This window comes from Rhinatrema bivittatum, chromosome 15 (assembly GCF_901001135.1).
Source record: "Rhinatrema bivittatum chromosome 15, aRhiBiv1.1, whole genome shotgun sequence".
NCBI classification, from domain to species: domain Eukaryota; kingdom Metazoa; phylum Chordata; class Amphibia; order Gymnophiona; family Rhinatrematidae; genus Rhinatrema; species Rhinatrema bivittatum.
Genome location: NC_042629.1, coordinates 57,231,092 through 57,374,370, shown reverse-complemented (window position 1 = coordinate 57,374,370; position 143,279 = coordinate 57,231,092). Strand labels below are relative to the sequence as shown.

Genomic DNA, 143,279 nt, shown 5'->3' with positions numbered 1-143,279 from the left:
GCCAATCGAGCGTGTAGCTAATAGCGCTCATCACATGCAAATTCCATGTAGATGAGGCTATTGGCTATTGCCCTGCAATGCCAAAAATTGCCGCACGGCCAAGGCACCCATTTTAATGCGGCAAATTTAATGCCTGCCCAGAAGCAGGCATTAAAGCATGCCGCGCTCAAGGGATCAAAAAAAAAATGCTTTCTGTGGCTCCTTTAAAATCATGAGAGGTCTAGAACGGGTCGATGTAAATTGGTTATTTACGCTTTCGGATAATAGAAGGACTAGAGGGCACTCCATGAAGTTAGCAAGTAACGCATTTAAAATTAATTGGAGTAAAATATTTTTCACTCAACGCACAATTAAGCTCTGGAATTTGTTGCCAGGGAATGTGGTTAATGCAGTTAGTGTAGCTAGGTTCAAAAAAAGGTATGGATAAGTTCTTGAAGGAGAAGTCCATTAACTGCTATTAATCAAGTTTACTTAGGGAATAGCCACTGCTATTGCATCAGTAGCATGGGATAGACTTAGTTTTTGGGTACTTGCCAGGTTCTTATGGCCTGGATTGGCCACTGTTGGAAACAGGATGCTGGGCTTGATGGACCCTTGGTCTGACCCAGTATGGCATTTTCTTATGTTCTTATGAAGGTTCACCAGTCCTGCCCTTAGCACAAGGCCCTTAACTATGCTCACACCAGCCCTCCTGGGCCAAAAGAAGGTAGATTTCTCATGCTGCACTTTCATGGGCCTGCTGGGCCCAAATAAAGTAGAAGGGTGTTTAGAATGGCCATGTGGGCCAGAAGAAGGTAGAGGCACGCTTGTATCAACCCGCATGGGCCAGAAGAAGGTAGAGGCACGCTTGTGATGGCCAATGCGGATCAGAAAGATGAGGTGATATGTGACTTCCCTCCCATCAGCCATGAGTGAGAACCTACCAGCACATGATGGGAAAGAGGCAACAAAAGTTATGAAACAAGAGAGAAAAACTTTGTAAAGAATCTGACCAGCAGACAAAGGGAAATCATTTGGAAAAGCATAAATACAGCGGGAAATACAGGGAAGCTGCTTCAGAAATCCCGTGTGGATGAACATCTGACTCAAGAATGGCTAAGGAGAGATGAGCGTAGGCCTGATCATTGCAGCACAGCAGAGTGAGTGGATTACAGACAAAAATGGTTGACAGCTGACATAGAAAATCCTCAGAGAAATGCAGATTCTGTAAAATAGAAGTAGAAATGTTTTACCTACGTTGTTGCTCGATGTCGTTTTGACGTCAGAAGGCCCGCGTACAGGAAGGTATGATAAAACGGCAGGCCTCGTGCACTGGAAACGTGTAAATGTTATAACATCGCTGCCCCAGAAGTGTGCTGGGATCACGACCCTGAGAGAGCTGCAGAGAGCTTAAGACGTTGTGATCACCGGGGACAGATACAGCAGGAAAAACTGGAGAGAGAAGACCCTCGAGCATCAAAAGATACAATCGGAGACCAGGAAAATGTCGGAAAGATGCAGAAATAGTCCCGATTGTGTCGGGTGTCACGGGCCTGAACGAAAAGAACTTCCGGGCGCATCTGGACCTGCTGCCTGTGCATATCACCCCCCCGTGAGCCCCGGGGGGGGGGGGCGGATCTCTTTGCCACAATGCATGTGCTAAGAAGGGCACTAGCAGCGTATTGGAGAGAGTGAGATGATACTCAACAATACTCTGGCTTACGAGTCAGATTCACCGCTGTCAAGGTAATGCGCAGAATCGACACCCCCCCCCCCCCCCGGCAGGCACCGCGGGGGAATTTACAACGAACTTTGAAGAGAGAATCGAAGAGGGCGTGCAGTCGTCAGAGGTAAATGGATAACGTCCATCCAGTATGCCTGAAGGATTGGTCAGATTGGGATGGCGTGGGTCGTGTGTGTAACCAGTCGCAATACCCATGACACTGAGTGAGGGCCGAAGCACTAGGAGCAGAGGCAAAAAACACCGCAAAGCCCGCAGTAGGTGCGGAGCAGAGCAGGAAGAGTGGCATTAATACTCCGAGGCACGGCGCGCAGAGTGGGGCGGCCCGCTGACCTGACGAACGGAGCAGAGCTCTCAAAAGCCAGCCAAAGATAGATTGAGTTAGTCCAGCAAAAAGGACTCTCTCTCTTGCAGCTTGTTTGTTGGCCCTTATTTTTTACATATTCCAGTGGACTAGCAAAGCAGCTGCAAACACTTCTGCACCGGTGAAGGTTTTAAACAGGGGCCTGAATCGCTGTGCCCGGGTGATAAGGACACAGGCGAGGCCCTTACCCTTGGCTCCGAAGCATTTTTTTTTTTTTTTGGGTGCAGTGTGTTGGAGGGGAACGTGGGCAGGGCGACTCAGCTTCTCGGCAGCACCAGGCTGCCCCAGGCGAAACTGGCAAGTGGGAAAGGCAAAGCTGTAACCAGAGCTCCACAGAAGCACAGAACGTCTTTTTAGAAAAGATCCTAAGGTCATGGAAGGTTAGGCTTTAGGGCAGCGCGCTCCTGCACATGAGGCAAAGCATGGAGCACCAGGGAGAGTGCCCAGGTCCTCGCCCCCTCTCCAGGATTACAGACACCCCAGCTCCTCCCAGTGAGTTATGAGCGCTGCTCGTACTCCCGCCTCCCTGTAGGAACAGCAGGATTACAAATTCTCCGAATGCCTTGACCTGGAGGTGGTTTAAAAGTCCGGGATGGGTTCAGTGTCAGGCAGGTGACTTTGGGGGTCAGCTGGCGGGGTCTGGGGCTCCACGTGTTGGAATGCTTTGGTTTGGGCATTTAAGGTCCAAGAAGGCTGAGCCCTCTGTTCCCGGTGAAATGGGAAGGAGGGCGTTTTTAAGGAGCTTTTCCTTGCCCCTGCCGCCTGTAGGCCTCGGGGCAAGGAAGACTGCCCAGCTGGCCCGCGTTGTTTCTCCTCTCGTCACCCGTGTGCCCATACGCAGGGAGAGCTCCTCTGGAGCTCGCCGGCCCATAGGCTGTTCTCCTTCCCTTCTCCCCTGATTCCCATCCTCGGGGGGGGGGGGGGGGGAGGAGACAGTGGATGAATGAGCCGCAGCAACAAACAAGGAATCTCTTCCCCCCAAACAGGTCTTACTCACTGACCCGAACTAACCGGCTGGCATTCAGCGGATGCAAATGCATGGGTAGACAGCTGGCATCTTGCCTTCCCATCCCCCACCCCGTGGATAGTTTGGAAACGAGCAAAGCGTGCCAGCCTTCACCATCCCTTGGAGCTGTGAGCAAGGAAGGGAGAGGTCAACCAGGCAGTGTAGGGTTAATTGCTGTGAAACTGTTCCTATCTGCCTATCAGGGGGCAAGAGGAGTTTGCAGCCCTTTCAGCTGAAGGGGGGGGGGGAGGGCACTGGGGTGGGCATTGGGGGCCCACTCTTACCTACATCTGCCTGCGGCTTCTCCCTCCTCCTCCCCGAGACACAGCACAGGCCGTGATGCAGAACGGCACTCGTGGGATGGTAAAGTAACTAATTCATGTAACTTAGTAACTTATAACCCAATTACTTTCTAAATGGTTAAATCATTTATTTAGTTATTTTTGCAAAAGTGATGAGCAACGGCTTATTTTCTAAGAGGCAGGTGTTCAACCAACGCCGAGCTCCTAAATGTACGACACCCCCCCCCCCCCCCTAAGTTAGGTGCCTAAACTGGGTTCCTATTTTCAGCCCAGCCCAGGAGCCTTTTCAGCGGAAAATTCACCTACATTTAGGAGTCTGAAACTTACCTTTTTAAGACGCTCCTCGCTTCGTTTTATTCCATCTGAGGTGTCCCCCTTTTGCAGATCTTTCTATCATCTTCAAAATGACAAACATTTCCTACCCAACCCCTCTACAACATCATCTACAAAACTATTGAGCAGCGCTAGTGCCAGGCCCAGTTCCTGGGGCACTCGGACTGGTTTTCTCCTTTTTGCTTGCTGTGAACTCCATTCACCACTATACTCCTCCCAGTTTCTGACCTAGTTTGTCATCTGAGGACCCACTCTGAGGCCACCAAAAAACCATGCTGTGATAACTCTCACTTCAGTCACAGCTCTTAAAGTGTCTTTTGAAATGTTTAAAATGTATGTATTTATTTATCTAACATGTCTTATAACCCGCTAAAATCAGACCAAGTCTGGCCAAAGCGACATACAAATTAAAAAAAAAAAAAGAATACAGCACAATCAGATACACATCATAAGAACAAATAAAATCTCATTAAAACTTTAACAGTCTTCCTTAATAAAAAGGGAAACACTAGGGTCTGTCCAATTGGGAATAACCATGTCTTTGATTTTTTTTTTTTCCTAAAAGATAAATAATTTGATTCCACTCGCATATCCCACGGCAAGGAATTCCACAGCTCTGGGCCCCGAGTTACAAACTTCCTGTTTCCTGACCGCTATCTTTCTCACTTCCTTTTCTGGAGGGAACGACGCACAAGATGTCATTTTGGGAAACGCACATTGCGACTCGGGATGTAACGCTGTTTCTGGTGAGTTACGGGATATCAGGTCTGCAGGAAATGGGAATTGTCTTCCTTTGGGCTTGTGGGCACCGAACAATCCCCCAGCAGTGTTTTAATTGTTACTGGGTTTGGAGGTGTTTCTTTCCTTTCTGAATTTTTTTTTTCCTGTCCAGGACTGTCCGCGATGAGGCCTGATGCTGCTTACCTGTGCAGTGGAGCTCCGCTTATACTGTGTTGGCTGTGGCATTGTTCAGTAAACAATATATATTTTTTTTAATTTTGGAAGGGATTTTGTTGGGATTAAAATAAAGAACTTCCTTTGGTTTGCTCTGCTGTCGAGGAGCAGGCCTGCTTTCGCACCTGTGCTCTGCGTATTATCAGCGTTTGCGTCGGCCGCCGTTTGCGTTGTCCTTACTCCATTTTGTGCCATCTGGCAACAGCCCTCGCCCTCTCTAAATTTGTTGGCTAATGCGAATCCATAGAGGTCTATGTTTAGGCGTAGTCTGGATAGCAAAGTTACCCCTAGACTCATCAAAATGCTATAAATATAGCGGAAATAGCGTCCGTTAAAAAAAAAAGGGGCGTGGTTAAGCTAATTTCCCTGCTCCCGCATTTCATAGATATTTTCCACAACGCGCAATACGTTTATTGCACCCACGTCATTTTTCACATCACGCACTCTGAATGTAATCCACTTTGAAACGCTGAAAAAAGAATGTGAAAAGCGGAATCTAAATCTAAATAAATAAATAAAACTAATCCACCGCAGGTGTGTTACTCCTCCCACGTGCAAAGCAAATGTGAACTTTGCATGCTAAGACGCATTGCGCTATTTATCACATGCTAGGGCCTTAATGCACCCTAACGCAAAATGATAAATGATCCTCTTAGCCGGTTAAAGGCTGATTTTAGCTGAGTAAGCCATTTAGATGGACAATTATTACGTTATCCGTCTAAATGGGTTTTGACTCTGGACCTCTTAGAGTCTAACTTGCCGTGAGAGATGCACGCAGCGAGTGAGCCCACAGCCGCCCGACACTGAGCATGTGGAGGTGTGAGTGTGTGTGAGAGAGAAATGCTCCTCACTGATGCTGGATCTGAGAGAGAGAGAGATTGCATCTCCCCAGTTACCTTTCCGCATCTTCCAGCGGCTTTTTAACTGAAGCAGAAGATTATTGATGCCCTCACCCCAGAGAACCTTTGCATGTTGCCTCCCCTGAGATTTGTGCCTGAAGGAGTCCTTAGAAAAGGGAATATGGGAATGTAAGCCCTGGGGGGGTCCAATTTGCAAAAAATTTGGGATCCTAACGTTTGGAGTTGGCCCTCTTGAAAATGTACTAGGGCTGCTGAGTTTCTAAATTGAAGCTTCTAGTTTCATTAGGATGCTAAGTGCAGGCTACGCGGGGGCGGAGTTAGGAGCTTAGCACTGATTTTCAGAACTAGGCACCTACTTCAGGAGCCTAAATCTAGGCCAATGAACAGCGAGCCTAGAAGTTACGAGGAATTTCAGCTGAAAACTTAGGAGCCTACCTTAAGGAGCTGTGTGGGTTTTTTTTAATATCGGCCCCTCGACATACTGAAATTTCTTGAATCCTGGCAATCACGTTTTATTGAAAGCTCAGCTGTAACGATTCTTCATCATTCTCTCTTCCTTCACCGCCCTCTCCCACACGACCCCTTCCCACCTTCATTCTCCTACCCATCGTCGTCCCCCCCCCCCCCCCCTTATTCAGAAGAGAGATTGTGCCATATAGACTTGAGATCCTAGCTGTGCCTTCGATGTGGGACGGCAGGTTGTGGTGTCGAGTCTCAGCGCTGCTGTTTCAGCAGGAACCACTGGCGGGAGAAGAGAGGTCCGCGCCAGTATCAGGTGAGTGGCCCACAGTGACAGAGCAGAAGGCTGGTAAGAGCTGTCCTCACTCCTTGCATTATCACTTTCTCTGTGATTTCTTGTGTCGCAGACAGATGGAAAAACCAATAAGTTCGGCATGTTTTCTATAATAAAATGTGCTAAAAAGAATAACTAGTAAGGAAAAAAAGTGCAGAGCAATTCACGAGGGCTTTTTTTTTTTTTTTCCTTAAAAAAAATAAAACCCTATGATTGTAAAATATGTATTAAGTTGGGTTCAGTGTGGTCCCAGCACAATCCTTGGGCAGGGCTGTCCTTAGGGGGATACGTGGGGGGCTGTAATCAGAGCTTTGGGGGTGGTCCTGAGCTGCCAGCCTAGGCCTGCCTGCCAATGCCTAACACAATTTTCCAATCCTTAGGACAGGGTGGGGAGGCAGGAGCTGCAGCCAGGTCACAAGGCACAGTGCCCCTCCTTCCACCACATGCCCTTCACTATTTTGGGGAGGGGGAAGGGATCTGCTTGCAGCACACAGCCTCGGTCTGGGGCTAAACGGAATAAGATGCTCTTGGTCTCAACACTGAGAAATTCCAGTGTATGAGAAGGAAGTGCCCTGATGTTGAGAAACTCTGCTGGATGCAAAGGTTGATGTTCTCTGTTTTTTATGTTGGTGGTTTTTGTTTTTTTTTCATGGATTTCTGGGGAAATATTAGTTTGGTTTCTAGCTTTCAGAAAGATGTACTTATCCTGGAAATGTGGCTGCAGATGATATGTACACAGACAGACGCACAAAGCAAATACATAAGTAATTGGGGGGAGTTAGGAATTTACGGAGAACGCTCAAGTTGGGGGCAGCATCGGAAAATAAATGTGCGCAGATTGTGTTTTCGAGCCTAAGCGCATTATTCTCCCCCCCCCCCGAGAATATCGACCCGCGCACAAACAACCACTGGGTACTGGCAGCGTCCCGAACACCAGGGATTCTGTTGGCTAAAGGCTGGTAGCTTGTTACTTTACTCGCAACATTTAGGGAGCTATTTCCAGACTCTCCTCTTTGGGACAAGGTCCGCGGGGTGCTCTTCACCCCGTGGACGCTGTGACCAGGGGCCAAGGAGAAAGCACCCGCCTACTTCTGCCTTGAGCTCCGCAGCCGGTACACAAAGTAACCTGAGGAGGTTTGCACCCGCGCTCTGCGCGGGTCGATGTTCTCTGGGGAGAATGATGCGTGCAGACGCGGAAACAACCACCTCCGCACGTTTATTTTCTGATTTCGGCCCCAGAATGCGCCCCTGGGGGATCGCCTCCTCTAAACGCGGCTGTGGTGCGACACAGACTTTTAACTGTCTCAAGGAAGGGGGGGGGGGACAGCTTGTGGGTGGAAATGGCTTTGAATATTGCCCCCCCCCCGACACGTGTAAAACAAGAGTAGCGTGAAGCTAGGAGCGCGCAGGGTCTAATCACGAGCCAGAAGCGACCAAAGGAATCCAAGGAAACAGGCATGGGCATGGGCAAGATGGAAGAGAGGCTGGGCATGTCCTCTTGGATGTCTGTTGGTAGAGTGTAAATAACTTCTTAAAAATCTCTCTCAGGGAAAGAAAAAATGAATGAGTAAATCCCATCTATCTTCTTCATTAGTAACACATATAGAGATATCACTAATGCACAAGGGCCATCGTGTTGGGCTGAAACACAGTATAGTGCATCTGTGGATTAGCCCCCATGTTACAATCATCAGTCCAAACAAGACTGACTTATTGAATAGTGGCGGTCCAGTGCATCAAGGAGCCCGTGAAAGTAGGAAGATGCCGGTTTAGCACAGCGTATGCAGAGCAACGGCTGGAACTGAGCGCATAAAGGACAAAGGCTGAGGGGCAGAGCGGCAGACGGCACAGGTTGCACTGGAAACCCGTGCGATGAGCAGAGAAGCAGTGCAGCATTGGAGAAATGAAGGGGAAGGGTGCAGTGTTGGGGCTGAGGAAGAGGGCGAATTAGAGCCAGGGAGACCCAACCAAGGAGGCTGTTGTTAGTAGTGGAATCTGGAGATGATGAGGGAGGGGTGGGAACCATGAGAGAAGAGTGGATCTCGTGGATGGTGGGAAGTTGGAAATGGACAAAAGGCTAGAGATGGGAGATGTGAGAGTGCAGAGAAAGTGCCAGGAGTTGGTCACAACAGAGTCTCATTAGTTTCCAGTTATTCCTCTTATGCAGAGTATGCGAAGAATTTTTTAAAAGACCACGCTGAGACGCTAAACCTCCTGTTCCTCTAACGCGTGCTTTCGGGGAATTAATAATTAACTGTCAGAATTAGTAACTAGGTGACCTAGAGAAGGGACCATTTCCAAAACCACTGGACCAGCAGCAAAGACTTGCACAGATTTCCATGGGGATAACGAAGCCCACAGACTTTGCACCTGCTTTGTTGTGCGGGCTAAATTTGGCTGGGAAGTGGCATGCGTCCATCTGAGGGGCTGATGCAATAAGACGCATGTTGAAAATGGCATTTGTATTGAGTGCCTGTTTTCCCAATGCACACCCAGCCATATCCCTCGGGCGCCCGATGCAGTATTTAAATGAGGGGCTGGGGAAGAATTGTGCATCCCTAGTGCTCAAATACATTGGGCGTCCACAATTGCAATGGGCGCTGAATACGAGCGTCCGTTTTCGTCCCGCTTCTTCTGGCCGATTTGGCTGAGGTTGCTGAAGACGCTTATAGCTAAGCACCCCTTGCTATGGGCATCTAAATTGTGCATCCAGAAGAATTTTTTTATTTTTATTTTTTTTAAATCAAGCCAATATACATTTATTTTTCAACACCGCCAGCAGTAAATTTAAGTGGCACAACGACACTGAGTAGGAGGAAGCACAGAGGACCGTAGACTAATTTCTCAAGAGCCCCCTTGACTTGCTGATTGACTTTACGCCACCTCCAGGACTGGAGTTAAATTTGCTGCATTAAAAAGTGTGCATTGGGCTCCCAGCGGTTTCTGCATCGGAGGTAACAGCTAAAAGCCTCATCTACATGGAATTTACCCGCGATGGGCACTATCGGCTACGCATTTGTTTGGACACGTGTTTTGGACACACTAATCCCCTTATTGCATTGGGTACAATAAGGGGATTAGCATCCAAAACGCACGTCCTACCATACGTAAACCTGCGTGCTAGGCTGGGCGCACTTTATCGCATCGGCCCCTGAATGCGCACTGAGTGTGCACTATTTCCTAATCTCCCACCCCTTCACCCAGATAAAAGCACATGGGCTGAGGAGCTATGCATCAGCTTTTAGATAGATCAAGGGTGGGCAATTTTGATATTGCCCTTTTACTTGCAAAATGGCTTTTGAACATGATCTCCCCTCCCAAGTAACTGTTTCAGCATCACCGGTGTCACGTGAGAATAATCATCATTTGGATTTAAGCAGCACCTTGAATTCAAATTGGAAATCAGACACACTTTGCAATCATGAAACCCCTGCAAAGCATGCAGACCCTACGGGGGGTGGGGGGAGGCCAGGGCAGCTTTGCCTGCACAGGGAGGGATCACACTGAGAGTGGCAGAGAGGGGATTTGAACTCCGGCTCCTAGCTCTCAGCCTTGAGTAAAATGTCCAGGTTGTGGGCAGAGGGGAGCACTGGTTGCTGGTTTGGAACAAAGACCGTCTCCTCCTCCCCATGCAGTAAGTGCTGCTGAAATGAAACGTGTTCCTGTAGCTTTAGGGAAAGAAAGGCACTCGTGAATTGTGCTCACTTCTTTCCTTACTGGTTATTCTTTTTAGCACATTTTAGTACAGCAAATGTGCTTATTTTATTGGCTTTCCCCACTCTGTCTGTGCCACGTGAAATCGCAGGCACAGAAACTGATAATGCAAGGGGCGAGGACACCGGACGGCTCTTACCAGCTTTCAGCTCTTGTCACTGCTGGGCCCAGGCAGCCCATCGGAGCCCACGCACCAGGCAAAGAGCATTTATTTATTTATTTAAACCACTTGTGGTCCGCACTATCCTCCAGTTCCAGGCGGATCACATCTTAAAAACATCCATAAATTACGTGAAACTAACAACAAAAAAAACTCTGCAGTCAGTGTGGCAGCACAGCAGGATGGGGCTGGAGGGGTCATGCCTGGGGGTGGGGGCTGGAAGGGGGGAAGCATTGGACCTGAGAAAAGCAGCCACTGCTGCATGGCCCTGGTGAACTCCCTGCTGGCTCCACTCAAGAGGAGACGCCATCAGTGCTGCAGGCATCTGGGAGAAGAGGTGGTAGGGGAGAAACCGAGGGGTGAGGAAGGTACTGATGGTGAATGGGGAGAGAAATGGAGCACTGAGCAGCTGGATGATTCTTGGGAAGTAAGGGAGTGAATAGGAGAGATCAGATCACTGCGAGGAAGGCCACTGGGAGGTCGAAGAGGGTGAAAAGGAGCCCTAGGAAAGAGGGGTGGCCCTGCTATAAACATCGGAACGGCACACTTATGCATTAAAATTGATGTAGACATCTTTCCCTATACTTTTACGTGCCACTAAGAACACTTATTTTATCAGCATTTCTTAATCGCTCTACAGATTAAACACATACCAATAAGTTGATAGCAATGGATATTTTGTGGTTTTACCTTACTGAATTATAGTAAAAAAAAAAAAGTTGGATACAGCCTTCTGCTTGCATGAGGCATGGCCCTTGCTATTGCCTGTGTGGTTTTACACCGAACCCCCGGCAAGCCTGGCAGGACAACAGAGAGGAGACCATGGGCCGGCGTACTGAGAACCTGAAGTCTGAGGGTGTCTTTGCTACGTGACTGTGTCCAACAATCCCCCCCCCCCCCCACACACCCCATCCCACCAACGCGCGCACACACACACACACACACACACACACACACCGCCCTCTCGCATACCAGTCTCGTCTGCGCACACACATACCAATCAGTTCTGTCTGCAGCTCACTGCCTGCAGCCTTCTCTTTCCAAACAACGGCCCTGTTTATGCCAAATAAAATTCAGTAAGGTCTCTGGAGGGCACGGATATCCCAGGCTCTGCCGGCACAGGCTACTGTGCTGCTGTAAACCAATTCTGGGAGGCCCCGCTGGCTAGTCTGTTTACGGGAAATACTGCTTTACTGTGAGAGTAGCAAAGCCTGGCATCACCTACCAGCAGAGATGGTAGTGATCATAATCGTGAAAGAATCCAAGAGTGCTTAGTACAGACAGAGAAGCCAGGGTAAAAGAAAGGGTGCCCTGGGTGTTTGGTTTAGGCATCAGAATGCATTATGTTTGTCTACTTGGAATAAGGGCCAGCGGGGCGAGACAACACATCCAGCTCACATGGAGCAGTGATGCAGCAGAATCAAGTTCTCCGAGAGAGGTAACCAGGTGGACCAGCATGGAGTGGTGGTGGAGCTTGGGTACACCCTCAGTAATTAGGGGGAGGTAGCAGTTGTCTATAGCACAGGATTTTCCAGCCCTCTCAAGCAGGCACACTTAACCAGTCAGGTTTTCAGGCTATCCGGAATAAATATGGATGAGAGAGATTTGCAGACATTGAAGACTCGGTGTCTACATATCTGTCTCATGCATATTCATTGTGGCAATCCTGAAAACCCAACAGGCTAGGTGTGCCTTCAGGAGAGGGCTGAGAAACGCTGTTTTTAGCGTGGGTGGCGGGATAGCTTGTGTACACTCTTCAGCTAATTGCAAAAAGACTGAACTCCTGCAGGCGGTCAGGCTTGTATGGCTAACAGCTGGGAGATGTTCTTAACACAAAGGGTGGTGGTAAAGGCAAGGAAGATTCATGACGAGGCTTGGAGCACTGTAGACAGGGTCACCTGGGCAGGTAGACTATGGGAAGTTATTGCTATCCCTGGGAGGGAGTAACAGGAATTAGATCTACTTCGTGGGATCTGCCGGCTACTTGTGACCCCGAATGGTCACCGTCAGAGCCAAGATGCTGGGTTTGATGGACCTTGGTCTGACCCAGAATGACTTGTCTTATGTTCTGAACTGGTAAGTCCATGCAGTTACTGACGCTCGAATACTTTGTTCTGCTTTTCCCATAATCTATTTTCAAAAATGCAAGTCGTGATACTGTTTGCTAACCAAAGAAAGATGTACTTAAACTGAGTGTCTTCCTGAGATCACTTTTATATTCTCCCATGCCAATATGAATACTAGAACTTAAAAACCAAATCTAAGAAATGGGAGCTAATCACCATTATTATTGGTTTCCTTAATTTAAAAAAAAAAAAAAATCTCTGGAAACCTTTTACAGTTCTTTTAAACAGACACATTGTTGGGATGTTTCTGAGTACTAGTAATTGGCTTTGATATCTTGGCATGATTTAAGGAGCATTTAACGGTATCAGCAAAGCCCTTCTGTGTTACTCCACAAGAGTCATCCCGTCTTCCCTGTCATCCTCCTTATACCTAAAACGTTCACAGTTTGTACCTTTTTTACAGATTTTTCATTAATGTGCAAATAACCCCCTCCCCCCCCCCCATACATCAGCCAATGTTTCATCGTTCTTTTGATTTACACATTAATGAAATCTTCTTCAATACAAACTGTGAAAGATATTAGTGATACATTACAGGAGGATCTTGTGAGACTGGAAGATTGGGCATCAAAATGGCAGATGAAATTTAATGTGGACAAGTGCAAGGTGTTGCATATATGGGAAAAATAACCCATGCTATAGTTACACGATTTAGGTTCCATATTAGGAGCTACCACCCAGGAAAGAGATCTAGGCATCTTAGTGGATAACATGTTGAAATCGTCGGTTCAGTGTGCTGCAGCAGTCAAAAAAGCAAACAGAATGTTGGGAATTATTAGGAAGGGAATGATGAATAAAACGGAAAATGTCATAATGCCTCTGTATCGCTCCATGGTGAGACCGCACCTGGAATACTGTGTACAATTATGGTCGCCGCATCTCAAAAAAGATATAGTTGTGATGGAGAAGGTACAGAGAAGGCGACCAAAATGATAAAGGGGATGGAACAGCTCCCCTATGAGGAAAGGCTGAAGAGGTTAGGGCTGTTCAGCTTAGAGAGGAGATGGCCGAGGGGGGGATATGATAGAGGTCTTTAAGATCATGAGAGGTCTTGAAGTAGATATGAATCGGTTATTTACACTTTCGAATAATTGAAGGACTAGGGGACATTCCATGAAGTTAGCAAGTAACACATTTAAGACTAATCTGAGGAAATTCTTTTTCACCCAATGCACAATTAAGCTCTGGAATTTGTTGCCAGAGGATGTGGTTAGTGCAGTTAGTTTAGTTGGGTTTAAAAAAGGTTTAGATAAGTTCTTGGAGGAGAAGTCCATTACCTGCTATTGATCAGTTGATTTAGGGAATAGCCCCTGCTATTACTGGCATCAGTAGCATGGGATCTTCTTGGTGTTTGGGTACTTGCCATGTTCTTGTGGCCTGGTTTGGCTTCTGTTGGAAACAGGATGCTGGGCTTGATGGACCCTTGGTCTGACCCAGCATGGCAATTTCTTATGTTCTTATAGTATCTTCTCTTAACAACGCATCAAAACCAATTACTATTGTTTTAGTATTTGAAAGGTTAAATAACTGTCCAATTCCACCCCACTCATGATTTTATAAACTTCTATCATGTGCCCTTTCCAAGCTGAAGGGACCTAACCTGCGTAGCTTTATCATTTCTGTCACCCTCTTCTCCACCTTTTCTAGTTCTGCTATGTCTTTTTTTGAGATGAGGTGACCAGAACTGCACACAGTCCTCAAGGTAAGGTGGCACCATGAATTGATCCAGAGGTAATATATTTTCCATTTTATTCTCCAGCACTGACATTCCCAGTCATTCGTGCCTTACTGCTCAAGGCCTAGACTCCTTCAGATCTGGTGAGGGTCAAGGGTGTGCAATTGTTGGTCAGGTTTGGTTTTCAGAATGGATATCAAAACTATATCTCCTGGTTTAGCTTGGCCTATGTAGCCCTGAGTCATCAGGTGACCCAGCATTTGGTGATCTTTGTGAATGAAACTGTGGTAACCTCAATCCAATGGATAGCAAGAAAGAAATCGTTCACTTCCTAGAGGTGATTATCATCCTTCCAGAGCAGGGCTGATGTAAACGGTCAAGGGCATTTTATTTCGTTTGTATAAAGAGAAGAAATAATACAAAAAATGTACCTCTTCATAGAGAGAGTCTCACAGGAAATGGTACATCTTAGCATTCATCCCTTTTCAGTATCAGTTCGGAATAGAATTGCCATCTGGCTCCATTTTTTTAATTTTTTTAAAGGATAGGAGCAACTGCCACTCCATGCAGGATACCCCCAAACCTTCTGTTAAGGGAAGGGTTCGAGGGGAACTCAGAACTACAAGTTCACGCAATCAACGGAAGGGGGGGGGGGGGGGGGAATAAAACCAGGCCTGGATCAAGATATCCAGAAAAAAAGGGGGTCTGCAGACTTAGTCCTGAGTCCATATGTATGGTCGCTGGGTTTTTTTTTTTCGGGTGGCTGCCCACAACCCAGACAAGGAAACATTCTAACCCACAAACTGAGCAGCTTCCTCATACCTCCAGGCGTTGAGTATGCGAATATCCCAGGGTGTGAGCTGAAAGGAGGAGGTGTCAACCCCTGAAGGACCCTGGGGGCTGGGAATTCCGAAAAAATCTTTGCAGCATCTCAGGGCCTAGATTAGCCCGTGGTCTGCCGGGCTCTGGCCCTTCCCAACCCTGCCTCCCGCAGAAACTTTCAATTTCAGCCGCAGGGATGAACGCCAACGAGGAAAGTAACCACTGCCACCAGGACCCCAGCCCAGCCGGGCGTTGGTGCCTTTGTTTACAACGGCGGAAACTTGCTGCATGTTTATGTCTCTACCCAATTGGAATTTGTGATGCTTATCCCCCCATGTATAACAACCAGTGGGGTCACAGGAAGGGAATGTCCAACGGCAGGCATTAATTTCTGAGCAGTCCGAAAAAAGTGTACAGAAAAGCAAAAAAAAAATACTGTTTTCTGTATTCCTCTGACCTAATATCCTGGCGATATTACGTCGAGGGAACCAAAAGTTTAAAAAAAAAAAATCATTGGCATAAGTACAGCCTCCTCTCCTGGGCTTCCGCTGCTAAGTAGCGTGAGCCCTCATTTAAATATGGTTATCGCGCGCCCAGAAGAGCTGGCTGGGCGCGCGTTAGGAAAGCGTCCATTTTCCTGCGCACTTTACTGAATCGGCCTGAAAGTGCTCATTGTTACCCTTTAGGATTAGGGAGGAATTTGTTAGTTATAGTCGCTGCTTACATATTGCATTTGCTATTTTTTCTAGGAGGAAAAATACACCTTACTTTGTGGAGTTCGTAATCTTTATTTATTTATTTATATTCTTTTTTTATACCGAAATATAGCATAGTGCCTTCATTCCGGTTTACAGTGTAACAACAAATTCATACAATGAACAGTTATAAAATTATAAATATAACACCAAATAAAGATAGAATATATATATATATATATAAAACATCTCAGCAGAAGCAGATTATAACATGTTAGAATGAAGGTGTTGTGAAAGGTATATATAGATCATATCATTCTGTGTATGATTGTCTAAACAACCATGTTTTTAATTCTTTTTTGAAGTTTTTGGGATCTTTGATGGAGCTTAGGTATCCTGGGATAGAGTTCCATTCTTTTGGTCCAGCTATAGAGAAGGCTCTATGTCTCGTATAGGATTGCTTCCTTGTTTTAATGTAAGGGCCTCTATTTTGAATGTTTGTTTTTTTTTTCTCAGTTGTGGTATTTTGGTTATTATCTTTTTTTGTCGTTATGATTTTAAAGAAGATGATTCTGTAACTCCCTGCATAGCGGGACACTGGGCACACAGACTTTGCCAAGGATCTGCATTGCAAATTTACGCACAGACCTCTGCTTTGAACCTCCTTAGGTAATGGGCAGAATGTGTGCACAGATAACATCGTGTAAGGTTACTTCTCCTCTTCAGAGGGCGCAGACTTACATACATGCACTTCTGCCCTGTGCGTCCTTTGTGAATGCAGAAAGTCTGCACATAAGTTCCAATTCTGCCCCGGAACGCCTCTCTGCACTTTCAAGTGAATTTTCAAAGGAGTTACGCACGTAAATGTAACAAAAGCCATTCCCCGTGAGTAATGTGCACTTATGCCCATAAATCATATGGACAATCAATGGCACATACTGTGGCAATTTTTAAAAAATCCACTTACATAGGTAAAGTGCATTTACACGTGGAAAACCCAATTTTAAGCACGTAAAAAGCTTTTTAAAATGTACTTATCGAGTTTTATATACCCTCATTCGGTTTCGTCATAATAATGCCAAGGTTACAAGGTTAAGGGGGATAAACAGGGTTTCCAAAAGGTTCAAACTGTTGTTAAACAGAGGGGTATCATATGCAAGTTACTTACTGTTCAGTTTACCTTTCACTTCTTAGTTGTGATAAGTTCCATTTATTCTTCAGGTTGGAGTGGAGGGTGATGTTGTTCATTGGGTGAGTTGGTATGCTTTGTTGAACATCCATGTTTTTAGGTTTTCTTGAGTTCTGAGTTCAGTTGGGAGTGAGTTCCAGAGTTCTGGGCTACCTAGGGAGATTGCTCTCTTTTGGGTTGAGGTGAGTTGATTGGAACCCGTAGGTGGGGTATTTAGAACTCCCTTAGTTGCTGATCTAAAGTTTCTGTTTGGGGTATGCAGGCCCTTTGCGGGCAAGTACACTTGTAAGAGGATTATGCACCTATGTTTATGTGCACAGAGCCTTGGACTATTTTAGTACAGGCACATATACACACAAAACCAGATTTCATAAATGGTTTAAAAAAATGACCCCTTTAAAGCTTATGTGGCATAGTTTTAATTATTGTTAATGCAGCTGCAATATTACTTACGGAATGTTATCAAATTGTATTTTGTTTGTTGTAAATCGTAATCCACTTTCAGCCTGAAAAGGCAGAATATAAATGTTAAATTCTCATTAGAAAAGAAATATAAAAATGTAAATGGGGGCTGAGAAACTAGCCAGGGAACCCACACACTTCCTCCTAGGCAAACCTGCCCTTGTCCAGCAGCTGAGGATGGAGAAGCCGGAGGTCCCCACCTATTCACTTCCCACGGTAAGTACATTTCAGCCATAACTTTGCTACTGAGCTGAAACTGCCTCTTTAGACGTTGTAAGAAATAGCAGTCCAAGGTCACTCCTTAAGACTCAGGAATCTTTGTAGGCTGGGATGCCTTTTATAGGAGAGTGAAAAAGACGTTGTTGTACATGAGCTTTTGAGAACACAGAGCCTGTCTTCAGATACAAGGCCTTGAAATCTCATGTGATGACATTTATTTGTATAGCACTGCTGGCCATCCACCATGCTCTAGAATGGTGAATAGTATTCAGATGTAAAAAGTCCCCGCCCCAAAGAGCTTACAATTTAAGTGGGTACCTGAGACAAAAGAAGAGAGAGTGTCTTGCCCAAGTCACAGGATCTGAGCCTGGTTTCCCTGTCCATTAGCCCAACGACTAGGCCACTTCTTCTGGCACAACATTTCTTGTCTTTCATAAGCCTCTCGCAGCTTACACAGTTTTCCAGTTTCCTCCAGGACCAATAGGGCTGCTAGGCCTGCACTGCAAGCTGAAGAAGCAGGAGAGATTGCTTAGGGCTTGCAGTCAGGGGGTTACCATCGTACCACCTCCACCGAGGGCACCAACCACCATCACTTGCCTTCCAAGCTCGCTGGCTTCACTAACCCGGTAGATTTTTTTTCTGATTGCTTTCTTTTCAGACAAGAAGCAGAAATGTTAAGTAATTGTGATGTTATTAGATGTTATGGCACTGATATCTAGTGAGGAGGAGGGATGTTGGGATGTGGGAGACTTGGAAGGGCTGCTCTATCTCTCTTACCATCCCCCAGAACAAAAACTGCAGCCCTAGCACCACGGATCAAGGTGCGGCCCAGGACCCCCGTGGAATGCTGCGGCTAGGGTTACCATTGTTTTCCATGGGAGAGGGGTCAGCAGGACTTCCGAGGAATCTACTTCAAAGCCCCCCACCCCTGAAACCTGATTCAAGGATGCAGGAAGTGAGTGCTGCCACCTTCCCACTTAGAAGAAACCACAGACTGATAAAAGGCAGCTGAATACAGACAGGACCTCTTCCTGCAGGAAGCTCTTTAAGACTTCAATCGCCCAGAGGATCCTAGCAGGAGTTAAGAGAGCTGAGGAACGGAGGTTTCTGTGCCCACCTGAAAGAGGGAAGGAGAAACAAATTATACTCTCGCCCATGGCTCTGATCTATGACTGGAAATACGACAGGGCTGGCATTCCACGAGGAATACAGTAATATTTTGTGACAGAGCCGCCCACCTTGGCCACTCGGGTTTATTGCTTTTGCAGACAGGCCTTGTGCCCAGTAATCTCTATCCCCTCCCTGCACAGGTAATGTGCCTTGTGCGTGAACTGTCTTTGTACCGGGTTGCGTGCGTCTGCCAATGATGATGACGACAGCTGAGAGAGGTTATTGAATTCTGGAGGGATCCCTGGGCACACAGCCAGAATCACACTGTCCGGATCTGCTTTCCCCGGCGTCTTTTCCTTCTCTCACCCGTGATCACTCAGATTACAAGTAACTGCTTGGTGCTGCCGGTTACTTGAAAGCAGGACTAATTTTGTTTTAAGTTCTGCTTTTGTATGGTACAAAGGAAGACGGCTAAAGAACACCTTCTCTGGCTCTAGTGCAACCTCTTTAGGTCTTATTCCTAGGTCAGCTCTCCTTTGACTCTTGCAAATAGTTCTTATGTTTTTAAATGTATTAGCCTACATTCCAAAGAGAAAGAAGGCTTGGGAGACTGCCGTGTGTGGGTGTGGGTGTCCTCTACCCAATATTTCTCTGTTTGGTGTCCTGCTGACACAAAATTTAGAGGATATATCTAGGAGAACAAGAGGATTCTGATGGGTGAAGTGGATTTTTTTTTTATTCAGACAGGTGCATCCCTGAAAGCAGGTTGGATTAGTTCTGGGTAGAACTTCTTGGTTTTAGAAAAAAAGGTACCGTACTGTATTTTAAAGTCTTTTCCCCTCAGGGCCAGTGGGTGGACTAGGCAGCAGAGGTAGGACTAAGCTGGGATGGATCAGGCCAAACAATGGGCCGGGTGGCCTCACTTACTGCGGCCCAAAAGAAAGGAGGCAGCAATGGAACTTAACGGATGATGAGGAACCTGTGTCCACCCATCACCTCCGGTGTCACGCAGCACCTGTGCCAATGGTTCTCCAGCATGCACAGTCACAGACATAGCAGAAGACCGGGTGCAAAGGCGCGCATGCTCCCTGCGGCAGGCATGCAACAAGGAATTAAGAACCCAGCTGACCGCAAGAGTAGTGCAGTAGGGAGGAGAAGGATGGCCAGCTGCTTTTGAGGCCTGCCACTGCCTTCGCTTCCAGCGCCTGCCGCCGCACTCACACTCCAATGCAGACACCGGCTGGCCCGGCTCCAGGCGAGATGGAAATGCTCTGCTAGGAGCACCCCTGATATAAGGGGAGGGCAAATTCTGAGGAATTAGAGCAGGAAGGTATTACTGCAATGAGGGGGCGGGCAAAGGGAGAGGTGAAGAGAGTAGAGGATGCTGCTGTTGGGGTTGGGAGAGGGGCATGGCTGAAGTTTTTGCCTGGGGCATCTAATCCCCTTGCACTAGCCCTGTGTGAGGATTGTTGAGCAGGCTTCCCTCTCCTGGAGTTAGAAACCCTGCCGACTCCAGCTTTTCTGAAGTAATATACACTTTATTCACCATACACAGTACTGAGAACCACTCCCTACCTTTGCAGTACTTGGCTCTCCCTGCTGTCTTGCCTGGGCCTACATTCTTATTCCTGGCAGCTGGTCCCACCCTCTCTAGCCTCTTCCCTTCCCTCACAGGGTCCCTCCCACAGAGCTTTCTCCCTCTGTGTGGTTTAAGGTTGTCCAGACTTCTAGCCTGGTCCTGCACATACAAACGGGAAAATGGGGGGTCACTCCACTCTGTTACAGCTTTGGTCCCAGCGACACTACTTCCCCCCCCCCCCCCCCCGGATCCCATCCAGGGAAGTACCACACACCCCACTTCCCTTTATCTGGCCTTCCATCAGCTAAGCTCAGGGATGGGGATCTAGGGTCGTGCTCACCCCCCACACCTTAGGGACACTGCAGACAGTGCTGAGAGTACCACCCACTGCGGTCCTCGCCCAGTGTACACCCTCGGTCCTTTGTCTGAGCCCATTTTATCCTCTGGGTTCCACTCCCACCTAGCGGGATTCCTTGAACTGGCTGCAGGACTTGCAGTGAGTACTCTTCAGTCATCTTCATGATGATTTGTGCCTCCTCTGCACCTTCGCGACCTGCACCCGCTCGCGATTCCATCGCGGACTCACTTCCCTGCCACGCGTTGGCTCCTCTGCACTCCCTCTCCCTAGGGACTCCCTGGCCTCTGTGGACTCTTCAGTTGCCCTCTTGGCAGTGCCTCTCTCAGGCTCCTCCATACTGCTTCTCACAAACCATCCGGTACTGCCCCCATCTGGGCCGTCTGGGTTGCCCTCCCCAGGGCTCCCTGTGACCCCTCCCCTAACTCAGGGTTGTTCACAGCCCCCTTCCCTGAGCTTCGCACTGCAGCAGTTTCTTGGCTCCCGGTAGCATTTGGGCACCCTGCAGGGTCTTCTTCGGGACCTCCTGCAGCACCAACCTCAGGTAATACAGTCAGTGTAAAGTGGGCCTGGGCTCCAGCCCCATCGCTGCTTTCTGCTGCAAACAGCTGCTGCGCTTCTTCAGCTTCCAGGAGCCCCTCTGCCTTCTCTGGCTTCAGTGCGGGGCGGCTGGGAGTTTTTCTCAATTCGTTTACTAGCATAGTGTTCTCTGTGGAGAGTTGCCTTAGCTCCCTCTCCATTTGGGATGCCTCTGCTGCAATTTCTCGTACTTCAGTGACCAGCTGCCGCCATTTCCTTCTGCCTTCCTCTCACCGGGCATCTATGGTATCTGGGAGTGTCTTCACTGGTCCCACTGGCCTAGCTAACCTTTCCATCTGCCAGGCTTCCAGTCTCAGGTTCTCCCTCTGCTGGATCTTGGGACTGGGGAATTCCTACCAAGCCCACTGGCTTCTCTTTTTCTCACCTGCACTGCACTGGATCCAGGCTAGCTGTTCTGGGCTACTACCAGGCCTCTAGCAGCTGTGCTTGCTAGCCGTTTCACTTTCTGCTTGGGCCCTGCCCTATCCCAGCCCCAGTGCATGACGGCTTTTCTCTTTCTTTTTTCCTTTAAAAAAAAAAAAGGTAGAAAAAATCCTGCCTCACTGGCACTAACTACACTGTGGAGCAAAAGCCCTAAACTCCGGACAAAGCTTGCCTCTTTAGTCCACAAAACAAACGTAATCCTGCCTAGCTAAGCTAATCCTGCCTAAGTAAAGGCAGCTCTTTTTTTTTTCTTTTTTCAGTGCTCTGCTACCCCAGCAGCACTGCTCTGCTTCGGTGTGCTCTCAGAGCCACACGCTTTTGCCTCCAAATGCTTGGCAGGTTACCCAACTAACTTTTTTTTCCCACAGATAAGCAGGCTGGATTAGCCATGCTGTGTGGGAACTTCTTCCGGGATGGCTGAGGCAGAGCTTCACTAGCTGACAGAGCTTTGCTCCGTGTGAGGCTGCACGTGCTTTCCCGCATGGCTCCATCTTCCTCTCAGTCTTCTTCTTCCACGCTACAGGCTGCACGTGAAGCTGTTTTTCTCCCCTCTGCTTGTGTTTTTTTTTTTTTTCCACAGTCCTCCCTTGGAGGTGTGGGTTCAAATCCCACTTCTGACACCATATTATGAGGATGACTGAGCAGGCTTCACCCTCCTGGAGTCAGAAACCACACTCACTCCAGCTTTTCTGAAGTAAAATACACTTTATTCAACAACAAACAAACACAGTACTGAGAACCACTGCCTGGCTTTGCAGTATTCAGCTCTCCCTGCTGTCTTGGATAGAATAGATTAACAGGAGCTGCCTCTGCTGGAGACTGGGGGCTGTCGAATCCAGAGGTCTTACACCCACCCACCCTCTGGCCTCTTCCCTGCCCCTAGAGCTATCTCCCTCTGTGGGGTTTAAGGTGGACCAGGTTTCTAATGTGATCCTGCACATACAAACAGGGTCACTCCATTACTCCCTGCTTTCCCTGAGTCCATGCATCAGTTCTGCATGCTGCATTAATGCTTTCCCACTATCAGTTTAATTAATGCATGGAGACTTAGCACAGAAATACCCCTGTTGACTCATGTTCACAGGAGGAGGAGTTTGCAAAGACTGTACATAGGAACATAAGATATGGCATACTGGGTCAGACCAAGGGTCCATCAAGCCCAGTATCCTGTTTCCAACAGTGGCCAATCCAAGTCAAACGTACCTGGCACATACCCAAACATTAGATAAATCATAAGCTACTGTAAACACTAGTTTGCATTTCTACAGCCATAAAATAAAAATTGAAATTAAAAAAAGATGGCTCATAAGTAAGTTGACAGTTAATCATTATCAGGTTTTCTTTAAATTAATACTGGTTTTGTTTATTTTAAAACAGGAGATTTTGTTTTTCCACTTTGCCCAGGTCTCAATTTTGTGTCCCTAGTGGGTGGCAGGGTAGGATGTTAACCTCCCTCTGGTACAGGTTCTCAGAAAGCCAGGAAAGAACAGTCCTCAGTATCTGGCTTCAGCCTTACGGTTGATCTTAACCAAAAAGAGATGGCCACTGTTTTAAGCTTGAGGCTCACTTGTTTTTCTGCATCAGACCTTTACTTTTATTTTTCAATATAAAAACATGTGAGGAGGAAGGGGAGCTCTGTCTGAGATGCTGGGGTAAAAACTCAAATGCTCTCTGCATGCTGAGAGGGGGCCTCAGTCACACATTCCACTTGAAGGCTGAAAATACCCCAAACATGTCATAGCCAACCAGAAAAGACAGCAGAAGGTCTGCCCTTTTCCAACAGTCTCTTATTAACAGACAGCGAAGCAGATGTAGGGAGGAATTAGTATGTATGGGAAAATACTTACTAAATCTAGCCAAGCATGTTATTAAAAATAAATTAAGGACTTGTAAAGTGCCATCCTGTGTGAAATTTAGAGAGTCTGAGTGGTAGCTAACAGGGACTCACCCATAAGGAATGTGATGCTTGCATGACCCACAACTTGGCGAAGTTTATGAGATCATAAAATGTTCCAGATTCGATAACAGCAGAGAGGAGAGAGCGAGGCCGGCCTTGTGGAGCAGTGCTTGCTGCACAGAGCGGGGAGTCCCTGAGGCTGGAAATTCAATGCCACTGCTGCCGCTCATCCCCAGAATGTCATAGCCAAAGGGCAGACAGGATTATGTAATCACCTATCTCAAATCAGTTTTAGTAAAATGAATGTGCCAGCCTGCACTGCTGTGGCTTCAAATCCAGGACTTTGGGGGGGGTTTTAAGGTATTTTAAATTTTATTTTAGGGGGTAGGGTGTAGTATTTTCTACCTCAGATCCAAGTCACTCAACTTCTCTGGGCTCAAAATTTGGATTCTGATTTACTCCCTCTCGTTCTGGTTGGACCTAAGGAAGGGAGTGTGAACACTAGAAAGTTAATCAAGAAATATATTCGGTTAATCCAAAAAAGGGTGCGGCCTGATCTCTGCTTGGTTTGTCGACCTTTATTTCTGTATCTTCAAGTGGAGAAACAGGGCAACTGGACTAATTTTTTCACACGGACAGGGAATGGGGAGAAGCCTTTACGATCAGGCCCCCCTATACTGCTCCCTGTTTGGTGCTGCAGGGCTTTCTTTGAATGGCAGTGCTAGACCCTAAGAGAGAAGGCAGCGGAGGAAGAGGGTTCAAGAGCTGGATGGCCAGAAAGAGAAGACAGACAGAGAGGGGACAGGTGAGAGGGATGTAATAAGGCGCCACCACCAGTGGGTGGCGATGGAGAGGGAAGCTTGGTAACTCAAGGCAGGCGCAGGGCCCTGGAAAGCGAGCAGAGTATTTCTGTCCCTGCCAGGGGAGCTGCCCCGTCGGTCCCGCAGGCGCTGCCTTTCCAAACGCGGCTACTTTTCCACACAAGTCAGCGCCGACCTCATCCGCCAGCTATCGCCTGCGGAGCCAAATATCTCAATAGGGCTCTCTGCGGCGGAGAAAGTGTTATTTATACTTTCAATAAATCCCCCCCGGTGGCTCAGTTCTAGTGCCAAGAGCCAGGCAGCCGCGGCGTGAGCCGGAGATACCTGCTGGCAGGGGATTAGGGGGAGGAGGAGGAGGAGGCGGCTCCGAGTGAGAGAGAGATCGGCTGCCATCACCTCCCGGATTTACACAAACGAGCAGAGGAAATCGCGCTGCGATCTGGCGCTTTAAGACTGAGCGTTACCCCCGCGGCTTTTCTGATTCAGGGCCCCTCGGCCCCTCCCTTTACAGCGGGCCCGCACGCGGCTGCTCCCTGCTGGATAATTGGGGGGGGGGGGGGGTCTGGGCTGGGCTGTGGCCGGTGACCTCCGATTATGGCCTGGAATTTGTCCCGGGATCGGCGGAACCTTTCCCCCGTTTTGTACGGGTGGGCGATTAGAAAACGAACAGCCCCCGCCCCCCCCCCCGGTTGGTGCGTCCTACGGAGGTTTAGAGCTGGACCAGAACCCGCAGTCACGGGGCGGGGGGGGCTCGTTCATTACCCACCCAAAAGTTCCCTGCGCTCTTTATTGCGTTATTATGCAATAATATCCGGCCACTGCTGATGAATGCAGTTATTATAAATTAGTTTTTTGGGGGCTTTTTGCACCCCCATCTCTACTTCTTATCAAGAGTGCAACGATGCTGGGGCCAGACAGACAGCCCTAAACTTTACAAAGCCCCGATGAAGTGCACATTCCTAAGTGCTTTATAACCGAGCGCTATTTATTTTTCTGACCAGGCCGAAAAATTCCCTCTCCCCTTGTTGCACTCACTGGGAGGGGACAATGGTTAGACCAGGGAGTGATCCGCTTATGTGAAGGTCTTGTTGGTTTTCAAAGTTGGGCCCGCTTTTTGATGACGGTAAGGTCTCGGGGCCTGCAATACAAAGGCTGCAGAAGTTAAATCACGATTATGGAGTTTCTCACGACATGAACGCTTGTAGATGTAGTAACAGTGTAATAGCCGCAGAAAAAGACCAAATGGTCCATCCAGTCTGCCCAACAGGTTTTCTTATATGGTAGAAATTGCCGCTCTGTGCAGGATACCCCCCCCCCCTCAAGCCTTATATTAAGGATAATAATATTTACAATCAAAATTAAGCAACTGTCAAGCCCATAACAAAATTACCGCTAGCGAGGTTTTTAAGGGGCGAGCATCCTCGGTAATTCAGACGATGCTACTTGAATCTGCTTTGCTTTCAGACTTGGCGGTAGGAACAGTCCTGCCCTTTTTTTCCTCTATGTCTGGGTATGGTCACTTGAGACCCTAAACATGGGAGCCCGGTGCTGGCTGTCTTCTGAATCCGGTTTAAAGTGCCTTCGCTGCTGGTGTGTTGCATTCTGCTTTTTCCGGCTTTAATATCCTGCTTGCAAGATTCATCTTGGCACCTAGACCCACCTGAACGAGCTCAGGTCCAGACCTCCAGTTTGGGAGCCTCTTTTTCCGTTGCAAGGACCTTTGGAGGAACAGAAGCTCTGCTTTTCTGTCTCATTCCTGTCCCGCCCCTCTAATACAGAGGTGGGGAATCTTATGGGCACAGACCATCATTTTAGTCGGACTTATATTCTGATCCCCTTCTTACTGAAGACCATAGGGGGGGGACCGGCCTGCCGGGCAGCCAGAGCTCGGCACCTCCAGAAATCTCCAGTCACCCAGTCCCTGCGAACAGCAGAAGCAGCCCATAACCGACGCCCGGCTGCAGGCTGGCGCTTCCGGCTTCAAGGTCATGTAAGTTGCTCTTGAAACGCTGGTTGACATGAATGGGGCCAAAGAAAGCCAAACTGCTTTCCTTGCCGGAAGCAGAGACCCCCGGAGCAGCAGGTGTCTATGCTCCCCCCCCCCCCCCGGGGTGAAAGGCTGCCCCACTGAAGGCACCCCCCGCTGTTAACATCAGTAACAACGAAGAGAACGACCCAGCACACCCCTAAAACGGTCACTGCCATCAAAGGGATTCTTATTTTTTTTTTTTTACCTGCCTGCGAGAATGCTGAAAACAAAAGATCAAGATCTTTCCTGCAGTCATTCAAGGCCTGGTCTGGCAGGTGCAGTTGTGAGCCAAGGCGTGCGATAAACTGCAGGAATTCAGAGGGGAGATCAAAGAGGAGCGGGGGGGGGGGGGGGGCGAGCCTGAGCAGAAAGCCCCCGGGACAGGAGGCTGCACGGCTCGCGCCGCTTGCCGGGCTTCCTGTGCACCAGCCCTCTCGTCCGGGGTTTGCCTGTCCCTTTAACGCCGCCTCGCGGGACCCGTGCCTCCTTAGCCCCGCCCACTCCTGGGCACTGCTGCGGGAGGGGAGCGAGTGACGTCAGCCGGAGGCATGAATGAACCGGGCCGAAGTTCCCAGCGAGTTACATTAAGTTTTAGTAACTGGAGCGAGAGGCAGCGCAGGAGGCAGCCGCAGCCCCCAGCCCCATCATCATCGCGGCGACGATGGCCCCCCCCACCACCACCGGAGGCATGACCGTCCCTTTACTCTGCGCCTTATTTATCAGCAACGTATTTATTTCCCTGCAGACGAAGGAAGGTAAGGGCATCGTTTTGAGGATTTCTTTTTCTGAAGGTGGAGGGGGGGGGACTTGTCTGCTTGAAATGTTTCTCGCCAGGTGCCGTGGGAATGCGCTGGGTCCCGGGGAGCGGGCCCCACCGGGGTGCACTGGTATTTCGGTACTTGTGGATGATTCCTCCCCCCCCCCCCCACCTGGAGAGATTTGGAAAGTGGGTTGGGGGGGGGTTGAGATTTGGTCGGAATGTCCTTTTTTTCTGGCTGAAGATCTGATGCGCTCTTTCGTTTCGGATTCGCGCGACTTTTCCCGATCTCTTTAGCTCCTTTCCTAAACAAAACAAAAAAAAATACAGCAAGAATATCGGGATTTTAAAAAAAAGTGCGTTTACATTTTTCTTTCTGTAAGTAACGATGGTTGGAAAGCGAGGTGAGAGGGACGGGAGTCCGGCTGTAAGGCGCCCCCGAGGTTCTGCGGTGAGAGAGCGGAGGCTGCGCTGATACTCGGGAAGGAGACGTGAGAGGTGGTGGTGGGGGGTGGTGGGGACGTACCGGGGGGGGGTCGCCGCTCCTGGAAGGTGGAAGTGCTCGGGGCGGAGGCGCTGATTCACGCAGAGGAATGCACGCAGGAAGCGGGGATCGGCGGAGCCGCCTCCCTCCGCTTCAACGTTTCCTTCAAGTCGCCTGGGAAGGAAGAGTATCGGGCAGGCGATTTCCGCCGGCCAGGTCGCCACTGTCTTTCTTTTTCACCTTTTCGGTTGCGATCACGAGCTCAAGATCTCGAAGTTTTGCTCTGATGCCCGTAGCACATGGGAAACGTAGGGGCTGTTACAATAGTGTCTAACGGTGCGATAGGTTTTGTATGTGCATCAGACACGTATATTTGTGTGCATTTGAACTTTTGCACGATGCTAGCCACGCAGTGGTGAGAAAAACCAAAATCCTTTTCAAGGTGCAGAGCACACAGAAACCTAGCGAGGGATCGCCCTTGCACCGCTCTGCGTGTAGGAAGCGCACGAAGGGGTCACTGTTTTGCCGACTGCAACATTTCGCTTTCCTTAATGCTCGCCCATAGAGACTGAGTCCATTGTTGGCTAGTGACTGGGCCGGACGGTGGCCCTGTGAGGAGATCTGGCTTGGGTTGTGCAGGGTGCGCGGGACTCCTCTGGGTGACAAGTCCCGGATAAATTCAGCTCGTGTCGCTTTAAGTGTGGGGGAGGACCAGGCAGCGAGGCACCGTTCCTATTAATCTCCTCTCGTTACAATGCTCAGACGGGGCCGGGGGACCTGCGCCGCTGCAGATCATCGCGCGGAACCAAACCAGCCCACGTCCCAGGCCCGGAAGGGGGGGGGATGGGACGGGACCGGAGAATCGTCCGCTGCTAGAGTTGGTTGATCATTTTAACAGGAGGTTCAATCCTTCCCCAGAGAGTGGCGAGCGCTTGATTTTCTTATTGGCCCATTTATTTTTAGCCTGCTTTAGGTTCCATTTATTACCTGGCTTTATTCAAATAATATTCACCCAAGGTGGTGTACAACGACTTGAATTATGTGATCGGGAGCTAAAGGTCTCAGGATCGCTGTGCTTAACTTCATTTCACCAGGGGTTTGAGCGCACTGATGTAAGTTTGGGATTTGGAGGGAGTTTGGATTTTATTCTGGATCTCCTCCCTGCTGTGTTTTCTGATAGAAGAAGCATCCTGGACATACGATGCAATTAAGGGAGCAAGAGTTAATTGGCAGAAAGCAGTAGTGCTGACCTTTAGTTGTCCCCTACTACATGTACAGCAGGTGTCCACCAAACTGTAGTGGAACTGAAGAATAATTTGAATGTATGTAGCCCTTTCATAATTTTTTTTTTTTTTTTTTTTTACCAAATCCCAGAAGTAAGTGGGGAAACCTTTCAGAACTCTGCCTTTTTGGCCATTTCTGGGCTGGGTGACCACCACCACCCTCTGTGGACCTCCTATGGGAAGGGGCGGGAGAATAAAGGGGTCATACAAATTCAGTCCAGGTTTTACTCTCTCCCCCTTCACCTCCCTGCCCTCTAGTACACATTCCTGCAGTTCTGAGTTCCCTGGGTGGTAGGGCATTTGACCTCAGATCAAGTGGTCCCTGATTCAAATCCAGATAACCTCTTTCACAATGAGTATCCTTAGCCTCTGCTCTTTTGGATACTTGCCAGGTTTTTATATTTTGGATTGACCGCTGTGGGGAAAGAGGATGCTGAGCTTGATGGGGCCTCGGCTTGACCCAGTATGACAACTTCTTATGTTCTTATCTCCATGGGTGCACTCTGAGCAAAACCAGGCCTGCCTCAGCCGGTCCCCATGGCATGGAGTGCCGTGGGTAACTGACACTACTTCCTTCCTGTGTACAGCTCCTGATAGGAGACAAGCACTGCCTTTCTGCGTCCTACGTTTCAGTCCTGCAGTGAAGTCTGTGAAGGGAAGCACTGGGTAGAAAATCTCGTGGGCAAATTATATGGTCTTTATCCTATGGATAAGATTTAGGGCATCTGTGCAGGTAGCATCATAGATGCAGACATTAAAAGGAACTTTGTTTCATGCAGTGTGGATGTACAAACTTTCCATGGCTCAAGGATTGTTTTTTTTCCTGTTTCTGTACTGCTTCAGGGTATTTTACTGTGGGGGGTTTTTTTTCCTCTGAAGTTTATCCATTGTATGCACAAAAACTGCAGAGCTTAGCTCATAATCTTTTTTTTTTTTTTTTAAGAAAATAATAAAGCTTGTCCGGTCTCGGCTATGCCAGAGCAAGAAACTGAAATGGCTTGATTAACTACACAGGCAAAATATTGTTTGTGGAGAGAGGGGAAATCAACTGAACTAAAGATTTGGCTGTGCAAGAAATATTTTGTCTTCCCTGCCCAATGTGGTTCACTTCCTCTGGAGCTGGGCTCCTGTCCGAGCCATTTCAAGGCTGTGCTGTGAAAAAAAAAAAAAGGGGGGGGGAGGAGGAGAGAGAGGCACCTGAGTTGGTAGAGCTTGAATTGGGTGGGGTGGATGTGATTGAGAGGGTGGGGAGAGAGCAGCTGCCATCCCTCTGGACTGCCCTGGAGAGAGGGCAGCAGCCAGTTTCAGACTGGGAAGAGAGTGATAGCATGTTTCTGCTTAACTGTGCTCGGGGATAAAATACCAGCAAAAATCTGCTCGGAAGGGCAGAGCTGGGGGTTCTTCGCTGTAACTGGGGTGAGGGTGACTCTGTTTTCTGTAAATGCAGTATCGGTGATGGTGTTAATGTGCTGTATAGTGATCTCGAAAGGAACTTGGGAGGAGCAAGGAAAAGGGGAATCGTGTAAGGGGGGGGGGGGAACCCATCCTTTTTTAATGTTTTTTTTTTTTTTTTGCCAACCATTAGCCCAAGTTTGACAGTTGCTTTTTTTTTTTTTTTTTCCTGATCTGTTTAATCGTGCACGGTTTGGAAAGCGATTGTAACAGTGTTATGAATTGTGAGGGTTGTAACCTTCAGAGCACCACAGGCTGTAATTATCTGTCATTTTTTATCTTAATGCCAATTTAAGAATCCCACACTAACATGAAATACATTTTTTTTTTCTGCTCTTTCCAAAAACTTAATTCAGTGCATGGTTTAATGCCTTCCCTCCCTCCCATCCACGCCCATTCCCACATCCTTCCCACTCGGAGCCTAATATTCAGGTCTAGCCAATTTAGCAAATCCAGATTCTCCACGATTTTATATAATCCTCATCTAGAAGAGCTAATCTGTGACTTAGTGACTTAGTTCCCTCAGTGGTAGGGCATTTGATCTGAGGTCAAATGCCCTACCACTGAGGGAACTCAGAACTGCAGGCTGTGTGAGAGACCTTCCATGGTTAGCGTCTGTGCTCCCAGAGCATTGGGGAGGTTAAGTGACTTGCTCGGGAGTGGGGTGATCTGTGCTTCCCTGCTAGCCTGTGATGGGCTGCAACAGATGCTGCGTTTGACCTCCAGGGCCCACTGTCCATCATCCTCCCTCACAACGTGTACCATTTTTAAGACCCAGTTGGCCCTGGGGTTAGGTCATCATTCATGTCTTTCCCCTCCGTGTTCTAGTGCGGGGTTTGCATTGGCTTGCTCTGGCCAGTTCAAGGGCCGCCTAATGTAGTAGTCACTAGGGTTTCCTCAGGTTCCTTCCCTTTCTGGGCTTTAGGAAAACATCAGTCACCAGGGCCTGATGATTAAATGCTGCGTGTACGGATTAGATAAACCCCATTAAGCCGTTTTCCATACTTGTAGACCGACTTCGATAAACATGCACGCAGATGTATCTGTCCCACAAGAGTTTCTCATTTACAACTCTTTCTGAAGCCTTGACAATTGGCACTACCTTTCACAAAGTTTGAAACTTGTAGAAATTCATCCTCTTTCTGTATCTGTCACCAAGTGCTTTTTATTTTTCTGTTATTTACCATTTAAAAGAGTGTTAGGACGTGTTGGTCACTTTTTACTAGCTAAACATTGGTGGACAGATTAATAGCTTAGTTTGGTGGCATCCAGTCTCTGCCCTCCAGGAGTCTTGCTGGACAGCCTGTCCTCTCTGGGTGATGACCTTGGTGGTTTTGGTCCTTTCACCTTTGAGATGCACCCAATTCCTTCTGTCACTGAGTTTTAAGGAGCAGGTCTGCACCAGGAGAACTCGCTCTGCTTTAGTGCAGCAGTTCATATTGTGCCTCTGTAACACGAATACAAACTGGCAGACCCGCCGCAGGTGCCCTTTTATTGGTGCCTGGCAGGGTTTGCAGACTGGCAAAACAGAGTTTAATGGTAGGGAGCACAGAGACCTGAGATAAGAGTAATACTTCTGTTCGCCTCGGCGTCTGTCTGCCGGTGCTTTATGATCGGGGTACATTATTCTTATTGTCTGGTTGCGGTCAGGAGCAGCTATTGTCTAGCTCTGGAGATCCTGACCTGAATGATTTTGTTGGCCTTAAATGTGTTTCTTTCTCTGTTCTGCAGCATCAGGTCACAGTGGTGATAGTTGGTGGAACCCACAGACCAGACAAGATTAGGTTGCTTCAGCAGTTCCTGTGAATGTCACTGGGATGAGCAGCCCCATACCATCCACGTTAACTAAAGTTTCAGATCCACGCGTGCTGCCCTCACTAAATAGAACGTAGGACACAAACCTCTCCATTAAAGAAGTGCTTGGCAGACTTTTTCAGTGCTGCCTTGCCTTCTGCTTAGTACTTTTAGGGCCCTTCCTCCCAATATGGTAAAAAAAAAAAAAAATCCATATCTCTCCCTTCCTTCCCATTTTTCTCCCCCCATGATCCATCCTGCATGGAAGGGGAAGAGCTGGCTGGGTTCATGGCTAAACTCGGTAGGACACGAGCGGCTTTGTCTCCGAATGCTGACATTCATTTTGAAGATTAATATGAACTGGTGGGTGGACTGGCACCTGAGCTCTAAAGCTGCTTTACCCCTTCCACCACCTCCCCAGGATGTGAGTGAGGATTTGCTCTTTGCTTTGGGTCAGTGGCTGGGGATGGAGGAATTGGGGACCGGCCAGCGCAGTCCCGGGAGGCCAGAACTTCAGACACAGGAAGCTGACCCTCGGACATCCAGTCTTACGAAAATGATGTCCGTCCCTCGGACCCCCTGCCACTTGTCCCCCTCCCATACTGCTGGGTTTGGAACGAGGGTGCCCGGGGTGTTAGATTCTGGCTCGTTGCAGATCATATGGAGAGCACGTTCCACCACTGTGGTAACAGGGGGCTGATGCTTCATAGTGGAGCGCTCGCTCTCTCGGCTGAAGCCAGGGGTTCCTAAGAGGTATCTGATTTAGTGGCTTTAGGTACCACTTTTCAGCCACTTCAAAGCAGATTACATTCAGGAACTGTAGGTATTTCCCAAGCCCCAGAGGGGATGGCAGTCTGTTTTGTACCTGAGGCGGTGCAGGCTGACGTGATTTGCCCAAGGGACACAAGGAGCAGCAGTGGGATTTGAAGCTTGGTTTGCAGCCCGCTACTCCTCCACGTGGCCCTGTGGCAGTCTGCATTACAGGGATTAGTATTAGCAGTGGGCATTTGTGGCAGCCCAAAAAGATGTGAAAGGTAGACTTCCCCACTCTGGGGCTCGGTTGCCGTCCCCAGGGGCCATCAGCTTTACACATGTGTGCTGTGAATGAGGGACATGGGACGTGGCCTGGAACTCATCAGACTGAATGATTTTAAGGACAAGAAAAAAAAAAAAAAAAGAGCAAGGAGTGGGGGCAGCTGTGGCAACAGAAATGGAAGCCGTGATGTTCGGCCACTCGCTTGTGACCACTCCATGGGCTACGTCTTCTCTGGGGAGAGGCGCAGGAGAGGACTGCTGACCCTTCCTCCACTGGTGCTTGCCGTCTGGTCACCCAGGAAGCCCCCACCTGACTAAACCTGTCTTCTCCACTCCCTGGGGTCCATCCCGCAGAAGGAAGGAAGTTGGAGGATTTGGCTGCCCTTCTGCTTCTGAGGCTTGCTGAGTGATTTGTTTGCTAACACAGGACGCGCGCCTAACTCGGGACTTCCTGAGCCTGGAAAATAAATAACACTGGAGGCAGGAAGGGGGGGGGGGGGACTGTGAGCCAGGCGTGGAGCTGGGGTTGGGTGTGAGGCACCTGCTTCTAGGAGCACCTCGCACCCTCCTCCAGAAAATATTTCCCCACCTTGCGTCAGGAAAGTGAAACCGAATACATTTTCTAATTTTTTGTTCAGGAAGTGGGGGGCCTTGCTGCTAAGAGGAGTGCTCTGGGTGTTAATTTTTATTATTAGTAAAGCATTAACAAGATGTGATATTGCGAATGCACTGCCTTCCAGTTTATATCTGTGAAGACAAATTAAGATAGGGGGGCCAAGATTAGAGGCAGTCCAGTGTCCTACTTGGGGGGGGGGGGGGGGGGGATCTGGGAACCGGAGGCTCCAGACCCCTGGCTCCCGGCTGCAGTTTTGGGCAGCGGACACAAGGCATGCCGGAGGCTGGCGCTGGCCGTGCCTTCCTGTCCCGATCTGGCACGTTGAAGCCCGGGCTGAGGCATGTTCAGGCATGTGCGCCGGGAGCTGCCGTGCGGATCTTGGGGAATGTCCGAACGGATACGGAGCTTGGCCTGCCGGATCTGCTGCTTCTCCTCCTCCTGTGTGTGGGAGTGTCCCTGGAGTTTACTGAGGGAAAAGGTTGAGGGTCGGGGAGAGAGCGAGTGAGCTAATCGGGGTATCACCTCGGGGCAGTAAGGGGCAGATTGCTGTGACATAAAACAATAACCTGTGCAGCTAAGAAAATAAACTCAGCATGGACACCCAGAGAGACCAGCCAGGCAGGAAGCCATTAGCAGCCTTGGGAGGACCAGCCCCCAAGGTGTGAATTGGATCTGCTGCCTGCCAATTTATTGCAAGTGACTGAAACCTTATAAAAAGGGATTGCAAGTATCAGCAGATGCCTGGAGTCCTCCCCCCAATCTTCTTTTGTTGACGGCAACCGTTGCACACTTTGTCGGGCACAATGAAAGAGAGTGTGCAGCCTCAAGGATGGGTCCCTCGGCTGGTTCTGTTCTGCTCAATATCTTTGTGAGCGATCACTGGGCGGCAGGGTGTGGGATTAAAAAGAGAAGTTTGCCTTCTTGCAGATGAGACACAGATTTGGGAGGAGGAGCAGCCCTAGTGGTTAGACCTGAGAATCAGGGTTCAAATCCCACACACGCTCACACTTTCACCTGGGGCAAATCACTTTATCTCCCGTTGCCTCAGGTGTACCCCCTTGGATTGTAAGCTCTTCGGGGCAGGACTTCTTGCACCTGCATACTAATGTTGCATGTTGTCGAAGGCGGGCTAGCTTGGAAATACCAAAAATGTGAGGAAGAATGGTCAGGTACTTGGCGGAGTAGTGCACTTGGGGTAGAGGAATGGAAAGGGGTGGTGTGCACTGGCGATTGCATCCGATGAGCTGAAGGAGGGAGCCCAGGGATAAGCAAAGGTGGCAGTGCCTCTGTATAGATATTCGCGATTGTGTTTAATTCTGAAGGTATAGACAGGCTGGAGGTGGTTCTGAGAGGCATCAAAACCCAGCTGAGACTTCAGCACCTAATTACATATTCCCTAGAGAAGAGATGGGAAGGATATGAGCGAGACCTTCAAATACCTCAAAAAGTAGAACTCGGACGTAAGCAGACCATTTTCAGAGGAAAGAACGCCCTAGAACCAAGAGGTCGTGGGAATCTGCAGACCTGCCGCTCAAGAAAGCTTGCGCAAACCCAAAGTGAACATCCCTTAAGGGGCCGGCCAGTGCAGGCACCAGACTCCACCTTTCTGGGGCTTCTGCTTCTTAAACTTTTTTTTCCTGAAAGGTTTTTTTTTTTTTTTCTGTTGTGAAAGGAAGAAACAAGAAAGAGAAACCAGTTCTGAACGCAACTTGCAAAAACTGTGTGTGTCCGGGAGTCCAGGGGCCGCCCCGACTAAGCCAGAGGACCTGTGGCTGCAGCGGCTCAGCTACACAGGAGGGAGGGAGCTGCCAGGAGCCCAAGTTAACTACCACCTGCTCGAGCGGGAAGCCCGATGGGGCAAGGGAAAGAACCACAGAAACCTTTTAACATCCATATATGTATTAAACTGAAAATCTGGCCTGCTGGTTTAGGGTGCCATGTAAATAAGGTCCCAGCCTCGGAGCTTCAGATCCAAGTGGGTGCCCTGAGGCAGTGGAGATCACGTGACTTGCTCAAGGTCCCGGGGAGTGTCAGTGGGAAAGGTAGGATTTGAACCTTGATCTCGAGTGCAGGCTGCACCCTCTGCCTGCTGGAAAGGTAATCTTGGAGGAGCACTTGCAGTGCGAAGCGGAGGCTTCTGCCCGGGTCCTGATGCAGGTTCTGTTGACAGTAGAGGAACTGCTGTCCATGCGCGGGGTGGGAGATCTTGGTTTGTGCCAGTCTGGGTCATGTGAGCGGAGCCAGACCTCTAAACTAACTCTGTCCAGACTAATAAATGCACAAGAGGCTATTGTAAATCAAATTCCCTCATAAAAAGCCATCTGAAAGCGCTGTAAATGTGCTTGGATGCATTTTTCTTACTGCCAGAAGGACCCAGTACCTTCCCCATATGGCCTCTAAATTGTTTTTCCCCAGTGATTGCAGCAAAGATTGGTTATGAGTGGGGTCTGGGTGTTTGCAGCTACCAGTGAAATAAGCTTAGTGTCTCTTGTGCACTCACATGTAGGTGAAGTCCTGTACCAAGGCACAAGAGAATATCTTGTGCTGGAGCCGTACATTTGGCTGGTCAGGCAGCCACCAGCTGTTGCGAGTAACATCCCGTGGGTATTCATTCTCTGTAGCACCAGCACATCTGGAAAATCTCCTGCCATAAACCCAAAGCACTGTTTGAACAGAGCAAAGTTCACATTTTCCATTTCAGCAGGGCTCCGTCTCCAGCTTGCAGAGCGAGTCGGGGCCAGTCACTCCAGCCTGCCTCAGAAACAGAGTCCCTGAAAGGCCAGGCACAAGCCAGCTGGCCTGTCCCCAAGTATCCACCGGAAGTGAAGGCTCCTTCCCCACATCAGCAGGTCCCCCAACCATTTCTGTGCAGAACCTGCCAGAAACCCTACAGTGTAACCCCGCAATCTGCCACACTGTCAGATCTCTCTGCAACCCAAGCCTTTTCCTGGTTATTGTTACAAGATTGTGTCTTGCAAGTGTCTGTAAAACTGGGTTTGTTGCAAATGCCGTGGCCAGAGATGGGTTGTTGGGTAGCAGCCATGCTGGTATTGGTAGCTGTTTGGGTTGGGCTGTGATGATAGAGTTAAACTAGCAACCGGGTCTGTCTGGCAGGCTGCATGCACAGTAGTAACTAAACATCACAGGCACTTGCACAGCCTGCTCTGTGGCAGGCAACACAGGGGTCCAAGACCGAATGTCAGCTGTTAGTATGTCCTGTGTCTCTTCCTAAGGAGGTGCTTTCACCATGAACTGGGTACCACTGCATATGGGGGGTGTGTTTGTTTTATTTTATTTTTTTTTGTTTGTTTTGGTTTTTTTTTAATCTGGCAGTTTGTTTTATTTTAGTGAAACACAAAAAGTCTATTTACTGTGGTTGATTAGTTGGAAATGAGATTCATAGCTGGATTCTGACTAGCCTGTTCCATGTTACCTGGTAACTGATTTTGGGTTTCTTTTCGTTCCGTTTCAGTGGTCCTGCTGGACTTTGCAAAGGCTCAAGGAGAGCTCGGTTGGCTGACCAGTCCCTATGGAAAAGGAGTGAGTATGATGTTCACCACCTAGGGTGCTGGGTGGGGGAGAGGGCTGATTGCTCTGTCACAGAAGGGTCTTGGGGGGGGGGAAGGGGGGCTGTCGTCTGCACTGACTTCTTCCAAACCTGGAGGTGGAGGGGTATCTTAATTAGCTGGCGTTTCCATTATATTTTTCATATTGTTTTAGAAAGGGCTGGCGTAGCTGTGCCTCGCTCCGTTTGCTTGCCGCTTTGAGTGCTCCTGCAGATCAGGGAAGTGGTTTAGAGAAATGCTTACATAAATAATACATTTAGTAAAAATCTACCCGATCTTGTCGCTTGGCCTTTTTGTTGCCTTTGTAGTGACTTCTTATGTAACAGTGGCACATCGCCAGCCTTGTTTCATGTCACGCCGGTCCTTAGGACTAGCGAGTGGGGGAGTGGTGTTTGGGCTGGGGGAAGAGTTGATGTTGGGATGATACGGAACCAGAGTCCCTTAACACGGGGAAGGTGTTTTTCCCCTGTGTGAAAGCCCACGAAAGTGTCAAGATCCTGGATCTGGCAGATTCCTAGCTTCTTTGGCTGTGGTCCGGAGCAGGCTTAATGCGGCTTGGACTTCCGAAGGTAAATAGGATCTGCGGTCAAGCGTGGAGCCCGGGTCCACGAGCACTGGGAACGATGCAGAGAGATGACCGGGTAAGCCCTGGCTGAGAGGGAGTTTGAACTGGTTAGCGGTGCCTTTCAGAATGGCTAATGCTGTTCCCATGCAGTAACCCACCCAAACTAAATAAACGTCCACACCTCCTGGCTCTGGAAACTTGCCAGGTTGTTGCTCAGGACAGTGTGCAGAGTAGGACACTTTCTTAACAGAAAGGTGCATACTATGCAGGTTTCCAGGAAGTACACAAGGCAAACTGGTAATGGCCACCCTGCAGCAATTTAAACATCCCCTGCCAAATCGTTCTAATTTGAAGCTCTTCTTCAGACCTCTCACCTCTTGGGGGGGGATCATCTGCCTTGTCAGAGACAAGTGTCAGAATGAGCGTGCACGGAGCAAAGCTGGTGTCCTTGGGTCAGCTGTGTCCCCATCTGTATCCCTCTCTCCCTGTTTTGTGTGGTGTGTGTGTGTGTGTCTGTGTGCAGCCATCAGCCTGCTAATGATTGTGAACTGCAATTTCTAATTGCTTCCCGATCAACGGCGGCAGCTGCGTCTGTGGGTGCAGGGCCCGAGGTGCCCTGGCAGCATGTGCCGGGCCCTGCCCTGGCAGGGGGGCGGACAGTCTCTGCTTAGACGGCCGTATGAGCAGAGGAACAGGTTTTCCGTGCTTCGCAGACCAGACCTGCCTGCCGCCGCCTTTTTGTTCCCAGGGTGGCTGTCGGCTGCCCCTTACTTCAGCTTCCCTCGGTCAGCAGGCTCTGCTTGTTCCTTCGGCTGGCCTGCACGGTGACTCTGTTCGTTACTGTTGGGCTGCTAGGCAGGCTCTGGTGCTTTGGTTTTCTGTCCGGTGACTGGGGTTCTTGCATAGGCTCTCGCATCAGCCTTCTTCCTTTCCTAGAGGCTGTAACCGATCTGTGCTTCTCCTGATAGGTTTTCTACCTCCTGCCCTGCTTGTATCGTGTCAAAAGGTTAATTGTTGTTTGTTCTGCCCTCTGCCATGGTAAGCGGCCATGACAAGTTAATCTTGACCCATTGTGAATCTTCTGTTTTTCCAAGGCCCAGGCTAAACATCCCCCCCGTCCTCTCCTGGGACTTCCCTGCTGTATCTTAACATGTTCCTTCAGGTAATTGCTTCCCTTACAGTGGGGCCTTGCTGTGTTTCCCTGGTCCTGGATTTAAAGCAGATAGGCTGGCGTAATCGCTCTGCTCTTCTATTTTCGGTGCAGAGGGAACGGCTGCTCACTGCCACTCTGCCTCTCCCCGTGGGGGCTCTTATTCAGTGTTACAAAGTGCTGCAGCTTGAGTGCACTTCTAACTCTCTGCACGTGAGAATCCGCAGAGCTGAGCCCGCTCACGGTTTCGTGGGCCGTTGGGCTATTGAGGAGCGAAAGGCCTACAGAACGTTTGGCGTTCACAGGCTGCTGGCAGGGCTAGAGACATCTTTGCTAACTATTTTAGTTCTCAATTCTCACCTGGTTACTGAGAAACTCTCCCCCCCCCCCCCCCCCAAAAAAAAAAAAAAAGTCCTACATCCTGCAGATATTTCAGAGCAGCCTGGCTCTGATCATCAGCAATTCCCGAACAAGACTGTCATAAATCCAGCACATCCTCATAAATCCAGTACTTTATCTTTATTAAAAACTTCTTAATCACGTACGCCTCAGCTCTAAGCGATGTATGGATAAACACACACACACATAACTAAAAGCAAATTAAACAAACATGAAACTCCCAATGCATAAATATGTCTCCTAAAGTAAGTATCATTCCAGCATTGTCTAGAAGTGGAAAAAGCTGACGCTTCAAATGGCTTCATGTGTAGGCCTGCCTGAAAAGAACAGTTTTGAGCATTAACGTAAACGTCTTCAGACAGTCTGACCCAGCACTTCTAGAAGCAAGCTTCACAATGTGAGAGCCGCGACAGAGAGATCACGGTCTCTCGTGTCAGCAAGATGAGCTTGTTTTGCAGACAGAATGTCCAGTAAACCTCTCGGAGAGTCTGAGGGCTTGTGTCCGGGAATTTCTAGTAGGAGAGGACATCACAGAGTGTCGGTGCTGTGGCACTGTCCGCTGCAGTCTTCCTCGTGGACAGTTTGTCTCGTTTTCCTGGGGTGGTTTTTTTTTTTTGGTTTTTTTTCATACTGTCTCGGGTCAGAATGACTTTCCCATGCTCGGACATCATTAGATCCCAGGGTGATCATCAGCTGATGTTTGTTTGAGGAAATAAATATTCTGAGCTCGATAAAACTGTCTCCTTTAGTAATGTACTCATGGTAACCGCTCATCTTCAGAACCTTTCTCACGCTCATGTGGAAGAGTTTCTGGGATGTCTGACTAGGGGGTTGCAGGGTAAGGTCAGGGTAGAGCAGAAGGAAATGATGTGGCACTAGAATGAAGTTATCTGTGTGGAGGGTTTTAGGGTGTTCTCAGAAGGGTGGGGGTGAGTGAGCCTTTCTTGAGATAATAGGAGCCTGGTGCCTCTACTTTTTGTTGATCGGTTTCTGACTGGTTCTCCCATCTCTTATCCACAGTGGGACCTCCTCCAAAACGTCATGAATGAATCCCTAATCTACATCTACTCTGTGTGCAACGTGTTGGAAGGCGACCAGGACAACTGGCTGCGCACCAACTGGATCTACCGCAGCGAGGCCAAGCGCATTTTTATTGAGCTGAAGTTCACAGTACGGGACTGTAACAGCTTTCCTGGGGGCGCTGGCTCTTGTAAGGAAACCTTCAACCTCTACTATTTTGAGTCAGATGTGGACTATGGCACCAATTTCCAGAGACGCCAGTTCAAGAAGATTGATACCATTGCTCCGGATGAGATCACGGTCAAGGATGACTTTGCCTCCCGCAATGTCAAGTTGAACGTGGAGGTGCGTTCAGTGGGGCCACTGACCCGTAAAGGTTTCTACTTGGCGTTCCAGGACATTGGTGCTTGTGTGGCCCTCCTCTCTGTACGCATTTACTACAAGAAATGTCCGTCGGTGGTGCAGAACATGGCTGCCTTCCCAGAAACCATTGCAGGTGCAGACTCTCAATCTCTGGCCAAGGTCAAAGGGACTTGCGTGGAGAATGCAGTGTCCAACGAAGAGCCGATGATGCATTGCAATGCGGATGGAGAGTGGCTTGTGCCCATTGGGCAGTGCATGTGCAAGGCTGGCTACGAGATGGCGGAGGACAGCTGCCAAGGTAAGACCACTTAGTTTTTCATGTTGTGGGTGAAGATGTGCCCAAGGTCTGCTTTGAAACCATTGAGGACTGGCCTTGAAGCTCATGGTGATGCACTGGGAGAGATGCCCGGTTAGTTTATGAAACCAAAATTTGTCTTGGCAAGTGAGCCATGTTGGGTGAGAGCCCCTTGATGTGACATGGGCAACCCGTGATCTCTAATGCGGTTATCAGGTGGCACCATTACAGTTTGGCGTTCAGAGAAAGTGATGTCCAAAGCTACCCCAGAATTGCGACAGGCAAGAGGGAAAGTAGGATAGTTGCACTGCCACCGCCAAGCCAAACCATGTCAGGAATTAGGGGGGTCCCTCCTATTAATGCCGGGGAGAGGCTGTTGCTAGTTTGGAAACTAATAAAACTGTGCATGCTAACTGTAAACACTTTGCTAAAAGTGCAATGTAGTATTCACAAAAGGAAAGATTTGGGGATTGGCAAGCTGAGGAGGGATATCCTATCCAGACTTTGGGGCAGAGTGCACTGTTTAACCCATGATTTGGACGCGGGTCCACAACCTCTTGTGCTATAAGGGGATTAGCGGTGGAACTAATAGTGCAAATGCATGTTACTGAGGCTATTAGTTATTCACTCCAGGTTTTATAAACAAAATGTGCACCTGACCCGCACATTTTTACGCTCCGAAATTAATGCCTGCCCAGAGCAGGGGTTAATTTCTGAGCAGCCCAAAAGGTTGTACAGAAAAGCAGATAATACCATTGCTTCTGGGATGCCCATTTTCTGGGGCTCATTTATTGTTTTGGAGGGATGTGGTGTGTGCTGCACAAAGGTTGGTCCCTTTTTTTTTTTTTATCCTCCGTTCCATGCGTTAACCGGCGCAGCTCCTTCCCGGTGTTCCTGGCAGCGCGTCTGCAGCTGCTTTTTAGGTGAGACCAGAGCTTCTTCCCTTGCTTCCAGTTTAAATCTGCTGGCAACCAGTGGTGCTCGTGCTTCCCAGGAGTCAACTGGCTGGGCCGCAGATGGATGCAGGGCTGGGAACTCCCTGGTTACAGCAGCCTGGAAGAATGCGGCCACAGAGACGGCAGCAGGGATCCTTGGGAGAGAGGAGACAGGCAGGGACCCGGGTCAAGGCACTGCCTCGCACCTGACCCAGAAAAAGTGGGGGGTGGGGGGAACCCATGGGCCTGTTCCCATGGTTCTGGCAGCTGATAAATGACACGTTGTCTGGACTGAAAAGGATTAAATACTTTATTTTAAACACTTGTAAGCTTGAGGTTTAGCATAAGTTCCCTCTTCCCCCGTTTCTTGTCATTTTATTCAGATATTAAAGATAAGTTCCTAGTGTCTCCCATCTTTCCTACAATATTTAGAGTTTCTAAAACTCAGCTGCCAGAGTCCTAACAGGAAGAAGTGAACACACAACGCCCATATTGACCTCACTTCACTGGCTCCCTATTACTGCACGTATTGCTTACAAATCAATGACCATCATTCACAAAATTCTAAACGGTGATCATCAAGGTCTAAGCACCCTAAACATAAATCCTCCAAGAAACCTACGCTCTTAAAAACTCAGGTTACCTAAATTTCCCCCCATCAAAGATGCGCATCTGGCAACCACAAGAGAGAGAGAGAGAGCCTCTTCCATTGCCTCCCCTAAACTTTGGAACACCCTACCTAAAGTCCTGAGAACCCAGCACAACCTAAAAATATTCAAAAAGGACCTAAAAAAACTAATGTTCTGCAAATGCTACACTGACCTTCATACGTCTGCTCATCCCAACTCTCAATTGAACTCTCAGTTATAAACCTCTTAATACGTCCTCTACACCCTGAACCTGCATCCCCTCCTCATCCAACCTAATAATGCTCTCTGGACTTGATATGCTTATTTCTGTAAATGTTCACATTGTTATACTGTTGCACAACTGCTAAGAAAAATGTATACTTTGTAAACCGTTATGATGGCTCTACCGAATGACAACAAATAAATAATGTGATGTGCTGTGATGCTGAGAGAAGTCTTGCTCCATGCAGCAAGCACCATCTTGTTAAGACGGACAAGGCAAACGCGTCTACGGGGGAGACAGGGTTAGGATTTCAAAGTAGCTTTCCCCATTTGACTGGCTTTGACCATGGCCAGCGAGGGAGCAGCACGATGAAACATCCAGGAAGCTCTCTGTTTTCTGCAAGGGGTGTGAAAGCGAGACGGAAGGGATAAAACACCGGGGGGGGGGGGGGAATTTTTTTTTTTTTTTAAATTCCCTGCAGCATGTGATAAGTGTCTGTTTTCTCTCTTAACCTTGTCGCAAGTCGGTGATGAGGAGCTCTGCACAAATCAGAGTCCTAGGGATCTGCCAGGCGGCGCGATGTGAAGGCTTCTGCTATGGAGCCCATCCTCTCATTTTGCATGGGTCCCCCTCAGCGGGTAACAGTGTGAGAGAGGGGAGAGAGAAGCACCTGGGGATGATCCCTGCAGCCTGGGATTACGGGGGTGTATGGGACGTGGAGCCTAGAGAAGTGCACGCGGCGTGCTGCCGCGGCGCAGGCATGGGTCTTGCACGAATGTCCTTCTTTAGATGTAGCTCGGGGTGCATTACATTCAGGTACAAGTAAGTATTTCCCTGTTCCCAGAGGGCTCGCAATCTTAAGCCCCTGACTTGCTAAGCTGCTTTTCCCCATAGACTCTCAGAGTGCTTCAGGCACTAAATCCTTTTTCCCCCCGGCGGAGGGTAAAGTGACTCGCCCAGGGTCACAAGGCTTCCCTGGTTCTCGGCCTGCTGCCCCCAACTAGGCTAGCAAAATGTTCATGCCCTACTCTTCTGGCAGATTTCCCCTTCCTTCATGGTAGAAGACCAGGAAAATGGTTTAAGAATCCTGTTGAGGAGGAGGTGCGGGCTGGCTGCTGTCTCCAGGTGTGCTGGGCACTGGGCCCGCTGGAGCCAGCTGCGGCTCTGTAAGGAATGAGATCCCCTGGAGGAAGAGGGTCTGTGCCTCCAGAGAGGAGCGAGATATCAGAGGGGGAGGGCAGCTTGACGAGGGCCCCCCCCCCCCCTTCCCGGGGCTTTCTGTAACAGTAGGCTTCTGTTTCCCATGCCTGGGGGAGAGAGCTGGGATTACTGGGGGCTGTTCGGCTAATTAGAGGCCCAGGGCTATGTTAAGCAGGTGCCTGGAGGAGGGATACTGTAGTGCATCAGTCCCACGTACCTTGTGAACAGCCTGGAAACCAGGCCTGCACGGTTCAGGACACAACTCGGTGTTTTAGTCCCAGCAAACCACTCCAGGATGGCTCTCCTCTGACCGCTCGCTCACCCGCACCTGTGGTTCAGGGCCTGTCGGGGACTGAAGGGGGACCCAGGGGCCTGATCTGAGCTCTGCAGCCCCCTCTTACCCCTGAGTCTTTGTTTCATGATAGAGTCCGGGCAAAATAAACTATTACTTCATCACGGAAACGCTGATAAAGTCAGAATTACTATTTAGCTAACTAAATCTGCACCAAATTCTGTTCTGTCCTGGAATGTAACCTTTTGAGGGTAATTTTTGTGTCCTCGTACCGCTCTCCTATGTGCATACAGTGCGCCTGTCTCCTCCTCCTCCTTTTTGTAAAGGGCAGTTTCTGTGGTTAAAGCTCTACTTTTACTCACAGAGGTATCTTTTGAAAATTACCCTCCTGTGTACATTTAATTGCTTTCTAGTTAAACACTAAATTATCCTAGAAGTCTTTTTTGCCTGTTCAAGGACACTCCTGCTTTTCGAAGAAAACCTTTGTTTGCTGACAGAAAAGAAACGTAGATTTATTCAATCTGTGAGCCTCCCACCGCCCAGTTCAGTTTCTTCATCTCAGTGCAAACAGATGCCCCGGTGTCCCTGCAGCTAGGGGGGCGCTGTTGAGTTGAATTCCTTTTTTGGGTACCCTCACGCCCCTGGAAAAGTCTGACAAGGAGTTTGGGGAAGGATGTGGAGAGAAACAAGATATGGTGGGGGTGGGGGGACATGGTCTGCCCGATTCACTGTAAAGCAGGGAGAGCGGCTTCCCGTGGGTTGAGACAGTATGAAGGCAGGGGTGGGAAGGCAAGTTCAGGCCCTGCACTCAGAACGGGGTGGGTACAGATGAATCCCTTAGAGATAAGAGCTTCTCTGTGAATCTGGAGATGATTTTAAAACCCAGGATGATCTTGCCAGGAATAACGTAGAGGTTAAATCGACCTCTCCATGCTGTGCCCTTCGCTCTCTCGCGCTCTGGCGCTCTCGCTCTTCGTTCCAGCCTGGGATTGCCATTGTAGTTAACCTATGTCATAGCAGCCAGCGTGCTGCAGCGCTCTCCTGGGATGCAGAGAGCCTGGTCCTGCAGGGGTGGGGGTGAGGAATGTCCCCTCGAGGGCTGGGAGTGACAATACAGAGAGCAGAGTTTCCAGGTTTGCTCCTGCAGAGTGACCTGCTTACCCCCTCGGCCCGCCGCCTCCGTGTCTCCCAGTGTCGCATAGGTCAGGAACATGTGAGCACTTGATGCCTGTGACCTGGTTCCACCCAGAGGAGTGAGGGATACCTGGAAGACTTAGCTGGCACTTCGGAGTAGGTAGAGTCGTCTTTACCTCCTGGGCATTGAGCTGAATGTGGGTCACAGGTGTGTGATCCAGGGCTGTTTTTCAGGTTTGATGCCCTTGGATATGCTGTTGTGTTGTACGCCTTCTTGGCCCAATATACTCGCATGCCACCATCCCTTCCAAGCCTTCTTTCAAATTGGGGCCAAGAGTGGCCCAAAGTGGATGGGAGGTTGATGCAGCTGTAACGTTGGTTATTAGGATTTCTCTCTCTCTCTCTCAGGGTAACGTTTCGAAAAAGATTTACATGCACAAACTCTAGTCTGTCTGTAAATTGGCTTTTGAAAAATATCTTTTGGGGGAGGGGGGGTTGTGTTGTTGCCGAGCTTGATCACCTGCGGATTGTCCGTCCCACTCACTGTAGGTTTTTTCTTGGGGTGGGGAGCGCATGCTTCGAGAGCAGGAGTAATTTGCGCACGAATATCAGGACAACGGGAATTTTCAGAGGGGGCTCATGCACGTAAATTGGGGCTTTTTGTACCCGCAGACTCTGGCCTTACATGGGCACCTGAAAGTTACCCTCCTTAAGGTCTGTGCCGCATACCTGCCTCCTGATAAATCTGCACCCGATCATTTTTGTTGGTACAGGGATCCAAATTCAGAAAAGTTCCATGCGTCAAATCCAGCATAAATCTGGCCCTTTAAATGCATCTCCTTCCCCCAACCTTTGTCTGGGTAACTTTGCAAAAAATCGTTTACCTTGAGAAAAAGTGGGCATGGTGAGGACAGGCTAACCTGGTTTTGCCAGATAACGCTTATTCCGCACAAATAACCAGCCTAAAATTATCCGGATATATTTCACCGAATATCGGGATTCCAGCTTGCCAGGCTTTTGAATACGAATCTTGAAGTTGCGCAAGCTTTTGGTAACTGGATGCCCTCTTCGCTGCTGGTGCTCCGTTCTGCCCTAAGGCAGCATTAATGTGCACTGTATGGGAAGCGGAAGTGACAAATCGGTGGATGCTATGTTAAGACAGACTCCAGGGGGCTGACCCTGGTGGGTCACTGGCAAGTGCTGCCATGTAGAGGGACCTGGGTTTGTATCCTGGATCAGGCTCTCTGCTCCCCAGGCTGGCTGGGGATGCTGCAGAAGGGAGCACTCGTAGCCTCCAAGGGGAGAGAATCTCAGCCATTGCTCAGTGACAAAACCGTGAGGCCGGTATTCAGCTGTGTGGCATCCAGAAAAACATATCGGGATAACATTTTATACCAGATACACACTCGGCTAAGACGAAGTTTTTTCCCACAAACTTTAGGACTGCTTTCATGAAGTTCTAAAGTTAGCTGGCCAATGCTGAATATCGCACCAGTTAAACACATCTGAAGCCGTATTGAGAGCTGGGGAGGAAACCACGGAATGTGGCAGAGTAATGGTGGTCTAAGGTGATTCCGAGCCCAGGCACACAGCGCAATGTGGCCTCCCTCCGTCTCTTTTTAAAAAAAAAAAAACAAAAAAAAAACTCACTGAAACAGCTGGAAAAAAAGTGTGGCTAGATAGCAGAATGTTTCCAAAATAACATTCTGGATTTGATGCCCAATTGTATGCAGTTGCTGTGTGGAGCACCGCTGTTTTTCAGTAAAGGCTTTAGCATAAATCCGCCCCCGTGGCTTGCTGTGCCACGTTTTTCCTCCCAGGATGTGAGGAGTGAGCGATCCGATAGTGCTTATCGCTCAAGGATATCGTGGGCACAGGGAGCTGCTGTCTCGCTTCCCTTTCCATCCGGGAGGTTTTATCTCCTGTCTCCGTGCCCCGAGCGGTGTATGTGGGCGGGAGCCCATCACAGAGGCCTCCTTTATGTAAACCTGGGAGTTTATCTGCATTCCAGAAAGCTATAAAACGCCAAACCTCTCTCGCTCTCTTTTTGGATGCCTTGGTTGATATTTTTTTTTTTTTCCCCCCCTTCTCCTCCCGGGACTTGGCACCGGTGTGACTGTGGACAGCGCTACCGCTCAGCGTCTCTGGAGTGCATGGCCTCGCTGACCTTGGCACGGGTGCCAGGAGTGGGCACCGCCACGCCGTGTTTCCACTTCTGGCAAATGATAGCAAATACCTCCCCCGGCTCCTGTCTGTATAGGATCCGGGCTGGGGAAGGGGCAGCCAGTGGCAGTGTCCCTCACCCCCGCTGGTGCCAAGGATTTTTTCAGACTGCAATTAAAGAAGTGCGTTCCAGCGGCAAACAGTCCCTGCACCTTCAAATGTTTGCTTATTTTTTTTTTTCTCCCAGGTTTATTTAAGGGCTGGTTTTTCAGGAATTTGCATTTATAAATCTGCTTGACACCTTCCAAGTCCCCTTTTCTCTAAAATGTGCTCTCTTCTTTCCATGTCCCTGACTTCCCTGGGCGTCCTGGTCCCAGTAGCGAGATGTGTAAGACACCCCCCCCCCCCCCGGGGCAGTATGGTGCGTGGAAACCCTGCAACGAGGTTCCCAGCTTTTAAGTCACTTTCCCATCAGGCTGAAGGCTCCTGAGCGCTCTCCATGCATTTCCTTGTGTGTGGCGCCTTCAGAGCATGGCAGCAGGCCTGGGTGTCAGCTCTGTGGGTTGTTGAGAAGACTCCTTCGCTGTGCCTGGGGGGGGGGGGGTTAATTTCTGGCAAGTTTAGCACCCCTGAGTGCTTGCAGGAAGCCGTCTGGAGAGCACACAGGAAAGGTGGGGGCTGGGGAAGGGGACTGGTTAGGTGAACACTAAATTAACGGTGGGGGGGTAAGTTTTTTGTTTGGTTTTTTTTTTTTGTTTTTTTAAAGGCAGGACCAGAAAGTGGGAGGGGATTTTGGAGAGCACGAGTCTGCCCCATTTTAGTGGGTGGAGTGTTAAGGAGAGTGGGATTACAACCTACCCACTCGGATAATAAGGACTTGCTATTCCAGAATTGGAGGGTGGATAGGTGATGTTAAGCCAGGCGTAGCCTCCTGTAGAAGACTTGCTTGAGATGAGGGGGAGGGTTAATCTACCTCACAAAGGGCAAGAGCTGTATCCGCTGAAGCAGCAGCTTTTAGCCTCTGTATAAAGGATGGTGGTGCTGCTGTTGCTCTGTATAGCAGGGTGGGGGGGGAGAGAGAGAGAGAGATTGGAAGCAGCTCGGAGGAGAGCTGCAGCTTCGCGCCGGCCGTACTGAGCCCGGGAGCAGGGGAGAACCACGAATCCGGTGCACACCAGGCTGGTTCTCGGGAGGTGGGGGGGAGCCTTCGTTATGGGAGTCCCGCCTGTCTGGTGTTCTTGGCACTGCGGGGGCTGGGAGCTCCGCCAGCAGCTGTGCTTTTTTTGCTCCTTCTCGCCAGATCCGGCAGCAGCACCAGCCAAGGCCTTCCTTGCGGGAGGCAAAGCTCTGGGCCTGGCAGCAGCGGGAGGACGAGGCCTGGTGCTTGACGGTCTGTTCTTCGTGGAAAGTCCCAGCGGGGGAATAGGAGACATAATTTTTTTTTTCTTTTATCTATCTCCTGAAAAATAAACCGTGCATGCAGATGAACTGAAAAGAACCAGCTTTATATGTACAGATGTGTGTGTGTGTGTGTGTGTGTGTGTGTGTGTGTGTATATTGTTTGCTTCTGGTCTTTCGGAGCTGAGCATGAGACTGCTGCGGAAGCAAACGAGAGCTCTGAAATAGCTTCCTCCCTCCCAGGCGCCCCCCATGACAGAGGAGAGATCTGTGTAGAAGACGGAGCTGCCATCTTTCAGAAACCGGCATGTAAAATTTCTGTCCAGTTGTGAAAGTCAACACCCCCCTCAGAAAAAAAAAATCCAAACCAATAAGTTTCAGCTTCCTGCTTGGTTCAGAAGTGGATTAGACTTTCTATGGAAGATTATGGACGGCTATTTTTGGCAGCCTGCTGGCTCCTGTCGTCTTGCTAGAACTCTGTGGTTCAATTTAACACCGGGGCCTGATCCGTCGGGGCCAGCATTCAACTCTGAAGTTAGCCAGACAAACCGTGAGATTTGCAACTCCCGCCCCTTTCTTCCGCAAGCTTTTACCCAGGCTAAAATCTGCTTGCATTAGAGGGGCAGTCTAACCGGGTCATGCCAATACTTAGCCGGGCAAGTGCTGCTGGGAAAAAAAAAAATCCCTGTCTTAACGCTGCCCGGGTCACTCGCCGAACCAAGGAGTCTCGACCCTACGTGTGTGCTCAGAGAGACCTTTTAAACTTCCTACACAGGCAGCCGAGATCCTTATCTGGAGACTTCACCACTGGATGCTGTCGCTTTCCCACACAGCGCTGTTGCAGCTTTACACCACTTTATTCACTTGTTCATTCCCAGCAATTTAATAGTGACACCCCCCCCCCCCCCCCCCCAACAAAACCCAACTTAGCCAAAGCCTCCGCTACCCTGGTCCCATGACTGCTGCTCAGTGCTGCCGTTCGGAAACGTGGGATTTCCATGGCGTTTCCTCCTGGGTGACCCGGACAGGACCTCTGGCTCCCTTTCCCTTTGTAGGCCCGGCCAGTGTGAAAGACTCCGGCGCTTTATTTTCCAGGACAAAATTCCGCCACATCCTTGCAGGAAGCTTCTCGGAATGGGGTTTTCCTGTTTTGCAGTCCTGCACATGGGCCCTGCAAAGACTTGGTCTTCACCTTCTTGGCCCTGGTTCCTTCTCTCTCTCTTCCCCCCCCCCCCCCCCTCCAGCCCATGGAGATTTCAGAGAATTAACACTGCAGAGGGGAATTTTTGGAGTCTGTTTGCTTGCGGATGCGGGAGCAGGAAGTCTGCCGTTTACACTCGAAGCAGGTGGGGCTGCCTGTCTTATGTGATGCTTTCTCGGCATAAAATAAGAGCAATAAGTAATCTGCTCTGCCGAATGGAAACACCTTTCCCCCTCCTTGTAAGGAATTCCCAGCTCAGCCCTGAAACACGCTCTCTTTTTTTTTTTTTTGTTAATGCAGACCAGAATGCACATAGAAAAATAATTCTTGTGGCGTTTTTGACCCTTCCCGGATCCTAATGTTGCTGTACACACTTTAAGCATTTAAAAGAGAACTCAAAAACATCCAAGAAGCAGACCATAGTGCCCTCTGTTTGTTAAAATGCTGTGGTTTTATTTTCCCTTCTGGCCAGCGTTGTAACATCTCTCCAGCAGGGTTGGATGATGCTACAATCCTCAAGAATCTCTGACAGAGGGCCAAGCTCACAACTTCCACTCCACCCCACCCCCTCCCCTCCCGAGGCCCAGAGTGACCTGTTACTGTCAAACCATTTTTTTGTAAATACTTTCAGTGGCTCCCCTTCCCCCCCCCCCCCCCCCAACAACAGGTAGGGTCCTGAGCTGTCTCTCCCTTGATTCCCATTGGCTCGATGATGCGGGTGGGTGGCGGCACATGGCTGCCACCAATGGCACAGCTGGACAGAATGAAGGGTTGATGGTGCTCCTGGTCTCATTGGTGGAGGAGAAAGTGGCAGGTGGATTTCCCATTCCCCATTGGTCAGATTTCACGGAGGGGGGGGGGGGGGGCGGGAGGCTTAATTACCATTTTTCAGAGTTCGTATATAGTTTCATGACTATGTTGGGGAGGTGGGAGACTAAATACTGAGGGGCCATGAGTGGTGCATGAAAGCTGTGGTGCTGGCTTCTGGTTTATTTGAAATATTTCACATTTTGTTTGGGCTCACCTTTCTGCTTTTTATTTCATTAGCCATTCAAACCCCCCCCCCCCCCCCACACACACACACACTGTTGCAGATGTGGGGGTGCTGTGCTGACCTGCCGTGGCATCACACCCTTGATATTCACAAAGTATTGACCGAGCATGAACAGCTGGAGAGTGACTTTAGGAGAGAAGCCGCCTTTAGAATGGGGCAGGTCCAGAAAATATAGGCACTCTTAACAGATTTTTATTTTTAAGTTTAAAAATTCTTTGACTACAGTGAGGAGACTTAAGAATAAGACCGAGAGAACGGAGCGTTGCTATCTTAAAGCAGCCCCCCCCCCCCCAGGTTGTCTCCTAAGCTCTTGGGCGGCTCGCATGTGGTTTGACAGTCGTGTGGCATTAGGCCACGCTGCAGCCTCCACATAACGGTGTCTGGCAGTAGAACGTGGTCCCACGGGGCTCCCCTGTGTTCTCCTGAGCAGAGGTGGGTGCAGGACAACCTTCGGCTCTTGAGATTTCGTCTCCCCCCTCGTCTCTCTTATTAGCAGACTAATCTCTGGCTCATATGAATGTCTCTTCTTGCAAACCAAGGGTGTCCTAACATCCCCCACCATGCACAAAGGGGACTTTTCGATGATGATTGTACGCTAATCCCGCTTTATAATGAACGGCTGTCTAACAGACTGAAACTTTGTTCACCGCCCCTCCAGGGAAAACTCTGCTGTAACAAAGCCCTTTGGTATGAAAAGCAGGAGGCAGCACATCTGTGACTCCCGTGTACCATTCCGATTTGTGAGGCAAACTCTCTTAAGAAATGTGGCCGGGCTGCCTTGGACCTTCAGCCTCGCCACCACGCTGGCATTTCCCGCTCTCCTGGCAGTATGTATGATGGACGACCAGCCCTTTCCTGTCTCCTGCGGGGATCCCCCAGCTGTCGTCATTCGTCTCCTGCCCCTCCTCACTGCGTCGCTCACCGCATCAGAGAGACTGTAATCCGGGAGGCAGAACGTTTCAGCTGACTTAGGACTTGCAGGAAGCGCAGGTTAGGGCCTAGGGGTTTGTCCTTTCACTGCAAGAGCCGGCGCTGCACGCCCCCACAGAGCGCGAGACGACGTGTGCTTGCACCGTCCCCGTGATGGGTAAGAGCCCACCCCCCAACGTGGGAGATCTGCTTGCTGCCACGTGCTGTGTCGCTGCCACGTGTTTTACCGTCAGCATTTTGGAGGGGTAATTTTGCAAAGCTATTTCTGCACATCGAGCCCGGGTGGCTGTACGCCTGGCTGGTAAAAAGACCCGTGCGACCTCGTTACGTGCGTATATTTGCACGAGCTGCAGAGGGGCATTCTGGGGGCGGAGTGGGAACTTGCCCATATTTTCTGTGTTTTTTTGTTTGTTTTTTTTAAAAAGCGCTGTGCATACGTGACACCTGCTCTTCGGAGGGCGTAACTTTTACTTGAGGTGATGTCGTGTATGTGCCCGGCCGTTTAACCGAGAATTTTCAACGTGAATCTTTTAGGTAGACAGGTTTGCTTTGCGAGAGCTCGGCACTGCCCCTCTACGCTCCCAGACCCCATGAGTCACTGAATCCTAAGCCAGAGTCCCCCAGCAACTGTTGCTCGTGATGTTTTTACTGGCATTAAATAATAACTTTTGGGTTTTGTTTGTTTTTTTTACGGGCAATAAATGGATCGCTAGTTGCCAACCCCGTGTGGGGTGCTGTAGGCTGTGCACCAGATCATAAGAACATAAGAAAATGCCATACTGGGTCAGACCAAGGGTCCATCAAGCCCAGCATCCTGTTTCCAACAGTGGCCAATCCAGGCCATAAGAACCTGGCAAGTACCCAAAAACTAAGTCTATTCCATGTAACTATTGCTAATGGCAGTGGCTATTCTCTAAGTGAACTTAATAGCAGGTAATGGACTTCTCCTCCAAGAACTTATCCAATCCTTTTTTAAACACAGCTATACTAACTGCACGAACCACATTCTCTGGCAACAAATTCCAGAGTTTAATTGTGCGTTGAGTAAAAAAGAACTTTCTCCGATTAGTTTTAAATGTGCCCCATGCTAACTTCATGGAGTGTCCCCTAGTCTTTCTACTATCCGAAAGAGTAAATAACCGATTCACATCTACCCGTTCTAGACCTCTCATGATTTTAAACACCTCTACCATATCCCCCCTCAGTCGTCTCTTCTCCAAGCTGAAAAGTCCTAACCTCTTTAGTTTTTCCTCATAGGGGAGCTGTTCCATTCCCCTTATCATTTTGGTAGCCCTTCTCTGTACCTTCTCCATCGCAATTATATCTTTTTTGAGATGCGGCGACCAGGATGGTATTCCTCGGAATAAGAACAAAACACTTCTCCATCAGCACTTGCTTCCCTTGCGGGGAATTAAACCCTCGGGCCAGGTTCTGCTGGCTGGCCTGTCTGTCCTGTTGGGAGGCCCCAGGCTGGTTTCTATGGGGATGTGGAGAGCTGGTGCTGGTATTTCCTAGGAGTGACTTCTACACCAGCTGGTCCAGTGGCCCATGTCTGCAGAGTACCCGGGAAGCCCCACCCGCCTCTCGTGCCGACAGATGCCGCTGGTACATAGTCTCTCTTTCTCTCTCTCACTCGCCACCAGACATGCAGCCACCTCACGTAGCTTCCCTCTCTGCTTCTTTTGTAGCTCCTCCTCCTCCTTTCGTCCATTTTCATTCAGCACCTTACACTGCTTTCTTTTGCGCTGTATTTTTTTTTTTTTCTGGCAAGAAAGGTCAAGAGAGTTGGATGACCCCCCTCCTCCTCTCCAATCTGTCCTGGGAAAAACGGGCCCTGAGACAGGGGTTCATGCACCTCCCCCTCCCCTCCCCCCACCCCTTTCACTGCAAGGGGATAAAGAATAAAGGCCGGCGGCTGCAGGATCCCCCCCCCCCCCCCCCGGCATGTCGCTGCAAACACACTGGCTGCGCTCAATGAAGACATTGTGCCTGCTGGGGCGGGAGAGCGGGGTCAGAACAGGGAGACCTGGTAATCTCCCTCGGATTGTCGTTCCCCCAAAGAGCCAAGGCACTCCCTGGGGGTTTAATTGTTTGTTTTTTTTTTCAGCTCCCCTCTAGACCTGTTGCTGTACGTGTGGACTAGTGAGACGTTAAAGAGTTCTTGAGCACAAATTTACGTTTCCCCACCCCCAATCCTGCGGGTGGAGAGGGGACCGAGAGCTGGAAATCGGGCAGAGATTTCTGCTCCCCTCCCTCTTTCTCCAGGCTGCGCTGCACAGGACAGCGCGCGCGGCTCCGGCTGCCCGCCTGTCTCTGCTTTCGAGAGATTCACCTCCAAAACCGGTTCCCAGGGAGCCTCCTGTTTTGGATCGAGGAAGAAACAAGACGCTGTCGTTCGGTGATGGGAGAGGATGGTATTCCTCGGAATAAGAACAAAATACGCCTGGCATTCCGGAGATGGCGCCTCCAGGAACCGTCTGTGCGTCTCCCGCGCCCTTCTCTCGGGGCTGCCACACTCAAGAGCGCGGCGAGCAAAGTCCGCTGGAAGTGCGGATAGCGCTTCCATTTTTCCCCACTCTGCTACCATCACCGTGGGACCCTATTAAAGAAATAAGATGGCCCCCGCCTGTCCAAGGTGATGCAGGAATCCGATTGGCTGAGACATTCATCCTGCTCCTTATTAACAGGAAGATTTTTGCCTTCTCCCCTCTGCTGTCTGTGCACTAACCGGGTTGCTTCGCAGGCCTGTGCTTGTTCTAAGCGCCAGCGCTGGACTGCCTATTCCTGGGCTTGTGCAGGTCCAGACCAGTCTCATTTTGGACTCTTTTGGCCTTTGGGGGGGGGGGGTGTGCAGAGCCGAGACCACTTGAGATGTGTGAAGGGAGAAGGAGGGTGCAGCGTAGGTGCAGGATGTCTGGTATGCACCAGACCGGCATGGGGGATACACACACACACACACCAACCAGGCCAAGCTCTGGAGGGGGTAAGCTAGCTTGTAAACCGGTGTGCCCACCCAGCCATAACACTGCCAAACGAGTGTGCCACGGTGCCAGCTCAACTGGACCGGCCCAGAAAGCCATGCTTGGTGAGCTGTGTGCAATTGGTGTGGGGCGGGCAGGGACGAGGACGGGCGAAAACAAAACATGAAAGGGTCTGTGAATGAAGCGAGACATACATCAGAGAGAGAGGAGTGGAGCAAAGCAATTAATAGTTTCCGGCTCCGTTTATGTACCTGTCAGGATCTTACACATTCCCATAAAGCTCAGTCTCCAAGAATAAACTTGTAAATTGGAATATTTCACACAAGCCTGAAAAGTAACATTTAAAACCCATGTATCCTGGGTTTCAGCTGCTAAGTTAGAACCGTGCAGTGGCTTGAGGCAGAGAGAGTGCGTTTAGAAAGGGCATTGTAGGCTGTAAGTGCCAGGCACGTTTTGTCCTCCAGAAGGGTCCAGAGCAATGGGGGAGGGGGGGAGGTGTTTTGGGACAGGCCAGGTACATTTTACCGTTCTTGCACGTACGCAGGGGTGGGAAAATATTTTGGAGCTGGGAAAGATCCCTTTTTTTTTCACTTTTTTTCATTTATTAACCTGTTTTCTGGAAACCGATGTGATATCTCGATCGAATGTCGGTATACAAAAGAAATAAATAAATAAATAAATAAATAATTTGCTTCCCTGCTAGGATAACTAACTGGCTCCAGATTTTCAGGCAGGGTGGATCTAGCCCTGGTTCTTACCCCACTGTACTCCTGTTGCAGACCCTGCATGCAGTGAGGTGAAACCTAGGAATGGATCAGCCAGTTGGGTCCCTCTGTATCCCCCCATCCCAGTCTCTCCCTCTTCACCTAATCTCGTTTCCCGCCCTCTGCGGTGGCAGCTTGGTCTCTCTCTCTCTGGGCCCGGCAGCAGGGATTCCTCTCCGCAGACACCAGGGGCCAGGCTCCCTGGTACAGTTATATATCTTTTTTTTTGCAGACTGTCTTCTGACCCAGCACCATCCTCACCCCCCCCCCCCCCCCCCCCCCCGCTCCCCTATATTCCCATCAGTGCCGAGACGCGGCTTGAAAATTTCCCTTTGCTCGTGAATCAGAGGGGCGGAAGGTGCCTTATTCAGCGCTTGCTTTAACAATGCCGCACGAGGGGGAAATACTGGTTTTCCTGTATGCGGAAAGCAGGGGTGGAAGGGCCTCTCTGGCTGATCTCGTAAGCCACTGTGGGAACCGCTGGCAAGGAAGGAGGATTTTGGGTTTAAACCTGCGAGACCTTTCTCCTCGGTGGCTTGCAGCTCCCTCTCCTTTCGCCCTGCTCCTCAAACCTCCTTTTGTGATAGAAACGTAGAAGGTGTGGGCAGGAGGATCGCGCTGCCCGTTTTTGTACCAGTTGCCGCGCTGCCACGGCTCTTGCTCGGTCCTGTGCTCTTCCACCAGCGAGATCCCTCCCTTTTTGTGGCTGCCCACGTGTGCTCGAATCCTGCCATGGTTTCGGCTCCCACTGACTCGGCTGGAAGTCTGCTCCAGGTGTTCACTTTTCTCTTTTTTTTTTTTTTTTTGTCTGGAGCTTCACTCATGACGAGCTGACGTTCCTTATGGTACCGGGTTACCGCCCGGAGAAGACTGCAGGCCAAGCCAGGATCGCGCAGCTGATATCCAGCCCCTCCCTGGCATCTTGAGACAGGGGGGAAGGGGCTGGCGTTCTCTTCTCCGTCCTCGGTTATTGCAGGAGTACATCCTGGCCTGATGTTTGGGGTTTGCTTGCAGTAATTGCGTCTCTGAAAATGCGTGCAGAGAGCCTTCAAGAGCTCGCCTCTTATTCTGTGAGGGCAGTTTCCAACTGGATTTGGCTGGGTAACAAAGCAGTTACTCCCAGCGGATGGATATTGCCCGCCCCTCAGTTGGGTGAAAGGCCCTGCGTGCCCGTTGGCCACGGGGCAAGGGGAAGGGCGTGCAGTCCTTCCGGTGCGCACCCTGCCTCTGCGGGCAAAGCAGATGCAAAACCTAGGGGCACTTCATTTTGGAATTGTTAAAATGTCTGGACTTGCCCTCCAAAAGTCATCCGTGGCAGACCCAGGGCACCTTCCCTCCACCACCAGCTGCAAAAAACCGTAGGATTCTGGTCCAGCGTCTTGGGCAGATACAGCAGGCCAGGCTCGGTATTAACGCAGCAGCGCTGGCACGGCCCTGCCTGGTGCTCCCCACGCCTCCTACCAGACGCTGGAGAGCTCAAAATAGAGGGAGGGGGAGGGGGGCGGGGGCAGTCCGGGGCCCGAGCTCCCGCTGTTCCTTCTCAGCGGGAGAGGTGAGCCGGGATGGACGGGATCAGGTGGGGAGGAGAAAGAGCTGCAGTTTGTCACAACAGGTGTTTGAGGTCCCCCCTCGGGTGGGATGGGCTGTGGGAAGCTTCTGCTGAAACCCAAGCCTTGCATTCAGGCTTTGAGCTGCCCTCCCCTCACACCATGCTGTGCACCAGCTGCTACCTGCTGTCAGGTTAACTGCAGCCTGCTTCCAAGTTTTTATATTTAGAGAGAGGAAACATTCTTCCTTGCTGCTCTCCTCGGCCTGTTTTAAAGTGGCGGAAGTCCTCCTCCGTGACATCCACCCCTCTATTTTTTGTTTTATGGAAAAAACATTTCACGTTTTCGCGACTTTTCTTGTTGGCCTGTGGGGATGTGCGTGGGGCTGAGAGGATCCGTGATCACTGGAGACTCGTTGAGTTGCTTGCACTCAGAGTCCTTTTTACAGAGGGCTGGACCTGCATGGGGCCTCGTGTGAGCTTAACAAGGGGTGCTTTACGCTGGCAGCAGTGAATGTATTTGTGTCGTCGTCGTCCTCCCTACCACCATGTCTTCCTGAAATTTAGAGCGTACGATGGGAGACACTGCCAGGAAATACCTAGGGATGAGCCTTAAAGCCTAAGCAGCTTAATGTTGTAGAGAATCGCTCACCCCAGCAAGGTGAGTTGAATGTTGAGCAAAAGGCACTGGATCCAGCCTTGGCTTTCGGACCCAGACCCCGGTGTGTCCCCCTCATATTACTGGGACCACCAAGAACAGCTGGTACGGCGATAGCAGGCCCAGACCTCGTGGGAGCATGGTTAGTGACACTGGGGTAGTACCAACCCTGGCAGAAATAAGTTTACCGCATGTAGCGTCTGTGAAGAGGCACAGTTTCAGCCATCCCCGGTGGCCCTGGCAAACACTGTTTTCCAAAAACCACAAATGCTTCCCTTGCCCTAGCAATGCGCAAAAAAAAAGTGTACAAGAGAATCTTGGCATCGCTGCTGCTGGGCTGTGCTGTCTGCATCTCTGCTGTTCTGTACGAAGAACCAGGTGTGTGATCACTTTCTCATTGCCATGTACACAAGGGCTATATACCCTGCTCTCGCACGGGCATATGAAGTTGCCAGAAGCTATTTGCAAGTTCATGTCTGAGCACACGTGTACTGCAAGTCAGATTTCCAAATGTTCAGACAGGGCATGGAGCAGCGAGCCTGTGAGACGCTCTGAACGGTTACAGAGGACTTGTGAAGCTGTAGCCTTTCCATCTCTTTCCCAGCCTGAGGGCCGAGGTTACATTTCCTGACCTCCCTGACTCCCGGCCAGGAGTGTAGATGGTGCGGGCTTTGCAGTGACCACCCTCCTCTTTTTTTTTTTTTTTTTATGAATTATCTGTGCGCTGGTTGCCACCTAGATGGGCTCCTCCTCGGGGCAGCTGAGAAGGGGGCCCCTGCCGCTGGGAGCTGAGAGAGTGTCCTCTGTCCTAACCTCGCTGTGCCCTCTGTCCCCTTACAGCCTGCCCCGCTGGCTCCTTCAAGTCTGACATCTCTGGCGGCGCCTGCTCGGAGTGCCCCCTGCACACCCGGCCCTCGTCAGAAGGCTCCGCCCTGTGCCCCTGCGAAGAAGGCTACTTCCGGGCCCCAGAAGACCCGCCTTCCTTCCCTTGCACCCGTAAGTACCACCTGGGTCTGGAAATAGGGATGTCACGTTGTGGGTTTCGAGTGGGGCCTATTGGATCTGCTGCAAGCCTTTTCTTTAGCTCATCGCATGCCGGTCATGATTCTCTCCCGGCTTTGTTGCTGTCGATCAGAATCTGGGCACGGATTTAAGAATCCTAATGCAGTCGGGGGGGGGGGTATAAATGGCTCTGAATCGTCTTTCAATAGATTTTTTTTTTAATTTTTTCCACAGGTGCAGGAATGGGGGTGGGGAAGGGAAGGCTGTTGTGTTGTCATTCTGTCCCTTCCATAAATCAGGTTCTTTAACACTTAAGTTTGCATCAGGATTTTGGTTTAAAAAATGGCCCAAAGATTTAGACTTCCTGGGCTAGCTGGCCACTTCAGGTGGCTAGCAGATTCTCTTTGCTAAAACTGAGTGATTATGTTGCACTGATTCTTGTCAGTCAAGTGAATGACTTCTGGAGCCTTTGGTCGCTGTTGTGATTCATCTCAGGCCAGTTCTGGCCTTGGTGGAGTGAGTTGATGGTCAGAGTGTCCGCACTCGCTGCCCTCCCAGCCTGATGTGGCCCTTTTAGCTGGCAGTGTCACTGGCTGACCATGCACTGAATAGTCTCCCAGCCATCACTTTCCAGGGTGGGATGCAGGGCAGTGGCTAGAACAGCATTTGGGGGCAGTTAGCGTTTGACTGCTGTCAATCAAACATCAGCTCAAAGAAGAGTAAAATACTTAGATTTACAGCAGATGCTTCTTTGTGTGTTAAAGGCTTTGTATGGACCTTCTTCCTCCCTCCCTCTGCCCAGGTCCTCCCTCTGCTCCTCGTGATCTCACTGCTGTTGGCCTTGGTGCCAGCGTGCACCTGCGCTGGTCTCCCCCTCACAGCACAGGAGGCCGAAAGGATGTTGTGTACGGCGTCGTGTGTGAACAGTGCCGCCCTGAAGCAGGAGAATGCCAGCCATGTGACCCCAGTGTCCGGTACTCTGAGCCGCCCCAAGACTTGAAGGGAACCTCCCTTAAAGTCAGCGACCTGGAGCCGCACGTTAACTATTCCTTCACCGTGGAGGCCCGGAATGGCGTCTCGTCCTTCAGCTCTAGCCGCAGCCTCAGCACGGTCAGCATCAGCGTCAACCAGACTGGTGAGAGTCCATGTTACCCTTTTCCTGAACAGATTTGGGAGGGAGAGGGGAGGACTGTATAAGGGCTGTGCTGTGGAAAGTAGGTGCAGCTGGCCTGTTTGATATCAGATGAACCTGGAGAGAGGGGTGTTGTGTTGTATTAGAAAGTTTTTTGTTTTTTTTTCCTTTACCAGGGAGAAGGGACTTTATATGAGGGTTTCCGGCAGGTGACTGTTAAGTAGGTGAACTCAAGCAACCTAATGCATGTCTCTCTCTCTGCCAGAACCCCCTAGAGTGACCTCTGTGAACCTGGATGACCGCAGCACCAACACCCTCAGCCTGTCCTGGATAGTCGTCCCCCGACAGCACAGCCGGTCCTGGAAGTACGAGGTTACCTACAGAAAGAAGGTAACGTGAGCTCCGTGCTGGGCGTTCCTCCTTCCCCCGTGTATGCACGCGGCTCTTTTGAAATTGGCGAGCCCTCGCCGCTGATGGAGCTCCGCGTCGTGTCCCTCCTCGGCGCATATGCACGCGACTCTTCGCTGACGGAGCTCCGCGCTGCAAATGCCCCTTCTTAACCCAAGGAAGCACACAGCCCCCCCTCCCTTCTCCCTCCAAGATGCCAAACCACAGACAGGGGGGTGGGGGGAGCGAGGATTAATCGTGCAACATTTCTATTCGTCTATTGAACATGCAAAAAAATAGAAAACAAGTGTCCTGTGTCTGACATGTTGAGTTCCCAAGAGTGGAATCTTGTTTTTTTTTTTTGTTCTGTGCAAATATTTTATGAGAATAGGGGATTAGCCACAGCGTTACCTGGTGACCAGCTCAAGCTGTTACATTCCTGACATACTCTGGTCAAGAAACGATTGTGCCAAGCGGCTCCGCTGGCCCGCACATGCCCCTGAATCCATGTATTTCTGCATACGGTTTGCGTGCATCTATTGGCTGTTTGTGTTGACCCTGCGGATAATCTTTTAATACAGATTTTTTTTCCCTTTGTTTAAAGAATGATGAGAACAGCTATTCCGTTCACCGCTGTGATGGGACGTCAGTGACCATCCCGAAGCTGGTGCCAGGGACGGTCTACCTGGTGCGTGTCCAGGCGCTGACGCAGGAGGGTCAGGGGGCTTCCAGCGTGGAGCACGAGTTTGAGACCCTTTCGGAGGGTGAGTACACGGTGTGGGGGGGGGGGGGGGTGTTTTTGATCTCGCTGCTGGCTTAGCTGCAGGGCATCAGAGTCATTAAATAGCACCACGCTAGGAGTCCCAGGCATGAATCGCCATCCCATCCCATAGCGGCTGCCTGGTGGCAGAGTGAGATGCAGCTCGCCGCAGAGGCACTTCCACCGCTGCCCTCTTCACTGGCCTGCGCGCGCGGGACGCATGGTTCAGAAAGGGACCGCACGTGCTGCATCCGAAACGGACTCCGGCCGCCTGCTTGGCAGTTTTAGCCCTAAAATCCCACACTGGCCACCGCAGGAACATAAGAGCTGTCAAACTGCATTCCCGCAGCCCGGTGGCTGCGGGAATGCTGCTGCGGGCTGCCACGTGCAGGAGCTGGGTCCGATTGCTGGCTCAGGGCTTTTCACTCCTTGGGCCCATCGCAGCTGGAGGAAAGGACTCCCAGTCGACACGAAATAGCAACACCGAGTAGCTGGATTTAGGACCCATAACTGCTTGGCCTCCGACTGAGGGTTGTTGCTGTGGTGATTTGGGGGGAGAGGGAAGAAAAGCCCCCACGTAGGTGCAATGAAGGCTTGTGGTGCCATAACCCAGCCTAACGGTTTCTGATTGAGCTCCCCCCTCCCCAGCAGCAAGCACGGCTCCTCTTGGCTGTTGCCGCATGTGAAAATGTAACTATTAAATTGACGACTATTCTGCTTGCACAGAGGGTTCGCTCCGATTGGCACAGTGAGGAGGGGGGGTGGGAGAGAGGGTGGGGTTAGATGCCCTTCCCCTGGTGTTTCTCTCTTGTGTACAACTGTGTGTGTTAAACTGTTCGCAGCCTCTTCTGCTACCAGCGTGGCAGCTGCGATCGGAGGAGCGGTCGGCGGCGTGGTGCTGCTTGGGTTTCTGCTGCTCACGGCGTTCTGCATCCATCGGAGGTACGTTGGATTCCTCTCCTAGCGTGCACGGCCCGGGGAGGGGAGAAAAGCTTTCGTGTCCAGTAGAACCAATGCAAATATTCCCTAAAAAAAAAAAAAAAAATTATAAATTTGAGGAGCGGTGGTGAACGCGAGGAGAACAAAGTGGAATTAGACGCCAGATGTCCGATCAGTAATAGAACTACGTCTCCATAGAATAAAGTTTCTGATCGGACATCTGGCGTCTAATTCCACTTTGTTACCCTCACGGTGTGCATAGATGGCCTTCCTTGTTTTCTTGGTCGAACACGAGAAGAAAGCAGATCCTGCGTTACGGACAACGTACACGCCTGAGATCTCGTGCAACCATTTTTTGTCCAGTTTTCTGTTTTTTGTGTTTTGTTTTTTTTTTTTAAAAAGGAAAATGAAGCCTTGTTTTCTACTTATTTGCCCATTCCCAAGTGCCTTCTGAAAGCAGAGGTGGGTTATTGGCAGCATGGGTCTGACAAGGGTCAAGGTGAAGTTCTCGCCCCGTGACACCATCAGAAGCGCTTGCTTGAGTTGGAGCCTGCAGATCTTTTTTGCCTAGACTCTGGCACGGACATCGGTGCCGGGCATGTAACTCCTTTTTTTTTTTTTTTTTTTTTTTTTTTCTCCTGCCCTAATTATGTCCCCTTAGCTGCCCACTTTTTAGGTGCCTACATTTTAAGTGCCCAACCTTCATCCATTTTCAAAGGTGGTGGGGGGGTGGGGGAGGTGCAATTTTGCCACCTATCTCTGAGGTAGAAACCTAAACCTTTTACAGATTTATAGGCCTTAGATATTCTGCGTTTTCCCCCACTGTCTGTCCCAAGGTGAATTACGACAAACTCTTAATGTGCGGAGGCTTTGAACCCCCTGGGGTCAGAATCGGTAGGATTCTGCTGAAACGGAGCAGCGCTGCGGCAGGCGCAGCTTCCCGCTGTGGCCCGGCAGGCTTCGGGCCCTGGCTTGAAAAGGTTTTGGTTGATTCTCCTGCTTTTTCTACCGTAGGAAGCGAAGCGCTCGAGCTCGGCAGTCTTCTGAGGATGTTTATTTCTCCAAATCCGGTAAGTTGCAGGTTCATGACTTCCTTGTAGCGAGCGTTGCAGAAATATGAGCCCGGTTGTGTATAATACAAGCTTTTAGCGCTCGTTGCGTGTGGGACATGTCCAGCAGGGTTTTGTTTTGTGTTTTTTTAATTTTTAAATCTATACCAAGACTAGGGCTGCTTCCGGGGGGCACTCCCATCAATTTATCCTGCCTAGTCCAGTGTTGGCAGAGGCCATTTTTATCGTCACATAATCTTGGCTTTTCCCCTGTATTCTGGGAACCAGCAGGAAGCATCTTCTTAGCCCGAGTCCATCTGGTTCCTAACCCCGCCAGATGCTCTAGAGCTCTGTGTAGAGCTCAGTAACCGGACAGAGTCGTCGTACTACAGACACAATGAGATTAGAGAGCAGATAATGCAGCGTGAGCTTGTGTCACAAGGTTACTGCTCAGCAGTGCCTCCCAAGTTTGCTGCTACCTTCTGTGCACATCTGTTCTTGGGGCCAGGGCTCCCAAGGCTGCACTTAAGTCTCCGTCTTGATGGAAGCGACTATTTGCTGTTGGGCGCTCGAAATAATTGTGCCTATGCCTGAAACGGCATGTGCTCGGCCCTAACACTATCAGATTTCGACTGGAACTGGCCATCGTTGTTGCTGTTATTTTTATTAATAATGGAAAGCGCAGAGTTTTAAGAGAAATCTTTGGGTCGGTTAGGATGCCGACTTCACGTCGTAGCCCTTTGCTCCAGTACCTGATTGTTGCACTCTGCTGTTTGAGTACAGCTGGAACAGACAAGTTTGGGAATTTCACACTTTCTGTGCAATTTCTGATCTTGCAGTGATGAAGCCAGCTTGCAACGTGTTGTGGAGTCGCGTGTGTGTGAGCTAAGATTCTATGGAGCCCTGAGCTTAGAAAGATCAGCCAGAGTTACCGGCAGCACAGAGGCAGGGTTTAAGCTGATCCCATAGCTTTCCCAGCGTGGCACATCGCTCCATACAAGGCTGCCTCGAGAGTGCCTACAACTCATTTGCACTATTGGCAGTATCTCTTATCGTGTAAGAGTATCAGCCCATGCCCATTGGCTGTGGAACTGCAGGACTTTCAAGCCAAACATGCAAGTGGATGACATGTTTTTGAAGTAAAGAGACATCTACCACAGCGTGTATCCGCTCACTCGAGAGTACCTAGGATTTTTCACACTTGTTGTAAATTAGATTTTTTTTCTTTATATAAAAAGTGTAGCTAAAGATTTCCCCCCTCCCACCCTCCATGACCCAACTGGAAAGTTCCACTGCCGTTTCATGGCCCACGGCAAGAAATTAGAAGTTGGGGAAGGCAGCCAGCGAAGGATCGACAGAATGATTTGGCTGAATTTTGTTCCCCCCCCCCCCCATCTCTTCTTTATTATAATCCTCCACTATTTATTTCCCTTTTTCTTCCTTCTCAGATCAGTTGAAGCCACTGAAGACGTACGTGGACCCCCATACTTACGAAGACCCTAACCAGGCTGTGCTGAAGTTCACCACCGAGATCCTGCCATCCTGCATCTCCCAACAGAAAGTCATTGGTGCAGGTAAGGGCCACATGAGCTCGCTCTTTCCTCGGAGCTGATGGCAGCAGGGAGTCGTGAAATGCTGTCACCGTCTGCCGCAATCAAAGATCTCATCTTCTCCGGGAGCTGGGAGCAAGGATTAAGGTGGTCAGCTCTCTTGATGATAGAGGCAAGTTGATTAACTCCTCAGCTTTGTATCGCTCACCTCCGTCATTCACTTCCCTCCTCTGCCAGGTGAATTTGGGGAGGTGTACAAGGGAATCCTCAAGCTCCCTGGAAAAAAGGAAGTACCTGTGGCCATCAAAACCCTGAAGGTGGGATACACGGAGAAGCAGCGCATTGACTTCCTGAGCGAGGCCAGCATTATGGGACAGTTCTGCCATCATAACATCATCCGCCTGGAGGGCGTCATTTCTAAATGTAAGAACTCGCTCTTCCCTTCCTGCCCTTCCTCCCAATATCTGTCCGCATGTAAGAACCAACCCCGCCCAACCTTTGCCCTCATGAGAATCCTGACCTCTTCGACAACTGTCCGCATGGAAGAACCAGCCACTTCTTCATCTCTGTTAATCTGAGCATTGGCCACTTCCCCAGTTGCTATGTTGTATTTCTATTCTGCCTTCCATAAACAAATTTTAACCCAAAGCAGTTTACAGAGAAAAAATAATACAATAAATGCATCAAAAGATGCATTTTGATGTCTTGTATTTGCATCGGTTAAATGCATGTTGCCTTTGCTGTACCTGATCTCTGGTGGGGCGTTATACGAGGTGCATTGGAGGAGGGAAGGGGAGGGAGCTTGCGTCACCTCTCCCTGTGCTGTCCCTTTTCTGTGGGTGAATGGAGCACTTCCATTCCCAGTGCTTTTACTTTAAACAGGGGCACTTCTCAGCAGGCTATTGCTGGTTGCAAACATTCCTGGAGGAACTGGATAGTAGGAGAATGCAGATTGCGGGGGCGAGAGATCCTGTTGCGCACACAAGGCTTGCGTTTTGTTTGCACTCATTTCGCTCCTCTGCGGGGTTCCAGAAGCTGGTGAAATGGCTCGGTCACTGTCTGCAGCCTCCTATTTTTGCAGGATGTAGATTCTGTTTCATCCTCCCAATTTTTTATCTTATCTAGATAAACCAATGATGATAATTACCGAGTACATGGAGAACGGTGCGCTGGACAAGTTCTTAAGGGTGCGTATGCTGCATTCTCCCAGCCTGTGGCATCTGCCTGCTACAAAGCTATTCACTTCCTATCCAGAACAATTCCCCCCCCCCCCCTGAAGGTGGTTCAAAAGTAGGGTCTGTCTCTGTGTGGGTAGGGTGAGCTTTCACCCCCAGAGACCGGGCTTCAGACTGAGGGGGCCAGCTTAGGTGAATTAGAATAACTTGTTGCAGGGCAGGATTGAGGCGAGTGTGGGGGTCTCCTTACAGGAATAGCAGGGGGTCTTGCTGGGCGTGAATGGAAACTTTTAACACCTGCCAGGGCTGCGTCTTACTGTAGCCGCTTTTCACTTGCATAAGCACAGAAAGTCACACTCTTCAGGGAGCTAAATTTTAAAATAGAACGTCTTCACTTCCTGTTGCTGTTGTAACACATTTTTCCCTTTTTTTCATTTTTTTTTTCCTGAGAACTGTTTCTACGCCTTTTTTTTTTTTTGTTCCTTGGCAGATGTTGGCGGATGCCCCACCACAGTCTGACCGTATCTTTTAATTTTTTTTTTTGGCAGGATCATGATGGCCAGATTGGCGTCACCCAGCTGGTGGCCATGATGCGCTGCATTGCCGCAGGCATGAAATACCTTTCTGATATGAATTACGTGCACCGGGACCTGGCCGCGCGCAACATCCTGGTGAACAGCAACCTCGTGTGCAAGGTGTCTGACTTCGGCCTGTCCCGGGTCCTGGAAAACGACCCAGAGGCAACCTACACTACCAGCGTGAGTGCCTTGGCCCTGTCCGGGGGGTGGCGGGGGGGTGGAGCGAGAGAGGGCGTACTCCGCTATCCTGGCTGCATTTTCAACTGTACAGAATGACCTTCTTATAACCTAAGAGGTGACCATAGTAGCACATGATAGAAAAACATTTTAGGATTCAGGACTACAAACCTCCATTGAAGGGAGAAATGAACATTTTAAAGAAATAATTTTATGAAAAGGGCACAAGAGGTCAAAGTGGCTTTTTTTTTTCTCTTAACTGGTGGTTTCTTCCTGCTTATTTAGGTTTCCAACTGAGTCAGAGCTGCAATCTGGTGCCATGAGCTTTTGTTTGCAACTGCCTGGTGATTTTTCTTTTTTTCCTCCCAAATTAACTTTAGTTCATTCATCTCAGCTGTAGACTTCAGCTTGGGGCCATGTACCAGGACCCCTTCCAGAACACTGCACTTATGGCCCCTTAAATCCAGCCACTAGGTGTCGCCATTGCGCAATGACTAGGACTCCCCCCCCCCCCCCCCCCCCCCGCCCCCTCAGGGGCCGAGAGTGCTGCCTCTGCAGCCTCCCCAGCCTTGGCTAGCCCGGGGAGTAGAAGGCCTGACTTGGGAGTGAAAATGTGGGTCCTATGCCTGGCAGCCCGCAGCACTGGCACTAAGCTGCCAGGCTGGCCCCCAAAGTGGCTGTTCTGAGAAATGGAACAGTTTGGACTCTGCTTGGGATATGGTATGGAAGTTGTTGTTGTGAAACCAGCTGCTGCCCAGTAATTAAGAACTATTAAACTGCTCCACATGGGAGAGCATAAAGAGCAGTCTTGTAAGATTTCCTCGCTTATAAATCGAGTAAATATTTTTTTCTGTTTAGTGTGTGAGGTGTGGGCCGGCCTGGTAGCTCACGGATAAGTGCCAGGCACTGCTGTGAGAAGAACCTAGGTTTGATTCCTGGGCACCAGGCCTCTGCTCCCTTGGTCCTGGATAGGGCTGAGGATGTTTAGAGGGGATTGAGGCCTAGTGGCCAGACTCTGGGTTCACATTAGGCTCTGGCGAGAGCTGCCAACTTGTTTGTCTCTGGCCGAGCAAGGACCATGGCTGGGCTGAGCTAGGAGAGGGAATAGAAGAAGCGAAACGAAAACCCCAGGTAGCTGCCATATCCCAGTAGAGGCAGCTTCCAACTGAGCTGGAAGCCCCAAAGGGGCAGGAGGCAACTTCTGGAGGAAACAACAAAAAGACATGAAATGTCCTTGCAGAGCACTGTCCTTCAGATGGTGGACGGCATTGAAATGTCACCAAATTCTGCTCCGCTGCTGGCTTTCTGGACTCTGAGCCCACTCCATGGATAACATGAGGGATGCCACTCATCAATCCTCGGAATGAGACTGGTATGGGACCATGAGTGCGGCATGGAGAGAACCACCCCAGTGGATTCTGGCATTGATGGTTCTTCGCTCCCTGTGAAATCCAGGACTACAAACCCCAGAAAGCTCTGAAGACTGAACCAAACTAGGAAGTAACTGATGGTAGCACATTGTTTTCTTTGAGTGTGGTTGGTGGTGCGTTTTTTTGACTCTGCAGTTTCGTTCAGATCCTTCATACTTCCAGCTCAGTTGGAACCAGGGCTGGAATCTGGTGCCCTGGTCAAGAGCTTTTTCCCTGTTTCATGTCCTCTTCCTTATCCACGCACCTAGTCTGGTTTTTGTAATACTGGTCCTTGGCTGGGGACCATGCACCAAGGCTTCCCCTAGAACCCCTGCAATCCTGGGTCTAGCCAATGGGTGTCATCCAAAAGCAATGATCATGAGTCCCTCCCCCTGGAGCAATGGTTCTCAACCCTGTCCTGGGGACCCCCCCCCAGCCAGTCGGGTTTTCAGGATATCCACAATGAATATGCATGAGAGAATTTGCATACACTGCCTCCATAACATGCAAATTCTCTCATGCATATTCATTGTGGATATCCTGAAAACCTGGCTGGGGGGGGGGGGGTCCCCAGGACAGGGTTGAGAACCACTGCCCTGGAGGATTGTGACCGCTGCTTCCATAGCATCACCACCAGCATCAGCTGACGTGGGGAACTGAACCGGAATGCTTTTGTAAGCTCTGCACTGCCACTTGGCCACCTCTGTGCAGCTTAGTTTGACAGAGTGGAATCCAGTAGAGAAGAAGTGATGTCTTCAGCTATGCAACATTGTCCTTATTTATAGGGGGTTTGTCACTTGGGAGCCAGACCCTCTGACACTCTATCCATGGGGGATAACTAGCTGAGTTGGTTTCTTTCATCGATGCTGGCATGGTTTTTGGATTCCATGATGCCCCCCACCTGACTCCTCTCGTTTTCCGGACTGTGCTTCCTTCGCTCCCCGGGATGAAAAGACTTTGTTGGGAGGTCTTGTAAACCCCAAGTGTTGAGAGGCTGTAAGAGCGGCCTGTTGCTTATTCTGGATCCACCAAGCATCTAACTGGCACAGTGAGTGGGAAATCTGTCTTGAACAGGACAGAGTGGGAGGAAAGGAGAATCTTCTCAAACTAGAGCAAAGGGTTGAAGCTTGCATCAGATTTGCCATGCAGAGGTGCAAACAATGAATACGAACACGAATACACAGACAAGTAGGGAAACCCATTTCCTAGCTTACAACATCCTGTAGTAGAAAGTGTTAATGTCATGGTGTAAGAATGCTTTTGTTTTCTTGTGCACTCGTTGTGAAGTTAACCCTGCAAGGCCTTTTTGATGTGATTTAAGATCCCTCTGGAACCAGCTAGGCCATCCCCTGCAAGGGATGGAGGGCACCCACTAGTATCTATCCTGCCATGAACAGATCTCCCTATTTGAAAAAGGTGCGTTGGCAGGTGAGAGCAGCTAACGGTGCTCTGTGCTCTTTACAGGGTGGGAAGATCCCCATCCGGTGGACAGCGCCTGAAGCCATCTCCTACCGCAAGTTCACCTCTGCCAGCGATGTGTGGAGCTATGGAATTGTCATGTGGGAGGTCATGTCATATGGGGAGCGGCCCTACTGGGAGCTGTCCAACCATGAGGTGAGTGCCCGCCACAGTTGTGCCACCTTGCAGGCCAAGAGCATCTCGGTGAACTGGTGCATCTCCAGCATGCAGCGGCCTGAGTTTGGGTGATTTGTGTCTGGGGGATGAAGCTGTGCAGCTGTAGTGTAAGGGGGTGGGGGGGAGGCTTGTGGTGTGAATGGGAATTACCTTAGGTGACAGCTGAGGACACTAAAAGGAAACAGTTGTACTGACCCATTGCAAATCCTCAGCCATCCAAAGAGAGAACACGCAGCACACGCTGCCAAATGTACAAATTTTCCAAAGTTGTGTTAGTTTTAAGGTCAACTCTAAATTTGGCCACTTCTACAATATAACAATTCTGTTGTACATAAAAACGTACAACAGAATACACCATGCAAAACACGAGAGAGAATTTGTAGGCTGGTGCATGGGACCTTTTTGTTTTAGTTAAGAGGACCCTGCTGAACATTTGGGGCCAGTTTGTAGCTGTGGCTGTGCGCTCCTAGGTTTAGATGACTTTTTTTTTTTAAGCTGATTTTAAAAGGCAACACAAATTCCCCTAATTCCAGGTAGTCAAAACTTAGGAATGATATTGTAGCACTTAAGCTTTAGTTACTCTTCCTGGATTTTCAGTGGAATATAAGTTACACGATGTCCATAATCAATCTGCGACCAGCTGGCAAAGTTGGCGGATAAAGCTATCTGGCTAGCCTAGCCAAGATATTTAGTGACTTGGGCATGCCACCAAATATTCCCGACTATCTTAAAGTTAGCCAGATAAGTTTATTTTTATCCAGTTAACTTTAGGAGTGCTTTTCAGCTGTCCTAGAGTTATTGAGGTCTGTATTCTGCACCACTTGGCTGGGTAAGTTTGATTTATCCAGCTAAGTGGTGCCATTTCCATAATTTGGTTGCCTTCAGTGGCTGCTGCCTAGCCACATAACTAGGCAGGGGCCTTCTGGGACAGAGCTACTTCATCTGGCTAACTTAGTCTGATAGGTGCTAATATTCAGTCTTATCCAGCTAAGTTAGTGGGATAAACCTATCCACTAACTATTAGATAGTTGAATATATTCAACAGTTTGGCCACGCCGCTGAATGTCCTAGCCAAGTTAGTTAAGTTTATCCAGCTAACTTTAGGACCCGCTCACTGGCAGGTCTAAATTACCCTGCTAACTTAGATGTGATGTGGTGGTCTCGTATAACTAGTTTTATTTATTGAATTTGGAAATCTGTATTCCGTAAACCACCCAGGAATGTTGACAGGCCGTTAGGAAACTGTTAAATAACTTGCTCAGTTGGATATGAATGAACCTCCATGAACTTGATATACCACAATTCAACACAAATCATCAAAGTGGGTCACAAAAAAGTAAAATGTACAAATGCTTTGTAGCTTAAATGACATATAAACATAGACATGACGGCAGAAGAAGACCAAATGGCCCATCCACTCTGCCCAGCAAGCCTCGCACGTTTTTTTCTTTTTCTCATACTTATCTGTTACTCTTAGCTCTTAGTAACCTTTTTGGTTCTATTTCCCTTCCACCCCCACCACTAATGCAGAGAGCAGTGTCTGAACCACATCCAGCCCAATTAGCTAGGGGTAGCAACCACCACAACAAGCAAGCCACACCCACACTCATCTGTCCACCCAGACTATGCAATTCAGTCCTTGTTGGTTGTTGTCTGTATATAGATCCACCTTTCTTCATTCCCCCTGCCATTGAAGCAGAGAGCTATGCTGGATATGCATTGAAAGTGAAGCGCCAGGCCTACTTGATTTGGGGCAGCAACTGCCGCAACAAGCAAGCCGCTTCCCTGTGAATGCAAATCCTTCCTTCCACATTTCCTCTTGCCGTTGAAGCCTAGAGCAATGTTGGAGTCGCATTAACAGTGTGTATGTTTATTGAATAAGGGTATTATCTCCAGGTAGTAGCCGTCATTCCCGCGAGCCACCCACTCTTCATTCATGAATGAAGTCCTCTAGACTTTATGGATCCACAGTGTTTATCCCACGCCCCTTTGAAGTCCTTCACAGTTCTGGCCTTCACCACTTCCTCTGGAAGGGCATTCCAGGCATCCACCACACTCTCCATGAAGAAATACTTCCTGACATTGGTTCTGAGTCTTCCTCCCTGGAGCTTCAAATCGTGACCCCTGGTCTATAAAATGCATAGAGACTTACTTTTAGTATGTTATATTTGAATTAACTTCATAAACATCTAGCAGTAATGCACAGAATCATGTCAAAAGTTTAAAACTTCAAGCTACAAAAGTAACTAAAATATAAAACCACTGCCAGATGCTTAGGAAAACGAAGCTTTGAAACTTTTCTGAACTTAAGTACTTTTTGTTTCTTTGCCAAGACTCCATGGCAGGGTAACCCATATAGAAGGGGCTTGAAAGTTTGGTGTTTGGCGAAGATATCATTAAGAGATCTTGTTGAGAAGAGTGTAAAAACCACATAGGCTTATAAGCTATAAATGGTTAGCTAAATGGTACAGCTGGCCCTTGGACAGAGCTCTGCAAGCAAGAGAGGATTTTAAATTTGATCCTAGAAGTTATGGGCAGCCGGTAAAGCATTTTATTGGAAGCCGGGTGCTGAAGTCCTTCCTTTTCGCTGCAAAAAGCAGTCTGGCAACTGTAGTCTGAAGTAACTGACTGATCTTCCAAAGTGTGCGCTCTTGGTAGAGGGAGTGTTCCAATAGTTAATCGGCTAAGTATTGTCGAATAGACCAGAGCTTCAAGAACTTTTACTTCCATTGAACTTAATTTGATGCAGAAGTCTGAAATAGAGACGTGATTGAGCAGCAGCCGAGATTTGATTGTTCATGGATAATTAACTTATTATCAAATATAACTCCTGTAGTTAAACAATTTTTTTTTTTTTTTGGGTTGGATCATAACCCCCGATAAACAAGAGAAACTCCGCTTATCCGAGTGGCATCCACTTTTTTGAATAGGATTTAAGTTTTTTCATTATGCTGTTTCAGCCACTTAGTGATAGCAGCTATGCAAGAATTTTAATGAAGACCAATCATCTGGGTCAGTAAAGGCAATGAGCTGAATGTCATCAGCACACAGATAACTAATGCATGGTCCTGAATTACAGGGGCTAAAGGCACAAAGCACAGCTTAAATAGCAGAGCTAAAACAGAAGCTCCTGAACCTCCAAAAATCAGTGCTCTGAAAGGGGGGGATACTGTTTGATTCCAGCTGAGCCTAACTAGTCGATCAGTTAAATAAGCACACAACCAGTTTAACAAAATCCCTTGCAAAGGTTGAAGCAAGCAGTTAGTGGAACCAAAGGCAGAACTCTCATGCAGTGAGGAGTGGATTCTGTCCTAGGTCTGCTTTGATTTTAATTTCATTTGTCAGTTACTAATCATTCTGTACTACAAGCATGCAGGGCATTGGTTTTCACCACCCCTGACCCGGCCAGTTACACTTTCCATTGGCTAAAATGTGATCCAGATCCGTCAGGAGTGAATCAGGTGGGATTTCCAGACCCCAGAGTTTATCAGGCTAAGTCTCAAAGTTGGCTGGACAACTGCGCTGAATATAGACCTCCAATGGGTTAACTTTTTTTATCTGGCCTGTGATTTTATCTTTTTTTCGGTCGGACGTGCACGTACCTTTAACCAGGAAGCATTCGATATGTGTGCTCGCCAGCTAAAGTGATGTCCCCTTATTGTTTGGACGTGTTTTTTGTGCGCACAAAATTCGTGGTCCTCTGTGGGGAAACATTCAAAATTCCACTTTTGTGCTCATAACTCCCAAGGTCCTCAGGTGAAAGCTTATGAACCTCGGCCCATAAAGTTCCTTAGGGAAGGCAAAGCCTCCAGCTGTTGGAAGGTAATAACATCTCTGGTGGTGGTGTGATGCCCCCTGGCACCCAGCGCTTACACAACAAATATAACCCGGGAGGGGGGGGGGGGGGGAGTGCAGCAAGGAAAGAATTAAAGCAGCAGGTGGTGGCAGACACTGCAGGGAAGCAGCTTCCTGGCTCACTTGCTTCCTATTTTGGTCTTAGCCCTATGTCTGCTTCCTTCCCCGCCCCCCCCCCAACTGTTTTGAAAAAAAAAAGTTTGTGTTTTTTTGGGTGGGGGGGGGGTTGGAGTAGTTTTCAGTCTCTTTGGGCATTTCAAAGAGGATCTTCCCTTTTGGCAGTGCAGGCCGGCAGAGGACGCAGATACTTTTGGTACCTGTTTACTTGGGGGCTCCTGCTTGCTTTTTTTTTTTTTTTTTTAAATGAAATCCTGCCACAGTTTTCCTCCCCCACAGGTAAAAGTACACCTGTGATATGGCATTCTTCTTTTCACATGGGCAAATGTCTCCCCACATCCCCTCCTCTTCCAATAAAAAAAAAAAATTGTCCGTGCTGTATTCCTGCTTCACATGTATCTGTGAGGCATGGGAGGAGCGGGAGTGACGATGAACAGCATAGCAGAAGCCCTCCGTTTACTTTGAGACTTAGATTGCTGAAAACAGCTGTGTTGGAGGAACTGTTGAACGCTCTCAGTAGCTATCACTTCAGGAAGGAATAAATAAAACTTTTTTTTTTTTTTTCCGTTTTTTGAGTTGCTCCATGGAATTGTTTTGCTGCTGCTTTAAGTGCAGCCGCTCCGTGGAAGCCGCGACAAGCTGATCATCTGAACAAAAGCACTGGCCAGAAACCAGGTCCTGTCAGTGAAAGCTGTTGGGGGGGGGGGGAACCTTGACAGTACAAGCCATTTGTTTAGGTCTGGGTTATGTTGTCATCAGCCAGAGATTTCTTAGGTAATGGGTCGCAGGATCGCAGATCTTATTTCAGTTATTGGGGAGGGGGGACATAATCCAGCTCCCTCTTACATCTGCCAAGTAGGGCGCTGCTCCAGCAGGGTCTGTGCGGCCCAGCCAGCGGCTGCAGGGAATGTGTTGGCAGACTGTGCCAGTCGTTGATTGATTACTTACAAGACTCCGTGACCCGCAGTGAATGGATTTAAAATTTATTTGTTCTGTTTTGTTTCAGTGGTCGAATGCCACTGCCCCTCTGAGCAATAGCATTGCATGCCAGCTGGGAATTGCCTGAGAAATAACATTTGGCGCTCGAACGTTGGCACACATGGGCACGCCTGCCTGCTCAGCACAGGGTCATCCCCACGTGCCTTCCCGTCAGAGGAGCTGGAAGTGCACTGCGTTCACGTTTCAAAATGCTTTTACTTTGACACATCCAAGGATGACGTGTGAAATGCAGTTCAGGCTCGTTTTTGTGTAAAGCTGAGTAAGGGATGCCCTTGGCAGAATGGTTTGGGGCAGGGACTGCAGTAGCCAAAGTGAGCTGGAAGTTGCAGTTAGTGCAGACTCGCATGCCCCAGCGCACACAGGGAGAGAGATGGCTGCTCTGCATCCGTGCTGGATTCGCGCTGCCCAGGCACGGCAAACCTTTCTCCGTCAGACAGAGGAGGACTCTAACTTTTCATACACTGATTAGGCCCCAAAGAGCTTCACTTCTCTCTCAGCTCATCCTGGAGTGGGATGGTAACCCCCTTCAGATCACTTCTGGCATTAGGAAAGATAAACAGCGATGAATGAGGGCATTTAATGTACTGCAGTGCCTGGATGGGCATTGGGGGGGGGGGGGGGGGTGTAACTGGATGCCAGGGTTGCATGAGGTGAATGGGTTTTGCTTGACCTGTTCAGGAGCTTCTTTGCTGTGGTCTGCCTGGTGCTGTGATAATACCCAGTGCTCTTTTGGGTGTGGTTTTAGCCACTCGCACACTCACCCTCTCCCACTTCTTCCCCCACCTGGCAGGTGATGAAAGCAATAAACGAAGGCTTCCGCCTGCCTGCCCCCATGGACTGCCCTTCCGCCATCTACCAGCTGATGATGCAGTGCTGGCAGCAGGAGCGCGGCCGGCGCCCCAAATTCACAGACATCGTCAGCATCCTCGACAAGCTCATCCGGGCCCCCGACTCGCTGAAGACCCTGGCAGAGTTTGACCCCCGGTGAGTAGCAGAGCTCGGCCTCTAGTTTTGGTGGGACCACCCCCACACCATTCGAGGGTGCTTCGGTACATCCTAATAAGGTTTCCTGTTCAGAGGCAATTAATATTTTAGAAGATGGGGGGAGGGCAATATTTAAGAGCCATTTCTGCCCGTAAAAATGTATGTTACACAGAGAAATGGGGGAGAGGGATCTTTGAAAGTTGCCCGTTCTCTCGCCCTGTAAAAGTACGTGGGAGGTGCCAGTACACGTGGAACCTTGCACGCAGATAGAGGCGTTCCCGGGGGGACAGTTAGCACCGATGCACGCACTCCTTCAGCTTGGAAAGCACCTGCAGGACTGTGCGCAGATATTTGCCAACTTCTCCTTTTTTTGAAACAGGTTGTAAAGTCTTGGGGGTAAGAAGGACCTGCAGTTTGAAAGTCTCCTCCTTTGAGAATAATTTCCAAATAATTTAGCAGCGTTTCACTGGCATTTGACTTCTTACCGAGTTATTTTTTATTTCTGCGCATTTTAGAATGCCCAAGGGGAGGATCTCAGGGGCGGGGGGAGAAGGTCCACCTGTCCGTGCCTCTGCAAGCCATAATCGAGCTGCAGCAGAAACGGGTTCGAGGGAGGGTGCGAGCTTGGGGTCGAGTTTCAAAGTGAAAGTCCTCACGTCCTTTGCTTTAAAACTTAGTGCAACGTACATAAGCTTCTCTGAACCAGATTATAAACTTGCTCCCTTCTAGAATTCAGCTCACACCTGGCCCTCATTGTCTTATTGGTCATTGCACAGAAATAAAGGGTAACAAAATATATAAGGTGATGCTTTTTTTTTTTTTTTTTTTTAATTGGACTAACTTACTGACCAATGAGCAAAAGATGACACTGCTGGAAAATATAAACGACTCATAAAACCTCATTGGTCATTAAAATCAATCTCAAAATTAAACAGATTTATGCTAGAGAGATGAGTGTATAACACAGCTGTGGGCAGAATGATGAGCTTGCAGGGCAGTGCGTGAGGCCAGCAATGGGGGGGGATGTGTGTGAAAATGACCAGACCTCATTTGACATTTGCTACAGAAACAGAATTGAATGCCCAGAAATTAAAACCATACCATGTTCAATTAGGCAAACAATGTGAATCACTCCAAAGAAGTTTCATCTACAAATAGCACTTCATCCCTGTCCACCTGATGTTGGACTTGACTGTAAGTTAGTGATGTCTTGCTCTTTGCAGACAAACCCCAAGCATTTTTCACTGAAGTCTGAACAGTTCTCTAATGGCCATGTTTTATTCCTGAGGCCTAGAGGGACCTCTGCCATCAGAATAAATATGCGAGCAATGAATTTTTGGCCCTCACGGGGAATTTAGAGATCCATCAAACTGCCATCGCTTTGCTGAAGGGTGGAGAGGAGGGAGAAGAATGAATCAGAAGGGTCTCTTTTGGGGGGGGTGTTGCAAAAATCTTGGGGCACTTCCCCCCCCCCCTCCACTAAACTGTTTGCTTTAGATGAAAGCAGACTGGCTGTTCTCTCTCCTGGGAGCAGCCATCCTGTACTGTAGCAGCTGAGCAGTAATGGCAGCCTGTCCTACCCACTGTGGGAGATGGCAAACGTTCTCGCATCAGCACAAAACTGCTACTTCCTAGAGATGCAAGGAGTCTTTTTTTTTTTTTTTTCCCAAATAATCCAGCTCTGACAGTTGAGATCTAAAATGTACTAGCCTGGGAGATGCTTTTAGCTGTTTGGATAATAGGCCGCTGTGAATCTTGTTTGTGCTCCCCTCTGCTTTTAAACGCTTTGCGCACATCCTGCTTGAGTTGGGGATGACGGGCTGTAATCCGCTGTGATTCGTCTCCCTTGCAGGATATCCATCCGCCTGCCCAGCACCAGTGGAGCAGAAGGAGTGCCTTTCCGGACCATTTCCGAATGGCTGGAGTCCATTAAAATGCACCAGTACACGGAGCACTTCATGGCCTCCCCATTCAATACCATGGAGAAGGTGATCCAGATGAGCAACGAGTGAGTATCTCCCCAGCCCCACAGTCCCTCTCTACTCCCTGGAGGTGACCCAGGTGTGCAATATCTAAACCTTCGGACCCTGTAGCCTCTATCAGCACTACACTTGATCTCCTTTTTCTTAGTGGTGCAGTTTAATTGTACTTATGTGCATGATCAGTGAACAATCAGAGTTCACAGTGATAGTGTATTCTCTGCTCAGAGTGTGGATCTTAAAGAAACCAGAGCCTAAAAATTTGAAAGGTTAGACTCTTGACTACCAAGAAAAGTCAGATTACATAAACATTTCGTCCAGGAATGCCGTCATGAAGCGAGAAGGCGACGCCGTCCTTCCCCTGACGCAGGGTGATCAGAGGGAGTGTAGTCGCTGAGGCATACTGTGATAGTCAGCGAAGCCCTATCCAGGGTGGGTGCGCGTGGGCAAGGGTGTGGCTGCGCCTACAGGCTGCTCAGGAAGTGCCAACAGCCACTTAAAAGTTCTAGAACAATCTGCAAAATTTTGGTCATTTCTCCTGTCTGTAATGAAGTGATGGTGTTCCCTTCTGGTTTTTATTTAACAAAATATAAAAAAAAATAAACTGCCGATAAATCCAGTTGCTGTTGAGAGCTCTAGGGCACGTCCTAGCACAACAAAAAGATGACTCTGGCCCTGTCAGGCTCGGTGCTCCCAGCTGAGCACGTACTGTGGGCTGGATGCCCGAGGAGCAGCTTGTCCCCCTCTTCCTCACAGTCCCCTGGTGGGTTCTGGTATTTCTGAACTCTGCCCTGCCGAGATTCTCCTTCCCTAAACTCCTTCGCAGGGAGACTACGCAGAGCAACTCTGAATATCTCCCCAGAAAGAGAGGTTGCGGGAGAGAGCAGCACAGTGTACGCCACCAGACTGGTCTCCAGAAAGTGTCTTCCCTCCTCGACAAGCCGTAAAATGTGTGCAGTGGGAGGGTTGGATAGCAGGGTATAGAAAAGCGCTGCGCTCGGAACCCTGAGAGGAGAAGTTTGGGTTTTTTTCTTCAGTGGTGAGGGATCATTGCATTCGTCATTCGTTCACGGGGTGGACAGGATGACTTCCAGACTCCCGTCCCATGAGATGGGCAGGCTCTGCCTCCTGTTCCTGGCAGCTGTGCTACTCATAAGCTGGAAGGAGTTGAACATCTGGTAGGAAATGGGTGCTAAAACTGGGGTCACTTGGGCTTCTTAACTTGCAATCTTTTTTTTTTTTCTGGGGGGAGCGCGAAGAGATGAGGGGGAATAATGCACATTGTAGGCAGATGGAGAAGGGAAGGCTTGCATAGAATAATCCTAGACATGATGGCTCCCTGATGAGAGCCAGATGGGAAGGTGTGAGGACAAAGACTATTCAGAGAAGAAAAGTAGTGTTCTTTCACGACTAACTTGGCTCCTTCTGTGATTCCTCCCTTGTTTTTCTGATATTCTGTTTCGTTTATTACAACTTTCTCATTTTATACGAGAGCAGTCCTAGCAAGTACCAGAAAGAAATGTCCATACAATAAAATATTAATTGTATGTTTTAGTTTGTTTTTATGTAATACCTCACACAATCCCAACAATGTAACTTCCAAAAAATGGATGAGATGCCCATTCCAACCAAACAAGTAATTAAAGGCTTCATGAAATAGGTTTTCACCATCTTCCAAGCGTCAGTCGAGTGAAGGAGCTGGGCTTCAAAAAGCTAACATGGGACCAACTCCTTCACAGAGAGTGAGCCCCGATACTCTGAATGGATTTACCCAGCTAAGTGACGCTGCTGAATATCCGCATACAGTCAGCGGGTGCCATTTAGCCGGATAACTCGGGGTTGTGTGGATCAGAGAGGAGTAGTTAGCTGGATAGCCGGGCCACTGAATATCCTGGCTAAGTTGCCGAACCGCAATGAGAATTTTAATTCTCTCATAGGATTGTACCAGGGATGCCAATCCTTAAATAAGCTGGTCCATTCCTCTGTAGTGCCTTCAAGGCAACACAGAGAATCTTAAAATGTTTAATTCTAAACTGCACAGGCAGCCAGTGAAACCTGGCGAAAGCCCATAGCAGTGGTATCAGGTGCTGTAGCATTCTGGACCATTGATTGGGGATATCCAATCAGTAACGCAGTGCAGCAATCAAGTTTGCTTATTATTAATGCAAGCATACGTTTGACCAGGGCATTTTCTCTTTGCAAAGGACGCAGTTACCAGAAATGTACAAGATGAAAAACCAAAAGGAAATCCATGCATGCTGTAGCACCACTCTGAGCACATAAATCGCCCAGCTTCCTTGCTTGGCTCATAGAATCTGCACATTGGGGGATAGCCAGACCCAGTCTAAGCTATGTGATGGGGCACTCAAATGCAAGATTTCAGTTTCTGCAGTATTAAACATCAATCTGTAGGGCAGCATGCTGGCTGTGCTGCCTGAAACTCAGAACTCGGGTGGTGGCTTCTCTGATCTCTTGTTTCCGTGTTCTGTTTTTTCTAGGGACATTAAGAAGATTGGCGTGCGTTTACCAGGACACCAGAAGCGAATTGCCTTCAGCGTCCTGGGTCTGAAGGAGCAGGCCCACGCTGGGGGCCTTGCCATCTGAGAACGGGCAAGAAGTGGTCACTGTGCTCAGGTGGCAAAAAGGGACAGTGGAGGCGGATGCTTACACACAAAAAAAAAATCTAAAACTACTTGAACTGAAAGAGACTAGGAGGATTGGACTTACTGTGTTGGCCGGGAGCCTCTGAGGAGAACCAACAGACAGCAATGATATGGACTCGACACCAGCACTGCCTTTCTGAGGAGGTCCCATCTCCTACATGTGAATACTGTACATGCCTTTTTATATATATAATATCTTTTGTGAGCTTTATTTTTTATTTATTGTGAATTTTTTAAACCCTTTTGTGTACATAGAGCTGCCACCTAGCTCTGTGGTGAAGTTTTTTTTTTTTTTTTTTTTGTTTGTTGCCAGATTCGCACAAGGCATTGCCAGAGCCTTGTAGGTCCCCTCCCCCCCCCCCCCCCCCCCCCCCCCAAACAAAAAAACAGCAAAGGTGATCACACTATGGCAAAAATGTGTGCGGTACTGTGAACGCGGCATGCGATTTTTCTCAACCATGGGCAGGTTTCTCTTGACTTGTGCCATCCCAGAAGGTAAGGACTGTCAGTCCCAGAAGCCTATGGGGTAAGAAGAGAAGAACTAGCCAATCCAGGACCCTAGTGACCTGGACTGATTTGCTCCCTAAAGAAGGAGCCTTATTCTTTGCCTCTGGAAAAATCTTTATTAAGCTAGACCCAGATGTGATGACCAAAAACTACAGTGACGTGAACATGAAGCTTTCTTCACTTTTTTTTTTTTGTGTTGGAGCACATGTTGGCCTTGCCTTTACACAATTAAAGCAAAAGATGATGGCATTGGGAGTAGGGTGATCATGGCGGTCTTGTAGGCCTGTTTTAACTCCCATGGCAACTGTTGGTTGCATGACTTTCACACAAAGACTACAAATCCCATAATACTCTGGTATGACAGCAGAGAAAAACCAAAAGCAGGACCAAGATTGCTTGGAGAAAAAGACCTGGAGTGTTGTGGCACATCTCTCCCTGCCCTTGAAACAATAGAGGTATAGCTGCCAGGGAACTCCGAGCCACTGGTGGGAGTAAATGAGGTCTCCGGTCCTGGTTTTTAAAGCTCCTAGGAGTAGGGAAGCCGTAGTCCTACAATCTTTTGCTAAGAAAAATCTGAGCATCCAAATCCCCCGAGTGCTTAGAGGTGGGGCTGGTTTAGGAGGTCTCATCTGTCGGGGTTGCTCGAGTCTGGGGAGGTAGGAAGAATGGCCGCTGCTACAGCCCATGCAGGCCGCCGAGCTGCGCACCTCGGAGAAACACTCAGTTCCTGCAGCTGCATGGGCATGATGTCTAGGAAGTAGGGGGCAATTAAAGACGGAAAGGTTTTATTAAAAAAAAAAAAAAAAGTAGTAGTGGGTTTTGGTGTTTTTTTTTTGTTTTTTTTTTGAAGGCATGGCCTTAGCTATCAGCTCTTTGGGGGGGGGGGGCCTCCCTCTGCCTCTCGGGATTAGTGGCTGGGCCCGTACTTGCGCACTTGGTCATTTTGAAGAAAACTGACTGCAATGAGGGAAAGCATTGTTTTGGGTTTTTTTTTTGTCTGAATATTTGTATAGTTATTCCACAGAAGGAGATACCAGTGCTTTACACACATTCCTGTGCATGGGCCGTTTAATGAGTACACAGGTCGTATAATCTGTTGCCTTATTACTTCGTGCACAGTTCTGCTTTTCTCCTCTCGACCACCTTTGCTTGTATAGACATGCCGGCGCTTCTCTCTGTGTTGTACTTATTTTGATCCTAATTATTTATTTTTTTTTATATTTATTGATGGACATTCAAAGCGTATTTCACTGTCACAGAAATTGCCATTCAGAAATAAATCTGCAGACAGCTGCTAAAAAAAAAAGCCGGGTGTTGGGCTGCTTTGTTTTTGGCTGTGTGTTGGGCGGGCTGAGGATTCTGGATAATTTGGGCTCCTTGTGGGCTCTCATCCCCCTGAACCAAACAAGAGACTGGACACTCAGATCCCACCCTCTTCTCCGTCTGAAGAAAGGAACGTAAGTAATGATGGCAGAAAAGGACAGAAGGGTCCAGCCAGTCTGCCCAGCAAGCCTTGTAGGGTAGTATCTACTGTACTGCGTAGGTTACCAAATGTGTGTGATGAGCCGCCTTGGAAATTCAGCTTGACGTGCTTCACTCATGGACTTGGCCGTAGAAGCAGTCCTGTGCTTTTTCTCTTACGCCTGTGTATCCGTACCCCAGACCGCAAAAGTCGGGGCCCGTGATGGTTGATCTCTGAATCCAGTTCCCCTCCCCCTATCCCCATCGACTTTGGATAATTCTTTTATTGGGTCAGTAAGAGGTATTTCGCAATCCAGCAAGGCAGCTGGGTAAGCCCCCGTGCTCCTGTTGCAAGTTTGGTATTAACCTTGCTGCCTTTTCTGCAGTGGGGGGGGGGGGGGGCAAGTAGAAGCTGGAGGCTGTTGCTGGACGTGACCTGGTCTCTCTTTTTTTTGTTTCTTTAGAAAATTAGCACTGGTAACCTCTCTATCCTTTTTAGTTATCCTCTCCATGCAAACGGGGCCCTCCAGGAAAGCAGAGTAATGAGTTTCAGATACGGTTACTGCTCCCTGCCTCACATGCCCAATACTAAATTACTGATCCCGCTGTTGAGGCCTGTCTCTCTCTCTCCCCTCTTTCACGTGTTTCCTAGAGGCAGAGAAAAAAAACCTAACTCCAGCCTCTAATTCTGTCCCCACAATGGGATATTCACATGGATGTTTGACAGCAGCTTTACTATCTACTGTATAATATTAAGGTGGGGGAGATGGTGCCCGGAAGAATTGCCCCTCTACAGCACCCACATGCTGCAAACTGGCAGCTTCCTTCCCTTCAGACATTCAGCATGCAAACGGCACCACCAGGGCCTCTCGCTGCACCACAAGGGCCTTCCTCCAGCAATGGTAGCTCCGTATTTTCAGTTTCAAGACTGCATCTGCACCTTTGTAATAAGCATGCACAATGTATTAAGAGCAGAGTCAAATGAAGAGTAAGCCAAGGCCAGAGAGAAGAAAAAAAAAACCCAATAGTGAATTAAGCTAAGGAAACCTGAAAAGGTTATTTATTTATTTTAGTTTTTGGTCCAGGAAAACAATTAGGAAGGAAGTAATTGGTTCCATAGGGCATGCACAAAGTGCGAGGTGGCTGATTTTAGCCTGGGCCCTGAGGATTACTGAGGTGTGAATATGACGTCAGAGTACGCTTTCAGGGTTGGCACCTCACTCCCGCCCCCCCTCCCCTCCCCCCCTGAGGTCAGCCGAAGAGGCTGATCCAGGCTTGGTTCTGCTCCATTACATGCATGGACTTGATATTCTGATCTCCCTGAACATAAGAGCTAAAACTCCAGGCCATGCAATGGGGCAAACACAGGACTGGATCGTGTGGCATCTTCTCTGCACCTAGACTAAAATCCGAATAAGGAGCAGAGGGGAGAGCAATAGGTTTCTGAGGAAGATGAGGAGAGCACCATCCTGCATGGGGAGAGCCTGTGCTGGGTTACGAGGGTTCTGGCATGAAGGACCCGAGGCAAAGCCTCCAGTTTGAAAGTGTGTGTGTGTGTGTGAAAGTTTGAATATTTCGTTTCGGGCAGCTGATACCAGCTCCAAAAGCTGCAACGACTTCCATTTTTGTTTGCTACACCCACTTCTTTCCAGCCTGAGGCCTTGGGCTGATGAAAGCTTTCTTAGTCCTGGCCTGCTTTTTTAAAGGCTAAAATTACCTTCTCATCTATTGGGGGGAGAGCAGTCCTTAAGGAAAATAAACTTATAGATACAAACATGTTTACATCAAATTAGTATGGTTATAATTAAAGATAACATGGAAAATGTGGAAAACAAATCCTGGATTTTATTGATCTGGCAGCTTCCTCCTTAGGGTTGCCAACTGAGTCCAGATTTTCAGGACAGATTAATCCAGCCCTGGTTTTGCCCTCTGTTCTAGTCTTGCTTTTCTAGGAAAATCAATAGGGGACACCTGAATTACAAGACCCATTGCAGGCAGCGGGGTAAAATCAGGACTGGACTTTAACCTGTGTCGAAAATCTGGCGCCTATAGGCAACCCTTTTCTTCCTGCTGACTTGGCCTGCCACCTCATTCAGAACTGATCTGTCCTGGGACTTCATCTGCTACTGCCTAAAGATTCTGTGTTTTATCCCCCCCCCCCCCCCCCCCCCCCCACACACACACACACACACACTCTTCCGGCATCGCCAACACAGCACCAATCCCCTTCTCAGGAGTTGCAGACTGTTCCGAATAGCGGCCTGGTGTGCAGAAAAAGCTGTTCCTGGCACTGATGGAGCAAGATGCCAGGAGCCGTGTTGGAAGGAAGGTCCGGTTATACCCGCTGGGTGATGCATTGCACCTTTCAGAGATGAATATGCTCTGATCCAGATCTTAGTTGCAAGGGATTGGCATTCCAGTACTGAGCACTGTACATGAAAATTATTTTTAGTCTCGGAGAAGGCAATTCAATACAATGTCCCGCTATGCGGGGAGTTATACACAGACTTTACCAAGGATTTTCAAGGCAAACGTAAGTGTGTAAGTTGACTTTGAAAACCATTGGCATTGGCCAGGTAGGTGAATGTTCACTCCTGTAAAGTTACAAATCTTTGGAGGCCTTAACTCATACATGCACACTTTTTTTTTTTTATATGTTGCAGAAGTGGACCCTTGGACCGAATTGAGGTTGGCACTACAGCCCTGCAGGTCCTCACTGTCAGCAGGCGAAGATGACTGGAGAAGAGGACCAACAGGAGCTTCACCAATACCAGCCCTCGGGTGCCGGGGCCAGCTGGACTTAGGTGCGGGGCCTCTGTGCAGAGGTGAATCCATCACAGAAGTCAGTTGGCCCGCGGGAAGAGAACAAAGTCAGTCCAAGCACAGGTCCGGACAGACAGCAGGACAAGAAGCAAGCAGAGGTCACAAGGAGGGAGGAAATCAAATGTGGTCGAGAAGAGGGCTAAAGACAGAGGTCCAAGCTGAGGAGTCAATCGGAGGGAAGGCAGAAGCACAGGAAGACACGAAAGCCAATGAAGGACCACCAGACTGGAACAAAGGTATGCCGAAGAAGCAGGAAGGGACCAGGAACATGAGCACAAAGCACTGGAACAGAAGCAGGATCAGGAACCACGAATGACCCTGCAAATAGCAACTCCAAGGAGTTTGACCTATTGCTGAGGCAGAGCAGGCCTCTCCCTCGATGCCATCATGCCAGTATGTGAATGCATAGTCGCATGACAGTGTACATTAACACCAAAACTTTTACCATCGCTTTCAGAACCAAAGCTGAGTCCTGCAGGCCTAGGAAGTGCTACAGAAGGCTTTCACAACCAGAATCTTTGTTTTAGAATGACTTCATCACAACAGTTGTCTATTTCATACAAACCAGTATTATGTTTTTCCCAAACTGACTGTTGTACGAATGTGTTGTGAAGTGGGTCTGTCATCCGCATACATCACCTAACTGAGGTCTGCTTCATTAATAATCAGGTAGGGAGGCTGCATCTATGCCTTTAAAACGGAAAGCTGAGTGCAACTTCATGAAATGCCTGATTGCATTTCCCAGGACACTACGCCACCTGCATCCTTCCCTGTAAGCAAGATGTAATCCATTCCAGCACTTTGCCCCTGGCACCATGAGACTACAACCTATAAAGTAGGATTGGTTTGGTTTTCAGTGTCGAAGGCTGCTGAAAGATCCAGAGAGAATCACAAAATCGGAACCTTTCAAATCCATCCAACCACCCCACCACCCTGAAACTACTAACACTTATCACAGGAGAAGCCTATTACTTATTACCATGGAATACTGACAGTAAAATGTGCAGCCAGAAATTAACACCTGTTAACCATAGACAGCACCGGGAAAGTATACAGAAAAGCAGAGAAAAATGCTTTTCTGTACACCCTCTGACTTAATCTCATTGTGAGGTTAAGTCAGAGGGCCAAAAAAAAAAAATCTGCCTGCCAGTTGGCGGGTTCGAAAACCAACCCTCAGTTTTGCTGGCGTCCATTTTCCGAACCCGTGGCTGTCAGCGGATTCGAAAACAGATGCCGGTAAAATCAAGTGCTGATTGTCTGCCCCGCTGACAGCCTCCTTATTTAGTGCAGGCCTTAATTTAAATACAAAATCGCGCGTGCAGGAGAGGTGCCTGGGCACTCACCAGGAGAGAGGGCACTCAACATGGAGCTCCGGCTCTCCCGCACTTTTTAACGAATCGGCCTGGTTAGTGAGCACCTGAGAACTGGCAAGCAGGGGCCACGCACAGTGTAACTTCCCAGTTCATGCTCAACCTTCATTTACGCACAAGGGGATGCATTTTAGCATGCTAAGGTTAACGTCTCTCCGGACGCCTTTAACATGCACGGTAAGGCCTACCTGCATCATTGCTATTTACTTATACTACTTTGTATCCCGCCTCCTCCAAAACACTTGCCCAGGGCGGGTTACAGGTTTACGTTCAGTGCGCACAGAAAGGCCTTAATGTGCACGCCAGTTTATGGCATTAGGTCCCTAAATGCTTTTACCAATAAAGATGAGGAGTGGAAAGACCCAGGGCCTGGTAGCGAGACCAGAGTTGTCGAACTCCTACTTTTAATAATCTGAAAAAAGGAAGCAATGAGCGAGGTGATCAAATTTTGTAGATGAGACAAAATTATTCAAAGTAGTTAGCACACGAGCTGATGATGAGGAACTGCAGGATGGCCTTGTGACACTAGGGTCCTAAATGGCAGATGAAATTTAATGTGAACAAATGCAAAGAGATGGGGGGGGAAAAATAATCCTAATTATATACAGGGTAGCCTGCCTCCGAATGCACTGGTATTGGAGGCGGGCTACTTTTCCATGGGCCACTCTGTATGTGCAATGCTCGGTTCCACCTTTAGAAGTTGTCAATCCAAAAAAAGGTCTTGCAGTCACTGTGGATGATTCATTGAAATCCTTAGCACCGGGTGCTGCGGCAGTCAGAAAGGCCGACAGAATGTGAGGAATTATTCAGAAAGTAATAGAAAACACAACCGGGAACATTTATTATGCCTCAGTATTGATCCAGGGTGCAACCTCACCTAGAGTATTGGATACAGTTCAGATTGCCCCATCTGAAAGAGAAAAGGAATGAAGAAGGGTTAGCAACCATGATTAAAGAGGATGAATCAGTTCCCTTAAGAAGAGAGGCTTGGAGTAGAGAAAACTGAGGGGATAGTTTAGATGTTTATAAAATCAGGAGTACAGTGAACAAGTAATAGGGACTGTTAAATAGTATTAGGAAAAGGGCAAGCCATGAAACTGGTAGCAGATTAAAACAAATTTGAGAGCATGTTTTTACATTAAATGAGCAATTAAGCTCTAAAATTTGTTGCTGGAGAATGTGATCAAGGCAAATAGTATAGCTGAGTTAAAAAAAAAAAAAAAATAACCATTTGGGCAAGTTTCTGGAGGACAGGGCCTTTTCCACTAACAATTATAAGCCAGGTAGACTTGGGGGATCACCCCTTCATACTTCTGGGCATGAGCAACAGGGAACGGATCTCTCCATTGGGTTTGGCCAGGTACTTCCCAGCGACCGGGACTGGCCACCGTCAGAGGACGGGATGCTGGGCTCCATGGACCATTGGCCTAAGCTGGCACGGCATTTCTTATGTTACGGTGTCCTCAACTGACTTGTGTAAAATTACATGCATCAGTCGAAAAGGAGCACGGATATCCGTTCAGCAGGCAAAAAGCCCATCCGGTTCCAGGCAGTTGTTACAAGATGTGTGGTGGTGATGTTCTGAGGTGGCCTGAGCGATAGTTATGTTCCGAGGCTCACAGTGCTCTGCCGAGACAGGTGAGGTGCGTTGAGAAAGGTGGTAGTGTGATGACAAAGGACCTCTTCGAATGGGCTCTCCCTTAGTTTAGCTAGGAGGAGACATTTAACTTACCATAAAGGAGAACACTGGAGAGGAACCCCGAGAGGGGGGCAGGGGGGGGGCAGGCAGATCTGATGTGGTGGCAAGGCCTAAGCACACGGGTGCTCTCGGTTAATACCTGTTGGGTGGTGCTGAGGAATGCAGCCTCCATCTACCGTTCCAGAATCTTTCCTTCTCTCCTCCGGCTAGGCTTCAAGTTTTATTTTGGTTCCAGATGTGAAATCAAACATCCCTTCCCCTCCCACCCCCTGCAAGAATAACTGGGACTGAGCCCAGCTAACAGCAGGGGGGATTTAAGCTCCATCAAAGCCTGACCTCCAACGGCCTTGTTTAGTATCCGTTGCCAATGAAATCACATCGGAGGTGAAAGGGAGCAGAGGCTCTGGGGAGCAGTTTCCCGGGTTCTGAGGATTTATTTTAAGGTTATGGATGCCGCATTCAAATATCTGGAAATGATTTTGAGTGGGATTGCTGCCACGGAGAGTGTTAAGCACTAATGAGAAGGCCTGTATGGGAGTTTGGCTGGAAGCATTTGTTTGGCTCAGCAGAACGTGTGCCATCCAGGTCTTGATTACGGAGTACAATCCTCTTTTAGGAAGAGGGCAGGAAGATTTCTGCAGATACCATCCCTTGTCATTTCAAGTTTTTTGTCTGCTGGATGTGAAGTGAGTCTTCATTGCTCCTATCGTTTTAGGGCTCACTGGGTCCAAAAAATGGGAAGCCAAGTGGAGTCAATCTTGGCTCAGATTTTGCAAGTTAGTGTTCTGATTTAATTATAAGTAACTCTGGGAACAAAAAAGGCAATAGTAGTTTACAGAATTATAAACCACAACAGATTTCGTGCCCCAGCTCTGAGCCTGTGCCCAAAATAGGGATCTGTGACGCTGCTCTGAACCTTTCCCTTGTTAACTGTATCCTGTCCTGTGGTATCAAGGTGGTCATTTTTTCAATGGGAGCATCAGTTTTTGAAGACTGTCCCATAGTCACCAGGCCTGGATTTCAACAGGCACACTTAGGTGGCAAAGGGTGTCAAGTGCCACTCCAAAAAGTGGTTTGCCTCCCCAGTTTTATTCATCGCATCGGGCAGGGATAAACCAAGCCCTTGCCCAATCTGATGCCTCCATCAGCCACCTGATTCTCTGCTTCAATCCACCTCCCCATCACACCCAGCAGGCAGGAGTCAGATTTTTAAGTGAAGGTCATCTGCTGCGGGGCCTATCTCACAGCTCTTAGCATGAGATTGGCCTCATGGTAGCAGGAGATGATATTAAAATGCAGTTCCTGCTGCTGCTTAAAGCCCATGCCATGACCATGTAACAAGGTGGGGTGGCATGCCCCCTCACCCTCCCCTCCCCCAAACAAAAAAAGAACCTGCAATCCGATGGCTGCCAGCAGACCTCATCCTGCTGGCAGCTGAAGAGGAGGCCAATTAGGGGGCAGACCTGAGTCTTTACGAGCATGATAGAGCATATACATGTGTGTGTTGGGAGAGTGAGAGAGCCTGTGTGCGTGCATGTTTGTGCCTGAGTGTGTTGTGTGCATCTGCTTGTGCATGCAGGAGACAGACCCTGCGTGTGTGTGTGACCCTGTGTGCGTGAGGGAGAGCCACTGAGTGAGCATGTGTGTGTGGCAGGGAGCATGTGTGAGAGTGAATGTTAGTGTCAGAGTGAACATGTGTGTTCAGTGTGACTGGAGAGCAGAGGATTTTTTAAATTCCTATTAGTTAAAATTATTGGATGTATCTGCTATTTTGAAATGTTTTATTGGTGTCTGATACATTTTTTTTTTAAATATTGTTTTTAATTATTGGATGTTATTCTATTCAAATGTTTTGTAATATGTATTGTTTTATTAGTATGGTTAATGTTATGTAGTTCTTGATTTTGTTGTTCGATGTTTATTGAAGAATGGTAATGTTTCTGGTTTTTCCATTGTTGCACTGCATACAAAATCTGGCTTGTGTTTTTTTTCCAGTTCAGTTTTTGCTTACTCGTTTCTGTTTATTCTGTATTCTGCTAGCATATTGTTTGTGTAGAGATCTATAGCAGCCTGGTTCATTTTGTTTTCCTATTAGGAGGTGAATGGGTGCTTTTACAGCTTAGTGCATTATTTACAGTGCTGCTTCTTCATAGGTAGGGTTGCTACTTTTTGAATCCTTGGCATTAGTGCTGCTATGGCACTAACTTAAAGGTTTGCTATATAGGTTCTATGTTTCTTTTTGTTAAGAGTTTTTCACAAAGCGTCTGGAAGCGGAAGGTGTTCCTGAGGTGATACAGAATTTGAAAGGGGTTTTTTTTTGTATGGTGAATTGTAAGGATTGCAAGCCAAACAATCTAATAGGAGTAAGTCCACACTCCATCTATAAGATAAAGAGTGTAGCAAATTATTGAATTGTAAGGGTCAACATTTTAGGTCTCTTTTGGGGGGGACTTCCTGTGGATGCAGATTGTGTGACAGGACTGGAGGTGCAGAATATATTCTCTCCCTTCTCGACAGACTTTAGACCACTGATATTCATATAGAACAATTGGCTGAATGAGGCTGGCAAATTTTAATGGTTGTTTTAGTGGGAGGTTGAAACTGGCTGGGTTTTTGTTTTTGATTGCACAGAAGGACCTTGGGACCTTTTCTTAGTTTATATTTTATAGCCAATTAGAGGGGTGCATGATGTGTGTAAATGTCACACATCACAACCTCCCTCCACCCTCTCAAGTCTTGGCTTGCCATCCCAAATACTTCTGTACAGAGATGTCTCTGTGCCTAGGGCAGTAAAAACCAGGGTGACCGCTGCCTGGCTGAAGAATTTTCCACCTTCTGACTGTGCTGCATCACACTCAGCAGAGAACAGCTCAGCTGTAGAGATGAATCTGCAGCAGAGCAAAGAAGAGCTACTCGGCTCTCTAATTTGGCCCCTCCCCTCCTGTCATTCAGGGCCGAGAGGAGATGAACCTCATTCAGAGTGAAAGGGGATGGTTTTGGGGAGGTTAAGAGAAGCTGAATGGGGGATTATTGGGGACAAGGAGAGTGCTGGGGGGATGAGGGGATCAGTTGGGGAGCATGTCTATATAAAAGAGGGTAATGTGGGGGGGTCAATGTTTGTGTGCATGTGAAAGGGAAGGGACTGGTGTTGGATTTGTGCATGAGAGAGGAAATGAAAGGGAGAGCGGGGCCATGGCATGGCAGAATACATGTGACATGCACCTGTTTCCCTGCCGGTACAATTCAGATCCTCTGTCATTTGATCTCTTATTGTCTTCCTAAGATTCTAGAGGTCCTGTTCCTTCCTACCTCTCCCGGTAGCCTGGAACCCACCCCCAACGCTTCCTACTCTTAGTTTCTTCTCCCCCTTTTTTCAGGGTTGGATTTAGGCACAGGCTCCATAGGCAAGTGCATAGGGCATCAACTTCTGAAGGCATCCAAAAACTGGGACTGCCTTCCCCCACTACACTTTGATTTCTGAGGTAACTGCCCCCCCCCCCCCAACTCTTCTGCCTGCTATGGGTTAAATAATCTAACAGAGGCCCTGCTCCTTCCCCAATCTTAGAACCTCCCCCACTTCTTTGCTCTTGCCCATCTCTCCCAGTCTTGTCACCTTCTCCCCACCCTAGTCTTGGTCCTCCTTCCTTCCTCTCACTTTCTCCTCTCCCCATGTTTGAGATCTCCTCCCAGTGCTCCTGTCAGTACTTGAGATCCCTTTTCCTCACCCAGTAAAAAGATAATAAATTAGACAGGCACCAGCAAGGTTGGAAAACCATTTGTAAATGTAAAATAAAACTGAAAATGCTAACCTGCTTGAGAATCTTCACATTTTTGCCATCGCCTAAAGGTGGCAAAGCCTTAAATCCCTCACCACTGGGCCCTGTTTAAGTGGATATGGGGGGGGGGGGGGCGCCAGAGATTCTCACCGTGCCTGTCTTCTCCCCCCCGTGTATAACCCTAGGGCCAATCACTTTATCCCTCTCTCTCATGGCCCCCGGGGAGCTCCTGTCACCGTTCCCTGGCCCGGATGGGGCTGACAGGGGCCAGGGCCTGAGCGTGTTTGCTTAGGCCTCAGTGCGCGTGCTCTGGGAAGGCCTCCCGCGCTTTAATGAGGAGCAGATTTGTTTCGGCTGGGGCTGCCGGAGCCTGCTCGGCGGGGTGCATGGGGCTCACCGCCTGCGCCGAGAGACCGAGTGACCCCTCCTTCCCTTTCCCAGGCTCCCGGCCTCTCGGCGCTGGGGCCTCTCCCTGGGGTCCGTTTGCATAAATGAACCCGAAAACAAAACTGACAACCTTTACGGAGACTTTTCCTATTTTTCAACTTCATTTCAAAAAGAAAGTAAACAGTTTGTGGGAGCTTGGATAATTTCTTTAGTCTTATGTTGCTTTGTTTTCGACTTTTCATTGAACTTTGTACCTCTCTCTATGCACTTCATTCCTTTTTTTTCTCTCTCGTTACAGCCTGCCTCTCCCTGCCGTTCTCTCCTCCCTTGCGCTGTCTCACCTCCTCCCCCTCCCCCTTAGCCTGTGAGGCGCCTGAAATCCTCTGACCTCTCACTTTATCCCTTTTATCCTTTGCAGGGTCTTTGGTTAAAGGCCGAGCGGAGCAGGTGATTCTTTCGGTGCTCAGGAAGAGAAATCTCCCACCCAGGAGCATCCTAGGAAATAGACCTCCAAAGACCAGATGTTTAGCACCGAGGTAAGAGCACCCTGGGAAGCCAGTAATGTTTACCCTGTAGGCAGAGGGGACACCATGGTTTTTGGGGGCCCCAGGCCCTTGCATTGTTGGCCAATGATTAACTCTGAACTTGAATTCCCTCCTTATTGACTCCTAATAATTTCCTGCCAGTTGCATCAGGTTGTGCTCTGATTACATAAGATCTCAGGGGCAGAGTGGGATGCTGCAGAGAACACTGAAAGCTGTAGAAAATGTTACTGGTGACGTCCTTCCTTCTCCTGAACTTCCTCTAAAGCACCCTTTGAACCAGAAACCCACAATGTTTCTGGGGCACTATCCTGCCCAGGGGTATATCTAACCAATCACCTCTCAGCTTTGTGAATTGTTATTCCCTGTACGTACCCGGATCAGTCCAGACTCCTGGGTTTGGCCCCCCCTCTAGCAGATGGAGACATTGCTAGCTTTAGAAGAGTAGCAATCCCAGGGCACTTTTCACAGGAGTAGGGATGTTCAGCCTGGTGTTATGGCTGACTTCTAGAAATGGCATACAGGCAGGCTGAAGGGACAGCTGTAAAAAGTAGGTGCTTTATCAGTTCTCCACCATTAGGAGACTCTCTTTAGAATCTGTGGGAATTCTACATCAGTCCAGGAATTATCTTCCAGATGTTGGCCCTCTTGCTTTGGTAAAGATACTGTATTTGGTAAGGGTTCCCTTACATATGTTGGTGCATTTTAGCATCTGTAGAGATTTAGCATCTATCTACATAGAAACATAGAAATTACGGCAGAAGAAGACCAAACGGCCCATCCAGTCTGCCCAGCAAGTTCTGCACTTTTTTTTTTTCTCATACTTATCTGTTACTCTTGGCTCTTTTGGTTCTATTTCCCTTCCACCCCCACCAATTTAATGCAGAGAGCAGTGTTGGAGCTGCATCTAAGTGAAATATCTAGGAGTGGTAACCCCGCAATAAGCAAGCTACACCCATGCTTATTTGTTTACCCAGACTATGTAATTCAGTCCTTGTTGGTTATCTGTATATAGATCCACTTATCTTCATTCCCCCTGCCGTTGAAGCAGGGAGCTATGCTGGATATGCATTGAAAGTGAAGTATCGGGCCTATTTGGTTTGGGGTAGTAACTGCCGTAAAAAGCAAGCTACTCCCCGCTTTTTTGTGAATGCAAATCTTTTTTTCCACATTGATTCACGTCCTCTAGACTTTATGGATCCACAGTGTTTATCCCACGCCCCTTTGAAGTCTTTCACACTTCTGGTCTTCAACACTTCGGGTTGTCTTACCGATGTTAGCTATGGTTTAGCTTCTGTAATGATTCTGCATCCGTCAAAGGATTGTCTTCCAGATGTTAGTGGTGTTTAGCATCTGTAGGCATTCTGTATCCTTGCAGGGGCTGGAATACCATGTGGTGTTTAGCAGCGGACTGTGGGTAGTAAGACATGTACTGGCCAAGGCAGAGGAAACATCATATGGCTGAAAATCAGAAGACAGGACACAGGGAAAGCTGGAGAAGTGCATAAGACCATCAGAAATTGAGGAACACAGATGTACTTAGTTTTCACAATATGATCATTGTGTGCAATGTCCTGGAAGAAATGAAATGACTGATCCCACATGTGAAAAGAAACCAGCTCCACCCAGGATATAACGCCAACACGCTGGGAGTCCTGCCTTTAATCCTGAATGCACTCACTTATTCTAGACATGGAAGGTGTTTGTCTATGGGACAGCCCGTAATATCCACCTAACACACAAAGTACAGACGCACTACATGTTATGACGCGTATAGCCCATGGTCAGCCTGCGCATTTCAGAATACAGACCAGAATCTCCAACATCTCGTTTATCCATGCCTAGCTTGCAGAAAACTGTGTATGGATTAAAATGGCGTACTTTCACCAGAAAGAGCTAGACAGTGAAAAGAGGGAGGGAACCACTCCAGGACGTTAAAAGAAATGCGTGCTCTTGTCTTTTTCTGCATCTCTTATTTGCTGCCATGTATTTGCACTGGAGAAGGTAGTGATGACTTTTCCTACTGCCTTTCATAGCAAAAGCTACTGATTTCCATGGGCCAAGATCCTATTGATACTCATGGGTGTGATTATTCTTCTGACTTTTTTGCATATCTCAATCTTATCCCTATACAAATGGCAGAGGGCTATAATGGAAACCAAATGGCAATCACTGCCAGCCCGATCTGTATTTGAACCAACAACTTAAGACCTGACGGGCTCCGTATCCCTGAGCCCATCCCCAGAGCCCTCCAGTCCTAGAAGTAAAATGCTGTGTCCTTGTGCCTGTTCTCTGAGACATCCGGTCTCTGAGGTAACAGGCTCTGTGTCCCTGTGCCCATCCCCCACAAAGTCATCCAGTCCTAGATACCAAAGGCTCTTGATCCCTGTGTTGATTTATGTCTGAGCAGAGGATGGCCAGGCTAAAATTCAGTACAATGTTTATATACAAGAACCGAGATAAGGGAGGATTTAACCTAAAGACAGTCCACACTGGGAAGCAACAGGAACATGAGACAGTAAATAAGGTCTGCAAACTAGCAAAGGAATCCCAGAGAGGCTGAAACTTTGAAGCAAGAAAGCGCAGTTCTGAGAGGAGCTGGAATGGGTCAGGAACCAGGGTGAAATAAGACAAGAGTAACCAGGCCTGGATTTAGGCATAGGTAACACAGGCAAATGCTTCTGGTGACAAATTTTGATAGGTACCGGAGCAATGCTGCTGCTGCTATGCCTCTATCTGGGCCTACCTCCAAGCCACTCACCTAAAGCAATAGCATCCTGATCCAGCAGCAGCAAGTTTAAAAAAAATAAAAAATAAAAATTCAGAGTGGGCCCTCCAGTCACTCATTGCGCGCTCGAGGCCTGCAGGAGCCCAAGCCCTTGTACAGGTTTCCATAGTAACAGAAAGCCCGCATGGGGCCACCATGGGGCCTTGACGCACAACGGGCAGCTGGAGGTCCCACATTTAATTTCTTTTTTTTTTAAAGTTGTTACTGCTGGTGCTGTCAGATCAGGCCACTGCCATTTTAAGTAAGGAGTGGCTGGAAGTTGAGGGTGAGGAGCTGCACAGGGACAGTCTGGGGTCCCTCAATTCCCTCCACTTCCCTATTCCCCCCCCCCCCCCCCCGCTTCTCATGAGGGGGGTGCCCACCCCCATCCCCGATCCCTTGCCGCCAGTGGGTGCCAAAAATGGAAATCTGGCCCTGAGAGTATCACAGGAACAGGAAGGAATGAAGCAGGAACAAAAGTTTGGTCATCAGAGCTAGAGACAGGATCTAAGTTGTGTCAGCAGGAAGCAGGAACCGAGCGGGAAGTTAAACAGAATAGTCAATCTGGGCTAGCTCCCACTGTTTCAAGACGTTTATTATGGGACAGAGCCAACTCGGATTGAAGAAGAGTTAGAGCAGTGTTACCCAATCTTTTCATGCCCAAGGCACACCTACATTTATCAAAAATGTGTGGCACAGCAGCCTCCATGGACCAGGCAGTGCAGACAGAGAGAAGACTCATGGTCAAAAAAAAAAAGCGAGCTTGGAAAGCACTGAAACCCACATTTTAAAACAAAGAAAGAGAGAGGGCAAAGACTCACATGAACCAATTCCCCTTTATATAAGTGTAGGAGAAACCCGTGTGGTATGGGCAGCTGGCAGAGCTCCTTGCTTTTGCTCCCAGTGAGTCACATCCAGCGATCAGTGCACGCTCTCCATGTCTCACTTGGCCTGGGGATGAGACAGAAGCTGGCTCAGGAGAGGGAAGATGAGGTGGTGCTGTGTGCTGCACAGAGGAGGGGTCCCAGCTATCCCCGCCCTGGGTGCGTGATTCCACCATGTTCTCGGAAAGCACTTCCTACAAGTTTAAGAGCCGCTGCTGATGTCTCTCGTCGCTGCGAGGAGCAGAGCCCAGGTGGTGGCATCAGGCAGTGGTGACTTTTTTTTTCCGAGGCATGCCTGATCAGGTCTGAAGGCATACCGGTTAGCCATGGCATGCTGGCTGGGAAACAGCCCGCTTGGAGGTCCTAAGCAGCAGGTGGTAGGATAGCTCACTAATCTCTGGGCTGGAGAACTGGAAGACACATTCAAAGCCAGCATAACGGACTTTGCCAAGCCCCTCAGACATCCAGTCCCAGGCCTGGATTTGCCGATAGGCGCAGTAGGGCCTGTACCTAGGGTGACAGGAAAAAGGTAATATTTATTTGGTAAATTTCAAAATGGTTTATAACGAAAAAAAACCCCACACATAAACCATACAAATAAAAACTGGAATATAATCAATCAAAGACAAAGGAAGAGCTGCTTAGTTTGTTAATCCTGCCCCTTCCCTCCTGCTGTTTCCCCTCCCCTCCTGTTCTAGGTAGAGAGACAGAAGGGGAGGGGGGTGTGAGAGGCTGGAGCAGGTAGAGCAAATGGAAGAGAACTAGTGAAAGGCCTTGATAAGAAACCTGTGGCAGCATATCACTACTCCTGTAGGAATTAACCAGTATGGTGTATCCCCTTGGCTCTTCCATTGCTGTGTGTTTGCATGCATGGAAGATCTCAGTTGTACTCATGTTCTGGGTTGCTATTGGGGATGAGAGAGGTGTTTTGAGTTTAATTATCAAAATTTCACTCTTTAAATTATCTTTAAATTTCACTCTTTAAATTACCCATCCCCTCTATACACTCCGTCCATCTTCATCCTCCCTCTACCCCTTTCTTTCTTCCCCCCACTCCATCTCCCAACCATTTCTCTCAATACCATCTCAGTTATCCAACAACCTCTATTTAAGTCTCTCTATTTAAGCCTCGTTCATTATATAGTTTATTTAATTTTGTTTTATTCACTGTTTTCCTATAAGTTCTATGTAAAGCCTCTGTTTTGCTGATTTTGAAGTTATAATGTAAACCGAACTGATTTATTTATTTTTATTTATTTCGTGATTTTTTATATACCGCGGCACGTTAATAACATCACCTCTGTTTACAATAAACCAGCAACAAGCTTTACAGTCAATAAGAATTCAGGTGTACATAAAAAATATCAATTAAGAATAAATTAAGAACAATTAACAAACTAATGATAAACATATTCCATAGTTAATGGCGAGTCTAATAACTGGGAGGAAAGAGCCCGATCAAGTAAAATTTAGCAGCGGGGAATAAATAAATTGGCGTGTGGCACTGGATCAGAGAAACATAAGCAATAACTGGCATTTCAGGAAAAGAGATGGTCATTGAGTGTAAGCTTGTTCGAACAGCCAGGTTTTGAGGTTCTGCTTGAATTTCTTATGGCAGGGTTCTAGACGCAGGTCTGTGGGCATTTTGTTCCAGAGGTTTGTTCCCGCAATCGTGAAGGAGCGGTCTCTTGTAGTAATATGTCTGTGTTTAAGGGAAGAAGAAACGAGTTTGGCTTGGTGCATTTTTCTTATTGGTCTCTTTGATGTGCGGAAGATAAAATGATCGGAGAACCACTGATGTTATCCTACGAAGTCCGGTATATAAAAACCACAAATAAATAATAAATAAATCTAGCAGTACCATTAGCAATGGTAACATGGAATAGACTTAGTTTTTGGGTGCTTGCCAGGTTCTTATGGCCTGGATTGGCCACTGTTGGAAACAGGATGCTGGGCTTGATGGACCCTTGGTCTGACCCAGTATGGCATTTTCTTATGTTCTTATGTTCTTACCTCTCCCTGAACCTGTCTACCAAGCGGGTCCAGATTTACATTGCTGGTGCCCATGGGCAACATGAGGGTGGCAGACGCGCCCTTCCTCGAATGTGGCGCGGAGATGTCCACTCCCAGCCATGGCAATCCCCCACGGCAGTGGCGGCAGCAGCAGCAACCAAAAAAAGAGGCCCTGCCTCTCACACGGGTTTCTATAGTAACAGGAAGCCCGTGTGGGAGGAGGGGGCAGGGCCTGGAGCGTGCAGCGGCCCAGCTGCAGGCCCCGCACTAAATCTGGGCCTGCTCCCAAGTCATCCCAATGTCACCCGGGGCCCAGGCTGCAGTGCTGTTGATTCGAACCACTTATCGGTCAGAGCCACAGATGTGTGCTCACACCTGGGGAGGGAGGGAAGATGGGTGCTGCTACTGGGAGTGCTGGGAGCCAACGAGTGGTGCTGAGGATGTGCCCAGAACGTATGCCAGAAAGGTTACTAAAGTCACTCGGGGCATGTGATCCAGGGAAGAGGGGTCTGAAGATGGAAGAAATAAGTTTTCTATTTTACAATAAAATGCCATGAAAAGAGAGAGTTACTAAATTATAAACCCATCTGAAGGAAGTGTTCAGATGCCTTCATAAGGTATTAGGTACTAATTTAATTCTATAGTGCAGATATCTTTTAGTATAAGATTCTACCAACACCAACCAGCAATATCGGCTGTTTACAGTTCACAACACTCCCTTACAATTTGCCATTTTATGGCGAACCGAATAATGACAATGCACAAACTGCAGTGCCCCAATTTTCCGCAGAAGCCTGGTACATCACCTGCACAGCGCGGGGGAAGCCCTCCCCCGCCGGACAGGATCTCCAGACTCCTTGCCTTCCACCCCATGATCTTCAGTGCTGTTCCCCCTTCTCTGTCCTTAGAAGGGTGCCAGTGTTTCGAGTAAAGTTTCACTCTTATAAAAGATTCATTGCACTGTTAATAAGAGCTTACACCTTTCTGGATTGGCCACAGGATGCCAGGCTTGATGGACCTTTGGTCTGACCCAACAGGGCACTCCTTATGTTCTCTTTTAAGCCCAAGGAGATGCCTGATTAGAGGGATTAGCATTTAAAATAAGGGTAGTTATCCTGGCTCTGTACTTTCAGATGCAGTCCTGCCTTTCCAGCATTGCTCCCACTCCATGTTCAAGCATTGTGGAGGTCTTTGTTTGAATTTTTTTTTTTCTTTGTTTATAAGTTTCAGATTATAATGCTTTTTAGTAATTAGTTTTATATTATTGTCTGCATTCAATGACTTTTTAATGCATTGTTAAATACATTTTAGTTGCAAATTGTTGACATTTTATTATGTTGCATTATGTGTTATATGCTTTTTACCACCTTGTTTATTTTCCTGAAAGACGGTTAATTAAGATTAATAATCTAAACTAAAAGAATAGATTAGCAGGGGTTGCTGCAGGACATAATTGACATAATTGAGGTGCACTGGCAGAGCTGTATGTAGATCTCAGTACTGGAATAGCGGGGAGTGCCGCAGGATGGGACTGATGGACATTGGTAAAGCAGTGTGTAGGTCTCAGTCCTGGAATACCAGGGAGTGCCGCAGGACGGGACTGAGGGGCATTGGCAGAGCTGTGTGTGGGTCTTAGGAGTGGAAATGCCGACTGCCAGGCATCGGTATAATAATCTTGGTTATGTTGGCACATCTTCACATATTGTCGTCGTATGCCATGTTTGTTTTTTCCCATTTTCGATTCTGTTCAGTATTTTCATAAATGATATTGTAAAGGGGATAGTAGGAGCAGTTTGTCTTTTTTTTTGCAGACGATATAAAGATCTGCAAAAGGGGTGAACATGTCCAGTGGTGTAGAAAAAGCGAGGAGTGATCTAAGAGATTGTGGAGTGGTCAAGAGTTTGGCAGCTATACTGACTGGATGGTTAGGATGATGATGAGAAATGGTGGTTTCTTGTTTGCCTTTTGTAAATGGTTGTTGGCTCAATAAACATTTAATAAAAAAAAAAAAGTTTGGCAGCTAAGATTTAACACAAACAAGATTGTCCGATAAGCTTTGGTGTTTATTCAAGTGGGTGTTTTGGGCAGAGGAAGGTCTGTTTTGACATTGAAAATGATTAATCTTCTGCCCTTGTGGTCCAGGAGAGAGGGGAGCTGTGGGCAAACAGCCCAAGCCGCCTGCATCTTCTGGGAGATTCCCGGGCTGTCTGAGCAGCCTCCCTTCTCCTGCATTTCCTGCTCCAATCTTTTGGACCTGCCGCAGCAGGAAGGAGCTGAAGTACTGGCAGTGAGGAAAGCAGCAGGTACCCCAGAGGGAGAGGTCCACGGGGCGCCCCCATAGAGTCCTGCTTAGGGGCCCCCAGTGGGATAGCACTGCTTCCGCGAGCAGGATATCCCGGAGAGTACACAGATTATCTCTCTGTCTCGGTGCTCGAAAATCATCCTAGTTCACTGGAAACTTTTGCAAACATGGTACATACGGTATCGTGCCTTTTTTTTTTTTCCATTTTTTAAAAATATATTTTTATTTACAAATCAAATTCAAATAACTTCTTGGACAGTGATAAAAAAAAAAAAGAGTAATGCAGTTTCTTCCACAGCTTTTGTGTTAATAAACACGGCGTTTCAAGGGAAAACTGCAGAGAACAAAAAGAGACACGTGAAATGGGGATATGATTATAAAATCATGAGTGGGGTGGAATGGACAAATAGAAAACAGTTATTTACCCTTTCAGACACCCCTAGGACTAGGGGACACTTCCTGAAACTAGCAATCGGCAGATTTAAAACAAATGGTAGGAAGTATTTTTTTTTTTTCCCCCACTCGGAGCACAATCAAGCTATGGACTCTGTTACCGGAGGACGTGGTGAAGGCAACTAACACAGTAGGTTTCAAAAGAGGATTTGACAAGTTTCTGAAGGGAAAGTCCATGCATGGTTATTAGCCAAGTAGAGGAGGGAAAGCCAGCGCTTATCCCTGGAGTGAGATACAAGGAACAGTTCAACTATTGGGGATCTGACAGGAATTAGTGACCTGGATTGGGCCACTGTTGGAGACAGGATACTGGGCTTGATTGGACCTTGCTCTGACCCAGCATGGCACTTTTTATGTCCTTATATTTAACTAGAGGCAGTTCGCCACCTTGATCTAGACAGCTCGTGTCACAGACGGATAGACACACGGCCATATAAAAATTTAATAGCGCTGCTCAAACATTTTTGAAATTTATTATTTTATTTTTTATTTAAAACCTTTTCTATACTGGTGTTAGTGTGTACATCACATCGGTTTACATCATAACAAAATGCTTAGAAAGTACATTTAACAAGGGAACAACATGGTAAGGGCAGGGTGCAATGTTATATTGACACACACACTCCCCCCTGCTGCCTCAGTGTCGGGCACCGAGGCCCAGAAAACCAAGAGAGCAATACATTGGAGCAGAGGGGGAGGAAAGGGAGGTACAGACCAGAAAGGAGAGAGATTTTGTGGTGATCCTAACCGATGACCTCAAAAGTCACAAAACAGTGCGTCAAGGCAGGGGCAGGAGCTAGCGGAGTGCTAGGATGCAGAGGAGAGCCATCTCCAGTAAAAAAAAAAAAAATAAATAAAATTAAAAAATAGCTCTGTGGTGACCTGTGCCCAGTTCTGAAGGTCGTATCTTCAAATGAATACGGACAGAGCCGCATGCCCGGGAAACAGGCGGAGGAGCGGTAAGGAAAATCATTCCGTGTTTTCTCAAACCTCAGTAGCAGGAGTCGTGAAAGGCCTCTCTTAAAATCAAATTGGGCCTTCCTTGTTCCCTCGCTACGCTCCCACCCATCCCAATGAAAGTTTTTTTTTTTCTTTTGTAAATTGTTTGCAGGGGCAGAGATCTCATCTCTTCTAACTTACCCAATTAGATTAAAATTGCTCCTTCCTCACTTAAATTAACCCACCCGGTTGAGTTCTTCCCAATAACTGAAAGCTTCTTATTTGTTCGTTTTGTTTTTTTTTTTGTCTATATATCTTGTCTGTCTTGCCTAGATTGTAAGCTGCAAGGAGTAGGGACGTCCATTCTGTGTCTCTGTACAAATCATAATGGTAATGTTCAGCTCTGCCACCTTTGTAGCGGCCACTTTCCTAGTTCCCAGGAGGCCTCCAGGCCCTTGCTTATAAGTCTCTGAAACTGACACTGCTAAAGTCGTGCAGTGTATTATGCAAGGAAATAAGTTTAGATATTATTACATGTTAGACCACTTAAATACCCAGAAATAAGTCTTCCTTTCATTGGGGTTAGTACTCCTGTGAAAGATGTTACCTGCTGCTTTGTTTTCTCGTCTTTCTTTTTACAATGGGCATGACAGCAATGGTACTCTGTCTAGAGAGTATTTTCATAGTCTCTCCCCCCCCTTCTTCCCAGGGTAAGCAGCTGAGCCTGGATCCTGAAGGAGCAGGCCGCTGTTCGGGAGGGTTTGATGGAGACTGGCGTGCAAGACTGGAATCCGACTGCAAACTTCCTTTTCAAAGAGAGGGCAGCCAGGGCTCGCTCTTTCCCAGGCAGAATTAGAAATGACCGGTTTACAGAACCCGGCAAAGGGGGGGGGGGATTGTTTGTTTGTCTTGGTCTCAGGCCCGCTGCAGCCTCCGAGCCCAGCACAGTCCCCAGATGCCGGCAAACAAAACGAACCGAGCGTTCGGAGGGCCGATTCCAAAGTCAGGGTGCTCCGTCTCCGCCATCCTAGGCAGGGGGTCTGAGAAGCATTGCTCCGGGCCGCTTTCTGGCTGGGTTCAAAGGGCAGGGTCTGAGCTGTGAGCTTGTAGGCCTTCTGGCTGAAACTCTGTAGAATACAGGGACGGGAGCAGGGTGGGTTAATGCCCTGCCACCCGACCCCCCCCCCATTGGAGACTCGATGATGTTGCAACTGTTGGTAAAGCAGAATATCTAAACCTCCGCTAAAAAAAAAAGATAAAAGGGAGAAAAAGGGATTCTTAATGAGGGGACTTGCAAATGTTCCCTGGGGTGGCCACTGTCGCCCTAGCCCTTTGGCTTTCTAGTGCTAGGTTGGTTCGTCTGTCCTTCTTGCCTTGAGAGACTTCTGATTTTGTTTCTTCTTTGTCAGCAAAGATGGCCCTCAAATCCTTCCTGTTTCTTACAAACTGATAGAGACTGTGGAGAGACTGCATGCGTGCCCTGTCTGCATGCAGCAGTTTCACGACATTCCCTGTAACGCTGAGAGATGCACAATGCAAGGGAGCTCTGACGATTGCGTTCAGATAAGATGAGGGCAGCACATCACTTCGGTAGGCAGTGGATGGTCCGACTTTCACCCAGGCCCTACCTACCCAGTTCCCCAGGCTCTTTCTCCCTTCACTGGCTCACTTCAGAAACCTAAATTGGACCTATTGTAGGGCCTCCAGCACTGGAGCTGAGAAGCTGGTGCCACTGTGTTGGGCTGAAGCTCTCTGCCCATAGAACGCTAAAGAGAAAAAGGTGGGAGGGGAAAGAGTGCTGATGATGGTTTTGGTGAAAAGGTGGAAGGCATAGGGAGCGGTGGGAGAAGGAGCAGGGTCAGTGCGAGGGGGATAGACATCCTGGGTGAACCTTCGATCTTGCATGCCCATGCTGAGGCTTACTGGTGGCAGCTCCAGCACATTGCGCCTTTCTTTTGGCAGCAACTCCAGACCGCCAGCTACATTTTTCAGTCGCTGGCAGGATGGGCTTTGCCGCTACCCTGGCTGTTGGGCCTTTGGCCCCCTGGCAGGATGGGCTCCATCAATGGCCCTGGCTTTTTACATTTTCTTCCGCTGATGCTGGCAGGTTGAACTCTGCCAGTGGCTCCAAGTCTTGCACCAAAACGATTTTGCCACCCCCAAGCGTTAGACTCTCTAGGCGACTGCCCTGAGAAGGAGACAGACTAGGAAGGCTAGCAAAATACTGTGGAGTGTGCAACCGAAGCTCAAAGAGGGGAGATGTAAACACCACCAAAGGCATTTCCTGGAGAAGAGGATAGATATTATAAATACCTTCAAATATCTGAAGAATGTAAATAATGCAGAGGAGAAAAGTGGATTTAGATGGAAAGGAAGTCCAAGAACAAGGGATTTTCTGTTTCTGTTCATGCCACATAGAGCGCAAAGTGGGTGGCAGGCTTACAATCAAAGAGAGAGGCCTGCTGAGTGCCAATGCACTAGATATCCCTCAAGGAAACCCTGTGGTGATCTCTCCAAAGTTTAAACAAAAGGACATTTATAGGTAGGTGCTCTTGGCTAGAGTCATTCAGCCCTCTTCATTCAAATCATCAAACCATGTTACAAAATCTCCAAAACAGGATATGTGTTCCACTAGCATGTCCAAAGATTATCCAAGTTTGGGCTGCGGGAGTGCCAATGACAGAGTTAGGCAGGAAGTCAGAGGCTGAGAGGCAGGGGGGTAAGCTGATTCCCGAGAGTCATAGAGTCAGAGACTGAGGCACAGGGGAATAAAGTGACTCCCCAGGGTCCCCGCAGGGAAGTTTAGGGGTACATTTTCAGCAATCTGTCTCCTATTTGATGTGCACACAAAACCAAGCCAGTCCTTATTTTCAAAGACAAGATATATGCACAAGTCAAGTGAAGATTGGGTTCTTATGTAGCAAAATATATGTGTATAACATTACCCATCGAAAAAGTGGGTGCAAGGTTATTTATTTATTCAAATATATTTATGAATCATAGATTTCAGTAAATCGCCCAAAGCACTGGTACAATACATAGAACTGATCTATAATACAGGACAAACAACATTAATCTCCTGATTCACCTTACCATCCAAAATTACTTATTCCTCATAATCATATCCAAAGTTGTGTGTGCAGATGGCATATATTTATGGGAAAAAAATGTATTTTTAGCACATCCCCTCTTCCCCACAAAACTCCGCTCTGGATCCATCCCTTTTTAAGCTTTCCAACAAATGGAATGTTGGAAAGAATTATATGAAAGGGATCGATGGCCGTCCGTCCATAGGCACAATAATTCTCCAAAAAGGGGACAGAATTTCCCCAAGTTTGGCATGCAGGAAGAAAACGTGGTTATCTCGGGAGAGTGTGAAAACCAGAAACATCGGATCAGGTTTTTCAGAAAAGCAAACCTCCAAACCAAAAATCCCCCATTACTTTCTGTGGGAAACTGAAAGAATGTTGACCATCGTTCCTTTCCAATAACACACAGACACACCCACCTCTCCCACAGGCAGGGAAGGATAAGTGAAGCAGCTGGTGATGGATTTATTATTTATTTATTTATTTATTTAGGGTTTTTATATACCGACTTTCTCGATAATCAAATCAAGACGGTTTCCAAAGAACAAAAACTTTCGCCGTAAGGCGTTACATTAAACAATAGATATAGTATTGAACAGGTAACATGCGGCTTTACATTAAACAATCCACATATTGAACAAAAGAACGAAAATCAATAAATATTAAAATTAGATGTGATAGATATATACAATATATGACAATAATATTTGTCAAATAACATGAATAAATGATAGGATTTCCCCAAAAAGCTCTTTCAAAGCCACTCCCCCAAATCATGCAACCCCCCTCTCCTCGTATACAACCTTACACCCCCCACCACACACATCCACACACTCCCCCCTACACGCTTCCACCCACCTCCTCTACACCTCCGCCCCACACCCATGCATGCACACTTCTAACCTCCAACCCGTACACTCCTATATCCACATACCTATACCCCTTCACACACTCCCACAACTCTCACACACCGCACCTTGAGTATTGTTTGCAGTTCTGGTCTTCCCAGTCTCAAAAATGAAATAGGACTAGAAAAAGTGCAGAGGAGGGCGACAGAAATGAGAAAGGGAATGGAACGGGTCCCCTATGACGAGAGGCCAGCAGCTTGGAAAAGAGACGGCTGAGAGGGAACGTGACGGATTACAAAATCACGAGTTGGGTGGGACAGGTAAATAATGGGCAGTTATTTACCCTTTCTCAAGTTTATCCTAAAACAAGAGTGCACTTCATGAAACTAAAGCAAATCACAGAAAGTACTTTTTCGCTCGGCGCACTGTCAAGCTGTGGAATCCATTGCCAGAGGACGTGATCAAGGCGACTAGCACAGCGGGGTCTAAGAGAGTTGGACAAGTTCCCCCCTCTATCATCCCCTGGCGACCACCATCCTCGTCTGTCCGTACCCTGGGCTGCTGCAGCACTACCAGCCCAGGAGGACTCAGCTCGGGATGGAGGCATCCTCTCTGGTTCTGGTCTGCGCAGCAGTGGCGATCGGGAGAATGGGAGGGAATGGAAATTTGGGGGATGCTACTGGGGAAGGAAGTGAGGAGATGAGAGAAGATGGTGAGGCTGGAAAGGATCAATGGAGGGGTGAAATAAGGACTAGGGTGGAGTGAGAGAGAGGAGGGGAAAGAATTGGGGAGTCAGGGAAATCTTAGCATCCAGAAAACTCTGAATCCAGAGCGAGTCAGGCGTTGCCTAGCCAGGACTAAAAAGAGCAATATGCTGTACAAACCCAGGAGATGGGAGGATAACTCCAAAAGACAGGGGCTTTTCCACATTTTGTGCCACTAGCACATGTTTGACTCTCCCTCTGCTGTTCTGAGTTTCTGCTTATAAACGATGACAGGGTCTGGGGTGTGATGGACACCGACAGAGGTTGCTGGCTCCAGAAAAAAGAAAGTAAACCAGAATATTCATAAGAACATGCCATACTGGGTCAGACCAAGGGTCCATCAAGCCCAGCATCCTGTTTCCAACAGTGGCCAATCCAGGCCATAAGAACCTGGCGAGTACCCAAAAACTAAGTCTATTCCATGTTACCGTTGCTAGTAATAGCAGTGGCTATTTTCTAAGTCAATTTAATTAATAGCCGTTAATGGACTTCTCCTCCAAGAACTTATCCAATCCTTTTTTAAACACACCTATAGTAACTGCACTAACCACATCCTCCTGCAACAAATTCCAGAGTTTAATTGTGCGTTGAGTGAAAAAGAATTTTCTCCGATTAGTTTTAAATGTGCCCCATGCTAACTTCATGGAGTGCCCCCTAGTCCTTCTGTTATCTGAAAGAGTAAAAAACCGATTCACATCTACCCGTTCTAGACCTCTCAACTGAGTCTCCATCAGAAGTCCATGTCCTATCCTGTCCTTCGATGACTTCCCCCCCCCCCCCCACACACATTTTCCTTTGCTCCCTCGCTCTTCTGCTCATCCCCCTCCTACCTTCATCCCAATATATTTCCGTTCTTCTCCCCTCCATATTTCTTCACTCCTATCTGCCCTTTCATCTTTCTTCCTCGTCTCACACCCCTTGATCTCTTGATCTCTATTCTGCTATCATGCTTCTCTTCCCCTCTCCATTTCTTCCTTTCCTCTCCCAGCTCATTATTTCCCTCTTCCACATTCCTTTCACGCTCCCTCCTCCTCCTCCTCCCCCCCCCCCCCCCCCCCCCCCCCCCCGGCAGCTATAATTTGAAATTGTCTAGAAGTGGCCAATTACAGCACAAGGGGGAGAACCAGGCCGTCCTGGACAAGGGCGGCAGGAGTCGCATTGCTGACGCTTTCCGTCTTTGGCACCATTTGAAAGGAGATTCATTCCCATGGGATGGGAAGAGCAGAGACTATCCAGGCGCAAAGGAGACAAGGATACAGTTTGGGCAAAGGGTTAGGAGGGAAGGGGAAGAAGCAAGTTGGGTTGGAGTAGAGGTAGAAAAGGCAGTGAGAGAGATGAAGGCAGAGGTAACCGCCCAAAGATGAAGCTATGAAAGGAAGACAGGAAAATGATAGAGAGAATGAAACAGGACTTAAGAGACAAATGAAGACAGAGCATAAAGAAAACCAGAGAGGCACAAATGCCTCAGATGGGTCCATTTCATTTTGTTAAGGTTGCCCAGGTCTGAGTTTCCCTCTGGTCATGACTTGGCTCTTTGACCTGTCCTAAACCAAAGTCCCTGGGTCTGTTCTGGCTTGGCTCGCCTAGCTGATGTTCACCTCTCCGATTAAACAAGATGCACATGGCCAAAGGGAATACCTCAGGCATAGGCTCCCCCATCCTTCCTCCAGCTCCGGCAATTTGACAACATTTTCCAGTCCTCTGTGCCAGGTGACTCCTACCTATACCGGCCAATGAAAAGAGAGCAGAAGTTTGGTTTTCTTCCTGGGCATTTTTGCTGCACAGGTACAGTATATGGAACCCATTTCTGGCAGGGTGGAGATGTGAGTTCTGCATGATTATAACCTTGGAAAGATAACCCTTCTTTAACTGGTAAGCGGGGCCACTTTCCAGCGCTAGCATTATCTGGCTAATTACAAGACCATCCAAAGTAGGTTTCCTGCCATAAAAGCCAGGAATGTAAATTAGAGGGTGAGGAAAGGTTGACTTGGTGCCATGAAGTTCTCCTGCCGTGGTGGACCTTCCACGCCGAGCACCCTCTCTATGCTGATCTCTAGAAATTCGCCCCATTAGGACCATGAATTGCCAGTCTGGAAAGGTCCAGCACTGCCCCCTGGCTCTCAGCAGCCTGGCACTTGCTCCCAGTAACTCCCGGGCGGGCCAGCATGGCAGCCTGCCGTTGCACTGCTGCTCTTGTTTACCGAGGGAAGAAACCATCCAAGGAATCTGCTTTCCTTGGGAAGCCTTGAGGCCTGTGGTTAGCACTGAGCATGCTTAAGAGATCCGACCTCAAAGCGCAGAGCAGAGGACTGAGGTTTGCCGAGGACGTTTAAAGGGGAATGTGCAGCCAGATGTCGGCTGGGTTTCCCAGAAGCTCCATGTCATAACGGACAGGAGGGGAACGACGGGTCTAATTTTAATCTGACATGCATGGACTTGGGAGTCCTGCTTTTCTTAGGGAAACTGGAACTGTGAAAAGGTAATCGGATAAAACCAAGAGTGGCACCTCCTGTGCCTTACTGGCGCGCCCCCCCCAGGCACAGCAGATCTGCAGTAATAGGCACCTTAGCACAGCAAACCTGAATTCAAAGGAGACGGGGTCAAGAGCTGAGAACACCAAAGGCAAAGACATTGCGATAAGTTCTTAGTAATCTCTCTTCCCGGAGCACACCCACAGCAGATCTTGCTGGAGAGAGGGTACCCGATTAGGCTCGGAGAATTCCCTGCCTCTTCGTTTGACACATGAATCCCTTGTTAAGATCTTTGCAGCCCTTATAACAAAGGCGCTATACAAAGGCATTAATAGTAAGGAGGCACAGGGAGTGTTCCACTAAAACCAGATAAACTCTGCGCTGTCCTGTGAGTAAGCCAGAAGGCATGCAAGGAGAAAGCTGGAGCGGCTCAGCTCTTTCACCCTTTAGGTGCTGCAATCTATGGGACAGCTTTGCCCCCTTGCATCTATGAGCTGGAACTGGATCGGCGCAGAAGGATTGACCCGGGTCTGTCCGCTTCTCCTCCTGTTCTTCCCCCATCGCTACAGATCCGACTCAACTCAGACGTTGCCCTTTCTGTGGGGGCTCCCTTGCTGCACATTGTCCCCTCACAGTGGCCTCGAGTTCCTCCACCACCGCCTGCTGCTCTCCTAGTGCTGCTGCGTCCTGCTGCGTAGGATCTCCTTCCAGTAACCAGAGGGAGCTGGGCCTCAGTGCCTCTTCATTTCTCTCACTCTCCCTGCTGTGACTGCTAACCAGTGCTCCCATTAATGTTTGTGTGCTGCCATTTGGGTACCCAGTGCTGTGCAAGATGACTCTCATTGTTACAACAGCTTCTCCAAAGTGCCCCCTCTCTAAGTCAGAGCACAGGGCACATTAAGTGGCTTGCTGGTGACTGCAGAAGACATGGGGGGATAGGGGGGAGGGAAGCTTGGGGCTTCAGCTCCGTGCTAAGCTGACAGCCAGGACACTGCTCCTATCCGTCAGGCCCTCTTGATCCACAGTCACAAGTCAGACTCATCAGACCACCAAAAATTCAACAAGTGGCTACAACTACACAGTGCAGAATCATTTTGGAGCCCCGAGTGGTATCATTAACCATGTCACTGGATAGGGACCGAGTCACACAAAGCTGTGTAGTGCATGGCACGCCACCCATGGGAGGAACCCATTCAATCACGTGGGCAAGGGAAGCTGTTTCCGTGGCACATCAGTCCGGCCCCCAGTGGTTCCCCAGGAGTCGGAGGCTGGTGCACACAGAACGAAGGATGGAAAGCGAGACTGCATGGCAGCAGAGGTAGGACAGGAGCACCTCACTGTGTCTGGGGGGGGGGGGGGAAAAGGACACGTTTTCACATTCTCGTCGTGTTTCTGTTTCCATGAATGGAGACCGAGAATGCACCTGGAATTTTCTTCAAGTTGTTAATGTGGAAGCGCAGACTTCACAGCCCGCTTAGTGCTATGGGAGAATCCTCCCGTGTGTCTTATGGCACAGCGATGAGACTGGCAGCGGCACTGGTGCGGTCCCAACTGTCCATGCGTCTACCTGTCTGCCGTGACCTCCGACCTCCTCCTGATTCATCCGGATGGAATCCACGTTGCTGCCCAGCCGTGTCTGCTGATTTTTAAGGCTACGCTTGTAACCGTTTCCGCTCTAGTGATGTTTTTCACTCTTGAGCCTTGTTCTTCCGCCTTGTCCTGCTTTTTTTGTAGCCCTCCTGACCTGATCTGGACACAGGCGTAAGGACTCGCTAAGAGAGGGTCATGGTCCATGGCAAGTCCTAGGCCTCCTGAGTCCTTCCTGCATAGGGTGGGGTGGGGGAGAAACTTTTTTTTTTTTTTTTCCCCCAAGGCGCGTAGGGTTTTCTCACACCACTCCAGTCACAGTCGGCAAAAAAAACCTCCAAGCTGACACAAAAGCCATTCTTCGAAAACTAAGAAGTCTTTGCTGGTCTCTGGCAGGTAAACAAAATCCACTGCCGCTCGATATTGCCTCTGTTACAGCCGCAGTGGCATCGACAAACCTGGTGTGCCAGTCCTGCGAGATGGGTGGCCTCAGTAGGCCCTGCCTCTGCTAGTGAGGTCAGTGTAGGTGAGCGTGGGTTAGGAGGGCTGACGCTCCCTCCGTGGGAAGGGGGGGGGGGGGGGGGAGGGTCTGAGTTTTGATAAAACTCCTTCATCTGTGCAATGCCTTAGGTTTTTAGGAGCTGAAGCAAGACGGTAGCACCAGGGCCTGGATCCCTCCACAGGGGAAGGTCCACGGGAATGATTTCTCTCAACGGAGGAGTGCTGAGAAGCTGAATTATTCCTGTCCAGGAAAAGGATTTGGGGGGGGGGGGGGGGGGTCAGGTTAAGGTATCCAGGTTTCTGGAGTATAGTGGTGCGGTTCCTGGCAGAGAGCATTGGCTCTCAGTGGGGACTTGCATGAAGAATTGCCCAGCTGGGGAGGGGGGGGGCGGGTCCTGTTGGAGCTGTTTATCTGAAACAAGTCGGCTCACGGTTTACGAGTGTTGCAGAAGTGGTCCAAGGGAAGGAAAGGACAGCTCCCCTACGTAGGGAGGAGGGGTTCCTTCCCCGAGGAGCTGACTCGCTGCAGAGTGCAGTGAAAGTGACTGAGGTGTATTTTTGTGCTGTTTGGACTTTTCTTGCTGTTTGCTGCACTATCAACTGGTGCATCATCATTTTGGACGGTGTCTTTACCTGCTGGTCAGTGCCAGCAAAGAACTTTTTTTTTTTTTTAATTTTGTACAACAATCCCGGGAGTCTGGCCTGGACTGATGAGCAGAAGAGCCCCCCCCCCCAGTGAGGAAAGCCCCTAAGGGGCCTTGAAGAGTTCCCTACCCCCACTGGGCAGGAACCTTGGGAGGTCATGCGACCTGCTCTAGGCCACGAGCTTTCCCGTGAGCCCCTGTGTCCAGGGCTGGATCAGGACAAGAGCTACATCATCAGTACTTCTGCTGGCCAAATAGTCCCTTAGTAAAACATCCCTTCCTTTAAAGGGGGTGAACTCCATTATCCTTTAATTGTAGAGGATGCCCCCAACTTTAGTTGAAATTGCTTTGGGAGGAGGGTTGCCAAAGGTCAGGACATTTACTGGGGGGGCGGGCAAAATGTCCATAAAAATTATTTCATATCAGTAAAAATGCCATGAGCGATGAGACCTGTTTCTCCAGTGCCTGGAGCTCGGGGTGAATCTCAGCTGTGCCCAAAATGGCAGCAGTAAAACGTGCATCTGTACAAAACAGAGACCCTAAGTAAAAATATTTCTGACAGTAAATACATGGTTTTCTGAATCGGTAACCTTTTTATTTTTATTTATTTTATTTTTTTTATATACCGACATTCGATCAGAGAGATCACATCGGTTTACATTCAGGTACTTCCCTATCCCCAGAGGGCTTACAATCTAAGGCAATAGAGGGTAAAGTGACTCGCCCAAGGTCACAAGGAGGAGCGACAGCGGGAATTGACTTGCCTGCGAGATCCCGGCAGGGTCCTTTAAATGTGCTGCTCCCCTTCTCTCGGGGCAGGCTTCCTATGAGCTCCGAGCTCTTACCATGGAGGAGGGAAGGCGGGGGCCAGGTGCCTACTGCGAGTGAATGCAGCAGAATTAACTGTAACCCCATTTTCTTAGGACTTCCTCTTGATCAAGGTGACGCACCTTCGGGTGCTTCTGAAGCCATCCAAAGCTCATTCCAGTTCCGGTAGTTCTCTTGAATGGGGGGTGGGGAGCAATTGCTTCTAGGCCCTTAGGTTTCAGATGACAGTCCGGCAAATAACACTCTTCACGCATTGGATTATTGTGCCAGTCAAGAAAAAATTACCCAGATAAATGGTAACACTGCAGAAGTTAGCAAAACTTTCTTCTTCCAAAATCACAGTCAAGCCAGCAAACGTACAGTATAAAGCATTTAGCAATGAAAGTTACTGGGGTCCCTTTGGCCTTCATTGCCTCCAAGACTTCCCCCAAGAACAAATGTAGCATCTTCTGTCGCCATTACAGATTCTTCCTCTGCGCCCGCGGACTCTGCTGCCGCTCAGGAATGGCGCTCCTCTCCTTTTGTAAGAATGGATGCATTGCTCGTATATATTTCTGGGGAAATATCAGTCTCAGTTAACTTCTCGTGGGTCCCTGACAGGGCCGGTGGAAGCACTAGGCACACTAGGCAATCGCCTAGGGTGCCACAGGTTTGGGGGCGACCCAGCAGCTCAGAATTGTGAAAAACCTTTGTCCCGATTCCTGACACTGGTGGCAGCTGCAGGACCTCCTCCTTCCAGCCCTCAAGAACTGGAAGAGGAAATGTGTTGTGGGTCCGCTTGGGCAGGAAGAAGAATGCCCAATCATCGTAGCTGGAAGGAGTGGCCGGAAGAAAAGACTGAGAGGGTCAATTGCAGCTATGGGCCACGCGGCAGGAGAGAGGCAGCACATCTGCTTCACGAGGAAGACAGTGGAGGCCTCCTGATGCCGTGGAAGTCCAAGAAGAAAGCCGCTGCTGCTGCCTACACCTAGCAGAGAGAGTAAAAGAAAAGAGTACATGTGAGTACATGTGTATATGAGAGCATGTGGGGGGAAAAAAAAGTGAGAGAGCATGTGAGGAAGAGTGAGGGTGTGGGGGAGAGAGCATTTGAGTTTGAGAAAGCATGGGGGGGAGAATGTGTGTGTGTGAGAGCATATGGAGGAGAGAGAGCAAGTGTATGTGAAAGCATGTGGGGAGAGTGAGTATGTGTATGAATGTGTGTGAGTAAGGGAGTATGCCTGTGTTGGAGCTTGTGTATGTGAGAGAGAGGAGAAAGTCTTTGAATGGCAACCACTGCCTCCTCCCATTAATCCATGACAAGCTCAGACTGAAAATCAAAAGTTCCCAGGTATGAGTGTGGGAGATTTTTTTTATCCTTATTTTTAATTATAGGGTGGTGTTTGTGTGTGTGCTGTTTTTTTAAATATTTTATTGGTGTTTGGGAAAGCTTTCAAAATTTGCATGAGTCTTTATTTATTGGATATTCTATTCATTGGCTGTTTTGAAATTATTTTATTAGTATGATTTTACTATTATGGTTAATGATTTATATATCTTGATTTTATTGTTTGTTTCATGAGGAATGGTGAAATGTTTGTTTTTTCCATTGTTGCACTGTATAGAGTCTGGTGTGTTGTGTTTTACAATTCAGTTTTTGTCTGCACCTTTCTATTTATACTTTATGGTGGCTTTATTCTGTATTTGATGAGGGTCTGTGTTCTGCATACGAGACATAGGTGAAGCATTCTTTTAGCATGTGGTGTCTCTGTAGGGATCTGTAGTAGCTTGGCCTGTTCTGTTTTCCTGATAGGAGGTGTATTGATATTTAGATTCTGGTGTAATATTTGTGGTATTCCTTTTCATAGGTAGGGTTGCTACTGTTTGAGTGTTGGCAGATAGTACTGTGTTGATACAAGAGGACCATGCTGACACTAATCATGTTACAATAGGTATGATGCCATATGAATTCCAAGTTGCAAAGTTTTCTTGTTGGCATCACAACAGTGCATGTAACTATCACAACAACGCGTATATTATTTTTACCTCAGAATGTAATTTTTCATGTAAAAATCTGTTATAAATGCATAATATTGTGTGGGGGGAGGGGGCGCCAGGCTGTAAGGTTTGCCTAGGGCTCCTAATTACCCTTGCATCGGCCCTGGTCCCTGGCAAGACAGCCCCTTCTCGATATCCAGCCGGAGCCGGAAGGCTAACTCCCTTCCCTTCCAAGTCTCCGCAGGGAGCAGGGCCCACATCACCTCCATGAAGAAACTGCTCCTCCCCCTAGAGCTCTTGTTTTATAATTATCTTGAAAACCCCTCCCCTTGTGGGCTGGGATATGCAAACGAATTATGCGGGGGACCTTAGGGGGGGCTCCCTGCATAACTAACCTCGGAGCTAATTGAGGCAGAAAGATGTCGTCCCCAGGGACTCAAGAGGAGCCCTACATTGAAGCAGAGTGCCAGAGAGGTTCCTGGCTTGGCAGGCCTGCGGCTGGCCTCGGGGTGGACAACGAGGGTTGCCAGCTATATAGGTCCAGATTTTCAGGACCCGTTAAGTCCCGTCCTGGTTTTACCCCGCTGCCTGCAGTGGACTTTGTAATTCAGGTGCCCCTATTGATTTTCCTAGAAAAGCAAGACTAGAAGCGAGGGTAAAACCAGGATTGGATTAATCTGTCCTGAAAATCTGGACTCAGTTGGCAACCCTCGTGGAGAATGGCTTTGTGTTTTTGTAGCCTGCTTTCCAAAGAAGAGAGAGGCTTCTGAAATCACGGTGTATCCCCTTAATAATTTTTGTGTTGGGTGTCCTTGCACCCACACCAAATTTTCTGGACGTATCAAGAGAAACTTGAGGTTTCTGACAGTAATGTTTTTTTGGGGGGTTTTTTTCCCCCCAGATCTCAGCATGTGCAGAGATTGCAGACGTGCGCGCATCCCAGAAAGCTGGCGCCAGTTAGTTCTGGGTGGAAGCTTCTTGTACGGTCCTGCGCCATTTCCAAAGCCGTTTTCCCAACTCTGCGGGACAAACCGTGCATATCTTTGGTGAAAACATGTCTCGGGACCGAGACCTACGGAGGTGAGCAAGGACCCCCCCCCCCCCAAAGAAATTCCCAGAACCCAAGGGGGGGGAGATCTTTACAGGACTGCGCAAAACTGTAACGCGAAGGCTAACGCACAGCAGAGTCCAGGTGCTCCCGACGACGCCTTCCCCCGCCCCCAAAGCCTTGCTAGCTGCCGGTCTCGTGCTGTGATAACGCACGCTATAACTGCTGACCAGGCTGGAGGGTGTCGCTGCGCAGGAAACGTTTTCTGAGTAATTCAATCGCTCGCCCAGAATTTAGCAGGATAAAAAGAAGCAGTGATGGAGGCCTTCCAGGGCCATTGGGCGCTGGACTGCTCGCTAGACCGGGTGGTGCTCCCACTGAGTATCCAGAGAGAGTCACCCCAGCAACTTTCCCGCCAAATACTGACTTTGATATTTTTTAAACCCATTTCTTGAGGCGTGATTCTCTCCGTTTCCCTGTTCCAGTGCCGTCTTTCTTTCCTTGACATTTGCATGCCCAGTCTCCCGGTTTTGCAAGGTCCTCTTGCAGTTTCTCACAATCCTCTTGTGATTTTAAAAACTTTGAATAATTTTGTGTCATCAGCAAATTTAATCATCTCACCTGTTCCCATTTCCAGGTCATTTATAAATATATTAAAAAGCAGTGGTCCCAGAACAGATCCCTGGGGCACTCCTCTATTCACCTTTCTCCATTGGGAAAATTTAACATTTAGCCTTACTCTCTGTTTTCTATCTTTTAACCAGTTCCCAATCTACAATAGGACTCTGCCACCTACCCCATGACTTTCTAATTTCCTAAGAAGTCTCTCATGAGGGACTTTGTCAAATGCTTTCTGGAAATCCAGATACACCTTATCAACTGGCTCACCTTTATCCACAGGTTTATTTACACCTTCAAAAGATGTAGCAAATTTGTGAGGCAAGACTTCCCTTGGCTAAATCCATGTTGGCTTGGTCCCATTATTTATGCCTGTCTATATGCTCAGCAATTTTGTTATTTCTCATAGTTTCTACCATTTTGCCTGGCACGGACATCATTCACTGGTGTGTAGCGTCCTGGATCACCCCTTGATCTCTTTTTAAAAATTGGTGTTACATTGGCAACCCCCCCCCCCGAGTCTTCAAGTGCCATAGACTATGTTAATAGTCGTTTTTAATATTTCCAATATTGGGTCCGAAATTTCATTTCTCAGCTGGCAGACAGCCTTAGAATTGCCCTCCTTATGTTTCCGGCCTGATGACAGGGCATGACGGATTTTGCTGCTACAGCTTCTGTTTCTCTGAGGATTATAGGTGGTTTTTTTAGTGAAGTCTTTTATATTCTCTTGACAGGTTTAAAAAATGTGCATCTCTCGCCGTCTTTGCCTTCTCCAGTGCTGCGCACCGCTCAGTGTCTGTCTTCTTGTGGGGTCTGCACGTTTCTGACTCGTGATCCCTTATTCGCTTAGTAGGCGAGGGTCTGTCTGTGTTCTGCGTGCGTGACTGGAGTGAGGGATTCTGCTAGCGGGGCCAGGATCTGTGGCTTGCGACATTTTTCCATCTTCTCCTCCCAATAGGAGAAAAAGTGGACTTTCTGTGGCTTGGAGCTCGGTGGTTGGACAAACGAGCACGCACGCTGCTGTGACTGCCTGCCACTCGTGGGCCCGGATCACGGCGGCCCGGTGGGGGTTTCTGGTGGCATTGCTCTGTGGATTCTGCTGCCTTACCCAAGGGGGCTGTGCACGAGGAGGAGCCCCCTACCAGGGGCTGAGAGGAGAAGCTTAAGATTCAAGAAAATGAAGAAACACCTTGCTGCTCCAGGTAGCTTGCAGGATACGTGACAGAACCAGACCGTCGTCTGAATAAAAACCCAGACTGTTTAAGCAAACAAAGAATTTTATTGAAAACTCTTTTATGGCAAATGATGATCTCATTCAGAAAAAAACTGGTAAATCGAGGCACATTACTTCATATAATCCAGCGTTAGTGTAGAAACAAATGCTAACGCCTTTCTGTTCTGTTCTTGTTGAGCAGAAAATGTTTCTTCACAGGTACATTTCCCTTTGTACGCCTTTCCCCTTTTTGTTTCTATTTAAGTCTGCGTGAGCTCTGTAAGCTTTAATTCCTGATAGTTCTTTTTTTTTTTTTTTTCACCCAAACCAGATATAAGGTTTGGTTCCCAGGTTTGCCAGGAGCAAGCCTAAACATCAGATAAGACTTTAAAACTCTGGACCGCTTTTGTATAAACCAGTGGTATTCACTCCCAGTCCTTGAGAACTGCAGATAGGTCGGCTTTTCAGGGTATCCCTAACCAATATGCGTGCGAGAGATCGCCATGCACCCTGCCTCCACGGCATGCCGATCTAGCTCATGCATATTCATTAGGGATGTCCTGGAAACTAGCCCTGGAGGGCTGGATGGGGAATGCCACTGGTAGAAACGGCTTTGACTGACTGTGGCGCACAGTTCCTTCCTAAAAGTGTTTTCCCTTTGTGTCCCAGGTCCTCTGGTTCCCCACTGCAGACAAGAAAAGCAGGGTTCCATGTGTTTCCCAAATTTATTTCAAGCCTTACAAATGTCATGAAGCTCTGAGCAGAATAATTCTGTAATCCCGTGTGCATTACAAGTGTGTGTGGGTGTGCAACACGTGAGCTCGTGATTATGGTCCGTTGGGGCCCCTCAGGGGGATGGTCTCCTGTCCTCTGCAGGCTGCTTCCAATAAAATGTATTGGTCCCATGGTGCAGGCCTGCCCCACGCCCTGGTGACCGCGTGGCTCGAGCTTCCATCAGTCATACCGGTACTCTCTGTGATTAAAAACCACTCAAAAGGCAACCATGGCCCTTGCGCCATCTACTCCTCTTCTGCAGTCTGGTGTTCGCTGATCAGAATGCGTAATACGTGACCGGGAATCTTTTTCTTTTGAAAATAAACTAAAATCATGCGTCCCTGGTGCTGATTTCTTGCTGCAGTGGGTCTCACTCAGGGCTGGTGCAAGCTTTTTTGCTGCCCCCCCCCTTGTTCATTCAGTCTCCGTCCCAGGCTTACAAAACGTAATCCCAGCACCTTTCAGTGATACAAACTTTAAAATCTAACACCACCCCCAGAACCCATGGCTGGCGTATAGCTTTGCACAACCCCCCCCCCCCACCCCACACACACACACACAAGAGTTATGAATTTATATTTTACATGAGAAATATCAAAGTACAGTGTCCTCAGGTAAAAATATCACTTACAATTTATTTACATGCCCTGTCTTGATGCCAACCAGAAATCCCCTGCAAAAAAGACACTTGAAACCCTATTGTAATGTGTATTGTGTGTGAGCTTCACCCTCCAAAAGCCCTAAAACACCAATACACTTCCTATTAGGAGAATACCTCACCTCGGTCACACATGCAGAGCATAAACAGACCCTCACCAAATGCAGAACAGAGCGACCATAAAGTACAATGTGGGATGCACACCTCCCTCTCCCTCTCTCTCTCTCTCTCCTGTAACAGGTCCCTTCTTCCCAAGGACCTAGTTGGATGAAGTGGGTGGGAAGGGACAGAGCATGTATTGCACAAGGTGGAATATTGGAGGAGAGAGGATGGATGTTGCCTGTGTCTGACCTGGGATGATTTTGCAGGTGACGAGTGACATGCTGAGACTAAAGGAAGTGGGAACTGCCAGACAGCGCCTTAAATTCTTAGCGATTCCCGGTATTGTCCTTGTAATGGTAAAAGAGGTGAAGTCATGCTGCGTGGGCCTCTGCGCCTGCAGGTGTGAGCTGTGCATGCTACAACTTGTCTCATGCTGTGCTGCTGCAGCTCCCGGTTCCTCCATAGATAGTGGCAGTGCTACGCAGTGCTCTGTTAATACCAGCCCTGACTCCTGCAGTGTCAGATTCCCAACTGATCAATGTTGCCTTTGAGATATGCAATGTTGAGTTTCTTTTTTTTCCATTCAGTGCTTTGTTGGTGCTCTCTGTAAAACTTGCAGTGATGGTTCTCTCCATAGAGTGCTTTTTCTCTGTGCCAGCTATAATTCCTGCAGTGACAGCTCATTCGCTGCATCATGCCATGTTATCATCGCCAGCTGTGTCACCTGTAGTGTTTGTGCTGCAGTACTCGTTCAGTGAGCCAGCTGTGTCACCTGCAGTGCTGGCAGTCTCCATGAAGTGCCTTGTCAGTGATGATAATTACAACAACAATTTGTGTCAGCATGACAGCTTTCTTGGAGCTAAGTCACAAAGATTATCATCATTAAGGATCCCTTAATGAATGACGCCTCCGTTCAGCACACTGCAGCACTCCCAGCTGCTCTCCCAGGAACATGGTTTGCGAGCACATGGAACGATTGCGGTTCCAGTGCAGGACACTCACTGCAGCTTCTGGGGACTTCTCCAGTAATGTGTACTGAATGTTTCGAATTGGCCTTAGCGTGCATTTTCCTCTGGTTTGGCCTTGATGGAGAGACCAGCTGAGACCACAGCTGAGCTCAGCCCGGCTTGTCATGACATCCTATTGCATTCGTGCTTCTAAGTCATGACCCTGATTAGGAGGACAAAATCACGGAACTGTGGCTTTCTGAAGTAGGTTAGGGGAGGAAGGATGGCACCCTGGAATCACAGACATCCAGGCCTAGACTGCATGGAAACATGGGAGGGGATTGACGTGTAAAGCCCTGAGGATTCCGCAGATGGGAGAGGTGGTCCATACTGGGCCAACCACACATGCTGTAGACATTTAATCTATTTATAAATGATCAGAATGTAGAGATTGACAATAATAAGAAGGACAATAGATATTAATTGATGCACGAGGAACAAATGTAATGAGAGATTGTAAGAATCTCAAGACAACGTACTGACTAATATGTGAAATTTGTTATTTTATTTTTATTTTCTGTACTTCATGTCTTAGGTCCTAGATCTTTAGTTAATATGTATTGGAACATTTCATGTGATAATACCGGTTTATGAATGCTACCTCTGCAACCTGTTATTTGCTGATTTATAGCTATGAATGTTATTTTTATAAACCGTTGTGATCTTCACATGGAATGACGGTATACAAAATGTCTAAATAAATAAAACTCTTGTTTATCAAAGTCCTGGAAAAAAATGAGGTTAGCTGATATCAGGAAGAAGTTATTAGAATTCAGCTACAGTTATTTTTGAGGAACCAGGCATAACATGGCTGTCTGTGGCCGCCTTTGAGTAGTTTCCAATTATCCCATAGTTCCTGCAGTTCCTGAATTTTGATCTGATTTTTATTTTAACATTTTCTGGAGATTCTTATCAGTCAAGTAAGACCCTATTTGACTGAGGGATCTTATGTATGTTTTAAATGTAATTAGGTTAGGAGATTGTTTAAATCTTATTGTATTATATTGATGACCGTTTATTTAAAATCGTTATTCACCACTTTGTAGACTTTCTGGAAGAAGCAACTTAGAAAAATGAAAATATGAATAAATGTGATGGGGTATTAATAGGACCCTATGGGCATGCACTTGGGCCCTATAGATGAGCATGTGGATATGCAAAAGATCATGTGAAAAGGTACACATAGGGCCCAATGGATGAGAACATTAGAACATGCCATACTGGGTCAGACCAAGGGTCCATCAAGCTCAGCATCCTGTTTCCAACAGTGACCAATCCAAGTCACAAGTTGCCTGGCAATTATCCAAACATTAAATAAATCTCAAGCTACTATTGCTTATTAATTAATAGCAGTTTATGGATTTTTCCTCTAGGAACTGATCCAAAACCTTTTTAAACCCAGTTACACTAACTGCTGTAACCACATCCTCTGGCAATGAATTCCAGAGCTTAACTATGCGCTGAGTGAAAAAGAACTTTCTTCAATTTGTTTTAAATGAGCTACTTGCTAACTTCCTGGAGTGCTCCTCTAGTCCTTCTGTTATCTGAGAGAGTAAATAACCGATTTACATGAACTTGTTCAAGTTCTTTCATGATTTTAAACACCTCTATCATATCCCCCCTCGGTTGTCTCTTCTCCAAACTGAACAGCCCTAACTTCTTTAGTCTTTCCTCATAGGGCAGCCAATCCATGCCCCCGTATCATTTTGGTCGCCCTTCTCTGCACTTTCTCCAGTGCAGCTATATTCTTTTTGAGATGTGGTGACCAAAATTGTACACAGTATTCAAGATGCGTTTTCACCATGCAGCGATACAGAGGCATTATGACATTTTCCGATTCAGTCACCATTCCCTTGCTAATTCCTAACATTCTGTTTGCTTTTATTGATCGCCACAGCACACTGGGCCAACGATTTCAATGCATTATCCGCTATGACGCCTAGATCTCTTTCCTGGTTAGGTTCTATCTTAGGAACTACTAACATTGTGTAACTACAGCATGGGTTATTTTTCCCTATGTGCATCACTTTGCACTTGTCCACGTTAAATTTCATCTGCTATTAGGAAGCCCAGTCTTCCACTCTCGCAAGGTCCTCTGCATAATTTAGTGTCTCCACACTGGTCCTACCCCTTTCCTTCACAATACTCGGAGTAATCCCCCTAACACTTCAACAGCCAAGGGCAATATGCAGCGCCCTCTCTCCTCTTCACCACCTCCCACCCCCTCTCCCTCTAACTCTCCCCCTTTCCTCCTCATTTCACTTTCCCATTGTCATTCTGCCTCCCCACCTCACTCCTGTCTCAGCCCTCTCCCACGTCTTATGCACTCCTCCCTCTCACTCTCTTCACCTGGTTGTCCCCTTCTCTTTACACTTCACTTTCTCCCCATCTCCGTATCCTCCTTTTTTTCTCTCCATCTTTCTTCCTCCTCTGATTCTCACTCCCAATTTTTCTCTCCACCTGTCTCCCCCTCTGTGCCTTTCTCCTCTTCCTCCCATTCTGTTTCATTCTAACCCCTCCATCTTACTCTTCTCCTGTACCTATCTCCCTTTCTCTTCCTCTTCTCCCTCCTTGTTTTCTCTTTGTCTCTCGGTGATCTTTGACTATTCACACTTTCATCACTTCCTGCTACAAAGTGTGCAGTGTGAGGTCCTCTGGGGCATCAGCTTGGTTTCAGTGTTATCTGTATAGTTTGTGCTCTTCTGGCAAATCAGCACCATTTCAGTGTTAGTGCAGTTTGCACTCCTTTGGTAAATGTACATCTTTTCAGTGTTATCGATGCTGTATGCATTTCTCTGGTAAATCAACATCTTTTCACTGTTGCAGTGGATTAAGTACTCCTCTGATAAATCAGTGAGCTTCTTTTCTTAATCTGTGTCTTTTCAGTGTTACCGGTGCAGTGTGCGCTCCTCTGGTAAATCAGCGCTTTCTCAGTGTTATCGGTGCAGTGTGTGCTCCTCTGGTAAATCAGCGCTTTCTCAGTGTTACTGGTGCAGTGTGCGCTCCTCTGGTAAATCAGCGCTTTCTCAGTGTTACCGGTGCAGTGTGCGCTTCTCTGGTAAATCAGCGCTTTCTCAGTGTTACCGGTGCAGTGTGCGCTTCTCTGGTAAATCAGCGCTTTCTCAGTGTTATCGGCGCAGGGTACTCTCCTTCGTTATCTTTTTTATTTTTTCTCCAGCCTGTCTCTCTCTCTCTCTCTTATTCTAGCACAGTTATGGAATGTGCTCACACTTTATCTCACACCCTCTGAGTTATTTTGCTTCCTATCGGCTTTGTTCTGTTTGACACATTCAGATTATTCATGCCGGCTTTGAATACCACACAAGTTGATACAGGGGTTGACAGGTTTGTCTCTTGCTCTCTCAGTAAACCCTGCTCAAGGTCTGTCAGCTTAGGCTGAGGACACTCGTCACCTCCCTGAATGTCTGATGTCATGGGGATGCAGCCCAGCTGTGGTAACACCAACAAAATCAAAGTGATTTCAGCTATTGGGGTGTTGCAGATGTTTCTGATCTTTTGGTTCTCATTGAGTTTTGTTTATGGACAGGTATATAATGTTCTTACATTGCTAGCATCAAGTACTGTGTATTCCTGTGTGTGTAACCTAGTAAGAGGTCCCAGGGGAAGGGGGAACAGTTGTTTTTAGGTGTGAGCCCTGTTGGGGTGGGGGAGGACTCTTAAAGCTGTGACACCTTTTTTTTTTTTTTTTTAATTATTTTTGTTAAATCTTGAAAATGCATAAACATCTACATTTTTTATAATTGTATACAGATAAATACAATACGTTCTTACATATAACTAAATATTTACCAAAATAGACATTTATCTGTATATGTTACAAAGAAATCCAGACAGAGCTAATTTAACTGAGCAATTTCAAAGAAAATGATTAAAAAAAAAAAAAGACTATAAGGGGGAAATTTGATATATCCCCCTTAATCAGCAATCAGAGACTACAGCTGAATTTCATCTTAGCTCTTAAACCCACCTCTGTGTTTACTGGGGGATGGGATTCCAAAAATACCTGGAGCTGGGTGACCTCATAAAAAAAACATACTTATGTTCTAGGTAGCTCACTTCACATCTGCATGGGAATTTTAACAAAGATCTGGCTCCCCTAGCTACCACTTCTGTTCTCAATCTCAAAAACTCCTTTCTTCTAATTAGAGTTATTCTCGCAAGGTCAGGGTATATCCATATTTATTGACCATGGAAATTTTGTAACCTATGTCTTAGAAACAATCTGAGCACATTATCTCTCTCTGTTGGAAATAAAAAGGAAGCTATAAGAGTTGCTCTAGTTGGAATATCTGTATCAATTGAGGTCTCTAACACCTCAGTCAAATTCATATTACGCTCAGGCTGTAAATTTCCCTCCTGATTAGTTATCCTCGATTTTAGAGGTAAATAATATACTTTTGCGAAAGCTGGTAGGGACTCCTGTGGCATTTTCAACACATTATGCAAATACTCATTAAACATATCTATCTGTGACACCTTTTAGGAGAATTTTAGAGACGTACTCCGGGCAGCCTAAGGATGATTCTGTTCCTGAAGCTGCCAAGTGGTCCAGATTCAGGGACAACTTTAGGGTCATTTTCAATGGCATCCCTCACCCCTCCAGTACATTTTCCCCCTTCTGTCTCACTCCAGACATTTCTCTCACTCTTCTCCCGCTTCCTCTAGCCACTGTTTTCCCTCTCTCCCTCCAGTCATTCTCTCCCCTCTAGACATTCTGTTCCCTCTCCCTCCCTCTATTCTATCCCCTCTCTCTATCTTTTCAGACAATCTTTCTACTCTCCAACCAGTTTCTCTCTCCCAGACATTACCCTTCTTCCTTAGTTCCTCCACCAGACATGCTCTCCTCCTTCTCCCTCCTTCCATTCTCTTCCCTCTCTCCATTCTCTTCCCTCTCTCCATGAACTCTTTACCCCTTCTCCCTCCTTCATCCAAACATTCTCTCCCCCACCTCCCTTTCCTCCAGGCATTCACTCCTCTCCCCCTCTTACAGACATTCCCTCCCTCCCTCCCTTTTTCCCTAACTTCAGGCATTCTCTTTCTCTTTCCCTTTCTCCATCTCTCCCCTCTTCCTCACTCCCCTCTCAATGTACATAATATACAAATTCTGGAGTCACCTCGGTAAACTCAATACACAGGCTCCACCACTAATAACCCAAAACCCCAAACATATTCCAAACCTATACAGCAAACTTGCCGTATCACAGCAGCACTCATTCCCAGGACTCACTTAACAGCCTTACCTATGAAAAGCAGCCCTGCAAATATTACCCTGGAGCCTTCCTGCTGGGAAGGAGAACAAGTAAGACTTCTACAGCTCTCTACAAGGAAATTAAACACTAGGAGGTCCTTATTCAGACACAGTCAGGCCAACTTTGCAGGTATATTCAATAGTTAAATATAGACGGCTAACTATATCCAGCTAACTTTAGGACAACTCTCTGGCCTGACCAGACTTAGCCACCTAAGGATAGAAGTTCTGCAATCCAACTTGCCATGGCTTTTGCCCTTAGCTGACATTTTCTCCATCAGGGTTAAAAACCAACTCTGTTGGCACCATAGAGGGCTGTCAGCTCCCCCACCCACCTACAGTGTTCAGGACCAGCAGCCTCCCCTAGATCCTCCCTCTCATCTGCCCAAATACAAAAAAAATGTGTGGAGCCGTCGAGCATCTCCTTCCATCCTCCAAAATTCACAGAAATATAGCGGGGGCGTTAACCCTCCCTACCTCCTTTCCCCCTCCAAATTGAAAGTTTATCCAAGGTGGCCAACGGCATCATCCCCTGTCCTATCTCCCCAAGCCAAGCCAGGAGGGAGGACACCATGCTTTCCTTCTGCCTCAGCACCCATCACGCTGGTATAGCTGGACTATCCACAAGCTTTGCCCACATGCAGATGATCTGCCTCGGATCCTGTAACCCACAGGATTCAGGATGTTTCGCCAGCCTTTCCTTCAGAATCTCCATTACCTGTAACTTCCAGCCTCTTCCCTGCTGCCACACAAAACTCAGCAGAGGTTGCACAGCCCAGTGCCTATCAAAATCCCCCCATGAAAGGAAGCTAATTAGTTATAGGCAGAATGTTTTGGGGGGTATTTTTGCCCCCTTTTTTCCCTGCCTCTACCCAGAGAATCCTGCAGCGGTGTCTCAGGTTTGTGGGGAGGGGGAGAGCTGACTGCTCCTCTGAGATGCACCCTGAGCATCGCTGTTTGGCCAGTAGGGGTCGCCACCGTAGCCGGACCAGAGTAAAGCCACTTCCGCAGCATAGCCGGTCCCAACCAGCTCCATCAGACGGCGTCCCGAGCCCTGGGGCTGCCCCTCTTTCTGATTTGTGAAATATTTTCCAGCACTTTAGATAAAAAAGGAGCTTCTCAAGAGGAGAGGGAATGGAGACCTCTGTGCCTCTCTATCCCATATCCCAAATCCTTTTTCTTCGTTTTGTTCCGGCAGCTAAAGAGTTCCAAAACTGTGTTTAATGTATTTTTACTATTACTAGTAATGACATGAAATATTTCCCTTGGCCAGGAGACGTCCTGGAACACCCGTCACTTCTCCTGCAGTTTCTGCCTGTAATAGCAGCACCTGTGGCGGGAAGCTGAGCTGCTCCGCATCGCGCTGGGCCAGAGAAAGCCCCTCCAGATCCACCCTGGCTTCCCGGAGAGTAGAGGTGAGTGTAGTGCTACGGATGAGGAAGGTCTCCATCCCATCACACACTCTGCATGCAGCTCAGACTTGGGAATCTGACCTCCAGATGTCTGAGTCATGAATTCTCTGGAAGCAACGCTTCAGTCTACTCAGCGAGGCTGGAACTGTCCTTAGGATGGACAGCTCTATAGTACATTACAGACTAGGAAAGGCACAGTACACTATAAACACGTAATAAAGAAGAGCCTGACATGGACTGTAGTCACCAAAAAATACACCACCTCAGAAAACTATTCCCCCTTTCTTAATCTAACAAACAAACAAAGCACGGGGAGAAAACCAAGTCTTTATGAATCGAGCTTGTCCTGTATCTTTAAGGGAAGATACCGCACAATAAAGCTCTGGAATTTGTTGCCAGAGGATGTGGTTAGTGCAGTTAGTGTAGCTGGGTTCAAAAAATGTTTTGGATAAGTTCTTGGAGGAGAAGTCCATTAACGGCTATTAATCAAGTTTACTTAGGGAATAGCCACTGCTATTAATTGCATCAGTAGCATGGGATCTTCTTAGTTTTTGGGTACTTGCCAGGTTCTTATGACCTGGATTGGCCTCTGTTGGAAACAGGATGCTGGGCTTGATGGACCCTTGGTCTGACCCAGCAGGGCATGTTCTTATGTTATTATTATTGTATAGTATAGTGCAGTACTGTAAAGTATATTATAGAGTCCAGTCCAGTGCTATGTTCCACGTCAAAGGAGCAGATAGGTCCCCTCCTATCTGGAAGCTGCTCGAGGAGCGGAGGCTAAGCACTGCCACAGAGGAAGAACAAAGTCCTTGATGCATCATTTTCTATGAGAAAAAGTTACTGACAGTTAGAAGGATGAATGAAAAGAGTATAATATAATCTGCTCTGATATGCGAGATATGACATGATAGCGTGTTGTATGCCGTGTCACGCCTGGGGCAATTTTCAGCACCGCTCACGCTTTTAATAGTTCTCAAAGGGAAATTAAGCCATGTGCATTCCCTTTAAAAACTGCCCCACGAAGAAAAGGCCCCACAAAGATTTGCACCTGCTTTTTCTGTGGGTACTTTTCCCACGGAGAAACAAAGTGCATAGTTTTGCAAACGTGAAACTCCCCCGTGTCCCCCGACCTCACCCCACCTCCAAGCCTGCCTGCTTGTTTCCCCAGGGTGGAAGAACATGCATTGTTGATCCCCTCCCCCTGTGCATCCTTTAATCCGGAGAAAGGGTGCCCAGCTTCCGGACAGCCAGTTCACCCCGGTAAACTAAGGTTTAAGGTTTATTTGGGTTTCTATACCTTCACAATGGTTTACAATCATTTTAAACAAGGAAAATACAATAATGATAGAGTAAAAGAAGAATAGCAGCTAGAATTTTAAAAGAAGTAAAAACATTAGTAATAGCTGTTAAAATAATCAAAATACTAAACACTATAAATATATAATTATCAAAAGACGACAGTAACAAATCGTGGGAGCACGGCTAAAATGGCATAACTATGTAAAATAGACTGAAAAACGGATACAAAGGAGAGAGCCTATTGTTAGTTGCCATTCTCAACATAAGCACATTTAAAAAGCCACATTTTAAGGTCAGCTTTAAATGTCTTTGCGTCTGTCTGAAGTTGAATTTGTACGGGCAGCGGGTTCCAAAGCTTTGCACCTGCAGTTGATGTTGCCCTCTCGCGTACTTCGCCGAGCCTTGCTGTTTTGATTGTGGGAATCGTTAGTAAACCTCTATTGGCAGACCTGAGATTTTTGGGGGGAATATGTAAGCGGATTGTGGTGTTGAGCCATTCAGTTTTATGTCCATAGATATTGTTATGCAGGATACAAGCAATTTTATACTGTGTACGGAAGGTAGAGAAATCAAGATGGGGGTAATAAGGTCACATTTTTTGACTCCAGTCAGGACCCTTGCCACAGAGTTCTGTAGAACTTGGAGAGGTCTTAGTGCACTATTAGGGAGACCAAATAGCAGGGCGTTTATAGTAATCAATGTTGGGAAAATAGCAGAGACTGTAGAACAGTCTTTTTTTTTTTAAGGTTGCCCTCCCCATGACCTGGTCACTCGCGCTCTGGAAAGAGCAACCGTTGAGCCGGGCTGATGGATTGGGATTAGGTGCACAACATCTATAAGTTACAGACTGTGAATGACCTTTATTCACTTTTGTGTTCTTCTGGCTCATATTTCAGAAACAAATAACGTGGAAAATGTGCTCTCCCGGTCAGAAAGTCTTCTGGGCGAGTGGAGAGCTGCACCACGCTTCAGGCCACGCCACTGAGGTCCCTCCCACACCACGGGGCATCCTTCCGCAGCACGGCAGCCCATCACTCGCCGCCGAACCTTTCCTGAAGGTCCAAGGTGAGAAGATGGCGTACGTCTGTAGCCGTATCTCATGGAGATCACAACAGAGCCTGCCGGGGTGGGGATCCATCGCTCTCCCTTCCGCCAGCACGGAGCCTGTTTGCATTTTTCATTAAAAAAGATAGAAAGTTAATATTAGCCTTTCTGGAATCTGTCATTCCAGCAGGGTTATTTATTTATTTATTTATTTATTTATTTATTTATTTAAATCCATAACAATGTCTCCTTTTTATGTGCATTGCGAGGGCTACGTGCTGGTGCCAGGAACGTGCTAAGCTTCATTGCAAAGTGTGGTAACATCTTTCCTCTCCTTCCTGGGACTGGACTCTCATGGCGAGCCCAGAATATGTCATGTTAAGACTTTATGGAAAAGAGAAAGGGGAAAAAGTAGTAGTAAAAAAAAAAAAAAATGGTAATGCTGAAATAAAAGATTCTTAAAATCTTGTCTCTCCTCTGAGGATCCCATAATTTTTTTTCCCCCGAAGAGGGGAGACAAAGGAAGGCTTACAAAGCATTACTGGGAACAATTCTCCCCATTTTGAAAGGTTTAGGGGTCTTGTGGTTTCCATGCAACCAGTGGAAACATTGCAGAATTCCCCCCAGAAGGTGGAAGTGATGCGGCAGTGAGGTAACTTCCTGTCACACCAGACGCTAGTGCTCAAGCTTGAATTCCACACTAGTGAAAATGTGGTAAGGTGGTAGGGTTTACCAACTGACTCCATATTTTTTTTTTTGGTAGCTCAAGCTGATCCAGTCCTGGCTATAGCCCACCACATAGTTACGCAGGCTTTTACAGTCTTGCTTTTCTTGGAGAAATCAGAACTCTCGAGTCCAGATCTGGATCATGCGGGGGGGGGGGGGGGGGGAAAGCCAGCAGATCACCCCTAGAATACAGAGAGTTGATAGAAGCAGGAAAGAGGAGGCCGGACCATGCCAGGAGAGGACCTGCACTGCGTTCCTGAGTGCCTGGCCCATGCCGCCTGCAGCCTGGCCAGCGGAGCTGCAGGCGACTCCCGAGCTTGGCAGGATCTTGGCAGCCGGTGCTGGAAAAGCAGGAGATATGCAATTTCATTTGAGGTTTGTAATGCGTCTAAAAAAAGCCTGGTTGTGTTGGCAGGAGGCAACGGCAGAGCGTGGGATCTTAACAAACAGAGTGATTTGTCAGTGTCAGCACTGGACAGATGCCCCGGGGCGCTCACAGGGCTGCAGAGGAACCCTGAAAGATTCCTAACGATTAATTTGCATTAAGTCTGAAGCACATGTCTTGCCTGCAGTATATTGAATGAGGTGACTTTAGTGCAGGGTGTGCTTCCTGGTCTGAAGATATTGCTATTTCGTGTTGACATGAAACATGACTGTTTCTGCTACTCAGCCCACAAGCATGGGGACTGAAAATATTATTACAGTGGAAGCAAACAGTTTAATATTAATGTACAGAAAGCAGAGACAGGGCCAGACGTGGTTTTAGATAGGCCAGGATAAACCTTTGCTGGTCTTTGTCTCTCCGCTTTCAATTTAGTTTTAAGATTATATGACAAGATTATTAAATTTATGCTCAAGGCAGAGGGAACTTATAGAAACTGGGTCACATGTCGAAACTGAAGAAGAAATGATTTGTATTATTTTTTTTTTTGTTTGCCCTCCAGTACCTGAAACTTGGTTACAGTTTACAGCTGCAGTTATTTGAGGAATTAGAAATGAATAAGATTTAATTTTAGCTTCTAACAATATCAGTGTATACACGGATTTATAGCGATTGAAATAAAGAATGAAGTCTCTGGGCCCATCAAGAGAAGATTCAAAGTGCTGGAAAATTCAATCTAAAACTGTACAAGCATATAACTGTAGAATGTCTATAGCAATGCTGAAGAGTACACGACACTGGTGATGCTCGTCCCTTCCACAATAATCCCTCTTCCTCTCACGTTATACAGCAGGACTCCAGAAGTATCCCTTTTTAATGGGGACGGTGTGAGAACCTGCACTGACGGAGGATCTCACCATTTCCAGAGTCCCAGCTTCTCCCAGTGCAGGAGCGTCGGCTGTGAGGGAACTCGCAGCTCCTGCAGTCCCAGCCTCTTCCAGCAGGGGGTACTGTAGGGGATGGTGAGGAGAACCCCCTCCCTCCCCCTGCTCTGCAGCACCAGCCTCTTCCAGAAGGAGCAGTCGCAGAGTCTGATGTAGGACTTCTGAGTGTGGTCCCAGAATTTTAAGTCTGTGTGGAAAACAATCCTGCTTGGCGGCACTCGGTTCACGTTGAAAGCCTTTGGACTAAGGCCAGTGCTGCCCAACAGGCGTTTATACGGGTCATGCCTGATGATGGCTGAAGTAGTTTCTCTGGTGTAGAGCCAAAGGTGCGTGAGGTTTTGTGAGGGAGGAGCAGTAAGGGCATTAGAGGTCTCAGACTTTCAACGTCCTCTTATCAATGATCTGAGCATTAAGATAAGGCTATGGGCAGTCTTGGTGCCTTCTGCTGACACAGAATTAGGCTTTAAGAACCTGAGGTCTGCAGGTACCTGGATACAGGTGTAGGGACCGGGGGGGTGTCGGGGGGGGGGGGGGGGGTGCAGGTTATAGAAAGAAGCAGGATATTTCCAAAAGTCATCGTCTGATGTGTTGAGGTACGGAGATAAAGAATAAGATCCAAGGCAGTGCACTGGCCAGTGTCACATAGACAATGGATAACACAACATGGATTGCAGTTTGAAGTATAAATAACGTTATTGCCACGCCAGAGAGAGAAATCCTGAGAATGTGCTAGTGAAGGGAAATGCTCTCCCATTTAGGGAAACCCCCAACTTGCCCTTATGCAAGGCCAGAGGGAGGTGCCACCAAAGGAACATCCAAACTTGCTCTTGTCCAAATCCAGAGGGGCATGCCAGTCAGGGGAAGTCCCGCTCTGTCCGTGTCCAAGGGCACAACCGGTGTGCTTAAGGAAGGAGCCTCTCAGCCTGCCCTTATTTGAGGTTGCAGTGAACGTGTGACTGAAGGGCTACCCCAACATGCCCGTGTCTGAGGCCAGAGGGACGTGACACCGAAGGGAAATCCCAGTCTGCCTGGGCCCAAGGTTGCAATGGATGTATGGCTGGAGGGCGCTCCTGGCCAGTTAGATGGGCCACTGAAGGGGACATGAGACATCTCAACACGCACCTGTCCAAAACCAGAGGGCCCTAGGAACTCCCTAACTTGCCCTCGTCCAAGGCTCTAGGGGATGTGTGAGTGAAGTTCCTTCTTTAAGATGTAGGAATGTTCAGTCTAAACATGTTCCCCCTCCCTTTTCCAAGGCCAGAAGGAAGATGCCCTGAAGAGAACACAAGATGTGCCATGCTTGGGTCAGACCGTGGGTCTCCAAAAGTGGCCAATTCCCAAAAGTAGATTCAGTTTCTCGATGCTCACTCCCAGCCACAAGTGATGGTCTCTAGGAGGCACCTGATTAATAATTATTGTTTCTGGACTTTTCCTCCAGGAGCATTATCCAAACCCTTTTTAAACCCAGCTATGTTATTTGCCTTGACCACATCCTCCAGCAGGAAATTCCACAGCTTTTCCAATTTGTTTTAAATCTGCTACCTGTTTAGTTTAAAAAAAAGTCCTCTACTCCTAGTGTTTGAAAGGGTAAATAACTGTTCCTTATTTACCTGTTCCACCCCACTCATGATTTTGTAGACCTCTACCATATCCCCTCTCATATGTTTCTCTTCCAAGCTGAAGACCACTAACCCGTTTAGCCTTTCTTTTTAAGGGAGCCGTTCCATCCCCATAACCATTTTTTGTTACCGTCCTCTATACCTTTTCAAATTCACTTATATCTTTTTTAAGATAGGGGTGTGGTCGCACACAAGTCTCAAGGTGTGACCACATTTTTTTCTGTTTTATTCCTTTCTGAATAATTCCTAGCATTATGTTTGCATTTTTGACTGGCATCACACTCTGAGTGGAAGATTTTAATGTATTTCCTCGGTGGTTACTCCTAATGTGCTAACACGTGCACAGCTGAAGAGAGCACATATCTTGCTAACGTGTGCGGCTGCTGCAGGCATGTCCACTGCTTACATGTGTGCTACTGAAGCGAGCATATCTACTGCTAACACGTGCACAGCTGAAGAGAGCACATATCTTGCTAATGTGTGCGGCTGCTGCAGGCATCTCCACTGCCAAAATGTGTGCTACTGAAGCGAGCATATCAACTGCTAACACGTGCGCAGCTAAAGCAAGTACGTCCGCTGCTAACACGTGTGCAGCTGAAGCGAGCATATCTACTGCTAACACGTGCGCAGCTAAAGCGAGCACGTCCGCTGCTAACACGTGTGCAGCTGAAGTGAGCATATCTACTGCTAACACGTGCGCAGCTAAAGCGAGCACATATATTGCTAACGTGTGCGGCTGCTGCAGGCATGTCCGCTGCTAACAACGTGTGCAGCTGAAGCGAGCATATCTACTGCTTAACGCGTGTACTGCTGAAGCAAGTGTGTCCACTGCCAAGAACCATGCTGACGATGCAAGCATATTCACTGCCAATGTGCTGCTGATGTTCGCTAATGCAAGTGCAGCCACTGTGAGCCTGCCTTCTTCTGACAAACACGCATGCCTCTAGGAGCTGCCAAGAATCCACAGATGACACTTGGACGGGATTATGGAGTCCTATTAAAAACAGGACATTTCTTGCCAATTGGCAGCAGAAGTTTTAAAAAGTTTCCTTGTAGCAGGATCCAACATTACTAATAAATATGCCCTCCCCCCCCCCCCCCCTTCCTCTGAGACGCCAAACTGAAGAATTCTTCGTGCCACCTAACAGCAGGTTTAATTTCCTCCTCCCTGACGAAGCCCAGCGAGAGGCCCTTTCAGCCAACATCAGCCCTTGGTGATGGATGATCCCCCTTCCTGCCAGGGCTGGTTATTGGTGTGTTATTGATGGTGTTCCCTGCTTGTAAAGGTGACCTGTGTCAGGACGTTCTCTGACGGCTAACACCGGGCACTGACAGATTTGCCTGTGAACGGGTTACTCCCTGCCGGCCGGCAGCAACCTGGGCCCTAGTGATGGATGGGACAGACCCCCCTCTGCCCCATCAGTCGTCTTGCTGTGTTACTCTCGTGGCAGTCATGGGGGGGGGGGTACCCTTATTCGTCAGCTGTCACCTAGTCACGGGACCCCCTGCGAAATCAAACCACGAGTTTTAACCAACCAACCTCACTCCTACGCCCGGTCTCACCAGTGCCATCTTTAGGCTGGGGTGACCCATGTGAACGCACCCAGGCCCAACTGTTCGGAGGAGCCCCGGCGGTGCTTGCACAGGCCTAAAAAGAAGTCCAGCCTGCGCGGGGGCTTCCAGCAGGTAGCAGAGGAGTGACAGAGCTGGCCCCCTAGGGCCGGCAGCAAGTGGGGAGGAGGAGGAAGAGAGGTGGAGGCAGCGTTGCAAATGTCCAGTAGCGCTATAGGAATAAGTAGCACTACATTTAAAAAGAAACTTAAGACTTGGTTGTTCAAACAAGCATTCCCCTAGAGCCAAGAACAGGAAGAAAAGTCTTTTCACTCCCACAATGATATTTCCAGATCTATTATATTCTTCCTTCATTCAATCAGATATTTACATATTCATGATGACTTCATACATACTACATACATATACTCATGTGGACTTACATATTGCCATGTTATTTATTGATTTATTTAACTGCATGTTTATTAACAGTTTAATATTATACACTATTTGCTTACTTTGATTAGTTTGTTCAATGTAAAAACTTGCTTACTTCATTTGTTCAATGTAAAAACTTCGTTTTTAATTCTGTTCTATGTAAACCGCTAAATTTAGCGATAGTTACTGTTCCTTGTAAACCGGGGTGATATGTACATTATACAGGAACCTCCGGTATATAAATTATTTAAAATAAAATAAATAAATAGTGTTAGTGGCCGGCGGCAGCGCAAGGAGCGCAGCTGCTTCTCGGCCCTGATGCCACACGCTGCGTGACGGAGAAGAGCCTGCGCCAGGCAGACGGCAGAAATGCAGCAGCCAGCACGTCTAAGCCTGGGATGAGTGGCCGAAGGGCTGGGGGGGGGGGGGGGGGGGGGGGTGATATGAGAGAGAGGTGAATGGCCTGAGAGAGGGACAAAACTAGGACCGGCCTAGTGTATTCCTGATGACCTGGAATGGGAATTGCACTGTTGTCAGCCACTTTGGCTCCTGTTCTGCTTAACATTTTTGTAAGGAATATTGTTGGAAGGGATATCAGGAAAGTTTTTGCCTTTATGCAAATAATACTTGTTGTGTTTGGCGGTCCTTGGGCCTCTCCCACGAACTGCTACACTTACTCCACGGGCCAGCCCTCGTCCTTTGCCACCTGATGCGGTCGGCGGCCTGGAATCCTCGCGGCACATGGCCACACACCTGCGCGGCAGGGCGCGGCCGACATCCACTGTCCCCGCTGCTATGGCACGCCTGTGCCCGACTCCTCTAACTTTAAAGGGCCTGAGGCGGGAAAGGGCTGAAGGCTCCTCTGGATGACGTCGAGCCTCTGGTTTATAAAAGGCCCCTGCAGACGCTGCACTGACGCCTTGGCAGCAGGTCTCTCTACTGTCTAAGTAGTGTGAGTTACTTCAGCGCATCTTTGTTCTCTAGATCTCATCTTCAGTTCCTGTGACTTCGTTCTCCAGTTCTTGTCTTCCTCGTCTGTTCCTGTGGTCGGTTCTTCCATGTCTCCTCGTCTGCCCATTTGTTCTGCACCTTGCCTTCCTGCTCTGCCTATCTGTCCCACCTTTCCCTTCGGACGGATTCCCGTTATTGACCTTGGCATGACTTCTGGATATTCTTGAACGCTGCCTGCCACTGCCCACTGTCTGACTCCTGGACATTCCTGGACACCGTCTGCCATCTTCCTGATTCACCTAGCCTCCCTCTACTCCTTCCTGGTGACATCAGTAGCTCTCTCTATAGTCAGCAGAGGCCCCCACTTACGATCTGTCGGCCCCGGCACCCAAATTCTAAACCTGAGGGGATCATGGGCTGATAGAGGTGAAGCTCCAGTTGGGCCTCTGCCTCATCCAGGTCTGCCTGCCAGTGGTGGGGTCCTGCAGGGCTCCTCCCTGCAGGTTGTGCCAACTCCACCTCTGTCCAAGGGTCCACGAATCCAACAGTACCAAAATCTGCAATAGGGTAGACACCCAGGAAGTTGTGGAAAATATGAGGAGGAATAGTACCTGGTATCTAAGATGTAGTAATGCTAAAAAAAAATGCAGTTCAATCATTTGGATTGCAATAAACCAAAAGAACAGTGTTATTTTTGGCAGGCCATGGGAGGGTCCCGTGATCTGCTGCACTCATCCCGGGAGTCGCCAGCACTGACGACACCGTTGCTGTGGCAGGGGACACCACTGCCATTCCTTCCCTGCTGGTCCCACTAGATGCATGACAGGACCTAAAGGCCCCACAGGGGGAAATTGCTGGAGGCGCCGGGAGACTACACCAGAGCCAGCTGGGGATTTAAACCCCAGCCGCGCTCCTAGCCAGCGCCTCAGCAACAGGTCTCTCTGCCTTATGTAGTGCGTGTTGCTTTTGTTTCTGCTTGGCTTGCCTCGTCTCCAGCCAGCCAGCCCTGCCTTGTTCAGTCCATCTTGCCTCATTCCTGCCTTCATCTTGGACTGACTTCTACATCTGACCCTTGCCTGGACCTTGACTTCTCTTTGCTCGCTGCCTGGCCCCGGACTCTCAATTTCTCCGTACCCTGTGGCCCCTGGAACTCAAGGGCTCAACCTGCGGGGAAAGGAGTTGGTAACGGTCCTGTCCGATCTTGACCCAGGGTACGTTGGCCAGCTGTCAGTGTGGACCTAGGGGTTTCGCTGTCTAGGCTGTGCCAACCACAGCACGAAGGATCCACATCCCTAACAAACAGTACAGTATAGGAGGTGAAGCTCTTCTGTGCACAGAGCAGGGGGGTGATCTGATGATCTTAAGGTGGCCAAACAGGGGAGATAAGGCAATAGCAAAAACCAGAAGAATGCTCGGCTGTACAGGAAAAGGAATAGCCAAGAAGAAAGAGGAGATGGTATTGCCTCTGCAGAGGTCCCTGTTTAGACCTCGCTTGGAATACTGTGTACAATTCTGGAAACCGCACCTGTAAAAGAATATAAACTCGATAGTTGGCCCAGAGGGCGGCTACAAAAATGGTCAATGGTCTTCATCATAAACCATATGGAGACAGACTTAAACAATCTAAACATGTTTACCCTGAAGGAAAGGGGAGATGCGATAGAGACCTCCAAGGATTGAATGCACAGAAGGCAGGCCTCTTTCAACAGATGGTAGACTCTGGAACGAGGGGTCATGGGATGAGGGCGAAAGGGGATAGGCTCAGGGAATAAACTAAGGAAATCTTTCTTTACAGGAAGGGTGGTGGACACATGGAACAGCCTCCCTGTGGAGATGGTAGAGGCAAGGGCAAGAGATCGTGGGACAAGCAGAAGGGGAATCTCTGAGGGAGAGGAAGGGACCATTAAGATGTGGCTGGGCAGGTTAGATGACCACATGGTCTTTATCTGCCATCAGGTTCTATGCTTCTAGGAGATATTAATTCATATCGGGTTTATTAACGCCTCCCAGGGCAGTCTTGAATATGCTGTCCCAAATTTACTGAGATGGGAGTCACAAAAAGAATGGATGAAAATCTCATGATGACATGGACTAAAGAGTCTATGTTTACTGTTGCCACCTGGCTCCATGTTATACGGAACAGGTAAATCCAGTCCAGGGTTTTCCCTACTGCACGCATGGATTTGTAGATATGTTTTTAGGAAAATTGATGGGAAAAATCAGAACTACATGCTCATGAATGCAACCGGGTAAGACCAGGACTGGATTAGCCTATTCCTTATGACTTGGTGGCAAATCTAGGAAACCTGATCAATGTCCGAGTGGAACCCTTTCAAAACTGACTCTGAAAATATGGAATTAGGCGATTTTTTTTTTTTTTTTTTTTTTTTTAATTTTGTTCTGTTTCAATCGATCATGGGTCAAAAACCAGCTCTGAAAAAAAAAAAACAAGCAAGAGAAAAATGTGTGTGTGTTTTACGCAATAAGCAAATGTCCCAGGAGTTTATAGGTGAATGTTTGTCACTGCTGATTTTGTTCATCCCTACGTTTCCGGCACAGAGCCTGGTGTTTGTAAATTGCTTCGAGAATCTTGTTTGAGTCGTGAGAGGGTCTTTGCTGTTTGGGTCTCCGGGTGGGACAGAGGATTTCTCTGCTGCCCCCTCTCCATCTGAGCAGGAGGGACCGTGTGCTTCTAGCGCCCTCTTCTGGCAGAACCTAGGTCAAATCATGGTGGTACAGGAGAATTTGTACTGTTTATGCAATGGAAAAAAAATGTCCAGGTAACAGATAGATAGAAAAAGAGGTTGAATTAGCATAACTTGTGAGCGGTAGAGCCAATCACCAAGGCTTCAACCCTGGCTACTGTCCGTTCTCAAATCTTTCACATAAATTTGTAATTCAATCATCTTAAAAGAATCTAACTAAAGTAGGGAGTGTATCTCACCTCATGCTTGATCCCCACCCATGGGATCGTCTCCAAACAATGCACAGAATTTTACCTGTATAAAGGGTGAACGATTTTCCCAAACCCATTTCTTCTGGTAAAACAGCTTTTTACCCTCCAAAATGGTTTTGAAAAATGCCTTCCCTATGGACCTACAGGTTTCCAGATTCCTTGAAATGCTCTGTCTAATGCATTGCTCAGCCTCAGCAACTTCACATTCATAGGTCAAACAAACAAACCATTTCACCAAGAATAGTATGGATTTTTTGGAAGGATAAGATAGGTTAGTAAAATATCTCTTCTTTTTTTTTTTTTTTATTAGAGACAGAAATATCGTCCGTAATTGCAGTTGATTTCTAAATAATAATTTGGTATGAAAGCTCCCATAGTCGGCCCAGCCAGTCTGCTCACCCAAGGTGTTTAGGGTTGCAACTGCTGCTCTGTGCACGTTACCCCCGTGTCTTCTGTTTAGGGATGTAACTCTCACTGGCTATTCTATATATCCTTAATGCTTCCTCATACCCCTGTCCAAAATGCCCTTTCGTGGTTACAGAAATAGAACATATGTGAGAATGTCTGTTTCTGTGTAGCAAAACAATGAGTTTAGAGATTTTTATCAGTGTCTAGACGGCTCTAGGAGCAATAACATACATCTGAGTGAGGGATGCAGACATCAAAACCCACAATGACTTGCTCCAAAAAAATAGCCTCTTGCGCCGTCTCCATATATGCTGTGAGTTTCTTATCAGGGGGCTCTCACCAGCTGTCTTCCACTCTTACCCTGTTTGTTCCAGCTTCCATTACCCTCTGCCCTCCTGTTCCCTACGCAGGTCGGGAGGAGAGGGGCTGCATTAAGGGGTGGGGAGACGGGAGATAGTGTGTGTGAGAGAGAGAAAGTGTGCAGCAAGGGAAACACAACTGCCCACACTACTAACAGGAAAACTCTCTTCACAAGCCCTCCTGATCCACCAGGGCTCGCTGTGCTAAACATTTTCCCTACAGATACCAAATGGGATAAAGCCTTTAGCACAGCAGGCCCTTATAGTCCGATGCAGCAAATTGTGGCCAGGCCAGTGCACGGGTTTATTTGCGGTTGGGTGGACATTTTCGGATGCACAATAACAGCATCCAATGCAGCAAGGAGATAAATTAAATAATTTATTTAAAAGTTTTTATATACCGCACAAATGGATAAAGTATATCCGTCTAGGCGGTTTACAAATGTTCAAAACACATGCATAATTTTAAAAACAAAGATACAGACATTTATAAACAAAACAAAAATTAAGTACGGTGCATATAAAGTGGATTGTAAAAATATTATTGTAATTGAAAGGCTTGAATGAATAGATGAGTTTTCAGTGATTTTTTAAAAAATTCTCTGCGATTGGAAATCAAGTGGATACAGTCTGGTAAAGAATTCCATAATGTTGGACCTGCAACTGAGAAAACGCGTTTACGGGTTAATGATAGACTAACAGATTTTACAGAAGGAACTTCCAACATGCATTTGTCAAAAGAAGGTAATTGTCTGGATGGTTTATAAATTCTTAACAAAGAACATAACCAGATCGAGTCAGTGTTGTATATTAGGTTGTGTATAGCAGATAAAATTTTATATATTTTACGGTATGATACTGGGAGCCAATGTAGTTGTTGTAAAATAGGAGTGATATGTTCATTTCGGGGGATATTGTATAGCATGTGGGTGGTTGCGTTTTGAACTAATTGTAGTGGGTGAATTGTTGATTGAGGTAAGCCAAGATATAAAGCATTACAGTAATCTAATGATAGAATTAGTGTTTGAGTAATCAATCGAAAATCATTAGGGAAGTGTAACTGTTTCAATTTCTTTAACATGTGAATTTTGAAGAAAGATTTTTTTTACAGTTTCAGCGCGTCTAACCCAAGTGTATCGGATAGCGCCCATTGCCTTTAAATTGCATGCAAAGGAAGACATTAGCCAATACTGTCTGATGCAGGAAAGCGCGCCCAAAGGCTGGAAAAATTAGCTCCAGCTCTGGAGGTGGAATACAATTTTCTCTCAGTCAAGCGCTCATGAGATACATAAATAAATGTGCTCCTCTGTTGCGATAAATGTGCCCCTCGTAGGATAGGGTTGTTTAGAGAGATTAGTTTAAGAGTTAGTTATTTGGCATTAGAACAAAAAAGAAAATAATGTATATGAGGAGGAGTTGAGCGGAGCATGATGAATAGCTAAAGGACACCTTAAAAATCGTGAGTGACTCCTTTACTTTTGGTAAACGGGGATTGCAGATTTCTGTAACTTTAGGTAAGCGATGCACTTTCGCTAGAAATGCATAATTTAGATCTCCTTGCGGCCGATGCGATATATTTTTGAGTGCCAGAAATGCACATTTCTCCCTAGCTCACCCTTTTTGTAGGCGAGTTAAATGTGTAAGACATTGATAAGACGAGCTAAGAGAGAATGTTGCATCGGGCGCGCATGTTAGGAAAACCGGCGCTCAGAATGAGCGAGCGTCTTGTTGCATTGGCCTGTTAGTGAGGGGGGGAGTCATTCAGGTCCTTCCACAAGGACTCTGAACTAAAATTAGAAAGCTGATCTGGGTCCCCCCAAAACGTACTCCGATGAGAACCCCGAGTCAGTCTCCCAAAAGGAATTTAGTGGTAAAATCCAGGAATCCTGCAAATCGTTTCCTTAATCCCTGGGATACTGGGGTGTTGAAGGCTTTGGCCATCTCCGTGGCTCATTCTGTCAATGCCTCATTATCAGAGGGTTATTTACCACTGCTGATAAAATGAGCATCCATTAGACAAATCTTGATCAGTCTCAACCTAGTAATTTTCATCCAATTCCTTCAAACTTCTTTGTGGCAAAGGTAATTGAGACTTCAAAGCTAAATCAGCTCCATGATTTTTTTTTATTTTTTTTTTGGAGGCTCATAATAATCTACACCCGAGCCAGTTTGGGTTTCACTCAAAATATAGTACAGAGGCTCCACTGTCAACTGGGACACCTCAAGGTTCATCACTTTCAGTGGCGATGTGGTCAGCACTGCAGATGATATGCAGTTCTTTTTTCCTATTTCATCTAACAGTAATACCACTTTAGGACTGCTAGCTATCATCCTGACGTCTATTAAGATTTGGCTTACAAGTAACAAACCAGCCTTAAATGAGATTATTAGAATTAGCAGCTGTTGATCCTCTCCGGTTCCTCTCAGTTTTCAGTTTCAATGATGCATGATCCCAGTTGTTAATGAGGTTCGGTATCTGGGAGTTGTATTTGACTCTGGTCTGTCCTTGAAGGCTGAAGTGAAACCTGTGGTGTACGGCATTACTGTTGGTTGCTCCGCAAGCTTTAAGCCATATCGAGATCAAAATGATTTCTGCACATTGCTCCAGGCTCTGATTGTAGTAGGCTTGGACTACTATAATGCAATACATTCAGGCCTTCCCGCTTCCACTCCGAGGACCCTACAGATAATTCCGAATTCAGCTGCACAAGTCCTTGCGAGATCCAGCTGTTATGATCATATTTATCTCGATACCTTTTGCACTCGATTGCTTACTAAATTGAATGGAGAATATGGTTAAAAATAGTGACCTGAATTTGCAAAGCACTGGATAGTGAGGCACCGCAGTGCATCAGTCCAATGTTGAAGATTTGCAGACCAGAAAGAAACTTAGGGTCCATGGTCAGTGCCTGCCTGATGTGCCCACGGTTCATTCAGTGAGACTGGCAGAGTTGTGTGGTGTTTGCAGCAGCTGGCCTTATAGGATGGAACAGACTACCCGATACTCTTCGGAAGGAACCTGGCGTTAAGCCTCTGTGAATGTTTCCTTGTAAGTCACTTTGAATATCGGATAATGCAGCACAGAAATCTTTTAAATACATGTAAAACCAGGACGGTTTACTTGCAGAAATTGTTTATTATTTCTTATAATACCAACAACAGATTCCAGATCTGACCAGAGCGGTTTACAATTAAAACAGTTGAAAAGGTTTACATTCAATGTAACCACATAACATCGCCATAAAAATCGTCCTCTTAAAATTACCACCACGATACATTTAATGGCACCTCAAACTTATATCCTTCCTAATCAAAAAAAACCAACAACCCACTATCCCTCTAAGAAAAATCCACAGAGACCCCACTCTATGATGGAAACATCCA

At 48.0% G+C, this 143,279-nt stretch overlaps 1 protein-coding gene across 2 annotated transcripts; it reads left to right on the top strand.

Moving 5' to 3' along the window:
• Positions 1–26,758: 26,758 nt before the first annotated feature.
• EPHA2 (EPH receptor A2) lies at positions 26,759–81,798 on the top strand. 2 transcript variants are annotated; one of them, XM_029578475.1, is made up of 17 exons: positions 26,759–26,963; positions 37,102–37,169; positions 40,330–40,990; positions 58,936–59,091; positions 59,900–60,232; positions 60,495–60,619; positions 61,221–61,380; positions 62,219–62,318; positions 63,330–63,385; positions 64,813–64,938; positions 65,152–65,337; positions 66,040–66,101; positions 66,638–66,847; positions 69,718–69,867; positions 75,650–75,843; positions 77,696–77,851; positions 80,321–81,798. In XM_029578475.1, exons 1-17 carry the CDS (start codon positions 26,870–26,872, stop codon positions 80,424–80,426), a joined length of 2,943 nt encoding a protein of 980 aa, XP_029434335.1. In that variant the 5' UTR covers positions 26,759–26,869; the 3' UTR covers positions 80,427–81,798. The 2 variants fall into 2 exon arrangements, with proteins under 2 accessions (XP_029434335.1, XP_029434336.1); XM_029578476.1 differs by lacking the exon at positions 26,759–26,963 and adding an exon at positions 28,543–28,561.
• The last annotated feature ends 61,481 nt before the right edge of the window (positions 81,799–143,279 follow it).

Bases quoted from the DNA above. Each gene is read 5' to 3' on its own strand.
- EPHA2 (XM_029578475.1), top strand. From the start codon at position 26,870: ATGGCCCCCCCCACCACCACCGGAGGCATGACCGTCCCTTTACTCTGC. The intron at 66,102-66,637 runs GTGCGTATGCTG...TTTTTTTGGCAG, and splicing joins CGCTGGACAAGTTCTTAAGG to GATCATGATGGCCAGATTGG. The intron at 75,844-77,695 runs GTGAGTAGCAGA...TCTCCCTTGCAG, and splicing joins CTGGCAGAGTTTGACCCCCG to GATATCCATCCGCCTGCCCA.